Source organism: Stylophora pistillata, chromosome 10 (assembly GCF_964205215.1).
Source record: "Stylophora pistillata chromosome 10, jaStyPist1.2, whole genome shotgun sequence".
NCBI classification, from domain to species: Eukaryota; Metazoa; Cnidaria; class Anthozoa; order Scleractinia; family Pocilloporidae; genus Stylophora; species Stylophora pistillata.
This window is the reverse complement of record NC_142528.1, coordinates 7,931,393-8,071,324: the sequence shown is the minus strand read 5'-3', so window position 1 is coordinate 8,071,324 and position 139,932 is coordinate 7,931,393. Positions and strand designations below refer to the sequence as shown.

Here is a 139,932-nt window from a genome sequence, read left to right as displayed (position 1 = left end):
AACCTCCATTTGGCATGAAAAAATGCTCAGATATATGTCCGTGGACATTATTCGGACCACAAAGTTCACAGTTTTCCTCAAGCTACGCTGTATGCTCTTGGAAAACTGTTCACTTCTTGGAACAGATGTCTGCGAACAAGTATCGCAGCATATTTCCATGCCAAATGGAGGCTGGAGAATAACCAATATACCAGTAACCCACAATAAAATACTGAAAGCAGAATGTACAATCTTTGGATGTGTGGGCAAATTCTGGTCAAAGGGCAGACTTTAAAAGCCCTCTTTGTAATCCTGCAAATAACTCTTATAATTCGTTGTTCATACCTTTCATCTCAGCTACAGACCAGGGACACTTTTCAGTTCCTATGTGATCAGCCACAATTGCATCCATAACTGTTTTTGTGACTTCTTCATTGGTTTCTGATTTAGAGCTATCAAAAGTTTTAACAAAAAAAAAACAATATAAAAGAAATTCAATGTTAAGTTTGGTCAAGAGGAACTTTTTGCAAGACCAAAAATTTAATGTGCAACCATTATTTAAAATTATACTCAGTTTGTCCCAAGCATGGACTGCAAAGCAAAGAAAAATCTGATATTCCAACTGGAGTCCAGTGCACGACTTTCTGTACATTGCTTTTATGCTCTAGCAACTGAGCCAAATACATACACAATATGTGCATTGCTTGATCTTAGTGCCCTAGTTTCCTACAGTGTAGTGTCCTTATCTAATACTTGTAGTCAAAATATTTATTTCCCCACAAGACTTTGCACTAGGTAAAACATTTAAACATGCTCTTTAATTTCTGGGCTTTTAAAAGGGCATTGTCACGCTATTTGGCAACTATATAAAAAGCTAGAAGGTGCCTTTCCATCAATTGAATTCCAAAACTAAGTCTGGTTTTGTTATTAAAGACTATTTGAAGGTTCTGAAACTGTTTCCTGTCACCTATCACTATGGATGACAAGGATGGAAATTGATTGAAACTTGAAAAAATTGACCAATTTTTTCAAACTTTGATGCTATATCTTCGAAAAACCCTCAAGAAATTTATTATGGTTAGCCTTCTCTGATAAAATGCATTTTATATCTTCGTCATAGCTTTACAGAAGCATTTTGTTTATGAGTAAAGCCTTAAAGTAATGATTTCAGCACAGAATTGACCTAAAACAGCAAAATCCTCATGACAATGCCCCTTTACACCCACAGGGATTGTGGAGCAAACATGCAATATTTATGTATAGCAGGGGACGTGTCACTATCTTTCCTGTAATGTGCCATATGGAAATTGTGTTGTCCTACATGTATATTTGCTAAAATTCAATTTCTCACTGTGTAAAACAAACAAACAAACATACAGAAAAAATCGTACAAACAAACAAACCAACAAACAACAGGGAACCAGGAAATAACTCTACTATCAAAGAAACAGCCTTTACCACTCATCCAACTTAAAGCCCTCAAAAGCTTCATTCTGCATAAGGACTTTGTACATGTTTCCGAAGTCTTGCTATAACCATCAGATAGAAAGAACACAAAGCAGTAAAATTAGTGGTAATTACCTCAGATACCTGGCAAAACAAACAAAAACAAATTAAAAATGGATCTATGGTAAATGTGCAGCTCTTCATGTATTTCCATTCCAGTTTCTCATACAATTTACAGTGTACGTGTAGATGTGCAATTAGAGTGATCTAATTTGAAACTTTGACACGCACATGATCGTGCACCAAGTACATGATCATGGCAAAATTTGTTGACCTCCCCAATCAAAGATTATGCCTTGTTGTGGCATCAGCATTGAAAACAGCAAGCAGATAATTATTGCAAGTCCATCACCTTTGGAATGATAGACACCTGAAGCATTGCAAGAAAAGAAACAGGAAAGAGGCAAAATGCTGATGTTGGTATCCTGAAGTGATCTAGCACTTTTCCAAAAACAGGAACTCCCAGACAGTACATGTAGCTAAAGTATGCTTTGTTGGCTGCAAAGAGGACATTGGGAGGAAATGAAAGCTCTCACCCCCCTGCTCTCGAATTGAGAACTGTCCATGACTTTGTGGTCAAAACACACAATTACATGAAAATGATAAACTGTATGGTATATCAAATATACAAACAACAAATGTGTTATATTCTGCGAAGTTGGGAGCAACTTCTGGTGAAGTAATACACTTATTTACTTACTAGGTAAATCATCCCCCCCCAAAAAAAAGTAAATAAATAAACACCACCACTCTCTCATTGAGACTAGGCAATGTCGGGAAACGTCTTCACACCACAGATGGCACAAGTTTTTTTTTACAACAGACTGCATCAAATTCCTTAAATATCTCCGCCATACACAGGCGGCCAAAGCTCACTACTAGAAATGCAGACGTGACTCTTGGTTTGAGTAGTATAGTTTTACAAACGGTTATTTATAAAGGTTTGTATGGGATGTAATCGGTTTGCCTTAAAAGCGCGAAAAAATGTCATGTTTTGAAGTAAAATTGACTTACCTTATTGCCTTGTTGTATTCTTTGTTGATTACCAGCGTCTCAGGCCATTTTGAAGAGTTTTCGGCGAGTTAGCGCTATTTTGGTGTTCCACTGCTAAAAGAAAGCAGTAATACACTTGACATTTTTCTCTCTTTTAAGGCAAACCGATTACATCTCATACAAACCTTTATAAATAACCGTTTGTAACACTACACCACTCTAACCAAGAGTCACGTCTGCATTTCTAGTGAGCTTGGACTGCCTGTGGGCCACACTGAGCACGTGGTCATCTACTACCTCACGGATCGTGGAGGGCACGAAATTTATGAACAGGCCGAATTTTTGAACAGAACAAACTAAGCGATCATGGTTAACAGGAAACCAAGATAAAAATATACTTACACGACACTGCTGAGGGACAGGGGTCTTCCTTTTTCTTTTCCTGCTTTCTCGCTCTTGTCCTGAATTTGAAGAGCTCTCTATTTTTGCACCGAGTTCTGCGAGGATGCATTTCTGCTCGTTGTCGCGCTCTTCCAGCTCCTCTCGAAGACGCACGTTTTCAGCGATAACCCTCTCTAGCAAAACGACGTATTGATCTTCCATTTTGCGGATGAAAGAACGTTAACGAGCACGAAGCAAAAAGGATAAATTAACTGAAAAAAGGACGCTCACAACCGGAAACATCACAATGAAATGGCCTTTAATTACGCCGACAAAAGAGCCCGCCGTGTTCCCGCCAGTAGACGAGATGTAGAGAGAAAGAAAGTCTCAAGCACTCTAAACAACAAACGTGTCTAGTTACAATGATAAGGTTGAGATCGGACGTCAGCATTATCAGGCGCCTCTGGCAGCCGCTTCAGTCCATGTAACGATCTCACCTTCCCTCCCATCCCACCCCAGGGGAGGACATCCACCACACAGTAATCTCGTGCGTGGGAAATTAACGTCTCCTACCCCTAACCCTGCAGGAGACGGGGCCTACGGTTTATTCGTCCTTATCCGAGAAGACTAGAATATCTATCCATTTCTTTATATTATAGAAAGGTAGCAAATTCTCCTCACTTATTTTAAGACCATGAGTATTTGTCCGGCCGGGGCTCGAACCCTCGACCTCCCGCACAACACAATCCGGCGCTCTAACCAATTGAGCTAATTGTACTGATTGGCTTTCTTCCACAAAAACGGTAGGTGATTGGCTGAAGTAGTTTACTCTAACCCAGTATCTTCTCGGTCAAAAAGAAAGTTGACATGTGCAGTGTTGTCCTGTTTGTTACATACGTTCGGCGCAAATAACAAACTTTCGGTAGTTCACGATTTGCAAGATGTCTTCGAGGAGTCAGTCTCGCTTGAGAAAACAATCTAGACTATGGTGTGGCCATTGCAATGAATACTTATCGAGAGCAGCTTTCTGGAAACATCGTAAAGCTCATTATAATGTGCACAGTGAACGTTGGACGACTTTTAAAGGATGACGCTGAAAATGTTGAACAAGAAGCAAAGAGAGGAAAGTATGATCCTGAGTTCCACGGAGAACCGGACCTATCTGATTCTTCAGGTGACGAGGATCTTGAGACAGCTATATTTAATCGAGGTATGTAGCGGCTTATAACTATTCAAGACTGGTCATAAAACATAACAAGATACTAAGAAAGTAAATGCTAGACTGACGGCTGCTCTAAGTGAAGAAAAAAAACAACATAAGCATGCTAGCTTCCCCAGTTCCTCCACGTAATCCCAGCACAGGGTTTAGTACCCCCTAAATTCATCTCCATAGCGTACACTACAAAGCTCTGAAACGAAGAAAACTAGCCATCCAGAATTAGTGATAATGTTGCTGCTGGGATCTGCCATGGACACATTTCAAAGCCCATGCAGAATGCCATGCTAACAAATTGACCTGACCAGAGGAAGGGAGCGCACAGTTCTTAATAAGCCATAGACTGAAGAGTCACGTTTCGTGTAATCAAACTTGGTCATGGTTTTTTAAGCTATATGTCAACATTGGCTGCTAGGCAGTTGATATATATGAAACAATAGGACTCCTGACCTAACAGTAAGCAAAATAGATTTTAAAAGATTATAACAGTATTCCCACCTAGTCTTGTTGGTTATTGTTGCTGTGTGCCCATATTTTTTTTTTCTGTCAAGCAAATTGGAAAAGGCAAATGGGAATGTGTTGGGTTGAAATGAAAAATGATTTAAAGCAAATGTCAAGGGGTTGTAATGTCACCGGGCTTAGGTTTCTACAAAATTTCGAGATGTTTCATTACTTTTGTTTAACAGGTTCTACCCTAGTCGATGATTGTGAGGATTCATTCAATTTGGGTGACGACGTAGACTTTCTCAGTGCAATGAATGATGATAAGGAGGGAAATAAGTCTGATGAGGTAGATTTCCAACATTATACCTATATTGTTATTTTGAATTTAACTCAAACATGTAAAGCACACACTTCTGTAACAAAGCTAATTTGTAATCACTGGTGTAAACTCTTACATTGTACATGTAAGTCTTGTAATACCTCAGTTTTGTAATATTATTATTCCAAACGCAAGCGAGGCAAAGCTCGCAATTGTTGTTACAGTCTCCTCGGAGTGCAAGCTAACTTGAGTATCTGGGCTAAACGTATAATTTCCCATTAAGTTGTCGCATGCACATGCGGGGAGAACACTGAGTCTTCAGCAAGTAGCTTTTGTGCAGAAATGACAAGAACTGAAAAAACCTGAATGTTTAATTATCTCATGCAGAACATGATGCATGGTCTGGTTTTTGTCAGTTATAACAATAGTGAACAATAGAAATGTAAAACATGCCTTCTTATGTGCAGTATTTGCTTTCATGATTATTGTGTGTTTGTTAATCTTCTCATGTGCAGTTGTATCTCTTCACTGCTAATTTATTGCTCATGTAATAACAGGGTTGCAAATAACATTCGGACATTGGGTGACCAAAATTTGCTTGTGTCCAACAAATTCTTAATTGTGGTTGGACATGATGTCTGGGAAATTTTTTTTTTTTCGTATGCATTTTACAGTAAGGATGAAGAAAATCTGCCTTGAGTAAATTACTAAATCTTACTCTGTGCTGGGACGATCTTATTAACTCAAGGGTTTTGTAAGTCACGCAACGACATTACCTACCTGAAAGGTAGCATTTGATAATGCCTGTGAAAAAGTAGTGAGTTGCTTATTTTTGTTCAAATTTTTTGAGAGTTACTACAGTAAAATTTCTCAGCAAATTAAATACAGTTCACAAATTATACACAAGCTGTACAAGCCCTACACAAGCTCAGAATACACAAAATGTCCCCTCTTAATGTGAAGATAATTATTATTTATTTCTATGTATTTTATTAATCTGGTGGAATTTCTGGAAGAATTTGTTATGGTTTCCTTTATTTGCCTAGCTTCCTTTATTTATTATTGTTGTGCTCATTTTCTTTTGCCTGTCATTTTTTGTAATCAAACTCATATTTGGGTAAACAAAATAAAATTGTAGTGTCTGAATTTGGTTTCCACTCAGTTAGTGCTATGGTGGAACAGTGATAACACAGACCCTTATAACAGTGAAATGATACATTTTACTGTTAAAAATAATAATTATAAGTACCAGTGATAAAAATGCAAACCAAAGCAAGGAAGTAATAACTTGATAATTTAAGAAAATATAGTTTTCAACTTTTTTCGGTGATATCTGACCACAATTTGTTTTGTCTGACCAAGATGGTGTCTTAGCAGGACCTACAGTACCTACATTTTGGTCACCCAATTTACTTTAAGAGAAAAACATTGCAGCTATTGATTAGCGATGCAAATCAGTTACATCAGTTTGCATGAAGTATAAACCCAAAAATAGAGAGAAAACAGATACATGTAAGGCCTTGTTAATAATATAGCCTTGAAAGTTTGCATATTCTCTGCAAAAATGCCAGCAATCTCATAATACTGTTCGCCATGTTCAGGGTTAGAAATTAAACGAAATCAATGACAAAATAGTTTCACATTTAGCTTTTAGGAAAAAATACTTTAAAGAAGGCTTGAGGCAAGGAGGCATTTTCAAACTGTAAGGTTAATTGAAACATAGGATTGCTTTATAGGCTATGAGTTGTAATTGTAATTACTGTTTTGATTGTTATATAAACAACCCTTTATAATGAGAGCAAGAAAAACACTCTCTTCTCTGTTGTTCCATAGACAGCCTCTAGATATGAGCAATTTTGGGCTCTGATTGGTTCTTCATTACTGGGCCATCAGCTCATTTCAAACCAGTAGATTATCATAAGTATCCCACTGGCAAGTAAATCTTGTATATCCTTTTGTAGGCAAGAGTGTTTCTCCGAGAGAATGTATCTTTGGCTCTGAACATTCAGGGTTGTCTATATGATTATTACTTAATATGCCGCTTAATCCTACCATGCAATGTTCACGAGGAATCATTATTTTTTAGATTATCTTTAACTTCTTCTACTCGACTCGATTTTGAGGACTAATTGTCAAATATCCAATTGGTAAAGAAGTTGGCCCAGTGGGCAGTCCAAATAAATATTTCTTTCAGAGAAGTCTTACATTTATTTACACCTTTTCCCGCTTCTGTGCAAGGCTGCAGAGGGTAAGAGGGTACAGAGATAAGTGTTGACATCTTAACGTTCCTTTACACAAAGTGTGCCCTTACACAAACCTTAGGTAAACGGCGTAAAGGAGCATGCATGATTCTGACCATCTTAATGTTACCTTTACAAAAGCGTATTTAAACGTTCGGTTAGTAAAGTGTGCATTACATCACCTTTACATCCCTGGTAAATAAGCGTAAATTTGACCCATCAACTTTACGTAAACTTTACAACTGCTTTACATTTAGTTGAGTAAAGTGCGAGTTTACGCCAACTTTACGTTTTGAGTAAATAAGCGTAAATTCGACCCACCGATTTTACGCTAGCTTTAAGTGGGCTGTACGTCGTGTTGCGTAAATCTTCCTTTACAGACCTTTACCAACCATGTAAAGTTGATGTAAAGTTTGTTAACCATCTTTACGCAGATTTACGCAACTTTAATTTGGCGTAAATCTACATTTTCATGCTGTGATCTCTTCTTGCTTCCTCTCTATTCGATTTCACGGTAATGAAATAATCCAATGAAATGCGTCACTTTTCTTATTAAAATCCATCTCAACATTTTTTAGATATTGTCACCCGCTTGACTAGGTTTTAATGCTCGACGAATTATTTCAATTTGGTATCGTACCATACAGAAAAAAGCGTTCGAAACTGTCAGTAGTATTAGTTTAGCGTATGCTTTACTTTGGTGCTGTCGCTGCCAAATGACTGACTTCTGTTGACTTGTTACCAATCGCCATAGAAACCAGAACCACAAACAAAAGATGTTTTTCAGCTTTACGAAATTCTTGACATTTCGAGGTTAATTTAGGAGTTAATTAATTACCTGACAAACAACACCCTCGCGGAACAAGAGTCGCATTACCGTAAAGTTATGTTGAATTTTTTTCCGCGTTGTACTACCATTCTGCTCACAAAATAGCGATGTAATTAACTGCATCAGCACAGAATCTTAAATTTAAGAATATTTAGCGAGATCATGTCATTGCTAAGGATCTTTTTATCACTGTAAGAGGGGATAGGATGTTTTTTCACTCGTTTTTGTCGTCTTTTTTTGCGAGACTAGCGGGAAATCGTGCATTTTGCGCGGGAAAGATACCGGTATGAATATTTGGGCGTGCGCGATTTACTCAAGTTTCGTTAAAAAATGTCATTTTGATGCATATTAGAGATGGCATTTTGCAGATAACATCAATGGCTTATCGCGAGTGATTAAATCTTAACCCCAAACTTCGGAATGTTTGCCTCGTTCTGGGAATTATAAAGTACAACCCCACCCCCCCCCCTTGATAGATGATATGGTTTAATCAACCCAGTCGATAATGAAGGGTTCCTAAAGTTGAAGTTTGGAGCGTTGGCGTTTCGTCAGAGCAAACCATTGCAATGACCCGTTAACTGCACTTGTAAGCATTATTGAACTTATGAAAATGGAGTGAGTTCCGACGAGATCTCTCCAAACAAATTGAAGAATTGGGTTTTTAAAGAAACGTTCTCGAAGACCATTTACAGAAAATGCTTAAATCTGAAGTGAGTTTTTTTTTCTAGCCACAAGTGAAAGTGAAACCTCAGCCGAGCACACTAATTAGTTTGAACAGTTACTGCTGCAGGGCATGTTCTGCGGAATAATTTTAGTCACGTCAACGACTCGACCACAGTTGTTCGCGTCGATTCGGGGTTCATTTATGTGTGTGTCTTCTCGTTCGACCTTTTCATATTACTTGTGGATGCTTTACTGCGGCAGTTGTGAAAAATCATGTACTCCGGATGAGAACGTTTTTGTCACGGATACAATATTGACTTTAAATTAAAGAGTAATATATTCATGACAAGTTCATTTGAATATTCTTGATGGATACGCCATCAAACATTAACCGTGGTTGAAAGAAACGTACTAATTATGTAAATATTGAGCTGGTCTTTGCCGTTCTCGCGTTTTAAGTTTTGTAAAGCGGGGGCTTGGCGGGGGGGGGGGGGTGGTGGTGGTGGTGGTAATAGACCAATGAAGGCTCAGTCCTTTCGTGTCCTCCAAATTTCTTGTAAGGGAGTTATCGGAATCATAGCGTGAAATTTTCAAGGCAAAATTCCCAGTCTCATGATCAGGGCCACATATTTCGATGGGTGAATTTGTGGCACGAATCCCTTAGCGAAATATTTTGTTGTAGGAGTATTTTTTGATCATCTGCATGCTCAATTAATAATGTCACAAATCGGTGACGAACACACTGGACACTTATGATGGACGATCCTCGCAGTAGATAGCGCTATTTGAGCAATAGCGAAATTCAGACCTGAAAAAAATCAGGCCTGTACGGGACTCGAACCACTGACCTCTGCGATACTAGTGCAGCGCTCTAACCAATTGAGCTAACAAGCCAAAGGTCGCAGAGGTCAGTGGTTCGAGTCCCGTACAGGCCTGATTTTTTTTCAGGTCTGAATTTCGCTATTGCTCAAATAGCGCTATCTACTGCGAGGATCGTCCATCATACGTATCAAATACCGCAGTTCAAAATATATGATTTTCATATATTTATTCTATCTCATTTATCACTTTCACGGGTTCATTACGAATCAACTTAACGGCCTGCTCTCAGTTGGCTTGTTAGCTCAATTGGTTAGAGCGCTGCACTAGTATCGCAGAGGTCAGTGGTTCGAGTCCCGTACAGGCCTGATTTTTTTCAGGTCTGAATTTCGCTATTGCTCAAATAGCGCTATCTACTGCGAGGATCGTCCATCATACGTATCAAATACCGCAGTTCAAAATATATGATTTTCATATATTTATTCTATCTCATTTATCACTTTCACGGGTTCATTACGAATCAACTTAACGGCCTGCTCTCAGTTGGCTTGTTAGCTCAATTGGTTAGAGCGCTGCACTAGTATCGCAGAGGTCAGTGGTTCGAGTCCCGTACATACCTGATTTTTTTCAGGTCTGAATTTCGCTATTGCTCAAATAGCGCTATCTACTGCGAGGATCGTCCATCATACGTATCAAATACCGCAGTTCAAAATATATGATTTTCATATATTTATTCTATCACACTGGACACTGTTAAGATTGCGTAGCCATTTTAACTTCCTTTACGAACCACGTACAACACATTCCGGGAAATTTGAGTGGGACTATACCTTGATGTGGAATGGGTGGCAGAATGAAAATAATAAACTTACTCTTTCTGTTTTTCTTTTCGCTAGTCAGTCGCTAGATTTCTGAAGGAGTGAAAATGGCCCAAATCGTGACCGCCCAGCCTGGTGCAACTGTTGTAGTTACACAAACTCAAGTTCTGAGGGACTGGAATTCAGGACTGCTTTCCTGCTTCGATGATTGTGGAAGCTGTAAGTTGTACCGGTGATAATTCAGCGCTCCAAGCTGCGAAACGTTGTGGCCGCCATAGCGACTAAATTTGCTGCTAAAAGCCGGCGACACACTTGCGATTTTATACACCGATCGCAATGATCAGTGTATAAAATCGCCGATATTTGGCATGTCAGATATCAGCGATTTTCGCCAGCAATCAATTCACTATGATCGGGGAATAAAATCGCCTAGTGTGTTACCGACTTAGGTTGCCATTTTGCCGACATGCGTCGGGCGTTCAAGTAGCAAGTTGTAACGTTTTAATAAGTTATTTTTCTTTATTTTTTGAAGTCAGTGAGAGATAAACAATTTCAAATTTCAAAAAATTTTTCATTGACAACCAACGAACCGATTAGAACAAACTAACTTTAACGACGGATATGTTGTCGTTTCGTACCCTCGGACGTTTCGTAGTCATTTTGTGTCGGTTTGTACCCAACCTGCTGGTCGGTTGGTACTTCGTGCCCGTCCCAACATTCAGTGATGATGTAAAACCAGGAGATTTCACGGAACACCTCACGCATATATTTTTCCTATTTATCATAATAAACCGACATTTAAGCGTACCTAACACGGAAACGTACCTTATTGATGTGGGTACAAAACGACTCAACTAAATTGATGCAAACGGTCTTAGCTGGGTACGAATCAACTGAGTACCAAACTTCCGTGGGCACGAAACGACTGGTAACCATGGAAACTCCGATCACAGTTGACTTGCGAAAAAAAATGACCTATCGGTCCTCACGAACTGGCTTTCAAAGCCAAACAATTTCATACTTGACTCCGATGATGACTGAATCACCAAAGTTTTCCAGGGCTTCCATCGTGCGGACGATCAGACCAAACGATTAGAGATTGACAAATTTAACGTGTTTGTTTGTTTTGTTTTTAATCTGTGTACAGGCCTGACCGGCTGGTGCTGTCCCTGCTTTTTGTTGTACAGCATCTCATCTCGTATGGGTGAGGGGTGCCTGTATGCCTATTGCTGCTCCGAGATTGCTCCATTCACTCTGAGGGCCAAACTACGAACCGAGCAGCACATCCAGGTGGGTCCTCAAACGTATCAACTCTTTTTAACTTTTCCCTACAATGAGTGCCTATACATTATCCAGCAAACGGGTTATGAGAATACTCAAAGTTATCAGTTAGAAGTTGTTTTCTGGTCTAATACTAATTTCTCATTACTAATGGATAAGGAGATGTGTAGCAGCTAGAGGAGGGTATTAACAATTTGCTGTCGAGAGTCAAAGGGTTAAATTTCTCCCGCTATCGACCACTAGCAGTTCCCCCTTTTCAGCGAAATCTGCCTTCTGCGCCAATGTTTCCCTTCTACTGCTGCTTGTCCTTTAGGGCAAACAATTAGAGATCCGACTGATTTTAAGCCAAGAACGCCGGACAAAGAGTTGTGTTTCTAGTAAGCACGAGGACCTCTATTATTATTGTTATTATTATTATTATTATTAATATTATTATGAATATTATTATTATTAATATTATTATTATTATTATTATTATTATTATTATTATTATTATTATTATTATTAAGCACGACACAATTGTCTTCCTCATTCAAGGAAAATTGCGTTGTGGTAAAGACACAAGTGTTATCGTTTTCCATAGGGGAAAGGTCTCAGTTAAGTCCAGTAACAATAAGAGTGAAAAAGTTTTTGGTCAAAAAGTGTAAGATGAAAGTTTACGTGGTAAATATGTTTTTGTAAATCGCCCAAAACTTGAACTCAAAGATAAAGTTCCCTATTACCTCTTAGTGTTTTTCTTTGTAAACTGACTTTGCTTAACATTTGACTTCAAATTATTTATATGAAGCTCCCTTTTTTATTGTTTCCAATTAAGCATCCAAAGTTATTACTCATCTAAATTAAGATGTTTTTTTCTTTGCGGCAGGGATCCCTTTGCAACGATGCACTCACTATCATGTGTTGCTTTAGTTGTGCCCTGTGTCAGATGGCTCGTGAGCTTAACTCCGTCGGCAAGTAGAGTGGAGTACTTCTGGAGAACATCAACGAAGATATGCATGTTCAATTATCTCGTGTAGCCTTTTTTGGCGTTTTTCTTTTAAACTTATACTTTGAATCTTTCATCAGTCAGTGTGAAGCATAGGACTTTGTATTTTCGTGTAGGCTTTTGTTAGGCGTGATTGTTTGTATTTTTAGCTGGTCGTAATTTCTTTGATGACGTGCAGGGCGCGTGTGCTTGGGTGATTTTCATTCGGTTTTACAGTACCACGCCGGCGCGTTAGATCATACATTCAGCACGATTACAAATTTGTGTTCAATTATTTTTTGTGGCCTTTTTTGGCGTTTTTCTTTTAAACCTATACTTTGAATATTTTATCAGTCAGTGTCAAACATATGACTTTGTAATTTCGTGTAGGCTTTTGTTAGGCGGGATTATTTGTATTTTTGCTAGTCTTATTTTCTTTGATGACGTGCAGGGCGCGTGTGCTTGTGTGGTTTTCATTCGGTTTCACAGTAACACGCCGGCGCGTTAGATCATATATTCAGTACGATCACAAATTGTAACCAGCTAATACAAAACCGTAATCATTAAAGTGTTCTGATCTTTTCATCTTGTTTCTTTTGCTGTGTGACTTGACGCCTTACTGGCCTCCTTCCTGGCGGGCCACTGGGAAATGTTGTGGTCTGGAATCTAGCGCGTGGACTTTAGATCGAGTCGTCGTTTTCAATCCGAAGCCTGGTCATTATAGACCACTTTCATAAATGGCTGCCGGATTAATATTCTTTTGTTTAAATTTAAATTAGCCCTTCTGGCCTCGTTATCCAGTACAAAATTCAATAGAATACATTATCTCAAGCGAGGCCAAAGGGGCTAATTTAAATTTAAACAAAAGAATATTAATCTGGCAGCCAGTTATGAAAGTGGTCAATGATGTTAGCTTTGTGGACAAACTTTACCCCCACAATGTCTTCCGCTCCCCACCACGGTCAAGCGGCTCAGTTGCAGTTACACAGTAAGATCTGGGTACTAGATTGAGGGGTACTGACAACCTGTCCAGGGGTCCGTTTCTCGAAAGTCCCGGTAACTTAACGGGCCCGAAGCCAAGTTTTCAAATCAAAATTTAAAGGATAGAAAAGCAGGTTCTAGCACACAAATTAGTACATTTTGTTTCTTAAGCTGACAGTTTTATTGCATGATTTTCAAAACTTTTGAAATCCCCATCTTGAATGTAACCAGAACAGCTTTACGGGTCCGTTCAGTGACCGGGACTTTCGAGAAACAGGCCGCAGGGAACCTGATAAGAAGCGGGGTGGGAAGGGGGAATAATCAGCGATGGATTAGCTCCCATTCTAGACAGGGGGAGTTAGTAGCTATAATCCCACTCGCTTCATGATACGGAAACCGAGATAAGTCCAGAGACGGAAGTCAATAACAGAAAATATGGTGAAAGGATTGATTTTCACTTATCATTTGTCAGGGTTCTCTTTGTAAGAATGCCGTTGTCAAAGTGTTCTGCTAATTCTTCGCTGAGTGACGGAAGGCGATGCCAATGTTATTGGCAGGAAAAGGGGTGTAGCTCCATGGCGGGGAAATGCGTGGCCAATGTGCCACGTGACTGCTCACTGCAAGCGCATTGTCCCAAATCCGGCGACACTGATTTATCCGAAGGTCCTGCTGCGCAAATTAAAATAAAATAAAATCTTTCTACCAAACCTTGTCCTTTACGTTCAAAATGTTGACGGAAAAGAAAATAGCCTCGTGGAAGGAAAGATGATAGCGCGTTATGTGAAAAATACCCCATGGACGTGAAAACTTCGGCAATTATTTAATATGAAACAAATATATGTACAGTCGCTCTTCATACAATATGTTCTTTTAAGACTTCGCTTATATAAATACTTAATTCAAAATTTTTCTTAAATAACGATGACTTTAAATCGCGGTTTAACCCTTTGTTTCATATTCTTATTCTGCAAATATACAACTTTGGACTGTGAAGCACGTGGCTGTAGGAACTAAGGTCGTGTATTACTCAAAGGAAACAGAAGGAAACAATTATTTAACCCCGATCCTTGTTGAGTTCATATTTTTATTTTGTTAATTATTGTTTAGGTTGATAAAGCTCATTTTAGGACAAAAAGAACGAAATGATAAACCTAGTTCGGTGATTAAAACCTCTGCTTGCTACAGTACTACTGTATTTTACTGTTGATAAGTATTCAACTTTCCTGCACTCTTACTAAATTTTCTTCCATTGACGGTATGTCATGGTAATATTCAAAATGAGTTACAGTCAAACCTACCAAATGAAATTCAGAGGGGTATTTTTATCGTTAATCGCTGAAACCACAATGAGTATCTATGAAACACTTGGTGCTTACTTTGTGTAAGAAGGAACCGGTCGAGATGACAATTGTCTCGAGTAGAGGTAAGAATTTTAAATCATTTGCAAGTATTTTTTAAGACGCTGAAAAATTGAATCGTATTTCTTTCCTCTTCCTTACTATTTTAATGTTTGATTAGTTACAGAAATTACCTTGAAACTGGCATTTTCGTTTACCAATAAAGTGAATTGCAGAGAAAAGATATGAACTCTGCAACAGCATTGCGTGTCGTTCTCCTCATAAGGATATCTGTTGCTCGTTCAAAACTATAGTAAGAGTACACTGACTTCGATAGACGATCCAGAAAAGGGGAAACAGTAATTATACCTCTTCTTGCCTGTTCAAGGCGGATTGAGAGCAATTCCGCTAGTCTCGGTTTTTCCGGGCCAAAAGACGAAGTTGACCTAGTTCTTAGCCGAGCAGCCACATTCTCTCCTCCTGCTGACATACATTCCATGACAAAGCTTGGTTTGGGGTGAACGAGAGGCTCTAGTTCGAGGCGCGGAGTTCCTTCTGATATATCAAACCATGCTCAATAATATATCGCCATATGATGCATTGATTGGCTTTGGACTCCTATAAGAAGTAGTTATTCACTTCTCAAATTTATTATCATGGAAGGAACGATTTAAGGAGATAGGCACAACATGGGTTTGTTTACTTTCTTTTTTCTGGTTAAATCTAGATGTCAATCTTTTCCCGATGGGCGTGAACATTCTGGTCTGACCAGACAACACTATTATGTTAAATTTTTCATTACGCATCAGCCACGCTCTATAATATTTCGCCATATAATGCATTGATGGCTTTGGACCCGACCATATTTGAGGGGGATAGATCACTACTTGGCTACCTTCTTGGGCAAGAATACTAAATGACTAACTAGTTGAGTTGATTTTTCAAAGCCACTGTTTCCAAAATGCAAGTCTTTGATGTAGATATACCGACTCGCACTCGAGTCTGCTGTGTCAGCTGGTGCAATGATTACTCGAAGCGTTTCTTGTGTTCCGAGATACGCAAAAATGGTTTTATTTCCAGGTGTGAGCTTTTTTTGGACCGCTGCCGGGAAAAGGTGGGTGTGAAAATTGTGAACGTGCTACCTGGGTCGTAGTCTTACTACCGGCACGAGTAACTTAACTAGGCACAGTAGCCTCTGGAGAACAAGTAGTATAAATATAAAGCTATATAATTTGGATATATCAACAAGGTTGAAACGGTAAATTGGCCACCGTAACGATTACAAAAGCTGACGTTTCGAGCGTTAGCCCTTCGTCGGAGCGATTTTCGTCGGAGTATTTTGATTGCTGCGACTACTAACTTTTGTCTTAGCATTTTTCAATCCACAGCATTCTATTCGCTCCGACGAAGGGCTAACGCTTGAAACTTCAGCTTTTGTAATCGTTACGGTGGCCAATTTACCATTTCAACTTTGTTGATATATCCAAATTATTTCGTTACTCCCACCGAAGCAGCCCCAAACAGTTTCTTTCGAAACTATCAGCCTTTAAATATAAAGCTGTTGAACGTTGGCTTTAACAAACATTTCAGCGAAAGTTGTGGTTTTCCAGGTTTGACCCTTATAAAACTTCTTTTAAATAAACAAATATTCAAACTCTACACTTTTCTTTGTCGCACATCTGCAGTGATGTATGATGGGCTATGCCCTTTGCAGATCTTTCGCTCTTTTTCTGTCCTAAAATGAGCTTTATCGCCCGAAGTACCATGAAACATTCAATTAAGTTTAAAAGTAAAGGAATGACCTCATAGTTTGCGCAACTTAAAACAACAACGGATAAATTTTTCAAATGCCTAATTCGCACTAACCAAAACCCTGTGGGTGTTGGCACTCACGTACGGTTTGATGCTTCAACCGAAATTTTTCTTATTTTTTTCCTTTTCGTATTGAGCCACGTGAAACTACATCAAGTTTCAACGAGACTAAAAATATTGATCCAGTGCGAGGGAAAAACACTTTAGAGAAATGATAAACGAATGGGTGTCAAGGCTGGCTAGGGATGTTAAGAGCACGAGAAAAGTTTACTTTTTGAGTGTTCGCTTCAATAACTCCTTAGCGAGTTATTATGCTGGTAAACCGCCCGACATGACAGAGCGGTTAATTGGGGCTATTGCCTCCTGTAGGAGAGAAGTCTGCTGTGTATTGAGTGCGAATTTCGAATAACTAAGACACTCTGAAAAAAAAACAAAAAAAAAACAATAAGTAGCACTGGGAAAAATTGAGTCAAAATTGCGTCAAGATTGGAATTCTATTGTTACACTCACTCACTCACTCACTCACTCTTCTCGATCTCAACAACATATAGGCTTCGCCTCCTGTTGGAGGCAATAGCTACAAAAGTTGTGCTACATCAGTTGCCACATGCAGTCTTTGACTGTCGATTTTTCTCAATTAGATGCATTTATTATGCGAAAACCGGTTTTGAGTACAAAAGTTGTTGGACCACCATGTCTACATCTCACCCCGGGCATCGTTTAGCATCATCCAATCAGTGTGGGGCAAACAGCGTGACGGTTGCTCCTTGGCACACGAAATCGGGGCCGCGGATGCTGATCGCTTCGAAAGCTACATTTCTCGAAAATTTTTTGGCGGTTAGCGCTTGGATTTTGAATGGATCTTCGATTGAATGCGACGAGAAGAAGCGTCAACCTTTCAGTTTATCTGGTTTTCGATTTGGAATCCGGGCGATTCTTATTTCTGGGTGAAAATCGGCTTCGCGCTAGAGCGGTCGAAAATGAGCTTTCCACCCTTGTCTCCTTCTTATAACGTATAGTAACAGTCGACGCAAAACCCACCAAATCGCTCAAATTCGCCATTTAGAGCCTCAGAAACGACAATACACAGCAAGTGAGGTAGGTTTACATTTTTTTTTTGAGCTTTAACTCAGACATTCCATGATATAAGTTTACAATAATAAGACTCTTCAATATTCTACATACATACATAAACTTTATTGAAGTGTCTCCCATACATTTCTTTATATTTCGAATAAACAACCAGACTTGTCGCTTGTCTGGGCTCCCTGTGTTCAAACAAGCAAATTATTGCACCTTACATTGCACCTTTTATAACGTATGGATTAACTTCTTGGGGAACTGCATCTAAAAAAAAACGCGTACTCCGTCTTATTCACTTTGCCCCAGTAAGGGAGCATGCAATACCCTTTTTTTTGAAAGCAAAACTTCTTCCACTAGAATTCCAATATTATGAAAAAATTGCTAATCTGATGTACGGCATCAATACTACTTCTGCACCAAGTAATATTTCGAATTTGTTTTCTAACATTTCCAGCATTCACTCTTACGGCACACGTTCATAAACGTCTGAGCATTTTTATACTAAAAAATCTGCGCTTAATGTTCAAAGTAAGGCTTTTTCACGTGTTGGCGTTCAAATCTGGAATGGGATACCAACTAGTGTTAAAAACTTATCCAAGAACTCTTTTAAAAAATCCATTAGAACAAAAGTAATCGAAATTCTAGAAACTGAAAACTCCTATGTTGAAATAGATACTCTAATTAATAAGATGAACATGGTTAACTTCTAACTGTAATTATGTTTAGTCTGTAGTCGACTCCAAAGGCGAATTAGATACTTTTTATCATTTGATGAAAGGTTAATTTGTAACTGTAATTATGTTTAGTCTCTAGTCTCTTTAGTCTGTAGTTTTCCTCTTTCCTCTGTCATGTTGTAATTTTATGTGAATATTATTAGGTAAAATTGTGTAAAATTACTTTTCAATTGTCTGGCTTGCCGCGACTAGCTCTTCGCTATTTGCAAGCCAGCCTAGTAATAACCACCTGATATTTACTTAGAAATAAAACTAGGAAAACTTATAAAAAAAAAACAAAAAAACAAATAAACAAATTATAGCGGCCAGTATTACGGGCAGGTCAGGCGCTGGCCTGGATGCAGCTGGGGCAAGGTACAACGGTTGATTGATTTTCCAGTCGCCGCTTTACCAGTCCAACAATGAAGCAGTAAATGTGGCACGAGATCCAGAAGTGCCCACTCAAAGCAAAGGGAAAGGAAAAGCGAAATTGAATAAAATTAGAGTAAAATATAGTATCGGTGTTATTTTTGGCTGTTAACCGAATTTGACAGCTTTAACAGCTTCGACATTTTTAGTGCGGATGCAAGATGCAACAGAGTGGACAAAAATTTGTCAAGACGAAATTTGTCCTTTGATTTTGTCGGGACAATTCTAGTTTAGTCTACTAGTGCGGATTGTACTGCGTGATTATGTCGTGACAATCTTTCGTCATCCATGTCATCGTTGTTCTTGGTGTTCGTCTGATCGGTCAAATTAATGACGAAAAAACAAGGACACAAAAAAACAACTCAAAATAAATGTCATAACCCTGCAGCTGGGCGAAGCCGTGTGTAGATGGGATGGAATTTCTAGAGTGGGTAGAGTGTGATCTTGTTTAGTGTATCACACGGAATAAAGTAAATGCCGCACATTATAACAGGCTATCATACACAGTGTATGTAAGTGTGCGCCAATACAATCATTAAGCTTTGTTTTTAAGATAACAGTGAAACAGAAGAGTACAATATTTCTAATTTTTAGATAAAGTCTACTATTTTAAGACCTTTAAGCTGCTGGGCGAAGACGTTTATCTCGGTAGAGCTTGATCGCTTGTCACTCAATTTTGACGAGTTAATGTGGAAGAACCCTTCGTGATTGCAATTTCCGTAGCGTTTTTTTTTTCACAGCCACGATTAGGTTATGATATGATTGTGGATATTGCCCTTTGAAAGGAAAAAGTGTGTGGTCGTTCACGCGTATCCACAGAGATGGAAATGACACAAAGAAAAGCGAAAACAAAAATAAAGAGAAACGATTGATAGTTTATCTGTATTGTAAGGTTTGTAAACAAATTTGTTCAATGCAAGGATCTTAACAATTCCACTTCGTATATTTATCAATTGTGTCAGAGGAGTGTGAGGGGAAGGTAATACAGAGAACATAACAAAGAAAAAATCAGCCCCACCATAATGGATATTAGGACCTTGACAAAACTATTTTGAGCGAATCATGGTAATAATAATAATAATAATCAACTTTATTTAAAGAGGGTAAAACATAACAGTATAAAACTGACAAACCAGTGGCCCTCTTAAAATATATTACAAATAATTATTGAAAAAGATTAAAAACTAATTAATTATGGAAAAAGATCAAGAGCTAAAAATCTAAAATTACAAAGTTTATAAAAACTATAAGATAAAATGTTCTAATCGTTTATAACTATTCTTAAAAAAATCTAACATGGCCTTCTTAAAACATTTGATAGTAGGTTTCATTCTTATGTCCAGTGGTAAGGTATTCCAGAGGCGTGAGGTCGATACTGTGAAAGACGTACCTCCCTCTGACTCCCGTTTGAATCACGGACAGACGAGGTTTAGTTGTCCATGTCTGCTTGATCTTTCATTTATGTCTGCATTTCTTACGAGCATTTGGGACATATAAGGTGGACAGTCCCCAGACAATCGTTTGTACACCATTAGTGACCTATTTACTTTTGCCTCATGAAAGAATGGAACCCAATCCAATTTCCTAAACAGTTGTACGCTATTCGCTCTAGTGTCAGCTCCGAGAATTACACGTGCCGCGCGTTTCTGAAGTTTAAAGACTTTCTGCAAATTCTCAGCAGAACAAGATGTCCATATGGTTGATGCATAAAGCATTGTCTGCTTGATCATAGCATTTTAATAAAGTTTCCTTTGATCAATGGGCAAAAAGCGTCTTATTTTTCGCAGCACGGCAATTCTCTGCGAGATGGTACAGGAAAGGTGAAAGGTGTCTTCCTGTCCTTGGGTGTTTCTCGAATTACCTATTAGTGACTTCGTTTCCAAGGTCACTCTGACGTCACACACATGAAAATGAAATAGAAACTACCCAGTGTCGACGCATATTTGGTGTGGCCAATCGTTCTTGTTGCTGCATTGAAAATCCAGAGGTGTGTGTCCGCTTTCTCAGGAGAGGTTCTGCGTGATTATTATCAGGTATGAAAGTTTACAAGCAAATTTCTTCGATCTTGACAGTGAGAAAAACCCCGATTCGAGTTAACTGGATTATTTTCTTCGGTAATAACATTGAGAGATTCGCGATACTGGTTATCATCCACATCATGTAGCTCATCTTTAAGCTACGCCTTCAGTCAGGAGAAAACACTTGGGATTTACTTCTATGTTAAGTAATTTCAAGGCTTTGTGAAATTTCTTTGTCGCAGTGTATCAACTCACACGCTTCGAGAAGTATATCTCATCTAAGGGTTCCGTCGCTACAGTTCTGCTTTTATGATTCCCCGCGCTCAGTCCGCACCCAATATTTGTCGGGTGTTTGTGTTACTTCTCGCAGTCAAAACAACCTTTCAATGCTGCAAACAACTATATAGGTCTTCCCAGAGCTTTGTGGCTCGCGGTGGAATTATAATTAAGGCCCTGCAGTACATTCTGTTCTTGTATCTATATTCTCTGCGTCGTAAACATGAAACAGGTTTCTGCTTTCGGTTTCTTGTTAGTTGTGCATATGAAACCATCTGTTCAATAAGAAGGGTTCTAAAACAAGTGTAATATTTAAACGAAAAGGCTTTGAAACAAACCCTCTTAAGCTCTCGTTTTCGGAAAGTCACGTTCACTCAAACATCGATGTAATCGGAGTCCAGTGAGCGAAAAACGATAAATCTGATGAAAATTTATGAAGAAATTGAACCAGCTATCCAAACACATATGAATAACATGATTTTCTTCGTTTACAGTCGATTTTGTCGTTTTATCTCGATTTACCTAAGTGAATAGGCATTAGGAATTTGTTTTTAATTGAGCCGTTTCCGGATGAAATTTCCTTTTCTGATGAAAAACTTGTAGTCAATGTAAAATTCGTTGTCAGTGAATGTTATTCGTGTGAACCTAATTTATATTCTCCCTCATATCGATAGAGTCTTGGCATCTGCTGTAACGCAACTTCCACTTGCACCTTAAGTCGTTAATTACTTCAGCTTTTCTACTCGTTAATCGCTCTTTAATATTTAAAAAGGTGGCATTTGGACTCAAAAAATCATGCTAGTCACGATCTCTTCTTGCTTCCTCTCTATTCGATTTCACGGTAATGAAATAATCCAATGAAATGCGTCACTTTTCTTATTAAAATCCATCTCAACATTTTTTAGATATTGTCACCCGCTTGACTAGGTTTTAATGCTCGACGAATTATTTCAATTTGGTATCGTACCATACAGAAAAAAGCGTTCGAAACTGTCAGTAGTATTAGTTTAGCGTATGCTTTACTTTGGTGCTGTCGCTGCCAAATGACTGACTTCTGTTGACTTGTTACCAATCGCCATAGAAACCAGAACCACAAACAAAAGATGTTTTTCAGCTTTACGAAATTCTTGACATTTCGAGGTTAATTTAGGAGTTAATTAATTACCTGACAAACAACACCCTCGCGGAACAAGAGTCGCATTACCGTAAAGTTGAATTTTTTCCGCGTTGTACTACCATTCTGCTCACAAAATAACGATGTAATTAACTGCATCAGCACAGAATCTTAAAGTTAAGAATATTTAGCGAGATCATGTCATTGCTAAGGATCTTTTTATCACTGTAAGAGGGGATAGGATGTTTTTTCACTCGTTTTTGTCGTCTTTTTTTGCGAGACTAGCGGGAAATCGTGCATTTTGCGCGGGAAAGATACCGGTATGAATATTTGGGCGTGCGCGATTTACTCAAGTTTCGTTAAAAAATGTCATTTTGATGCATATTAGAGATGGCATTTTGCAGATAACATCAATGGCTTATCGCGAGTGATTAAATCTTAACCCCAAACTTCGGAATGGTTGCCTCGTTCTGGGAATTATAAAGTTCAACCCCCCCCCCCCCCTTGATAGATGATTTGGTTTAATCAACCGAATCGATAATGAAGGGTTCCTAAAGTTGAAGTTTGGAGCGTTGGCGTTTCGTCAGAGCAAACCATTGCAATGACCCGTTAACTGCACTTGTAAGCATTATTGAACTTATGAAAATGGAGTGAGTTCCGACGAGATCTCTCCAAACAAATTGAAGAATTGGGTTTTTAAAGAAACGTTCTCGAAGACCATTTACAGAAAATGCTCAAATCTGAAGTGGGTTTTTTTTTCTAGCCACAAGTGAAAGTGAAACCTCAGTCGAGCACAGTAATTAGTTTTAACAGTTACTGCTGCAGGGCATGTTCTGCGGAATAATTTTAGTCACGTCAACGACTCGACCACAGTTGTTCGCGTCGATTCGGGGTTCATTTATGTGTGTCTTCTTGTTCGACCTTTTCATATTACTTGTGGATGCTTTACTGCGGCAGTTGTGAAAAATCATATACTCCGGATGAGAACGTTTTTGTCACGGATACAATTTTGACTTTAAATTAAAGAGTAATATATTCATGACAAGTTCATTTGAATATTCTTGATGGATACGCCATCAAACATTAACCGTGGTTGAAAGAAACGTACTAATTATGTAAATATTGAGCTGGTCTTTGCCGTTCTCGCGTTTTAAGTTTTTGTAAAGCGGGGGCTTGGCGGGGGGGGGGGGGGGGTGGTGGTGGTGGTAATAGACCAATGAAGGCTCAGTCCTTTCGTGTCCCCCAAATTTCTTGTAAGGGAGTTATCGGAATCATAGCGTGAAATTTTCAAGGCAAAATTCCCAGTCTCATGATCAGGGCCACATATTTCGATGGGTGAATTTGTGGCACGAATCCCTTAGCGAAATATTTTGTTGTAGGAGTATTTTTTGATCATCTGCATGCTCAATTAATAATGTCACAAATCGGTGACGAACACACTGGACACTGTTAAGATTGCGTAGCCATTTTAACTTCCTTTACGAACCAAGTACAACACATTCTGGGAAACTTGAGTGGGACTATACCTTGATGTGGAATGGGTGGCAGAATATAAACTTACTCTTTCTGTTTTTCTTTTCGCTAGTCAGTCGCTAGATTTCTGAAGGAGTGAAAATGGCCCAAATCGTGACCACCCAGCCTGGTGCAACTGTTGTAGTTACACAAACTCAAGTTCTGAGGGACTGGAATTCAGGATTGCTTTCCTGCTTCGATGATATTGGAAGCTGTAAGTTGTACCGGTGATAATTCAGCGCTCCAAGCTGCGAAACGTTGTGGCCGCCATAGCGACTAAATTTGCTGCTAAAAGCCGGCGACACACTTGCGATTTTATACACCGATCGCAATGATCAGTGTATAAAATCGCCGATATTTGGCATGTCAGATATCAGCGATTTTCGCCAGCAATCAATTCGCTATGATCGGGGAATAAAATCGCCTAGTGTGTTACCGACTTAGGTTGCCATTTTGCCGACATGCGTAGGGCGTTCAAGTAGCAAGTTGTATCGTTTTAATAAGTTATTTTTCTTTATTTTTTGAAGTCAGTGAGAGATAAACAATTTCAAATTTCAAAAAATTTTTCATTGACAACCAACGAACCGATTAGAACGAACTAACTTTAACGACGGATATGTTGTCGTTTCGTACCCTCGGACGTTTCGTAGTCATTTTGTGTCGGTTTGTACCCAACCTGCTGGTCGGTTGGTACTTCGTGCCCGTCCCAACATTCAGTGATGATGTAAAACCAGGAGATTTCACGGAACACCTCACGCATGTATTTTTCCTATTTATCATAATAAACCGACATTTAAGCGTACCGAACACGGAAACGTACCTTATTGATGTGGGTACAAAACGACTCAACTAAATTGATGCAAACGGTCTTAGCTGGGTACGAATCAACTGAGTACCAAACTTCCGTGGGCACGAAACGACTGGTAACCATGGAAACTCCGATCACAGTTGACTTGCGAAAAAAAATGACCTGTCGGTCCTCACGAACTGGCTTTCAAAGCCAAACAATTTCATACTTGACTCCGATGATGACTGAATCACCAAAGTTTTCCAGGGCTTCCATCGTGCGGAGGATCAGACCAAACGATTAGAGATTGACAAATTTAACGTGTTTGTTTGTTTTGTTTTTAATCTGTGTACAGGCCTGACCGGCTGGTGCTGCCCCTGCTTTTTGTTGTACAGCATCTCATCTCGTATGGGTGAGGGGTGCCTGTATGCCTATTGCTGCTCCGAGATTGCTCCATTCACTCTGAGGGCCAAACTACGAACCGAGCATCACATCCAGGTGGGTCCTCAAACGCATCAGCTCTTTTTAACTTTTCCCTACAATGAGTGCCTATACATTATCCAGCAAACGGGTAATGAGAATACTCAAAGTTATCAGTTAGAAGTTGTTTTCTGGTCTAACACTAATTTCTCATTACTAATGGATAAGGAGATGTGTAGCAGCTAGAGGAGGGTATTAACAATTTGCTGTCGAGAGTCAAAGGGTTAAATTTCTCCCGCTATCGACCACTAGCAGTTCCCCCTTTTCAGCGAAATCTGCCTTCTGCGCCAATGTTTCTCTTCTACTGCTGCTTGTCCTTTAGGGCAAACAATTAGAGATCCGACTGATTTTAAGCCAAGAACGCCGGACAAAGAGTTGTGTTTCTAGTAAGCACGAGGACCTGTATTATTATTATTATTATTATTATTATTACTATTATTATTATTATTATTATTAATATTATTATTATTATTATTATTATTATTATTATTATTATTATTATTATTAAGCACGACACAATTGTCTTCCTCATTCAAGGAAAATTGCGTTGTGGTAAAGACACAAGTTTTATCGTTTTCCATAGGGGAAAGGTCTCAGTTAAGTCCAATAACAATAAGAGTGAAAAAGTTTTTGGTCAAAAAGTGTAAGATGAAAGTTTACGTGGTAAATATGTTTTTGTAAATCGCCCAAAACTTGAACTCAAAGATAAAGTTCCCTATTACCTCTTAGTGTTTTTCTTTGTAAACTGACTTTGCTTAACATTTGACTTAAAACTATTTATATGAAGCTCCCTTTTTTATTGTTTCCAATTAAGCATCCAAAGTTATTACTCATCTAAATTAAGATGTTTTTTTCTTTGCGGCAGGGATCCCTTTGCAACGATGCACTCACTATCATGTGTTGCCCTACTTGTGCCCTGTGTCAGATGGCTCGTGAGCTTAACTCCGTCGGCAAGTAGAGTGGAGTACTTCTGGAGAACATCAACGAAGATATGCATGTTCAATTATCTTGTGTAGCCTTTTTTGGCGTTTTTCTTTTAAACTTATACTTTGAATCTTTCATCGGTCAGTGCGAAGCATAGGACTTTGTATTTTCGTGTAGGCTTTTGTTAGGCGTGATTGTTTGTATTTTTAGCTGGTCGTAATTTCTTTGATGACGTGCAGGGCGCGTGTGCTTGGGTGATTTTCATTCGGTTTTACAGTACCACGCCGGCGCGTTAGATCATACATTCAGCACGATTACAAATTTGTGTTCAATTATTTTGTGTGGCCTTTTTTGGCGTTTTTCTTTTAAACCTATACTTTGAATATTTTATCAGTCAATGTCAAACATATGACTTTGTAATTTCGTGTAGGCTTTTGTTAGGCGGGATTATTTGTATTTTTGCTAGTCTTATTTTCTTTGATGACGTGCAGGACGCGTGTGCTTGTGTGGTTTTCATTCGGTTTCACAGTAACACGCCGGCGCGTTAGATCATATATTCAGTACGATCACAAATTGTAACCAGCTAATACAAAACCGTAATCATTAAAGTGTTCTGATCTTTTCATCTTGTTTCTTTTGCTGTGTGACTTGACGCCTTACTGGCCTCCTTCCTGGCGGGCCACTGGGAAATGTTGTGGTCTGGAATCTAGCGCGTGGACTTTAGATCGAGTCGTCGTTTTCAATCCGAAGCCTGGTCATTATAGACCACTTTCATAAATGGCTGCCGGATTAATATTCTTTTGTTTAAATTTAAATTAGCCCTTCTGGCCTCGTTATCCAGTACAAAATTCAAAAGAATACATTATCTCAAGCGAGGCCAAAGGGGCTAATTTAAATTTAAACAAAAGAATATTAATCTGGCAGCCAGTTATGAAAGTGGTCAATGATGTTAGCTTTGTGGACAAACTTTACCCCCACAATGTCTTCCGCTCCCCACCACGGTCAAGCGGCTCAGTTGTAGTTACACAGTAAGATCTGGGTACTAGATTGAGGGGTACTGACAACCTGTCCAGGGGTCCGTTTCTCGAAAGTCCCGGTAACTTAACGGGCCCGAAGCCAAGTTTTCAAATCAAAATTTAAAGGATAGAAAAGCAGGTTCTAGCACACAAATTAGTGCGTTTTTGTTTCTTAAGCTGACAGTTCTATTGTATGATTTTCAAAACTTTTGAAATCCCCATCTTGAATGTAACCAGAACAGCTTTAAGGGTCCGTTCAGTGACCGGGACTTTCGAGAAACAGGCCGCATGGAACCTGATAAGAAGCGGGGCGGGAAGGGGGAATAATCAGCGATGGATTAGCTCCCATTCCAGACAGGGGGAGTTAGTAGGTATAATCCCACTCGCTTCATGATACGGAAACCGAGATAAGTTCAGAGACGGAAGTCAATAACAGAAAATATGGTGAAAGGATTGATTTTCTCTTATCATTCGTCAGGGTTCTCTTTGTAAGAATGCCGTTGTCAAAGTGTTCTACTAATTCTTCGCTGAGTGACAGATGGAAGGCGATGCCAATGTTATTGGCAGGAAAAGGGGTGTAGCTCCATGGCGGGGAAATACGTGGCCAAGATCCCACGTGACTGCTCACTGCAAGCGCATTGTCCCAAATCCGGCGACACTGATTTATCCGAAGGTCCTGCTACGCAAATTAAATTAAAATAAAATCTTTCTACCAAACCTTGTCCCTTACGTTCAAAATGTGGACGGAAAAGAAAATAGCCTCGTGGAAGGAAAGATGATAGCGCGTTATGTGAAAAATACCCCATGGACGTGAAAACTTCGGCAATTATTTAATATGAAACAAATATATGTACAGTCGCTCTTTATACAATATGTTCTTTTAAGACGTCGCTTATATAAATACTTAATTCAAAATTTTTCTTAAATAACGATGACTTTAAATCGCGGTTCAACCCTTTGTTTCATATTCTTATTCTGCACAACAAATTGCCGATGCTTATACCGTCGTTTATAACTGCAATGTCCTGCAACAAGGACAACGACGAGAGCGAAAAAACTTGCAAAAACTGTGATGTAAACCTGTGTGGATTCTGCTACTTGCAACCCAGTCGGGCTTGCAGTTGTAATCGGTTCCATCGTCGCAACTGTTCGCGGTTTCGTCGTAATCAAATACGTTTTGGCAGAAGTACTTTGCAGCATTGTTTTGATGGGTTTACTTGTGATAGTCGTTGGTTTAATATCTGAGAGCTTGGTGCCACAAGAAGTCCCAGTCCAAGGTTTAAAACAATAGCAAGTACCGATGTTCGTACATATACCATTACTAGAGCAGTTTCTATGACACAAAGGCACATTTCCGTGTAGTGTTTTAACAGGCACACATTTTCTGTCCAGGCACACTTTTCCGTCAGCGCATTTTGTTCCGTCAAGGGTCATCGCAGCCTCCGATACATCCATGCCCATTTGTAAATTAGTTCCCTTACACGTGACTGTTTTACTTTGAAATGGCCACTGGGAACCCATTACATCTCTCTGTATTCCTATGACAGGCCACCGGTTGCGAGCAAGGCACCAGAGTTTACCGCATTTTGCGTTCTTTAGTTTGCAAGGTCGATGTTTACCCTTCTTCGTCTTATGGCAAAACCCATACTTGTTGCCACGCGTGTTGTGGTAATTATAACACTTATCTGGACCAGATACGGCATCACGGCCCCACAGGTCCTGACATTGCCTGTCGTGGGTTAAACATTCCCCAGAGTAACAATAGGCCGTGTTGTTCGCGCAAGAGTAACCATCATGAATGTAGACGTCCTCAGGACAACTCCCAGAAGATCCAGTACAGAATTCTGGGATGTCACATTCGTTCACAGTCTCCCTGCAAACAGTTCTGCTCTTTTTAAACCTACACCTCTCGCAGCAAGGACCATCGGCGCACTGCGCATGCGCGCGCAGCTTGCAATTTACATGATCACAACAAGCGTTTTCTTTAGCGGTGCATTCCTGAGTGGTTCCACAGTCACACTCTTCGTCTCCTCCAACTATCCCGTCTCCACAAACCGGGCCTCCGTACAGCGTTCTTGGGACATTAAGAAGGCATGATCCTAAGCCCCGTGATAGTGTCTCTTCAAGTCCTTTAAGACTGCAGTTACTGAAGCTAGTGGCTGGTTCGCGGCCGACATGCTCGCTCATAACGCAACCGCGCGAGTCAGGTGATTTACATACGCAACGAGGTAGGTCCTCGTCGTGATACATGCCGAACACGTGACCTAATTCATGGGCAAATGTACTGGCAGTAAAAGCAGCATTTCGGCTGTAATCTTGGACCACGCCTGCCGATTGTTCTGTACAAATCGTCATGACGTGAGCCTTACCCCGGACGGAATCTTTCAGTGAGATTCCCGTCAAAAGTTTCGTTACGTCGCTCGGATACTTTCGCAGTCCCCTTTTTCTGTATTTTACTAAATTTGACAAGTAAGTATCAGCATTAGCGTCCGCTTTGACTTTGTCCAACACGTTCCACGTTTCTACGGCGACCAATGCTACGCGAACATTTAGCGGTTTGAAAATAGCGTCCACTATATTTGCGATTTGTTTAGCTCGTAGATTTGTCTTCGTCAGATTTTTTCCACAAGCCTCAAATTGCTTGTGATCGTTAATTATAAGCAGTTCAACGTATTTAGTTTCGGTGAAGACATTGTTACGAATTCTTCTTCGGGTTTTTACGTTGCCAATACTTCTTTTTGAAACTAGTCTTTCTTGTGTTACCGTGTGAATATCCCTGTCCTGATTCATCCTTTGTCCAGGCGAATCATATTCAAACGAGTCGAGATCTTTTATTTTGTAGAACAAATGAAAGGCTTTGTCCATAGGTTCTATGTAGTAAGATGTAGTACCGTCGTAAATCAGCCCTTCTAATCCTTCACAAGTGCTCAGGGACACACTCGACCTTACCCTACCCCTGACGTGTCCGTGAAAGAAACAATGATCAAGTTTTCTGGCGTTGTTTCCAGAGCCATTGAAATGTTCGTGTCTTTCGAGGTATTGCGAGGTAAACAGACCACGATTCTGATACAGGTCGAGTGTGAAGTTTTGTTGAAAAACTGCAAATGTTATTTCTACTTTAATGCCTCTCTTTCCTGCCTGTAAATCAAAGATGTTGGAGAGGATTAGTTGTTTTTCTTCTCGTTTTGTTTTTTTTTTTATTACTATTATTTCAGGCCTTTTCACCCCGTGGTTTATAAATGTAGTAAAAACACTTGAAGGTTGTAATATTTTTAGCAGATGTTATCTCAAGATGCTACAACGTAACGGAAAACCATCAATACATAGCAGAAGGCTAAAATACAACTGAGAACCCTTTAAAAATCTGCTAAATATGTGCGCAATCAAGATTTGGCAACTCAGTCTTTCTCATATCTATACAATGAATAACTTCAAACATGATAAAAGACATTCCTTCTCCGTTGATCTGTTTAACTGTGTTCATCTTTACTTGTCTGCTAACATGCATTGATTCGGTATAGTAAGATCTGAAGAGGGATTAAAATAACTTGCCCTTTATGAAGATTAAATCTAATTAATCGCTGGGTTCGGATGGAGGTTCTGACTTGGATGTCACGACTAACTATTCTCTAAATCCTGTAAAGCGAAAGAAGCTCGTAATGAATCCGAGAGAGGAAAGGGCTTTGTGCATAGTCCTACTTTTCCCGAAACCCGTCTGATTTCAGAGAAGGGGCGAAGGTTGTACCTGAACTCTCCGAACTCTTTCGAAAATTTGTGTTCGGAAACTTCGGGCGTCTTTGGAAACGATGAGACCTTTGACTCCAAAAGAATTTGACAATGTAAAAAAAAAATCGCTATGAAAACAGGATTATAATAACGCGACACATGCACTTTATGATAGAAAATACTCTCACGTACTTTACTTTCTCTTACTCACGAGGAAAGCCTGGAGGACGGTAGAGATGATGGAACGCCACGTGCGCCAATTAATTGACATTTTGAGGTGAAAGTCATTGAAAACGCGCCTGTCCCGGAATGTTAACTTTTAGGATTTTAGCAATAGTGAAACTGTTGGCAGATATGAAAGCCAAAGGGTAAACAAGGCAAACAGAAGCTTCACATTCTATCAGCAACTTCAAGTTGATGACAAATATAGTGCTGTCAACATGTGCTCTGCCAAGTACTTGACGTCTTAGTCTGGCGATGTCTTCCGTTAAATTAAAAAATATTGAATGTTGCTCACATGCCTGTCGCGTTTTTTCGCACTTCAGTACTTTTTCTCAAAAGCGCACTTTAGCGCTACTCAAGCTCTCAAAACAAAAACAATAAAAACCGCATGATACAGCTGCCAGACCAAAACATAATCTCTCCGCTATAAATGTCCCCCACATTTACGGCGAGTCCACCGTGAATATTATCGTAGTCAACGTCCAGTTTAATTTTAACAATTTTCAAGTTAACATCTTCCCCCTACGGCAAGCCACATGAGCTAAGCTTTACGAAAATAAACCTTAACGAATATAGACAACTTTCTGCTGGTAAACCGATTGATTTCATATAGGTTCCGACGAGGGAATATCTGATCCGGAGACCTCCTTGAAATCACGAACGCGAGTGAGTTTTTACATAACGCGCGAATACGAGGATTCTGTACATAAATTTTCCTTGAATATTCTCCAGCAGACAGTTCAAAATCACGTGGCGATGGCGCCGGGGTTGTAATCTTACTCACCAGGGTTAGCGGTTTTCCTGAAGCCCCTTCTTAACTACAATGTCTGCTTCAATAATGTACAAGTTATGCTATTCGACGTTCATAACATGCATTAATTCGTGCAGTAATAAACAAATTAATGTTCCTAAAAAGACCCTAAAACGGCGAAAGATCACTCACCATTCTTTGTCCGCCGCTTAAACCTCTACTTTTCCATACTCCCTTTTCCTCAGTGATGTATCTCACGCGAGGTAACACATATCGATGGTTTTGACTTAATAACATCCATTTCTGATCATGACCACTAGATGTCGAAACGTTCGTGAACTGCACGCAAAGTTGCAGGTTAAAAAATAACCATAGAGGAAAAGAACTCCTTGCCATATCCAACAGTGAATCGCCTTTAAGAAAAGCTGATCTTAAAGCGATAATCGATTGTAAACTCTTTGGAAAACTAGGAGGATGAACGCGAACAAGATAATTATATTTGCACTAAGTCTTTGCATCAATGTCAACACCAGCGTGAAGCTAGATATGTCCTTTGTTAATTGTTCGTCATCATCAAAACATGTTTCGTAACGTGAAACGAATTGTAAAATATGGCCATCTTCATCATCGTAATGATCAAGAAAATATTGGCTAACGTACGTTTTAAACTTTGCGGTTGCGATCGAGCGCGAGCCTGCCCGGAAACGATTGACATCAAATGTTTTCTCTTATCATTGGCCGCTTCGTGACAGACACAGTCATAAAACCGTCGTAATTTCTTGTGTATAAAGGTTGAGTCGCAATTAATTATGTTCTTAACATGCCAGGGCACTCTTTTCACATCCCGTCTCTGTAAAAAATGTTAACACTTTGAAGCTGAAAAAGTAGGACGAAATGAAATGGCGACGAACCACGAAGCAAAATGATAGTTTGCGCGTCAAACTCAATATAACTCATCTGTTTGTTTATACTTACGTCGCTCACTAATTGGACTGCCTTAATCCCGTCTATTGTTTTTGAAAGAACAATTTAAACATTTAACGAACCTGACATGAAACGATGCCCTAGGAATCTTATGAAGGATGTAATGGCTGGCAATATCACTTCAAATGTGTAAATCATTCGCACGCTAGTGATCGATGTTATCTCAGTCTGACACACACCTTTTACAAGAAGCAATAAAAACATATTATTGTTTCGTAATGACCTGTTACCCATTCGCCGTGTGAGACCCATAATCTAATTAGGCGTGGACCGACTCAAGAATAATAATTTGTTATTGTTCAGATTATGGCAGGCGATAAGCTACGACGAGCAGTTTCCTTAACCCACACGCAACACAATTCTAAGTGCCCAGAAATACAGAAGGGATAAAATCGATTCTCCATTATTGCAGACAAGAGGCTTTGGGTCCCACTTAAGAAGAGGACATCGCACGATCTTGCTTCACGCCTGTGATGACACGCAAACATGCGGGAAAGGTTAAAGAAAGGATCGATGGGAAACAACCAAAGATAGAATAATTTTTTAATTAAAATTCATATGTTCCTAATGAGCCATTTCACAGTCGACCAGTTGTAAGTATCGCGCGCCGTCTTTGCAAAAAAACAAAAACAAAAAAAAAAAACAAAAAAAAAAACAACAAAACACTGATCTTGAATCAATTTTGTACATTAATTTCTCGATTTTTTGTCATCATCTCAAACTGCCGAGATTGTGTCGTTTTTGCGACACACACACACACACAAAAAGAGTTGTCCTAAATCTTTTAACTCCCAGAAAAGATGTAACTTCTCTCTAAAAATTTTAATACATAATTCAACAAACAAGGTTCTACAAAGCAAAAACTTATCGACTGGAAGACGTCGTTTTGACGTAACGCCAAATTCTCTCAACCAATGACAAGGAATCGCACAGAAAATAGAAGGGGGAGTTATTGGTTGGTTGCAGGAGTTAAACTGAAGAAAATAAATCGTTTTTCAGGATATATAAAACTCCAAAGAGATGAGGATAAACCAAAACATGGGAAAGATGGCTAAGGTTTTCAAAGCAAGCAAAGCAAGAAAGAGACTGTAAACGACAAACGTGAACAGTCTGAGCCGCGCGACATAGCTCAAGAAGTTGGCCCTTTAATCGACAGAGCATGTTTGAAATGCACGATCTTCAATTTTTTTCGAATATATGAAATGATTTCAATTTCCGTACCGGGTCACCTTTGCATCAATTAAATGCCATTCATTCCAACTAATTATCCGATCAGACTATCCTTTTACTTTCTTGTACCTTCTAAATTGCAAGGAATGTAAAAGTCTCAATCCAAATTGCAAATAATTTGACATTTTGAAGATTCCGCAGTTAGAGCGCAAACTTGATTACACAGTACAATACTAGAAAAACAACAGTTTCCTTGCGTTGTGTATAGATGATTATAAGTCTTCACTGGTAAGTTCATCTCGATCCTTTCCTCGTGACATTCACATGGAAACAGTTATAAAATATGCTGCTACAACTACAAGACTAAATATATTCTTTAATCTCCTTAAAAGCCCTTCCACTTTTTTCTTTTCATTAACATTTCAGGTGAGAAAAATTATTAACCTTTTCGCTCCCAAAATCTCTTAGAAATTCTCCTTTCTATCTGCGATACAATTCGAATGATGTGAGGTTGTAGAATTTGGTGTTAAAACCGTCAAAAACGCAATAATTATACCGCCAACCGTCAAATAACCAAGCCAATGTTAGCCATCCAATGTCTCATATATCCTTAATTAAGAGCTGAAAGATTGCCTTAATTGGAGTCAAGTTCTGTTGTTTATAGATAAAAGGCTCGATATATCATAAAAATACAGTTATGTAAGTCCTTTAATTTCTAGTCGCGAGTAAACCTGCCAGTTAACAACACAACTGACTTCCTGTGTGAAAACACTTCCGGTGTCATAAAACGTTGGTCATTTATCAATAAAAGGTGTTATAAATGAACTCTTGAAATTAATAATTCTTTACAAATGCGTCATTACAAAAAATTGCAGCCAAATTTGCGCGTTTAGTTCGTTTCATAAACGAAATTCCAAAAAATTAGCCGTCAACCGTCAAATGACCTAAAATTTAACCTTCAAACGTCAAAAGAGCTTATTTTTAACCGTCAACCATCAACGTGACCCCCCATCATCAGGATTTTTTTACCCTTTGAGTAAACGGGCTTTCGCACACGATATTGTTTTATAAACCTACACCCATTACTTTCCTTGGGCAGAACCAAAATTTTAACTCGCTTGCAATTAAGATTAAAAGACTCTGAGGTCATGGTTAACCAAAGCCATCAAAACGTGGTACGGTTAATGGTTCCCTTATTTTTTTCCATCTTATTTTTTCAGTTACACCACTATCCCATCGCAGACAACGCCGGCCATTAGCGCGTTAATTGTTGCAAGATGTCTTTTCGTATCTCGCTGCCAGAAATTTTACATCTACGCTGATCGTGAGCAGTTTTTGACTGACGAAAACACTCTATTTCTTGATTGATATTTCGGCTCATTACACCAGAGCACAATGACTTACTCCAGCATGTCCAGAATTATTCGTTTCACTAAGAAAAATTTGTTTACTCGGAACTGGTTAGCTCAGACGACCACCACAAACCGTATAATAATAATCCAAGCTTTACTGCTCATCCTTCAAAGTCTCTGTCATTCAAGACCAGCTGATTGCTGATCTGTCTAAAATTGAACACTGGCCTTTTTTAAATAGTCAGTTTATCAACGTAACAAAAACTGAAGCGATGCTTTTCGGAACTGCCCTTAGATTATCTACAGTAAACTCTTTTTCTATTACTTTAAATAACAATGTTATTAAGCGAGTTTTTCACTTCACTTATCTCGGTATAGTTATTGATGACCGCCTTAGTTGGAACGAGCAAATAAAGCAGCTTATTTCGCGCAAATATAGTTTATTGCAGTCTAACTAGGCCAATTTTAGAATACTGTGCAAGTGTGTGGGGCTCCTGCCGGGAAGGTCACAAACAAGGCCTCGAAGCCCTCGAAAAACCTAGTCTCCCTCGGAGCCGTTTTTTTTGGATGTCACACAACGCTCCCCCAAAAGAAGTTCTTTTAAGGGAAGCGTTGCGTGACATCCAAAAAAAACGGCTTCGAGGAGACTATCCAGAACCGGGCTGCCAGAATAGTTGCAAGAACTGTGCGCAGAAACCCGGCGATGGACGTTCTGAAATGGCCGACGCTGGAGGAGCGCCGTCGTAATATTGTTTTTAAACTCGTTAAGAAATCCTTGCAAGGACAATGTCCTCAATATTTTAAAGAATATTTTAAACGTAATAATACAATCTACGCGAGCGCCGTTAGACAAAGCAACCTTTTACATCCGCCTACTGTGAGGACTGAGATCGCAAAACGATCTCTCTATTACTATGGTTGCACTCTTTTTAACGAACTATCTTGATGGTATTTCGTATTCATTTACTTCTAAATCTTTTATTTGTACATAGTTTTCTATTTATATTATTATCAGTATCAGTGTAGAATAGCCTAGAATAGCTTTGCTAACTGCGAGCTACAAAAGCCTTTATTTCTTTCATTTTAAAAAATAAAGTCAATGTTGTTGTTTTTGTAAGTGTAATGCATATGTATACTATAGTTTTAGTACATTGTTGTGCTCAGGGCTCCCATTGATAACAGACACCTTTTTGCATCTGAAGGGGCTTCCCTGAGCGGTATAAAAGGTTCTTTTTCTTTTTCTTCTTCTTTAATAATTATTCGATCTAAAAGACATACATTTAAAATTCGAAATCAGCAAATTCAGAAAACGTGATTGGAAACTTACTTTTGTGGCGGTTGTTAAAACAGGTCTGTAACTGACACTCCGTTACAGTTTGAAATACGTACCCTATTTTCAATCTCGACGATTCACTTGAACATAACACAAAAAAATACAGAATTAACAATGCGAACTTAAACCCAACGAAACTAAAATACAACGAAAGAAATACGAGAAATTACAGGAAAATACAAACGAAAGCGTAACTACTTACAAGATCTGTACGGCACTCCGGAATAACAACGACTGAATGAAAACTACAACTACGATGTTATATAGCGGATAAAGGCTAAAACAATAGACTAAACAAGGCTACACAATACTCAAAGGCGATTACATGAAACAACGCTGACAAACTTAATTTACAATTTGACAGCACGAAAAAATACAAACTAATAAATACAGAACTGAACTATCGAGACGAGAACTATTTACACTAATTACAATTAACAAAGACGAACGACAGAACTGATAAAAAAAATAACTCTCGTGGCTACAAGGTCTCACTCTTTTGGTTAGCAGATTCAGGTCAGCGGATTTTTAAACAGACTCATGAAAACAACTTCTCTCTCTTTTCGATTCCTTCTGAAAAACTGGGTTAAAACATAATAAGCCAACACTTTTAAATCATTGTCCGGAATTAATGTTAATTGTAATCAAAATAAATCTGTCATCGACAGGCAACACCTATTTGCTAAACGAAACAAAAACAGTGTCCTTTTATTACTTTCTCTTTTTTACACTGACTGTTGGGTTGTCTCTCCTATGGACCGTTTTCAGATTCGAATCCTTTAGATTCGAATCCTAGACAAGTGCTCAGTGGTAGACTCTGAAATAAACACACCGCCAGGAACCAGCCATAATTGAAATGTTTATCTGGATGTACAGTTCTTGCCTGCGCAGCTAGGAACGTAGCAAACAACATCAAAGATACGTATGATGCACGATCCTCGCAGTAGAGAGGATCGTGCATCATAACATCAAAGAATACGAATGCAGCTCCGCCTGCGTTGAGTTGCAATTGACTAGTTCCATTCTTTAGTATGAAACAAATCCTACTAGTATGAAAATAGTCCATGGATTTATTTGAAAAGCAAAACAAAACAAAACAAAACAAACTTGAGGGGTGGCAAATCACATCGTTTGAACTTACAGTCCAATACTTTGGGGAGTACCGCCCTTCAGGAGCAGTTCCTGCACCCATTCTCGAGAACGCGGGCTCCCATCACGAACAGCGGCTTGATAGTCACATGGCGATATGTGCTCATTTCGCCTATTCAGCCGGAGGTGTTGGAACTCAAAGAACTCGCATGTAGTCGATTGATTACAGGTTTTTAAAGAGAAGTGTAGAGAGATGAAAAATATTCAAGATTTTTTCGGGATGTTACTGCCTCAAGATGACCTTCTTTTCAAGGACAAGTTTGTCTTTCCCGCTTTTGGCGTCACCGTTTACCAGTTGCCTTTTTTGGGTGTTTAATAAACAAACCTATTACGAGAATTGTTCAGTTGTCAAAGCAGCGATTGGACGAAATAACAGATCAATTAGCAGTTTGATCAGTTCGTGAACGAAGAAAGTACTTAAACGCTCGAGAACTATTAAATAAACCATCGGGAAATACGTGGAATTTCTTACTTCGCAATGAAGTATTACGGATTTCTCTAATGCTGGCAGTTTTTAAAGACGTATTGATGATCAATGGAATGCTGGAATGCGGTGGATGCAGCTTGGCTGTCGATTATTATCCTTTTGGTTGCATTGCAGGTGGGCAATTTAATACTAGCTTAATACTTGCTCTATTTTTATAACTAGCCGAGGTATTAACGACGATAAATTCATTTCCGTTTCAAAAGGCGTGTAACCATATCGACGATATTGGAAGTAGTCTCTTGGGAAAAGTGAAATGGCTGAAACTTTGGTATTGTCACGCGAAAAGTTTGCTTACATTCTATGCGTCAAATATGCATTATAATATTGCTAAATTCAGCCTGTGGGCTAAACCAACGAGGAAGTCGATAGGTTACTAGTCATTTTGCACTTACGAATTAGCATTGTTGTGGTTTGGGGTTCGTTGACACATCATTTGCAATCGATGTTTTTACCACATGGAAATTCGATTCGATTCGATTCGAAATTGTTAGACAATGCCACGGAAGACATAAGTATAAAGCGGGCAAATGAAACTTCCGGATTTTTTTTGCCGACAATAACTTCAGAATATTTGATATAAGTGCAGATCTCATTATGCTTTCAAGAATAGTCTTATGCTAAGACCTAACTCAAAGATTTAGAAAAACGTTGAATCAGTAGAAAAGCAATGTTGTGATACCTTTTAAATTGAGTTAAACGTTGGAATTTAAACTCCAAAAGATTACAGCGACAGTCTACTAATTTAACACTTCACCGCTCTGGAAGCATTATTGGCTTGTTATTGCGTTTAAATTTCTCCTGCATACACAAACTCCTCTTTTTTTTTATCACCTCTTGGCTCCACTAAATGGACCCCTCAACGGGATCATTATGAATTTAGATAACACTCAACCTACATTTTTCATGGTCGTAATTTTGGTCAAATGATTATTTTTTGAATTCCTTTGCAGGGATTTAGCTTCACGCTTTATCAGGCTAGCACCAGACCATTTAATTCTTCGAATGTACATGCACTTTTTGTTTACGCCCTTATCAACTTCACTGTTGGCTCTATACTTTGGTATTTTGTTGGTTATTCCCTCTCTTTTGGTCCCTCACAGAAGGTAAGACTCTAATGAGACCCATTTATAGTGCGTGTTTAGTCTATACCACAAATATCATGAAAAAGCATGATGGCATTTGCGTGTCATTGACTGAAACTTATGGAAATATCTCCAAAAAAAAAACAGCTCTAATTTAGTTTTGATGCGTTGAGCAACTTTTGGTGACCTAGGCCATAGAATTTAACCTTTCAGCACTTTAAGCATTTTGGTAATTAGTTAAGAGAAAAAAAAAAAAAACTTTCAAGGTTGCCAATGTCAAGTATAATCAACATCCAATAATAATGTGGGAAAAGGTTACTGTCTAGTCATAAGGTGGAAAGAATCCAAACCTGAACATTTTTGGGCTAGAATTTAATGAAATTTAGAAAAAACTCAGGGTTCAGTAAAAGCTGTAAGCCACTCTAAATTTCTCGAAACTATCTACTTCAGATATCTTATGTTAATGATTTTATATATTGCAGGAAATTCTTAATATTCCAAAAATATTTAGACATTAAGGAAAGGCCTGTTTTTGTCATCTAAGGTAGAAAATGAAAGACAGTTGATATAACCTTATTAGTTTGGTATTTTTTTGGGTCTCACAGCTTGATAGAGCTGAGAAAAAGCTTGGGTATGATGTGTTCTCTCTCCATTCACTTCCTTTTATGAGGTAAAATTTTGAGAGACCACAGGGGTGCAGTCTGGGCATAGTCTGTAGAGAGGGACTGGATATAGGCTAATTGACCACTGGGGTGTAGTCTGTAGAGAGGGACTGGATATAGGCTAATTGATATGACAATTACCAGCTGGGAACAGCTAATCCTTCTTCTACTTTTAATATAAAAAGGTAGCAAACTAAAACATTGGTTGGCTTAAATCATCACTTAGCAGCTTATACTGGTTTTGAAGCTAGTTAATAGCAGGGGTATTCTTCCCCCTCTCCTCCCCTGCAGTGTTTGTTAATATTCATTCAAGCTCTTGGGTGAAGAGGGAAACTTTAAGTGTTGCCTTGGCCTGTGAACAGGTGCCTCCTACCCTCTAAAAGAAATTAACTAAAATAAAATTGGGGAAGGGGCTTTCCGATATTTTATTTTTAGGGAAGGGGACAGTTGCACATGGGTTAGGGTTGCCTAAGAACTCAGCAAAAGAACTACCCTGGGCTTGGATGCTTAGGGTAAAACCTTTTGCTCATAAGTCTGGGCTACAGCATTTCCACTCCACCTGTACTGTTCAAATTATTGTTGTATATTTATTTTTCTGAAAATGATCTGATAAGGCTGATGGGGTCTAAAGCAAAGCAAAAAAATTATAATTTGGATTACACCGGTCTAGAAGTCACTGAAAAATGGGTTTTTTATGCCCTCTTTCTGGCAGATTTGTATATAAAACCTTGTGCATGGTTTGTTCCCATTTGAGCTTGATGAGTCGGGGAAGGCAGAACCCCTGGACAAGCCATCTACACACCCATTTACCTCACAGAAGGAAATTTGCTGCCCTTTGTCCTAAAATTTGAGTTTGTCTTTTCTTTTTACAGGGTTTAATTGGAAGCCTTGATGATGCATTCTTTTTGGGTGTGTCTGGTTCCAACTGTTCTGTTCATGCTGACTCTGTGCCAGGAATTCTTTTTGCAAGTTTTGAAATGATGCTGGCTGTCATTCCTCCATTTATGCTTTTATCTGCTTGGTAAGGGAAAGCTTTTGTTTATCAATTTAGCCTACTTGATAAAGTCTGCCTTGCTAATAGTTAGATTATAATCGTGTTATGCTGTTTTAAGATTTATTTGTAACTTTTTCTTAGGGCTGAACAAATGAACATTCTTGGAGCGTTGGTAAGAAGTCACTTTTCATCGATAGTAAATGACAATGTGTTATTCAAAGGAGATTATAACATAAATAAAGCAAAGAGCGTGCTCTGATTGGTTAATTCAGCATCTACCATTTGCCCATGGGTGCATGCTGCTGACGTGAGCAAATGCTAAGACTATTTTTCCGCGCACGCTTGTTTTTTCTGATCACATAAGATTTGTTAAATAAAAGGGAACTCTTATTCCAATGTATCAATGTTATGTTATAAAATAAATGGTGAATGCCATAGTGTGTACTATTGACTTATGGATGCACTTGGGAGGTTTGCTAAGTACTCAAGAAGCTAGAGTCGCACTTGGCTATCGCCTCGTGCGACTCTTGCGCTTCTTTCGTGCTTAGCAACCTCCCACGTGCATCTATAACTCAATAGTACACGCTATGGCGTTCACCATTTGTTAACTGGGAGACACTTGTGTTTGCATTATTTCTACCATTAATACCATCACTATTATTATCATTGTTATTCTTATTACTATCATTGCTATTACTAGTATTAAGTCAGGTTGTAATTTCATCTACATTGTCGACTCCTTTGCCACATAGTAATTGATTATCAAGTCTACATAGAGATATAATCATGTTAGCCACAGATATTTATTTTTGTAATTGTTTTAGACTATTTTTATCCTTTGGCCAATATTTGTATATTATCCTCTAACTCACTGGATACGTGGAGAAGGATGGCTCCAGCACCACTTTGGAATTGTGGATCAGTCTGGAAGTTTGACAATACATGCTTCCACAGGTAATCTCTGTTGGTCTAAGTTCATGTGGTAGTTAGCCCTTTACACCCTCATACTGTTCTCAGGGTTTGTACCGGTCCTGGAAAATGTGGAAAGTCCTGGGATTTTATTTGGACAATAACCAGGTCTGAAAAGTCCTGGAAAAAGACTGCAAGTCCGGAAAGGTCCTGGAAATATGCTTAAATGAAGCAATAAACGTTGTAATAAATGTATGTAGACCATAAGGAGAATTGATTTGAAATTGTGGGAATGAAAGTGTTTAACATGAAATTTGGAGTCCTGGAAAAGTCCTTGAAATTTGTTCTGAAAAAAGGGAGGAACCCTGTGTTGTCTATAGATTGCCTGAGGTGCTCCCAGAGAGAATTGGTTGAATAATTGAAAGCATTTTTCTTTTTGTGATGGTTTTCTTTACTCCAGTAACCTTATTGCATGATTGAGGGGTGATATTGTGATGGGAAATTAGATGCTTGTCACTCTCAAGAGTCAAAAAGGTTATTAAAAAAAATCTGATGTTTTTATTTCTGACAGGTTCTTCTGCACTTGTTTTCACCAAGGTCTTTAATGGGGTTCATGAAAACCAAACACACAAACAAGAGCACAAGAAAGAAAAGGTGCACCCTCCAAATGTATACCTTCTAGCTGGGGGTCTGATCACTTCTCTAGGATGGTAAGGTTTCTTTTAGTGTTGTTTTTTTGTTTGTTTATCATTTTGATCAGCTTTGCAATTTAGAATAAATATTTTAATTCCTTTATTGGGAGAGGTCTATCAATTGAGATGACTACTTTTTTTTTTTTGGTGTAGATTTGAAAGGAGGGTTTTTGAGGGGGGAGTGGCTTTGGTTTGACCCTGTTACCGAACACCTCACTGTGTGTTGGAACCATTTTTCATGGCGCAACGCAACATGTATATCAAATCTCATGTTAATTCCACAATCAAACTGGTAGGTAGCTCACTGATGCCCCCTCCTCCCCCACCCCTGGGCAAGATGCCAGTACAGCTCAAGTAACACCCTCCCTCAGAATTTTGTCAGATATCCTTGTCAGTTCACCATTTAAACTACTGAGTGCTGGGAGAGACATTAAAAAAGTGGAAAGTGGCTAACATGCGTACATGAACCCAATACTATGACCAGAGTAGGTCTCAATCCAGATCTCTCAGAATAGAGTCCAGCATTCTAACCACGAGGCCTTAACATATCCCACATAGTTAGGGTTGAAATCACCCATAAAAAAGCTGTAGACTTTTCTTTTGTCGATTTGTTGCCAACATTGATTATTTTATTGCACACCTTTGTTTCATTACAGGTATTGCACAAATGTTGGATCGGTACATAAGTTCAATGGTGCAGCAATCCTTTCATTGATTAACTGTGACCTCTCTATCTGTGCATCTTTACTGAGCTGGTTGATTGTGATGTATGTCACCAAAAAAAGTTACAGGATGACAGATCTTTTACAAGGCATTATAGTTGGTCTTGTAGGTATGGTTCTTATTTGGAAGGAGGTTAACCCTCTAACCTCCAAGAGTGACCAAGACAGAATTTCTCCTTACAATATCAGTACAATATCCAGTAGACAAGTGATGAGAATAAAGAAAAATATCAATTAGGAGATTATTAGTTGATTCAATACCAAATTCTCCAAACTAGTATCATAAGAATTGTATCACAGACAGTAATGAGAATTACTAATAAGATGTTGAGAGTGAGAGGAACTTTAGATGACTCTCCATTCTCAGGAAGTAATGAGTTTTTTTTTTTTCTGTTGTGTTTCAGGTGTTAGTGCATCTTCTGGTTCGATAGAGCTGTGGGCTTCAATGATCAATGGACTCATTCTAGGTCTGATATCATCAGTTGTTTCATGGTGTGTACAGAAATACCAGCCTTTATGGACCAGTACAGGAGTGCACGATATCACTTATATTCATGGTGTTCCTGGCATTCTTGGGGCAGTAACAGGCAAGACATCTCAAAAATACATTTAATGTCGCGTAAATAAACTAATGCTACTAAAATTGCTCATTCCCCATCTTTGCATAATGGTAATGGCAAATGTTGAATTTATTTAGCTGGTCTGTTTACAAAATCATCAAAGGATGTTACAAGTGCAAACGGTGCTTTCTATTCCAATGGTGCTCAACTGGGTGTTCAGTTGCTGGGTGTGGTCATTACCACCATGTGGTCTGTACTATGGACTTACTCATTGATTTGGCTCATAAGAGTAACAGTAAGTATCATTTTTACGGTGGCCCAGAAGGCTCAGCGCAAACAAACCTTGGCGTTGCGTTCCAATTTTTTTGTTTGCATTTTCTTTTTTTTTTTGTTTGCATTACATATTTTATTTGCTGCAGTATTTTTTGTTTGTGTTGCATTTTTTATTTGCTGCAGTACTTTTGTTCTTTGCGTTTTGATTTTTTTATTTGCTGCAGTGTATTTTTTAGTTGCTCCAGTATATTTTTTATTTGCTGCAGTATATTTTTTATTTGCTGCAGCATATTTTTTGTTTGCGTTGAGGCTTCTGGGCCACCGTACATTTTCTCTTATGCGTTGCTTTTAGTTCTTTGATGACCAACCCTATTGAGTATTTTGGCCACTACTGGCCATTTTGGGATTTTGGCCACAACTGGTCGTTTTGCCATTTTCACCACTGGTGGCCGTTTTGGTATTTTGGCTCTTCAGCCACTAGTGGCTGTTTTGGGATTTTGGTCACTAGTGGTGGTTTTGGCATTTTGGCCACTAGTGGCTGTTTGGTATTTTCGCCAATAGTGGATGTTTTGGCAAACTGGCCACTAGTGGTTGTTTTGGGATTTTGACCACTATTGGCTGTTTTGGGATTTTGGCCACTAGTGGCTGATTTGGGAATTTTTTCACTAGTGGCCATATTGCCATTTTGACATTTTGGCCACTAGTTGCTGTTTTGGTATTTTGGCCACTAGTGGCCATTTTGGCTTTTAGGCCATTTGTGGCTATTTTGGGAATTTTGGTCACAAGAAACCGTTCAGGCATTTGGCCACTAGAGGGAGTTTTGGCATTTTAGTCACTAGTAGTCATTTTGGCATTTTGCCCACTAGTGGCCCTTTTGGCATTTTGGCCAGTAGTGCCTGTTTGGGAATTGTGGCCACTAGTGGCCATTTTGGCATTTTGGCCAGTTGCGGCCGTTTTGGCATTTTGGCCACTAGTGGCCATTTGGCCATTTTGGCCAGTAGTGGCTGTTTGGGCAATTTGGCCACTAATGGCTGTTCTAGCATTTTGGCTAGTAGTGGCCATTTTGTCGTTGTGGCCACTAGTGGCCACTTGGGCATTTTGGCCATTAGTGGCAGTTTTGGCATTTTGACTGCAGTGACCATTTGGGCATTTTGACCAGTAGTGGCCGTTTTGGCATTTTGGCCACTAGTGGCCATTTGGCCATTTTGGCCAGTAGTGGCTGTTTGGGCAATTTGGCCACTAATGGCTGTTCTAGCATTTTGGCTAGTAGTGGCCATTTTGTCGTTGTGGCCACTAGTGGCCACTTGGGCATTTTGGCCATTAGTGGCAGTTTTGGCATTTTGACCACAGTGGCCATTTGGGCATTTTGACCAGTAGTGGCCGTTTTGGCATTTAGGCCAGTAGTGGCCATTTGGGCATTTTGGCCACTAGTGGCCATATTGGCATTTTTTCCGGTAGTGGCCATTTTTGCATTTTAGCCAGTCGTAGCCGTTTGGGCATTTTGGTTAGTAGTGGCCATTTTGGCATTTTGGGCAGTAGTGGCCGTTTGGGCACTTTGGCGATTAATGGCCGTTTGGGCATTTTGGCCACTAGTGCCCGTTTCGGCATTATGGCCACTATTGGGCGTTTTGGCATTTTGTCCAGTAGTGGTGGTTATGGGATTTTGGCCAATGGTGGCCGTTTTGGCATTTTGGCCACCAGTGGCCATTTGGGCGTTTTGGCTACTAGTGGCCCTCTTGGCATTTTGACGACTAGTGGAATTTTTGGCAGTTTGGCCAGTAATGGCCGTTTAGGCATTTTGGCCACTAGTGGCCATTTGGGCGTTTTGGCCACTAGTGGTCATTTTGGTGTTTTGGCCACTTGTGGCTGTTTTGGCATTTTGGCCACTAGTGGCCATTTAAGTATTTTTGCCACTAGTGGTCATTTTGGCATTTTGGCAAGTAGAAGCTGTTTGGGCATTTTGGCCAGTAGTGGCCATTTCATCATTTTGGCCACTAGTGGCCGTTTTGGCCACTAGTCGTGGCAGGTTTGGCATTTTGGCCTGTAGTGGCCGTTTTGACATTTTTGCCAGTAGTAGTTGTTTTGGCATCTTGGCCACTAGTGGCTATTTTATCATTTTGGCCACTAGTGGCCGTTTTGGCATTTTGGTCATTAGTGGTACTGTTGGCATTTTGGCCAGTTGTGGCCGTTTGGGCATTTTGAGTACTAGTTGTTGTTTTGGCATTTGGCCACTAGTGGCCATTTTGGCATTTTGGCCACTAGTGGCCGTTTTGGCATTTTGACCATTAGTGGTAGTTTTGGCATTTTGATTTTGGCCAGAAGTGGCCGTTTGGGCATTTTGGCCACTAGTGGCCGTTTAGGAATTTTGGCTGCTAGTGGCCGTTTTGGCGTTTTGGTCACTAGTGGCTGTTTTGGCATTTTGGACACTAGTGGCAGTTTTTGCATTTTGGCCACTAGCGGTTGTCTTGGTATTTTGGACAGTAGTGTCCGTTTGGGCATTTTTGCCAGTAGTGGCCGTTTGGGCATTTTGGCCAGTAGTGGCCGTCCTAGCATTTTGGGGATTAGTGGCTGTCGTGGTATTTTGGACAGTAGTGTCCGTTTGGGCATTTTGGCCAGTATTGGTCGTTTGGGCATTTTCGCCAGTAGTGGTCGTTTTGGCATTTTTGCCACTACTGGCTGTTTTGGCATTTTGGCTACTAGTGGCCGTCTCGGTATTTTGGTCAGTAGTGGCTGTCTTGGCATTTTGGTCAGTAGTGGCCGTCTTGGCATGTTGGCCACTAGCTAGTGGCCGTTTTGGCCATTTGGGCACTAGTGGCCGTCTTGGCATTGTGGCCAGTAGTGGCTGTTTGGGCATTTTGGCTACTAGTGGCCGATTTGGGAATTTTGAGCAGTAGAAGTTGTGTCGTGACTTTGGCCACTAGTGGCCTTTTTGGGGTTTTGGTCACCAATGGCCATGTTGTATTTTGGACACTAGTGGCCGTTTTGATATTTCAGCAACTAATGGCCGTCTTAGAATTTTGGGTAGTAGTTGCCGTTTTGGGAATTTGGGCCACTAGTGGCTGTTTTGGCATTTTGACAAGTAGTGGGTGTTGAGGTAACTTGGTTAGATGTGGCTCGATTATATGCCGAGTATCAGTCGATTATGAAGCGATTTTCCATCGGCCGACTATCGAGAAATGTTATATGACCTCGATTCTATTCTGCTCACTTTGTTCCAGGTTGGTCTGGACTTAGATAAGAAAAACAAAATGTTTGGGGCGTATGATACCGCGAATAGTTTACCGTCATCCGTGATAAGCAGTGACAGGGAAGTTCTTCACAAAAGACTCTTCAAGGTGGCGGCTAAAGGAGATTTACAGGAATTGGATAACTTGCATGTTCAACAAGTGTCTTTTGGTGTGCAAGATTTTGATAAACGAACGCCACTGTGAGTGAAACAAAAATTTACTTTATTGTTTCGTAAATTGTTGGAAACAGTAATTTTCAACTACCCCTGTACCTAAGAAAAAAAAAAAAACAAACAAAGAAGAGAACCTCTAATTGTGTTCTGATATAGACCCTTTTATAACTATCATTTTTTTTCTCTTAAAAAAGAATTCGCAAATAAATTTGTTTTAGCGTAGTTTCGCATTTCTTCCAGTATAATGTATTTTGATTTGCTAAATTGTTTTATAGTCACGTGGCCTGCATGCATGGTAATCTCAGCTGTGTAAAGTTCCTTCTCCGGCAACCTGGTGTGGATATTCACGCAAGAGACCGCTGGAAAGCGTCACCACTGTCTGGTAAAGTGATTTTGCAAAGTAGAAAATATTTCTCGTAACTGACAATTGCGAGGGACAGAATTAGAACTAGTTAACCCTCCGGGTTTCGTTTCAAGTTCCCAAACAACACTACGAGGTAACTAAATCTGCACCTTAAATTTGGATTTCATTGGTTTTACATCAATACGCGCTGTAAGTAGATAGGGACAGGCAGCCAGTTTCTGTAGTCCTCCCTCTAAACTCTGTTGGCGACGACTGATCCCCCCTCCGTTCTCCCTGAAAATCATGTGATCCCAAAATCTTCCGCCTCCCCCCCCCCCCATCCCTCAGGCGAAAAGTATTGACTGGTCCCTTAAGCAAACTCGCGTCATTTTCTTAGCCAATCTGATGCAAACTTACAACTCACTGCGCTTTGGCTCATTCAAATTTCCCCGTACTTCAGCACGGTGACATTTCCTTACAACGGAACTTAATGTTTCTTTTGTGTGTGTGCTTGCGCTGATTACTTAGAATTTGATTGGCCATTGATCGCGGCTATCGCGGTAACTAATCTATAGCCGGGTGTTTTCAGTCACAGCGTAATAATCTCATCTACATTCGTTTTACAGAAGCTGTGCAGCTCGGTCATAATCAGGTGGTGCAGTGTCTGTTACGTCACGGAGCGGGATGGTGTGAGGACGGAGTCGGAGACTTGCTCTGCAGCGCTATTGGTACGGTGTGTCCTTTCGTGATGAGCTATTTGGTATCATGCCTATTTTGGAGTCGATACAGGTGAAGGTTGAAGATAGCTGCCTCGAACTGATTACCTTGGCCAAATTGCGTACAATAAAAGGAATCGGAAATTTTGGTTCAACCCTCAGAAAAACATGGTTCTTTTATGACATTAAAAGACGAGATGACTAAAATGCAAGACAAGCAGTTGTATGGAACCATTAAATTGCTTTAAGTGCGTCAAATTTTTCTCCTCAATTTTTTTTAGTGGTAAACGATGTGGAGGAGCTTCAACGCCTGGTGTCTCTTGGCGTGGATGTGAATGCACCAAATGAAGATGGTGGCACTGCTCTTCATGTTGCAGCCGCTGTTGGGAGTAGGGGAGTAGTACATTACCTCACTGATCACAGAGCAGACATCAATGCTGTGGACTCGCTTGGAAATACGCCTTTGAATGTAAGCGATCTGTTTCAGTGATCTTTTTTTTATTAGTCTATCGCAAAAATTGCGGGAAAGAACGTGGATTGGTTCTCAATAGTGTTATCCATGATTACGGAGTAGAACAGGATAAGCTGGTTTAAATGTGCACGTACTTAGGCGCTACTTCTTTTGCCGTCTGGAGGAGGAAGTGCACGGGCGAATTGAAATAGGGGACTGGGTATGATTGGGGAAGGGTAGGGTTAAGTTGAAAGAGGTTCCCCCCGCCCATACCAAAGGATTGTTTTGGTAGATCATGGTTCGTCAATCTTGAAGCATTCAGTTACGTTTTTAAAGGTCACCATTTGCAACCCACGTCAATTTTCAGCATTTTTAACCATTGTTGTTCCTCTCAGGGGCATTCTCTACCCTCTGATGTTTTAAAGTTATCTTTGAAGGCAATCCTCATTTTTGCAAAAAAAACTCTCAATAAGGCAACGTAGCTCCGTAGATATCTGGTTACGCTTTTCCTACTAAGGAGTCTGTGGGATCCAAAGCAGGGTCTTGCTCTCGGACGAGATAACGTATTTTTACATGATAGTAAAGCCGGTGACACACCGAGCGATTTTATACGCCGATCGTGGTAATCGGCGAAAATCGCCAGGTATGCCCGGTGTGGCGATTGCGTTTTTCGCCGATCGCCGCGATCGATGTATAAAATCGCTGATATCTGGTATGTCAGATATCGGCAATTAAATTCGCCGGCATTTGCCAAGTGTGCCCATTCCCGCGATTTTCTCCCCTTACCTTTGTTGCCAGTTGCCAGTTGCCAGTAAAATAAACCAATCAAGTTGAGCGATATTATCACATGACTTTTCAAAATGGCGGAAGGCATCAAAAATTGTTTCTGGACGGAAGAAAAAGAAGTCAGTTTGATCACAATGGGATCAGAAAAGCGTCTTTCGTCTCAAAATCCATGTCTTCGACCATATTTTTCTATTGACCATATTTTTCTATTGTCAGAACACTTCCTGGAGCGCTCTAGTTGCAAAATTATGGCAGCAACCAACAATTTTTTTCGCTTCGCTATCGCCATTTGGTTTGTTCACTTTAGTTTGCGCGAGTTTCGCGTAATTTTTAAACGTCACCCGATGAAATTTGGGATCAAGGCTGAAGTGCCACATTGTCGCCATTGGCGAAAAAATTTGCCAAGTGTTTCCGCAGCGATCTGTGGCGAAAATCGCTAATGATTTTCGCCGGCGATCAAATTCGCTGTGATTGGCCTACAAAATCGCCAGCTGTGTCAGCGGCTTAAGAAATGGAATTCTTGTGGAAACGAAGACCTTGTTTTCTTCTTGCGTTTTCCAGTATTCGAACATGCACGAGCACCTCGCGGTTAGCCAGTTACTCGAGGGTCTGGGTGCCAAGCGATTGTCCCATCATTACAGCACGCACGAAATCTGTGAAGTGGCTACCACAGGCAATCTGCAGATGCTCAGACATATGGTTCATAATGGCGCCACGGTATGTTACAGGGACTTCAACAAACGGACGCCGCTGTAAGTTTTTGAATGCTACCGCACATGTGACTTCCACTTGCAAGAGATTCATTTTCAGTATGATATACATCACAAAGTGTCCTCGTCGTTAGAATTGCATAAAAAGACACATAAGTGTGTCAAATATAAAGCATATTAAGTAAGCACCACACATTACTTGCGTGGAATCCATTAGAGGGAGGAAATCGCTAGTCCCCAAGTCCCGGCTTGGTCCCTGCTCACCCCACCGCCCCGCCCCCTTTCCCCTAGTCCTACATGAACTCCAGTACAACGAACCTCTTTCGGACAAATTCCTCGTTCTAACAAAGTATGTTTGTAGTTCGGTCCCAACCAAAGTTTGATGTAAAATGTCGATGTGTAGCTTCAGCTTAAAATCAAGGAAGCATCATCGGCAAGCGTGATCGCTGTCGATTACACATTTGCGAGTAAGGTTGATCGGGCGATTGTCATTTAAGCGCTTGAAAGTATATTGTCCAAAAATAAGAAAGAATCATCACAAATCAATTTACCTCTGAAGGAGTAAAGACTCGAGATTCTGTGATTGCAAACCTATTAGCCTTTAAACATTGCTGAAATTGTTACTTAACACTTCTCTTCATCTCTTGTTCTTATTTAGTCGAACTAGCTTTGATAACAGGTTTGAAGATTGACTCTTAACAGCTGTATGTACTCTTATCAAAGGCATAAACGTGCTTGTGTTAGGAGATAGTAACATTTACATGCATTGTTGACAGTGATTGTTTTTTATTTTTTGTTTTTTTCTTAAGACATGTCAGCGCGGCCGAGGGTCATTTGGATGTGGTTAAATTTCTTCTTTTACAACCTGGAATAAACATCAATGCTAGAGATACAAATGATTTTTCTCCTCTTCTCGGTAAGGTATTTTGTTTGTAGTAGCTTCTTTGGGTCATGTATATCAGTTAGTTGCAAGTTAGAGATCTAACTTGGGTGTGATCCGAGAGCGTAGTTCTGTTGTCTTAAGATGTTCTGTCAGCCCAACGAACGATCTTCACATGCAGCCAATCACAGCCAAACCAATCCTAAAGCACCATGAGCCAATCCAAACTCGCAGCAAGCGGCGTGCAGTTCGCGAAAAGTGCGAAAAGTCAAGTGAGTCAGCGTTGAAATTGAAATCATAACTACCCCTGGAAATTTTTTTCTTGAAATTTTGCCATCTGATATTTTAAATTCATTCGTACAGGGAAAAAAGGGTATGATGCATATGCGTTATTAGAGACGAGACGAAGTCGAGATCCATAAAAATGCGAAAAAAGAACGAGGCTAATATCCAGCCATCTTGATCCAGTAAGCTTGGTTAGTAAAGGACTTATAATACTGCAAAAAGATTTCGCTTTATTAAGAATTAAGAATGACTTGTTTACTTCGAGAGCTAACTGTGTTGTAGCACAACAAACTCACGAGAGTCATTTCTGTTTTCTCTGTTTTGACTACCTTCTGCCACTTTTTGCGTTCCCATCGCCGAAATTTTCCAAGAATTGCGAACGTATTTCTAATTCTACTTTTTTCATGCGCGGGATCAATGCAGGCAATCCCGGGTGGACAAGATGGGCCCATCTTGCCCGCCGGGTAACCAATCAGAACACAGGATTCGCTTCATCTTGCCCACGAGCGCCGCGAGCGATGCAATAAGGTTAATTAATGAATCAATTTGGATATATCAACAAAGTTGAAATGGTAAATTGGCCACCGTAACGATTACAAAAGCTGACGTTTCGAGCGTTAGCCCTTCGTCGGAGCGAATAGAGGAATTGTGGGTTGTGTGTGCTTTTAAAGGCAGAAAATGGAGCTACGTTATTGGTGGGAACATGACAACGAGAAAAACACGAATACCATTTGACTATAATTGCATGGGAAAGGTATGTGGCGGTAAGAAAGTGGAAGGGTTACAGTGATTGTCACCACCAAGCGCGTCACCCGGTGTTTGGCAATTTCTTGGGTGCTCTGGATTCTGAAATCCGTACTGGTTCGTGTATTAATCGCGTCTGGTACATATTACAAGTACGTGCAAATCCTGGACATCATCTTCTCCCTTCCCATCTTGATGGCCGTGGTTCTGATCGGCTATTTCTACGTAATGGTTTACATTGGTGCGCGCCAACGAAAACTGACTTACTGACATCCGTGAAAATGCGGTGCGTGCCAAACAAAAGATAGAAAGGAGCCTGGCCAGAACCGCAGCTACAATAACCCTCGTTTTATTTTTCTCTTACCTTCCCACCGTCGTCATTCTTGGAGGCGAGAATGTGACCCTCCTACGAACAAGCACGATTTTCCGTTGGACAGAGCTGCTGACACAGCTGAATTCTCTTTTACATCCACTCCTGTATTGCTTCGTACTCAACCGTTACTTCAGAAGCGAAGTGGTGAAGATGCTGAAGAGAAATAGGGATCAGGGGGAGGCACCCACTCCTAAGCAGAGTCATCACAGCTGGCGCCGTGTGGTGGTTCATGAAGATTTGGATGATCTTCAAGAGGTGAAAGAAACAAAACGAGAAGAAGACCCCCAGGTTAAGTCAGGATCCTGTGGTTTGACTATGGCTGATGACACAATGTACGAGAGACCTCGTGGATCAATGCAAGTAACAACCTCGTCTGATTCGTCCACTGGTGCAGAAAAGCTCATCATTTGTGTCGATGTTCACCAACCTATGCCTTTTAGTCGGGAACTGTTTGGGGGAAGTGCAGAAAAATATGCTCAATCTCCGTGTTCCTTGAATGACGACCGCACTCCTCTCTGCAATGGAGAATGACGATCGTGGAAAGTCGATAAAGATAAATCAAGGATACAAGCAGTCGCCAGTTTCCAGACAAGAAGTTTCCAGACAAGAAAGTCTTACTAGGCGAAGTACCGATAGTGAAAATCGAAACGATGCAATCATCGAAGAACTGGTAGATAGAACAAAAGAGAGACTCGAAAAAGGCGCTTCTTGTGCTTTGGTCGTAGTCAGCGATTATGGTTGTCAGGAACCTCATGGATGTACGTCGTCCCCCTTGCCTTCCAATGCAGAAAACTTCGTCATCAGTACTGGTACGCCTCCTCAGTCACAAGGAAAAAGGCCAAAGAGGAAATCAACCAGTTTAAATCTTCCCTTCCTGGTAGCTGCAACACGTTCTGCGATGAAGATGTTCCTTTCGAAATTATTGAGAGTAATGATGGTTCTCGGGGACAAGCGACGGAAAATCCTGAGGCATTTGAACAGTTGCAGAATATACGACACTGAGCTTTTAGAAACGGCAATGCGATTCCCGGCAAGGCGAATCCCGGCAATGCGAATCCCGGCAAAGCGAATCCCGGCAAAGCGAATCCCGGCAATGCGAATCCCGGCAAAGCAGGGAATGGTCATTTGGTGAACTGTAGTATATCCTCTGTAAAAAGAAATTTTTTTGTTCAGGTCAGTCAATGTTTTGGTAACACTGTTGGACCATATGTTTGAAATCAATAATATATTTATATTTCGATTATGAGTCCTTGAATTCATGAATTCCGCTTCGTTCCGAGTTCCCAATTTTTTGCTTTAGATAAATCACACGCGAAAGTGGTAGTTTCTCTGTATGGGAAGTCAGTGAATTAATTATAGACATTAGGATCTTAGTACTCGCTCAAGTTAGGGGTAAAGATTTTAAATCAAACTCTTGAAAAAGAGAAAGAATTGAAATCCTATTGTGGATACTCTAATGACCTAAACAAAAGAAATGAGAACAAGAACTCAGTATCCAACTTGTTATTTCACGGAAATTTTATTATCTTAACAAAATCTATGTCAGCCCGCACAAATCCCATTTTAAAAGTTGTACACAAATACTTTCCGAAGCATTTAAGTTTTGTGGCGAGGTCAGACTTTTCTTCCATAAATGTGAAACCGCGGGGAGTCTTGATCAGTACTCTGCATGCAATTTTTTTCTTAATTCTTGAGCAGCTGTGAGCGAATGATTTAAAGCGAACTGATTAAAGCACACGACACTTACTGAATCTGAAAAGTACGGTTTCCTCTGCGCTGAAAATTAATGGGAAATAATATTTACTTGGACACTCCGAGGAGTGGTTCAGCCACAAGTTGCCGTCTAGGCTTCCATGGCATGCGTGAGCGCAAGTTTGTTCATGGGTAAATTTCATTTGAGAATTGATGAAAAACCATGTGAAAACACTTTGTGAGAGGGATATCATTTTTCTCATGGTTTTCAAATGCCTTTCACATGCCTTTTTACATGATATGAAATTTGAATGTGAAATAAGAGTTAAATCGTAGGAGGACTGTGCCGAAAAATTTTTTTGAGGAGCACCGAGTTTTCACTCAGACACGTCTAATTTACAAAGGAGTGAACACAGAAAAAGGGGCTTGCTTTGAACTAGCTAGTATAAGGTATATATTTTGATAAGGTTTTTTTTTTTTTCGGGGAATTTTATGAAGAGTAGCAGCTTCTGTAACGGAGAAATGGCATGATCCCATACAGGTGGGAAAACGTGACGTAACAAGGTCCTTGTTCTCTGCCCGCAAGGGATTACGGTAGTGTGACCTCGAGAACGAGATTGTAAGCAAACAACGCAAAGGGGGAATTAACACGCATGCCTACTAAAGGAAAAGGAACTGAATGAAAATGTAAATACATTCATTCATATATGTCTTTCACTATACACATTAATAATAATAATAATAATAATAATAATAGTACGGTATTTATATAGCGCTATTTCTATCACTATCCAATAGCGCTGTACAGTAATTTTATAAATCGGATCGATAAGATTATAAAAACCATAAAAATCTCTAAAACATTATAAAGGATATAATGTTAGTGCGAAGATTTGAGTTTCAATTTCCATTGGTGAGAGAAATCATTTACAGACGTGTGCAACAAGAACGACAGATAATGCTGGTTATTACAGAGAGAAAATGAACTTCTTGTCTCGCGCAGTCCTGTAATGATGTGTTCTAGTCTAAGTCGCCTGTTTAGTGGAAATTGTTACTTCTGAGTGGCTTGTAAATACACGGCTTTGCTATTACTGGCGTCCAAATGAACGCTGGGAATTGCCAACCTCTTCAACAACGAAGAGCGAGGCTGCGCGAATAACTTCCCCTCACCCTAAGGGACCTGGCACTTGGTTGAGCAATCCCAGCGTTCAGTCAGACGCCAGTATCAGAAAAGTCGCGTGTTATTAGGATCGTATAACACATTAATATCTGTTTAATAAATATGTTTAAGCGAAGGTTCACCTTGGTGTATGTGAATAATATAGAGTGTTGCTAAAATTTGAATAATCGTGTTGTGTATAGTACTAAAGAAAGTCGGCCAGTTTAGGGAAATGAAAGCTAAAAAGAGAGGCCGGACCAGTAAGGTTCCTGGGCGCTGGATTGGCCAAATAATAAGACATTCTAGATCCGAGTCCTCCCCAGTGCGCCTGGACCTCCCTTGCTTTGACCCTCAGAAAATGAAGCGGAGTACTTCGGGGCTATTTTTTCATTCTTTACCATTAATTCTCAAACTCATTAATAATTCATCAATCACGATACGCCAATTTGGCCACATGTGTGCGTTTAGAAACCCCGATGAAATACTGGAGAGAGGCTTTTCCACTATACTTTGATGAAATATCAAACCCTAGAGCTTGATAAAATGTCAAACCCCACTGATACCAAAATCAGTCAGAATGTTTTCATTGTTCTTGGCTAATGATGCACGATTGAGAAGCAATTTCAAAAACTCGTGCTTCGTGTTTCATCGGGGTTTTTAAACACTCGAAAACAATAAAAGCACTCGGCCGTCATCAGTTTTCTCGTGTTTGAAAACCCCGATGAAACACTCGCACTCGTTTTTGAAATATTACGTAATTTGCCAATCTGCTAGTATTTCACCACAATGTCTCGCGTAGAGAGAGCCCTAATGAGAGTAAACAGTCCTACCCAAGAAGACCACCTCATGACTTGCCCATAGTTCCATCGAACCTGGACCTTTTGATTGCGAGATTATCGCAGAAATCCTGCGAGCAAACCGTCAGGAAGCACTATTTCCCTAAACTCACACCCACCATTATGCGTTGTGCCCCCGGTACTATGTACACACCACTTGTTTTCCGCGCTTAACGACTTCGGTGCCTTTATGCTTCGAGTTTTGATTCTTTCATTGTGTTGACGGTCCTTGGTGTGATTAGCCAAATACGCCCGCTGTGACAATAGTCACAAGAAAAAACTGTATCTTCATGTCTGCATTGGTTATTTGAACTGATTAGCGTAATATTTGACGCATCCGTGTAGACGCCATCGTGAATGGCCATCATGGGGTGGTGCAATACTTGAAGGCACGTGGAGGTACCATAAGTGAATGCAAGTTGGCCTCCCTGATGACAAACGCTGCCAGCACCGGTGACACAAGGACCATGGAACGTTTAATAAGATGGACCGGTCACGTGAACGTGTCTGACTTTGATGGACAGACCGCACTCCATAGAGCGGCAATGTGCGGCAGGCTCAATGTTGTCAACCTGTTGCTTAAGGAGGGCGCAGGTTAGTTCTAAACCATTTTTTCAGCATAGGAAAATTACATTCACATTGACCCTTAAAATACTGATTTGCTTAGTTAATCAGCACTGAGGAGGTAAGAACAGGGAGTCCACACAAACGTTGTGACTGTATACTAGAATTTAAAGGAAAGGAATAACACATAGTACTGAGAAGAACATTAAGTCCTCTAAATTCAATTACGTAGCAAACGGCCACATCGATTGTTTGACTTCCCTTTGGTAAGAAAAAATCGAGACAGAACAAAGATGGTTAAGATTCGCGAAGATTGAAACTGATTGTGCATGACGAACTTTCTCGGTGCACTGACAATCGTGAGGAGGCGTTGAATTAAACAGCACCCGGAAAACGTTTCAGGTCAAGCAAATGTTGAGTTCAGCTACATTATGAATATTTGGAAATCGGGTTCACGAGTACTGAGAGCAAACTTGAGTCCTTGGCGCAGATCGAGTTTGATTTAGTCGTTACTAATTAAGGACAAAAAGACAAAGAGGTGATAAACAATTTTATTAAAAACTAGATCATTGGATAATGCAATTCAAGACTTTTTATTGGCTTAGCTATTATGGTATATCAGCCAATATACCATAATCTACAAATATGGCAAGCGTACGTGTCAGCTTAAATTTAAAAGGGAGCTAAAAATTTAATAATTTAATTTAACGTTTTTAATAAAACAATTATTCCACTCGCGCTTGATGGATATGAGATGATTATAGCCAACGAGGCGCTACGCGCCTCGTTGGCTATCTATCATCTCATACCCAACGCGCGCTCGTGGAATAATTGTTAATTATATCGTACGACGCTGAATAAGGATGATGAAAGTGAGGAATGATTGCAGGTGATAGACTTGACGAATTGAGACGTGTTTTTTCTTTAAGATGCACAAATTTTACCGTAGCCGTACTTTCAACCGTCAGCTTATTCTATTTTCAGATGCAACACTCGTTAATCGTTATGGGCAGATTCCGTTGCAGGTAAGCACCTTGCTCATTGGAGTAAAGATCATTAAGGAACTTTTTGATAAACCTCTCGCAAAATCCTCTCGATAAACCCCTCTTTCGTGTTTTTGGTTTTTTTTTTTTAACAAATTGAGGATTTGAGTGTCTTTCCTTTTAATACAGATAGCAACAGCTAATGGACATACAGCAGTTGAAAAGGAACTTCGGAAATTTCTAAAGGTACGAAAATCTCGAGATACTGCTGGTGGTACCACCTTATTATCATAGGCCTGTGCGCGGTTGTTGAAGGTGATTTGTGTTCGGGATTGAACGTCGCTGGAAAGATAGTTGGCACTCTAAAATTTGGGAAGAACAACTTTCGGTTGAGTATCGAATAGAGCAATTTTCAGATGAGTGTCAGAAGAAGTCCGGAATTGCTTTAGTATTGCCTTACTTTGCTCTGTGATTGGTCCAGCAAACTTGACCTTCTCTCTCAACAAATCAGATGCAAGACTTGTTCACCCGCGTTTTCCTGCGCTTTAGACAATTTGGTTGTTTTCCTTTGAGTTCTCATTGGTTCCTAGAGGTTTTTCCTTTCTTCTGATTGGCCATTGTGATTACTCAGGTTTTAGTTTTATGACACTCAATCGAGAAGCGCTCAATCACGTGGTTGCTGTACCTCTGAATGTGATTGGTCTAAAAACTCCTGTCACCCTCTCGTCTAATCAGATGCAAAAACCTAATCGTGAGTTGGTCACCAGAGGGAGGTTGGTCAGTTGACGATTAAATGATGGAAAGATGTCACGCTTGCGAAAGCATTTTATTACACCACTTAATAGTACGTCAAGCTACAAAAAAGCTACGCGGACTTAAGCACAGTGCTTTTTTTTTTCCTTTATTGGCTATGCGTTGTCCCCTTCATTATGTCTGACAGCTCTCCACCGATGTTTGTTTTATTTCTTTTCTTTGCAGCTAACTGAAGAAATTCTCGTTACCGACCAGGTTACCGTAACAACATGCTACAGCCCTGAAGCGAGAAGGCGAGGACGGAAATCCAAAACTGATCGGCCACAACACAGTTATTCAAAGCGCCCATCTTGGTCCTCAACGGAAAACTCTCTAGAACTCCAACAATATCGCGAGCATAGGGTTAATAGTATTCACACTTCGCGGGAACAAATTAACCCGGCCAACATTCGGACACCGTCCGAAGCAAATGAAAACCCGCGGGCTTCATTTCTTAATGTAAATACACACGCAATTTCCGGTCTCACCGCGCAAGCACGAGAGATGACAGGAGGACAGCCAGATTACGTTTGATGTTGGGGAGAAGTCGCTCGGTAAAGCGTAAAGCGGTAAAGCTCCAAACGAAAACATTAAATAACCGTGACTCCTTGAAAGTACACCACCGGTAATTACGGAGCAAAGAAGAAAGAAAGAATTGTATCAAAGGCCACGACAAAACTACTTCTACATACAAAAAGAATCTTCGTCGGAATTCTTACCAGCCAACAAGATCCTTGCTCAGCATTTCTCGGTTGAATCTACCGAAGAGTTCCTAAAGCTTCTTGTCTAATCAAAAAATTAGTATGAGCGTCGACAATTTCTACGAGATCTTTCCCTTCACGTTTCCACGCGACCGATGCTTGTTAACCAATCAAAACCAGCTTGCGCGTTGAAAATGTTCACTTTCCGCGATGCTGAGAAGTCAAGATCTTCGACGACCAAAAAGTTCTGACATGTTTGTCTTCTGCAGAGACTTAGAGATTGTAGAATCGAGATATTCAAATGGTACTGTTTTCATTCAGTCGTCAAACAATCCTCCTGTTTCTTCAGTATCCGAGTCTTCAACTTTTTCATCTTTGATTTTAATCCTTTGGAGTTTACTTTGCCTTTCTAATATCTTTAAGAGAGAAACAAAAGAGAAACACTCAAACACCACACCATTTACAGACTTCAACTGACAAAAATTCAAGAATGATTTTCCAAACAGAATATTATCACACATCAGGTGTTTAAAGTTTATTTAAAGGGCAAATAAGTTATTAATTTTGAACAAAAAAATAGTTTAAGCATTATTGCCCTAATTTTTTTCATCCAAAACTGAAGGAAACCAGTTTTCTACAGTCATAGAAATGTTTAATTTTTTTTGTATTTAAAATCTTGATTAATTCTTAACTCCCGAAATTCTGATTTTGTTAATTCTCCCCTCTAGGAGTGTCACATTTCCTTGTAAATTGGTTACGAGAATTTGGTATTAGATCATGTTGAAAACTTCTTCAAGATAAGTTAAAGTATTCTCATTACCTGTTTGCTGGATAATGTGTGGATATTATAGGGAGAAGTTACATGTTAATCACCTCTGGGAGTTAAAGGGTTAATGAGTTGTAGAAAAATAGCTTGAAAGAAAGAAATAATTACAAGGACCTAATACTGTGGCATCACATTGCTGCCTTAAATAAAATTATTAAATTTAGTAGATAAAATATTTGGTCAAATGGGATGAGTTTATACTGCATTTGGGGGGGGGGGGGTTGTATTAAAAGATACCTTGGTTTTATTAACTGAGTTGCTAATGTAAATGGATCACTCTAAAGAGTTCTTAAAGCTGACATTTCAAGCAAATTCACAACTATGGTACTTGAACAGCCACTAATTACCAAACACATCTGTGTTGTACAAATCTCAAGCAATTTACAATTCTCTACCTAGGTCCTAAAATTTGGAACTCTCTCCCTATTTCAATCACTCATTTGTCAAACTTTCTTAGCTTTAAGACAAAAATGCAAGAGTTTTTACTTAAATAATCACTGAATTAGCCAAGCCACACATTCATAGCACTTTTTCTTTACTCGTTTTATTATTGTAAGTGAGATGGCTCTCCCATAAGCTTGATGGCTTTCTGGGTCTCCTTGCCTTCTAGCTGTAAATGCTGTAAATAAATCTTTGTATTGTAAAAAATAAGGCAAATGAAGATGATGATGATGATGATTAGCCCTTTGTCAGAGGGTCAGCCCTTCCCTGTTTATGCTAGTGAAGGACCAACACTCGGACAATCAGCTTTAGAGTCACTTTACAGCGGCCACTTCCCATTATCAACTCAGTAGGCAAAACCAAATTATCAAATTAGTGATGGTCTTGAAGTGGTAGTACTTCAAATAACTGGCTCTGTCTGTTCTCAATAAAACTCAGAAGAATTTACAGTGGTGAAAAGCCAAAAGACACCAAACTTTCCTGTCCTATTCTTGTTTATTTTCTTTTAACTGTATTATTTAATACTCAAAAATGATTCAATGGCACAGGGGAGTTTATGATCTCAAATCCTGTGAGAACCACAAAAAGCAGGTTAACGTAGATTAGGGCAGATTTGGAAAGAACTTAGAGAGGAAATTTTGCAATATTTAGAGTGGAAAATCACCTGGTGTGAATATATTGACTGCATTTTACTGCCTTCTAAATTCACCATATAAAACTCTTAAAGTGACTAATTAAAATACTAGAGTAATTATTTGTGTTAACACCTTGTTGTAAGTGTCTTTCTTGATCTTCCATGTAGCATTCTTGAAGTATTCTAAGTTTTCCTCCGTAAAGTCAACCTCTTGTATCTTTCTTTTCTGGCCTGTAAATAATTGCAGTTTTCATGGTTCAAATAAGAACCCTTGAAGAAATGGATTGAAAAGAAAAGTATGTATGGAAGAACAGGGGTAAAACTTTAAATGTACCAGGCTATATTGGCATTAGTGACATGTTGCAAGATTCTTAATAAGATTTGACTTCAGCCTCTGCCAAACCCAAAGTAATGCCAGGTTCTCCCAGAACTAACTTAAACGATTACATAAAGATGTCTTTGACCCTGTACAACAGTTATTTTAAAAGGTTTATTACAGGGTAGTATTGCAGTGGTAACAGATTGCCATTAAGAAATGACCTTGAAGGTTTGCTAATGAATATTTGAGAAAGGCGTAAACAACAGTAACACCAAAAGAAATAAAAGAATGTAGTCGAATTGATTATTAGAGCTAAGAAGTTAATATATAAGGAAACCGATAGTGCCTCTGAAAACCTCTTTCTCTTGCAAAAGCTTATGGCTTGTCACACATCTTTGTAACGCATTCTGCATTTACAAAAACGTTGTGTCCCTAAATCTTTTCGAAAGAGGAACGAACAAGAAAACAATCTCAACACTCCATTCTATCCAGGCGATACAAAGCTGTATCACTTCAGTACCTGATGATAACTGCAAGCCTTTTATTTCACGTGCGCCTGATTGTTTCTGATTGTTTCCTCTCGAAGTTCTTTTCTGCTTCTTAGCGGGTTGTTTTCCCTTCTGTGTTAACTTCAGTTTTTGAGATCTGGATGTTCCTTCCCCAATCACAAGATCAAGGCCTTTACGAACCAATTTGGAAGACATTTTCAAGGCAACATCAACGCTATTTACATCAATGGATTTTCCCACTCGGTTTTACTGCGAGTCATTCCCAGACTCACCCAGACTTATAAACTACCAACGTCTGATTGGCTGACTATTTTCAAGATCCAATGTTCTTTCGAGCCCGGTAACCATTCAAAATGGCGGCTGTCGGTTGCTTTATATGAGAGTAAAGTTTGGAGAATTAGTGAAGAAATAGCATACCCTTCAAGTAATGAACTTCCTCAGAACTCCAGATGACAGCACTGCTGTTGTGAAAATCATGGGTGAATTCGATCAGTTTCTGACGAGTGACCCGAGGGGCCGGTTGACTTTTGAAGAACAATCGGATGATGGACATGGAAAAAGTCAGAGGCCGTCTTCCACAAGCTTCGCGAAGAATTTGAATAAATCGTGGAGCCAGGGAAGCCTACTGTCTAAAGAGCGTGTCAAAGATGTGGAGCTCATCAAAAGCCGAAGCAAAATTGCGCATCTAGAAAGTCAAATGAATGTCCTGGAATCGGAAAGAAAACGTGCTAGAATCGAGTTTGAAAGGGAGAATGGAAATGACAAGCTCGAACGGAGAAGACTGGAAGAGAAATACGAAGACCTACAACAAAACATTCAGTATATCGCAGAGCAAGAAAAAAACGCTAAAGATCAATTGAAAGATCTGAAAAAAGAATACGAGACTTACCGGAACAAATCGGAGCAAACGATTCAAAACTTGCAGAGGGAAAAACTGAAACTGTCTGCAGAAAAAGACGAGGTACCTACCTTTGTCAGATCTTCTTAGCTTTATTTTTACTTTCTTTACGTTTGAGTTGTTTGTTTTTTTCTAAAGAATGCAAAGCAGAATTTGACATTGTCACTTGAGTATTGAGACTTGTTGAGTTTAATTCAACTTGTTGATCATTTTTTAGTTGCGAGAGGATTCAAGTAAAAAAGAAATGGAGTTGAAGAATTCCCTTTTCAGGTAACTGTTTAGTGAGAGTATTGGACAGATATCTGAAAAGATTTCCATATAACCCTGTACATTAATTATGCATTCCATTTCATAAAGGCTTAATATAAAGGTTTCTTTGCAACACTCTATGCATAATTAATGTCTGGGGTAATATGGAAATCTTGCCAGATTTTTGGGTCATCCTCGGTGTAAAAACCTGACGGGGTTTTCTTTGTTTCATGAGGTATTGTTTTGCTGTACACTATTGTTTATAATGTTTTGTCTTTGTTTTACGTCAATCGTGAGTGTCACAGGTTTTTACACTGAGGATGAGCCAGATTTTTCGCATGAGACACACCACTCTAAAACAAAGCTTTAGTCCTAAAGGTAATTTGTTTTTGCCATCATAAGTCTTAAAAAGCTTTTTCTGTCAACAGGCCAGTTTTTCTCTTCTTAATAACAACAAAAGAGGTCCTCCTTACCAGCTCTAATCCAAGCAAAAACCATGGTCATATTTTCTTGGATTCCCCATGAAGACTCAGCTTTTTTCTCTGTCTCATGCTGGTGACAAGACAAAAAGTATCTTTCTCTGCATGTATTTCTTTACCAAGCTCAAAATTTACCATCTTTCTTCTTCTATCATTATATTGTATATAAAGTTTAAACAATGGGGAATACCTCTTGTAGCGTATTTCCCAGTTTAAGCTGAGTCATTCTGTGTCATGTGACACACTCAAACTGATAAGTTCCATCAGGAGAAATATTTAATGGGTTGTAATCTCTGTATGTATCTTCTCGCCTCTGTGAAGTTATATCGGTAAAGTCTGTTTGTGAGCCAAGTGGCCCATCATGCCGGGGCTTAACCTCAGTTTCTGTAGCATGAAGCGACTAGGAGTATTTCTACTCCCCCCTGGATGGGATGCTAGTCCATCTTGGGGTTGTCCCTGGCATTACATTTTCCAGTACCCATTTAAACACCTGGGTGAAGAAAGACACTGTGAGAGTAGAGTGTCTTGACCAAGAACACAACATAATGTCCCTGGCCAGGGCTCAAACCTAGAGTCAAATTCACTAACCATGAGGCTTCTGTGCCTCCCATTGTAAAGTTATAGAAATAATATATTTTGTTATGGAGACAGTTGTTTTTGTTATATTTCAGACAGGGAACTGAGCTGGCTGTAATGCAAAATAAACTGGGGGATACAGAGGGTCAGCTTGAAAATGTTAAAAGGTAAATAAAAGTGATCTCCATTTTTACTAGATATTTCATGTATTTTCTGTAGTCGGTGATCGTTTCCTTTATTCTCATGACCTTAATGTGTGATTCAGGGGTGATATTGTAAGGAGATATTAGATGCCAGTCACTCTGAGGCAAGGTTGCACTCTAAGAAAAATTGAAGGGAGCCCAGTGCTCTGAAACTGTGAAATCCAGGGTGCCCAGCATATGCTTTTTATGAAATAGCTAAGATTCCTGCGTCACCCAAGAGCAAAAGTAAGACGTTGGGGGTGACTGGGTGCTGCTAGACCACAGCCCTGCTTAGAGGTCAAAGGGTATTGGAAATGTAGGAATTATTTCTGCAACATCAATGTGGAAGACTTCTGATTTCATGGACAATTCTGAACAATTGGATTTGTGCATTACCTAATATGTATTTATATTTACTATATATATAGTTAGTGGTGTAACTATTATTTCTGTAGTATTGGATATTTATAAATTCTGCTTCATGAATGTTTATTCTGCAGAAGACTTAGTGTGGTGATGACTCAACTGCCAGAGCTGGAACAGCTCAGAGAAAGTTCAAGAACAGCTGAGCATAGGGTCAAGGTAAATTGAAGACATATTTTAGACTTCATCATCTTTTGATGACATGTTGATGCAAATGTATGAAGAGACCTTCCAGAAGAAAAAAAAATTGTCACTTACACTTAACAGGGTTGGTTTGAGTTTTCATTTTTTTGGGCCATGTTGTAAAACAGGGTTCGTATGCATCTTGAAAACCTTGAAAACCTCGAAAATCCTTGAATTTCAGGAGGCCGATTTCAAGGCCTTGAAAGTACTTGAATTTCATTTTGGGTCCTTGATTTTTTATTGAACAACATCAAAAAATATCTGCTTTTGTTTTGCACCCTCGGTAAACCCAAAACATAGATGTTAACAGAAACATTTTTCTTGGTTTTGAGGTAAAATTGTCATTACAAATTAAAAGTCCTTGAAATTTCTAAGTAAGGTCCTGGAAAGTCCTTGAAAAGTCCTTGAATATTTGGCCTGAAAAAGTGTACGAACCCTGTATAAAATCAATGCAGCTGTAATTTTTTTTGAAGCATCTCAGCAGGCCAGAATCTAAAATACTTGAATCTGATTGACTAAACCTGCACCCATTACAGGTCTACCTTTTTATAATATTGTCCATGGACTGGACTAATTTTCTGTGTCATTTAATTGTGACAAAGCAGAAAAAATGAATAGGTTATTCACTATTCAAGATCATTTTGTATGGTAAAAAACTGTGCCATTTGTCTCAAGTATGGTCCTTGGCTTTGGCCTCGGGCTATACTCAAGACCTCAGACGCAGTTTTCTTTTTCCCATATGGACCTCGCACGATAAGTTTAATTGTCAAATTTTTTTTTGTAAGGAATTGGAGCAGAAGTTGTCACGGCAGGATGAAGCTACAGGAATTGCAATGGCAATGCAGACGCAACTTACAAAGTACAGAGAACTGGAAAAAGAAAATGCTAAGTTAAAAGATGAAAATCATTATTACAGGTACATCTTTTTAGTCATGTGTTTCTTGGATACTATCATGGTAACTTTGCTTTGCACATTGATTTTCCTCTTAACTTACAAAAGCCAAAGGTCAGTGTCAAACTTAAATAAAAAGGTACAGTTCAACCTCAAATATTTGGAATAGTTTGGATAATCAAGGGTCTGTATAATCGAGATTGTGAATATTAATGAGGAACAAAAACTGATTTAATTAAGAAAGCAATATTTAATCGTGAAACAAAACATTTACAAATGATTTTGAAAAAAATATAGTCTACATCTTCACTTTCCAAAGAATTTCAGAAGCAAGTATTTCTCTAAGAATTAACAAATGGTAAACACCACAGCGTACATTATTGAGTTATGGATGCATGCGGGAGGTTGCTAAGCACGACAGAAGCGTAAGAGTCATGTGAGGCGATAGCTGAGAGTGACTCTAGCTTCTTGAGTGCTTAGCAAACCTCCCAAGTGAATCCATAACTCAATAGTGTACGCTGTGGTGTTTATCATTTGTTTTATAACATGACATTGATACATTGTAGCTAAAGATTCCCTTTTATTTAACAAATCTAACATGACCAGAAAAAAACAAGCGCCTGCAGAAAAATAGTCTTTGCATTTGCTCACATCACCAGTGTACACCCATGGGCAAATGGGGGATGCCAAATTGACCAATCAGAGCACGCGCTTTACTTTGGTTATGTTATAATTTCTCTTATGTTAGCCTGAGGAATACCATAGGTGTTTTTTTCTTCTATTTGTTTGTAGTATAGTTCAAATGAAAATCTAAACAGGTGTATATTCTTAAGGGGTTTTCTTATGGTATATGTAACGTTTACTATCAAAGTGTTCCCAGTGAATATCATGGTTTATTATTTATAATTATCAATCTGGTCCCAGTTGTTCAAAGGATGGATAATGCTATCTGCAGGATAAATTGCTATCCAGTAGATAGCGCAGTATGTTTTGTTGATGGTTCTCCACTGGATAGTGATTTATCTATTGAATAGCATAATCTGCCCTTTGAATAACTGGGCCCTGTACATAACATTTACACATAGCTAGCCATTTATTATACTCACTATGTGTTTTTTTATGGTACACCATTTTTAATGATTGGCCTTTTAAACCACATTACACTAAAAAGTGCATGTCCTTTTAAATACTTTCAAACTGTCTGCCCATTGACTCTGGCAAAAGGGCTAACACTTAAGATGTCAGCTTAGCAACTCTTTAAAGTGGCCTGTTTGCATTCTCAACTCAGTTGTTAAAAGCAAATTTTATGTGTTTCTTATGTTTACTTGCATTGACAGGGAAATAAATGAAAGTAATCTTCTGTTAAAAGAGAAAGCAGACAGTTTACAAGGAAAGCTGCAGAGGGCAGAGCAAAGAGTTACAGAGTTAACAAGAGTGGAGATTGAAAATGAGGTCTGATTTCCATGTGAAAAGTAGTGTGTGTTTTCATATGTAAAATCATTTAGGTTTTGATGTTCCCTATTTAAATTTCTAGTAGCCTTCTGTAGTGTTCCTCAAACAGGAGAGAAAATAGCATTTGACACTGACTCTGATTCTTATTCACAGTCACTGAGCACTGATCAATCACATAAAAGTTCAAAACATGCTAACAATCCAAAAAAAAAAATCTACAACCTAATTAGGACTGCTATATAATTTGGATATATCAACAAAGTTGAAATGGTAAATTGGCCACCGTAACAATTACAAAAGCTGACGTTTCGAGCGTTAGCCCTTCGTCAGAGCAAATAGAGGAATTGTGGGTTTTGTGTGCTTTTAAAGGCAGAAAATGGAGCTACGTTATTGGTGGGAGCATGGCAACGAGAAAAACACGAATAAATTAGTGGAATGAAAAGCGTTCGTTGATCCCTGTGGGATTTAGACTGCCGGTTTGAAAGATGAGCTTTTGTTCAAGAGTTTTACAGCTTTCCGTGCTACCTAAGTGTAAGGAAAGACTGCAGATTGCCATAATTAGGACTGCTGTTTGTAATTTGTTTTCTAATAGCTTATTGGCTTTTTTTCTTTTAAATCAGAGCACATTCACACTTTATTTTGCTATACATTAAGAATTTTACCTTTTACACAACAACATCAGTACCCATATTCTCCAAAATATGAATAACTCATTGCTTGCGTGATACAGGAAGACCTGTCTAACTGGTCCTCTGGAGTACAAGTACCGTATGACATTTGTACTCGTCTTATGCATTACTTGTACTTTACAGAGTGTAGTTGGATAATAATAATTTGCAATAAATATCTTAGGAGCTTAAAAAGAAAATTCAGAAGTGGGAGACAGAAGATTTGTCTGGGACAAAAAGGCTAAGGTCTGTGAACCATAAATGATTCTTAACAAAGAAATTTATTTGTAATTTGCAGTTGATACAGCTGTGTCACATTGCCTTTTTGTGCAATAAATAATCAGTTGACTAAATTCAAATTAATTTATCATGATGTTAAAAAGGGAAAAATGATAAAGAAAGCAGGAACTTGCTTATGTGTTAAATGTTATTTCACTCTTACCATGGAATTTGTTCCAAAATGTTGATAATTTCATGTTATATTTTTTTATTTAATATGTTTATCTTCTCTGCCTTGATTGCATCTTAAGTGAGGCAACAAGAGCCAGTTAAAAGTCCAATGTTATTTCTGCCATTTGATATTTGAATAGCACGTACAGTGTATTACCTATTAAAGATCCATTTCTCAACAGATCTCCAGCCCAACTTGCACAAGATGTTGCAAATCTTCAAAAGGGCCAAGTGGTGTTATTAGAAACACAAAGTGAGCTGAAATCTAGGTAATCTGAAGCCTGTTATTCTGATTCAACACCAAATTCTCTTAACTCACTGAGAAGGAAATATATGGTCCCCAGAGGGAAGAATTACAAATCAAATAATGGTATTTTTAAAAAGAGTTAGCCTCTATCACACCAGAACTATTTCTCAGCCTGGCTGTGAAGTTAACCCCTGTTTTCAGCAGTCCATGAAGGTTGATTGTTCCTTGTTTTTGTTTTTGTTTTTTTTTTGTTTTTTGCTTTTTGTTTTTTTTTTTCGTCAGTGCACAGATTCATGAGACAGCTTATCACAGAGCAGTACAGGAGTTAGCAGCTGTTAAAAAGGAGTCAGCTGAATTTAAGGTAATTATCAGATTACAAGATGTTGAAGGCACCAGGGAAGGTTTAGAGCAACCTTAAACCAAACCCTCTAGTGATATTTTTCTTGTCTGCTATCACTTCATATATGTAGGTATATATGTATGTATATATTTATGTAGCGGTTATAAATTAATGACAGGAAGATCGTTTCACCGTTACTCTGAGTTTCACGCAGTTTGCACTGGGATCGTCAGACGTAATGGTGAAGCAATCTTCCTGTCATTAATTTATAACTGGTATTGAAACGCTCTGCAACCTGCATTGAGCACTTTTTCATGTATATATACATGTATATGTAAATATTATGAGGCTTTGCATCTGATGGTAGTTAGTGTCAATGTATCCCATCCAGCTGCCTTCATTAACCATCGGCCTTCTGCAATTTAGCATCTCTCATTCAGGGGTTTCATTAAGGGCCAGGCACTGGGCAAATTGATTGGTTGTGAGGACGGCTTTGCCCACCTGATATGACCATCTGGAGGAAAGTTTATCTTATAAAGAAGTTCAGTTCAAAGAGTTTTGCCCGCCTGTGAAAACCAGTTGCCCTCCTGCAAAAAACATTAATGAAACCCCTGTCTCATACATGTACTTTAGGTCACTGAAACTACCATAGGCATGATTGTGTTGAATTTGTTTTTTTACTTCCCTTGATAGACCATTTCACATGCCACCTTTTGAGAGAGTAGCTACAGATTCATCAATCAGGATGCAATTAGGATAAATATTGCCTTTGAACCTCCAGTCATAGCCCCCTTTCCGCAATAGCCGTGTCCCTGCTATGGCAACAGCAGCTGAAATGCGTCCCGACTACTTGGCTACGTTTTTAACCCTTAAACTTCCAAGATCTGATTGTTAATTCTCCCCTCTGGTTGCTGCACATTTCTTCATAAATTAGTTTAGAGAATTTGGTGTTAGATTAAGATAACAACTACCTGATAAGTTTGAGTATTCTCATTACCTGTTTGCTCAATGACGAAGAGATGTTGTAGGAGGAAGTTACATGTAAATCATTTCTGGGAGTTAAACAGCTAACTGGTCTTACCCCAGGCTTTTGAGAATTTTAACCACTTAATATTTGTTTGGAGTATTGAAAACTTGACAAATTTGAATTAAAATGAGATGCACTTAAAATGATCCATAATTCAAGTTTGACTTGACTTTTAATAATTTTTGTCTTTAATTGTGTTTTGTTATTTACAATTACTAGGAGAATGGTGACAGACAAAAAGAAGTGAATCAAAGGCTCCAAAGACGCTTGTTTCTTGTGACAGCTGTAAGTCTTAGCTTGAAAGATGTCTTGACTTGCAGTCACAATATAAAACTTAAAGAATACTTGTCTCTGAAATTTTTCACCTTCTCTTTTTCTTGTAAATGGCACCCTAGGAGCGTGATGGCTGCCGCAGAATTCTTGACACTTATGACAGTAGCTACTCATCAAACTATGATCCTCACGTACACTCCAGATTACAAGAGGTGGGTCGAGGAGGTGCATTTATGTTACAGCTAAAATTCTTGTTGATTAGGATATTGTCTGACATGCAACCATTTGGAGTGTAAATATCGTAAGAGCTGTATGAACATTTTAACTAAGTTTATTCTCAACCAACCACTTAAGGAATGGTCATTTTTTATTGCCTGGGAGGAGTCAGAGAATTTTGGTTGTGTAACGATAAAATTTTCCCAACCCCCCCCCCCCATTGCTCTGTAATGTTCTAATGACCCCCTGTTAAAAATGACTGCTCCCCCGCTGTTCCTCCCGAAAACCATGTGTGACCCCCTAAAATCCTCCAACTCCCCCTTAGTCCTTCTACCCCCCTCCCATACACACAACTTATGCACGCACACACACACACACACACGCACACACACACACAAAATAAATAAATAATGATTAGTCTCTTACCATACGAATTTGTTTGGAATTCAACCATGTTTTGGTTTCCTCCATTTAATAGGCGGAGGCTCGTCTCAAGACGTGCCACGAGCACATCGAAACATTGGAGGTGAGTTTCGCTCAAAAATTATTTTCTGGGTCGTTGTCAACCCAACTATACAAGGTCAGTTAGGTCACAGTGGTGTTTGGTAAAGCAATCCTCCATATATTGCACTTTCATTCCGTGAAATTTCATTCCATTTGAGGCAAGTATCAGATATGCCAACAGGACCGTTTTTTATTTCTAAAAGTTACTGTTTTATTACAGAGAATTAGAAACGTTTTGACGTCAAACAGTTTGATTCAGCTGAACTAAACATCCACACAAAATAATTGGATCAGGAAAGTAGGCCATTACCACCACCTAAGTTTGACTCCATCAATTTCTTCTGGTTGTATTTTTATTTTTTTTATTTGTTGTTGCGGTAGCCCAAGGTGGCACAAGTTTTATTTTGGTACAAAACCATGTTGCCATTCTTAATGCATGAGTAATGGGGGCGGAAGAGCCCTTATCAGAGACTGGTCTAGTTGAAGTTAGTAAATAAGAATCGGATCTATGTGTTTCGTTGCTTTCAGCTTGAAGTGAACCAGAAAGCCGACGAAACAAGCAAGGAAAGACTCAGGGCGAATCAAGTATGCAATTATTAGAAATGCACTGAACGAGTTTTAAAATGAATAACCTGCTCTACAGGCATCACCCCCCCCCTCCCCCTTATTTTCTTTTTATTAATAATTTTTTGTGGTTTTCCAGACGAGTGGAGGAGGAGAAGAGTGACACTCTCTCTCGTGTGTCTCACCCTTTGCAGGCGACTCACCCTTCGCGCTAGCCTCGTGTTCACCTCTATTTGTCTCAAATAAGCAAGAAAACGACGACTGTTCTGTAGGCAAGACAAACTGAGAAGGAAAATTTGCTGTTCTCCCCCGAGGTTTTAACAGATAATTACTCCAACTACATGTCGAACAGACATAAAAACATTTACTACAGCTATGAAAGTATTTTAGGAGAACAATAATTAACAATCTTTTTAATGCAATTTTTATATAGCTTGAGGTTGAAATTTGCGAACTGCGGGACAACGTTGCCAAACAAACGCCAACTAAACCTGCAGACAGTGCATTAAGGTAACGGTTTTTTCCAGTTAATAGATTGTTTTCAAAAAAGGTTTCCCTGTTATGTCCAACGGCTGAGCCTGTTCATTTGTTGATTGGCTTCGTAAACATGAGCCATCCATTTGATCCATGTCAATTAAACTCAAGCCGTCATTTCTCAGCCAATTGAGTTTTAACAGCCACCATGAATGGAGACCCTTGCAGACCCCCCCTGGCCAGATTGTTTTGAAATCTTGGTTTTATCAACTGAGTTGATAATGCAGTAAATGGTTTGAACCCCGGGGTAACATGTGAAGGTGTAGTCTGATCGTCCGGGTGAGTGTAGTCCTGAGAAGAACTGTTGTCGGTGGTAGTGACTGACGTTTCGACAACCTGTGCGGAAGTCATCATCAGAGTCAAGTGAATGATTGTTGTCAGTAGAATGAGTTGATAATGTAAATTGGCCACCGTAAAGAGTTTCAAAGCTGACGTTTCGAGCGTTAGCTCTTTACGTCAGAGCGAATGGTAGTAGAGGTTTATACTTGAACCATTTCACGTGTAATATGCCGCTGGGTTCGATCACCCTCTTTTTTTGATTGGATTGGACTGGACAACGGGAATTATTGTTCAGTCGGCTTAACGAAGATTTCTGGAAAAAATACGAATGCGTGGGAAAAAACTTCTTTATTTCTTAACATTGCGATCAAGGACGTCGCTAATTCCAGACGCCAGCCTCGAGGCACTGGTGAACGGAATCGTCAAGGTTGTGTTCATTGTAATTTTATTTATTATCATGCATGTATTAAAATTCTCAAATGAGAATCTCATAAACTGCGATTAAAAGAGTTACTATTTTCAACAATGTATTCTCACAGGACAGAGTTAGAAAAACTGCAGGCAGAGAATGCCAAGCTACAAGAACAGCTGGAAATTTACGAAATCAACAAAGACCAAATGCACATGCGGGTATGGTCATTTATGAAGATCATTTAGACAGTCAAAGCTCGTTACAATTAGCTCTTCGTCTTAAAAATTTGTGCATAGATCTGTGTTTGGATTAATATCAGTATGTTAGCAATTGCGCACCTACCCGTCCTCCAACCAAGCACACTAAGTCGACTGATAAGTCAGGGGTGGGGGGGGGGGTGCCCTGTTGCTCAGAATAAAACAATGGCGATCGGATCATTTTCATTACTGCAATGAACAAAACATACGACAGAGATTAGTTTTTAAGACAAAAAGGATCTGTAGATGCAGTTCAATTCAGAAGTAACTTGTTCCACAGTTTCCCAGCGCTGAGTGAATGCAGACGAACAAAAGAGCTGTTTGTTATTTGAATAATTTTATGGGATTAACTCCAGAATTGTCTAAAAAGTCGCTTTTTAGGACAGGTAACGCAATTCTCGAGAAATAGGTTCCTGCCCCTTTCACCTGCGCTTTCTTCTTCCAGGGTTATTACGATCCAACCAAAACCAAGATTGTCCACCTATCGATGAATCCATCCAGCGTCGCTAGGCAGCAGCGTGGGGAAGAGCTGGAGAAACTGAAGAAGGAAAACGAATGTCTGAGGAGGAAACTGAAGCTCTTGGAGGAGGGAGGAAGTAGCTCTAATGACACCAGCCTCCTCAGCAAGCTGAGTCCTGAGACTGCACCTAGTGTGGTCAGACAAGTGGAAGGTTAGCCTCGCAATCCCTAGTATGCGTGAAGGCTCTCCAGAGCGCTGCAGTTTGAGCGTGGAAGCAGCGAGAAATGAGCCGAATAAGGACTCTGCAAGCTCGTGTCTCGCGGCCCCACCGCTCGTGCTACAGCGCCTGTGAGAGCAGCCTTACAGGGTAAATAGTTCTTGGTTCTATCATTCATTACTCTTTGGATGCTTGGTAATACTTATCATTGCTCCATATTTAGCACGGTTCTGTTTACAGCTGCTGGTCCCCCTCGAAATTTTTTCATCTTGCTGCTGGCAAAATATGAGCAGGTTAAGATTTTGCTATTTTCTTAACAGATTTCAAAGCACAGTTGTCTTCGGCAGAGATGAAAAATCAACGACTAAAAGAGGTAAAACAAAGTCGTGGCTCGTTGCAATAGTTTAGCTGCAAAGCATGCTAACTTACTTATCAATCATTCTTGCCAGAGAAGTCAGAGAACACTCGCTCTTTAGAACAAACTTGTAACGCAAAGTGTAACTTAATCTTTTCCAACGTGATTACATCTCACGTAACGTTTTATTGTAAGGTTTTCAAGAAGAAGATTCAAGAATTTCGAGAAGCTTGCTATGCCCTGACAGGCTACAAGATTGATGTCATTCGAGACAATCAGTATCGGCTTCAGTCCATGTATGCTGAGAGATCTTCGGACGATCTGTTGTTTGAAGTAAGTTCTACAGTTGGTTAAACTTACGGTATATCAACACAACAGTGAGGAATTTTTGAAAGACATAATTTGAGATATGGACGGCAACTGTGTCGTAACATGATCATGATCACATCCAATGTTTTGGCTTGGTACATCCGTGTTAATTCTTTAAGTTGTTTTTTAGGAAGAAGTGTTTTATCGAAAATTTGATATAACCTGATAACTGTTTCGTGTTTGACCCTGTAGTTTTTTTCCTTTTATTTTTTCCAGAGCAATGTTAAAGGGGAAATGATGTTGCTAGCCACAGATTTTTCTTCTCAGTTAACGGATCAGATATCGACGTATTTGAGCAGATTTAACTCCATCCCAGCCTTCTTGAGTAACATCACACTGGAACTGTTCAACAGACAAACTCAAACTATAGTTATTAACTGATATTTCGTGCCGTCGTGCAGAGTTTGACGTGCGTCACTCGCGTTAAGCAACGGCTTGCGAATCTTGAAAACTTTTGTTTGGTTCGCCTTGCAGAATCCCATGTCAATCTTGTCCATCTGCCTAAGTATGATATTTGTTCTTTCTGGAGTTTTCTGTTTCCTCCCTCCAAGTGTCTGGATAAAATACGTCAATTAACCTGTACAAAAAACAGGGAGCCAATTAAGAAATCGTAGCGCACAATTAATATTCCCAACTTCCCCTTCCCCCTTTGAACGACTACCTCTGTATAACTCCTGTCCCTCGAATGTGAAATTCAGTCGCGATGAGATCCTCAGGACGAGAGCTACTCTTATTGGAGTAGTTTTCAGTTAATATGTTTACTCTCTGTTAACTGAATCCAACTAAATCACAGCCAGAATAAACTAATGCAGTGAGCCAATCAGATGTCGAGGTAAAAGCGTGCACTGGTACCAAGAGCGGGAAAGTGTACATCAACGCTTCGTATTGGCTAAAATTTAATTTTCTCCCACTGGTTAGGTTTGAGCTCCTGGAAATGCAATTCTAAAACAACGCAATCTCCTGAGTAATCTTGTTATATTAGCGTATAAAGCAAATGCTGCATCCTCAAATCATTCCTTTTTGTTATGGTTTCTTATTTTTATTTGTAAATATTGTGTATGACATGTAAATAAAAGTTAACTGTCAATCTCATCAGAATTCAAAGTTGTTACTTACAGTTTTCAAGAGACACGTAGAAGGAAGAGCAGTAAAGATTTTGAACCCTTAACACCTTAACATCATTATGTATATTCTCTATAGTGTTATCCATAGGTTTCCGAAGATGCAGACGAAGAGAATTTGTATTACAATCAGCTCTTATAGTTGGTGGTCATTTCTTTCCTTCTCGTGACCTTTATATTTGATTCAGGGGTGGTATCGCAAGGAGAAATTAGATGCTAGTCGCTCTTGGGGATTTCAGGATTAAGCAACAGTATAGGGTCAAACAAGACGAGAAATCAGGAAACGGAAAACCTTAATTACATAGTCGGTGTTAGGACAAAACACTGTTACCATGAAAGTGGCAGCGTCACAAATCAGGCTTGAATTGAAAGCCAGTATTAGTACAACCTTTCCAAAGAGAAAAAAAGAAAGCTACACAGTTATCAGTCACTTGTTTCCTCCAAGCGACCGGCGATGGCAATAGCATATTTGGGGCTCAACTGCACACGCGGAAAAAGGGACTATTCCGGTGGTTGAAGAAGCATAAATGGTTCCAGAGACATACCAATTAAAGTTTGTCTATTTTGCGTGACATCTTATTGTTGACCGTTTGCGTCGAATGTACTTCCCCTAAGCTTATTCTGAAATGCATCTGTGACACACCCCCTCTACCCAATCGCTCCCCCAGCACACACCATTTTTTCAAGCCGGTGGTCTCTTTCCCGCCACATGGAACCGAGGCTTGTCCAGCGGTTTTCAATGACAGCCCGTCTAAACAAGAATATTTTTTAATTCCTCGATTGCATTGATTGCTCTACCGACATTGTAGGCGGGTAATTGGCGAAAAATTGCCAGTTATGTATTTCCTTTTATCTCAGAATATTCTTCCTGTCGTATTTGCTGTTCTAGCGGTATTGATTTCGTGGTACCTATGGCGGAGAAAGGTAATCGGGCTAAGCTCGAATTCTGGAGAAAAAACACACACAGTGACGGCAGGAAAGAAGGTAAATATTTCAATCATGTTCACTGTCTAAGTTACCGTCTTCTTCATTTTCTTATTAATAAAAAGTTTGTGTGCTCTTCCTTTTTCCCTCTAGCCTTTTTATTTGAATTCTGAATGAATAGCAAATTCTGTCGAAAAATTCTCGATAGCGGCGAATAGCCTTTAAAGGGAGAGCGACGACTGTTTTTCGCATTTGAACGGTCAAGTTTGATAAAGAGGAGATTTTAAGTATTTCAAAAATTTAACATTTGTGTGAAAGAAATTTATCAGCTCAAAACCTACTGTGAAAAATTTTTACAATCTCTTCGTTGTTTACGTCTCTTATCTATTCGTCAAAATTTTTGAGATGAATGAAATAAAAAGATATCCAGCGCACATGCGATTTCAGTTGCTCGAATCAAGCTTTAATTCCACCAGTAACTTTTTCAAAAAGATTTTATTTCCACACTCGTTTACCATGAAGCAGATGTTGTATATATACTTTTTTTAAAAAGAGTATTGTGTGAGGGAATGTCAATCATTTCATTATTGTTATTGTATCCGTTCTCAAATTATTTCATGTCATTGAAATATGAAGATGATTTTGCTAAGTGAACCTTTCTGTCAAACCAAGAGGAAAGAGTACCATATAACCCCATACATTAATTATGCATTCCACTCCTTTGTCTTTCACGACAAAACTTTAAAAACAAAGTCTACTAGTCTGAATGCATAATTAATGTATGGGGTTATATGGTACTCTTGCCAACCAAGAAACTCTTGCATTGTTACTCAAAAAGCAGTAAGCATGTGCAATATTTGCTCTGCTTTGATGCTAAGGCCCAGTTCAGACGCCGATCTTTTCATGAGCCGAACCTAATTCCTTGAATTAAGTACATGAAAAGATCGGCATCTGAATCCAATTTGGAACGGCTATTTCAATTTGGAACGGCTCACCCGTTCTTCCCGCCTGGCTTGGCCGAGAATTTCGCCTGTAGAATGCCATTGGAACGGCTTTAATTCAGTCGCCGCACTTTTCATGTGCTGATCCTAATGCATAAATTGTTGTATGTATTTTGCAAGCAGTTTGACTGGTTTTACTGGAACTGAATTTGGAATGGCCGAAAAGAACGGCGTCTGAATCAGCAGGTGTACTTTTGTTAAATTTGGGTTGGTACAAATTCAAATCGAGTTCGGCTCATGAAAAGTTTGGCGTCTGAACCGTGCCTAAGAGTACAGCTGACCCTCGATTATCCAGCAAATCATGGGGACTGCTTGGACTAGTCTGGATAATAGAGAGCCTGGATAATCGAAAATATGAATATCGAAATTAAAAATAAATCTGAAAAACTCGAAAGAAAATACATATCATTTAAACAATATCATGCAAGAATTCAGGCATATTCTCAAATCTTGTTCAATAAACTGTTAACATTTGTTAAAAGTATTTATGAGAAGGTATTAGGCTGACCAACAATGTTTTACAATGACCTAACTTATGCTTTGGCTGATGGAGAAAAGTGGTTACAGATCTTGAATATGACCAATTAATATTCATTTTAAAAATTGAATCAGAGAAGCAAGTCAAGATAAGCAAAAAATCTGGATAATTTAGGTCTTGATAATCGAGCTTCCACTATAATACAGTTCCTCTAGAAAGCATGCCTTTTATCATGACATTTAACACTATTACTTTCAAAGTAAAGATTTTTAGAATTTTAAAATAATGAATATGCTGTTTAAAGCTCTGTGGGATTTAATTGTTAGATTTCTGTTTAGTACAAGTTTCTTAAGAGGAAAGAACTTAGAAAAATGATTTTAATTCAACTGTTTGTCCCTCAGGTTTGATATGTCATCTAAACTAGCATTATACTGCAAGACTCCCTTGGGAAACTGACTAAAACTATTGTCTAAGGGAGTCATTTTCCAAAGAAGTTGTGGTGCTGTGTCAGTAGGGGTTATTTCAAGATAATTTGGTTTTATCAACTGAATTGATAATATGAAGCAGATCTTTTGAGGGCTAGCCCTTCCCCATTCACTCTTTTGAAGGGTTAATGCTTACGAAGTCAGCTGTAGAAACTCTCTATGGTGGGAAATTTATATCTTCAACTCAGTCAATAAAACCAAAATATCTGAAGCTATGTCTTTCCCGATGGAAATATAGGATGAAGATGACGAGGTGACAGTTGAGGAAGCCACAAAGTTTCTGCAAGGAGCAGGAATTATAAAGGCAAGAGATATCCATTACCTTAGTGAAGATGAAAAAGAGAAGATTTCTAGAGAGTCTAGTGAACCCGTCTCAGAGAATCAAGAAAAGAAAAAGGTGAAAGAAATGACAATGGCAGATGCTTCCAACATCCAGACTTACTACAAGTCAAGTCGATTGGGTATCAAAGATATTGAAAACCAAATGACTGAAGAGGAATTGGATCAAGAAAAAGAGTGAGTGACAAAATAGACTTTAGGGGCTGACCACTTAACTTTTGAGGGGGGGAGGGGTGGGTGCTTTGAAAAAATTTCCTGCAAGCGCTTGTTGGAAGAAAAAAAGTGCATGTAGCCCAAATTTAATAGAAAAAATGTACCAAAAATTTGGAAACAAATATCCTGCACAGCAGATTGCTAGAAAAAAAATTTCTTGATGACCAGAAATCACCCACCCCCCCCTCAAAAGTTAAATGGTCGTTCCCTTAAGTGCTTTTATTATAAACCAAAAAAGTTGCAACCCATTACCAACAGACTTCACTCTGTGATTGGTAAAGTTAGCTTCCATTATCCTCACAACTAATTAAATGCAAAGAATAACCAGCTTTTTCCTTTTCTTCGTATTCCTAAAGGATGCGAAGGAAACAGCTGGAAGAGATTTTCAAGTTACTTGAGACTGATAGGGACAAGTATGGTGTGACAACAATGGATGATCTTCAAGCACAGATGAAGTTGTACTCGAGATAGTACTCTTACTATTAACTTAATGTTTTGTGTAAAAAGATCAGGATAACTCAAGTATTTGTTGTCATTTTGAAGTCACCAGTTTGAAAAAATAATTTATTTTCAGGTTTGACTTAATTGCATCAACTGTAGACTAAGTATATTTTCTGTTTTCTTGTTTTATTTATAAAATTGTCTTTTTTTATTATTATTATTATTTTTGGAACAAAAAGGCAGTTTGAAACATGTTCATTTTAAAAATGCTGAACTGTGAAGGTAGAACTTTAAATAAACATAATTGAAAATTTCTGCTCTTCATGGAAATCATCCTGTTGTAGCTATTTCTTTCAATGGTTTATTGGTTCAACAAATAGTTGAGCTCTATTCTGAATTTTTAAGTCATATTTAAGTATTTCTTGTAGAGGGTAACTGACCATTGGAAAAAATCTTGGCATGAAATTTCAGGTATCAAACTTTTTTCACTCAATATTTTGTATTTCATCATACCCTATTTATTTAACATACTGTAAGAAGTAACTTTTCTAAAAGCTGCAACTCATATCATGACTGTTTTCATGGAATTGGTAGTGTTCCTAAAATGTTTCATACCTCTACCATCATTAGGTAATTTGAGCCTAAGTTCTTCTCTTTATAAATATTCAACTGGTGGTCCAGTTTCAGTAATAACTCCATTTGGGAGCATTCACAAAATGACCACTAGGTTCATTTGGCTATTTCTGGAACCTTACCTTCTTTGTTCAATAGGGACTTTAAGCAAACCACGACGGCAATGGCAACAAGAACGTGGAAAAACAATAGGTCTAATTGGCAGAACAATAGCCCAGCACGTGCATTTTAAAACTTTGTACATTTCTTGGCCGTCCTTTGCAAAACAACGTGAAATCACAAAAATTTGTGTCGTCTGCAAAGCGAAACCACAGTGGCAAATTATTTTAATTTACATTTGGAACTCAACGCTACTTTTTTTGAGTTTGAGGTCTGGTGCCCTATGATACGGTAAACTCATGCAGCCATTTTGGAAATTATAATTAAAAGTAGAAACTCATTTTTTAATCGACGTCTTCCATGGCATTTGCCGTCGACTGCTTAAACTCCCTGATGTGGCACTTAAAGCCATACCCCTTCACAGGCATTTATTGTGGCTGAGACCCTTTATAAATGATACTTTGTTTATAACTAAATGAGGTACCACAGGCATCCCAACAGATGATATCAGCTGTCCAAAGTGACTCTACCTGGTATTTGGTTTTCTAGGGGGTAGTTTAGCAGCCAAAGGTCAAGTGAAGTGTAAGCTACTAAAACATATACATGATCAAACTTAACTTTATTGTTCTTTATCCTGTCAGAGTTTTGTAAAATAGAAAGTGTCTATTACATTTATGCAATATTTAAAGTAATATTTTGATGTTACACTTGCTTTGCAAGCTTTGTTCTGAAATATGTTGTATAAGAGAGATTTTTCTTGTGATGAGATTTGTCAATTTCCATAGAAAAATATCAATGGGCGATAAAAAAATAGTACTATTTGTCCCAAATTAATTCACTGTTTTCCACATATTTTAGAATACCATGATTGTTAGTCAATTAGGTATTCTAAAATATGTGAAAAACAGTGAATTAATTTTGGACCAATAGTACTTTTAGAAGTTTTTATCCCAGAATTAAGAATGAAAGATATTTAAGAAACTGATCAGCCTGATTCCCAATTGATAGCTATGCAAAATACATAGGAAGAATTCCATCCCATCACTGAAATTCAGGATTCGTTACACAAGTTTTGCAACCCCCTAGAAAAATTAAAAGCACCTTTGCTGATGGCAAAGGATTTGTACTGTAGTGAGAAATGCTTGTTCAAGTTCATAAATTTCAGGTATCAACATTCATTTTTGACTTGATGAAAACTGTTTTCTATTTTACTGAAGCGACCTTATGCTTTTAGATTAGGTTTTAACAGTTTCATTTAAGGTGTTATGCTGAATTTAAAACTGTCATAAACACTATTTGTTATTGTTAACCATTAAATCTTTATCTGAAACCAATTTATGCTTCAGTATTGTTTTGCATATTTCAGTTGATTAGAATAATGAAAGAGAGTCTAGTTCGTAATTTATCAATTTTGATGAGAGCTAAAATAGTTCAAGACAAATTACTCAGGTCACGTTTACTTTAACTCAGAGAGAAATATTTTTGCTTACCCCACTTTGGCTTGGGTACAGATGTCTTTTAATTCCTTTTCGTTGTAAATGAATTATGCAGCTTTTAAGAAGCGGTTTTTAAGCAAAACAAGTTAGGGCAAGAGTACCATATAACACCATACATTAACTATGCATTCAGACTGGTAGACCTTGTTTGTAAAGTTTTGTCGTGAAAAACAAAGAAGTGGAATGCATAATTAATGTATGGGGTTATATGGTACTCTTTCCCAAGTTAGCTGAAACTGAGCATTTAAATGAATACATGGGAGAATCGCTTCAGCATTGAAAAGTAATAACAAAACAAGGAAATGAAAGAACCGCCTTCAGCGATACTATCGTGTTGTTTACTTTCTTGTGATCCTTCATATTCAGGTGTACAGTTAGTCAACTTTAAAAACCGTATATTATAGTAAACTACGCTATTTATGTTTCAAGATTTCGCCATAAATTTTGAGTAGACTCAGATTGTTGCACATATACCTTATTGTCCTTCTTGAAAGAATAACAGCAACAAATTTAATATTATTTGGGTCTATTTGGTTGCTCTTTGTCGTTACGAACGCTACGTCTTAGTGACGTCAGTCTACGCATGCTCTATAATTATTTTCCGCCGTTCCTAACCGATGACAAGTAGGAGATACGCAGCGGAAAGAGTTTGAAGAAGTTTACGATTTTTTACGCGAGAACATGACAGTTGTTTGGCTCTGTCAGTGAGGGCAGAATTTTTGCACTCGAGAAATTTTAGTCTATTCTTTCATCCGTGTGGAGCTGATGCAGAAATGTTCCAGAATCGTTCAGCGAGTCTTGGAGAACTTCATGGAGGTCACGGCGTACGTGAAGCAAGTGAGAGGGAGGAGGCGAATTTGGAGAGGTCCAAGAGTTCTAGGCATCTTACGAAGAAGAAAAGCTTCAAATTCGGGTCCAGAGATTCTGTCGGAAGAAGGAAATTAGTCAGAAGGCCATCGATGAAGTCTGTTACGAACATGGTTCACAAACTAATGATCCGAATGTCTGCTGTACAATTTCCTTCGAACTCTGCATACTCGACCTCTTCGATTGATAGGATAGATGAGGGTGCATCGTATAGGAAGAAGAATTTTGACGTTGCAGAAGAAGCTTCGTCGAAAATACGTAGAACTAAATCAATGGAGGTACTCAGTATGTCTGGTTTGAAGAATCATGGTAACACTTGCTTTATGAACTCGATTATTCAGTGTCTCGCTCACACTGATTTACTGGCTGAGTATTTTGTTATGGACCAATATAAGGAAGATTTGAAACTTCGTAAAGGACAAACTAAGAAATTCGGAACTCGCGGTGAAGTAACGGAGAAGCTGGCACTTTTACTCAAGAGTTTGTGGTCAAGTCAGTATAACTCGCAAATCAGCAGCGATTTCAAGTCGATCGTTGGAAAATATGGCGTGCAGTATCGAGGATACGCGCAACATGACGCACAGGAGTTTTTGCTTTGGCTTTTAGATAAGGTTCACGAGGATTTGAATCGGGCGACGAAGCGAAAATATAAAGCTAACAAGGTGGGTATAAGTCAAAAATACTCGCTTAATTAATATTGGGAACTCAATTTCCACGATATCGATACTAAGGTGTCGATCAAATCACTCACAATTAAGTGTCATGCAATTATGAACGTTGCTTTTGATTTTGTCGACTAGTTCGCTATGACAAGCTAAACATCGCATGTTTTTCTTATAAATGGTTCTTTGTTTTCATAATTTGCGTAAAAATTCGTTGATTGGGGAGAGTGTCTGATAAATTCTTCATGTTTTGGCTTTTAACCAATATTTAGGAAAAGCAGTGCAATACTTTTCTGAGTCTAAATACTACTTCAATGTCCAACAGAGCCATTTTATAGTGTTTTATTTACGTGCAAGTCGACAACTGTGAGAAGAGTAGCGCACTAAAGTAGAAATTATGGGACTTTTGCCGTATATCTCTGCATCATACTGAAGTCTGAGATGGAAAGCACTTCATAGATTAAATGTTCATTTTCGGTCACTTTAAATATTCTACACGATTGAGAAAGCTTGAGTGATCGTGATCAACTAGCAGTTTGTTATTTGCTCAACATGTCAGAAAGCTTTTAGTTGAAAGTTTGCAAATATTTTTCCCAGCTATCTTGCTAGATTTTAAACAATTCGGCCAAATCAAAATATAATTTGTGCAAATGTCTCCAGCTGAAAGGTTATCCTTCTAATCAAATAAACCGGCGGAGACGTAAAAATTTGAAATATGAAAACATTTAAAATGGGTGTCAACTTTTGTGAATATATCTTTGGTCATTTTTCATGATTATTTCTTTTCTATTCCTCACGACTTGATGCAGATGGTGCAAAGCTTTGTTTAAATGGAATGTTCCACCTTGAGAAGGTCCTTTGTGATCAGTTGTTCACTGTCACTGGACAAAATCACTAGCATCTCAAGGCATCAAGTGACAAAAAGTTCATGTCATCTTTGATCTCAGTAAAGTTTTTTTTTTGTTACTAAAACCTTGCAAAGGACTCTCACTACTTTTGAATGGAGTTTATTAAGGTTATCCAAGCTGTGGGCAGTGCTTCTATTCTTTACACACGTAGAGAACATTTTACCACCAAACAAAAGATGTTTCTAGAAATTTGATAAAAAGTGCATTGTTCAAAATTAGCAGAAATTAACATTATAAAGAAAGCTTCAAGTAGATCCTTGGACTGCTTTTGAATGGGGTAGATTTAACATGTTTTTTCATGCGCCATTAATTCTAGGCAAGTCATAGTTAAAAAATGTCTACCCAATAATTCACTAACTTAAACACTTTGATTAGAAGATATAATTCACTGACAGAAGTATTGAAAGCATGACAAATATAAGGACCTCATTGTCTTACCTACATGCATGCTCTTTGGCATCAGCTATTCCTTGAAGCAAAAAAATGTTATTGAGAAATTTTCCACTCTACCTAATCAATTTTATTTACTGATAGTCATGTGAGTATCTTTTGTCAAATGGAGTCTAAAAGTTATCTAAACAGATGTCTTGAATTTGCAGTATCTATAGTTATTTAGCTATGTTTTTGCTTGTGTTGTCCCCAGCTAACAAAAAATACAGTTTAAAAGTATTTCAATGATGTTTATGTTTGATTATGAAATTAATCAATGCATCAATTTTTTTTGTTTTGTGGTCTTAAGTTAATTGAGTAATCATCTTGATTTCAGGAAAGTTTAGGAAGATCAGATGACACCATTGCTCTGGAAGCACTTGCTAATCACACTCGCTGCAATGACAGTTTTGTCCTGGATTTATTCCAAGCTCAGTATCGTTCATCTCTCAAATGTCCCAGATGTCATCAACAGTCAACTACTTTTGATCCTTTTCTATGTCTTTCTTTACCCATCCCTCAGAGGGAAAGCCGTCCCATTATTGTCACCACAGTATTTGTTAACTCATCTAGAGTTCCTTTGCGAATAGGTGTCAGCGTGCCCATAAATGGAACAATTGCTGATCTGCGCAATGTTGTGTCAGACATGACAGGCATCAGTGAAGAATCTTTGATTCTCACAGAACTTTACTTTGATGGATTTCACAGAACATTTCATGATAAGCAGTCTCTGAGCATTGTTCATGAAGGAGACAATATTTATGCTTTTGAGGCTCCCACTGGACTTTTTCCTGAGATGGAAACAGAAGATGGAGAGGCACCTGTCTTGGCAGATAACAAGGGACCAATTCAAGATACTCTTCTGATTCTTCTGGCAAACTGCCAGGGTCCTGCAAAAACCACATCAAGTAAAAGGTAACTGTGTTAGTGGAGCATGTTTAGGTGAAGCATGTTTCTGACAGTAATGGTTTTGTTTCCTTTCATATCGCATTGTTTGAAATTTTTTGTCCCAACCTTGATTACCCTTTCCAAGGAATCTTCAGTTTTAAAGTTGTTTGTTGGGTGTAAAGTATTGATGTCCAACAAGGTGGCCACAATTTCTGTTTTGTAGAATTTTCAAACATAAGTATATTTCTTTATGTCAAGTTCCTTTCAATCCTTAAAATGTGTGTTGCTTTTAAAATTTGATTGAGGCATCACTGACATCAACATCTTACTGTTGCAGGTTTGGCCTCCCCTTTATTGTAAGAGTTCTCAGGGAACTAAGTTATGAAAATCTTCAAGCAGCAATCTTAAAAGCCATGTCAAGGATTCTAATGGACAATGTTTCATCACAGGTAAGAATTGAATAAGAAAGAATCCTCAAGCAACATCACATGATTATATGTATCAACCATAATAACATGTATGAAACTTTTCATCAGATCAAGAAGCAAGGCTTGGTGTTTAAGCTGAGAGTGATCAATGGTTTGCCAGGGAAAGGTGCACTTTCTCCCGAAGTGGATCATCCTTTGTATCAGGCAACTGTTGACAGGTGAGTACCATACCCTTTTTGATTTGCAAAACAGTTGACAGTCAAAATTTGTGCTTTAAACGAGCAGTATGCTTCACCTATATCTTATGTGTATCACCTCTTGTCACATTTTGAGAGGCAGTCAAGATGACAATTTCTGTGATCAATTTGATGACAATTTTAGATAGTTTCAGTTACTCTATGGAATCCCAAAGCATGGTCAGTGTCATAAGTTTGGATTTTCTTGGCGGTTTGTTTTTTGATGGCGATTTGTTTTTGGGACATAACTTCTTAAAACAAAAATAATATTAACTGTGTCTCTTAGCTTATATATCTCATCTTGGATTGTTCTGACTTCTCGTAGAGCACTCATGTCTTGTGGATCAGGAAGTGGACCTCCACATATCAAGATGATTGCTGAATGGGACCAAGAAACAAGAGTCAGGTAACAGAAAATCAAATTACTCCTTTGTATCCTAACATCAGTATGCATATTTCCCATGCTGTCCTCTATATATTTCCAAAGGTCCTAATAAGAGTAATTTGTTTAAAACTCAAGAGCTTTTTCGGGTGGTGATCATTTCTTTAAGTCTTATCACATTAACTTGTGATTCATGGGTGATATTGTGAGGAGAAATAAGATGTTAATCACTCTAAAGAGGTAAAGAGTCAAGGGTGTAATATTATCTTTCCTAGAAAACATAATTTATGTTTGTTCATGGTAGTCCTTGTGCCTCTCCTTTGATAGTTTTGTCAAGTCCAGTGTCTTACAAGAACGACCAGAGGAGCACTGCAGTGTGCGTGAAGTGGAGTCATTACACAACAGCACACATAATGTTGATCTGGAGGACTGCTTTAGGCTTTACACCAAAGATGAAAAGGTTCGTGCAGTTTTGCTTGTGACAGAGTATTACCCTCAGAACTTGTTTTTTGAGACTGTGTGATGTTTTAAGAACTTTCTCTGATCCCTAGGAAGTAGAGGAAACTACAACAGATTAACTTGAGGGTTTACTTGCAGAATGCGTTTCCTCTAACCCAAATGACTATAGTTTCAGGTCAAATATTATTAGTACCACAATTTCCACCCCACAGCTTTTAGCAAACTAAGATGTGCAACCTTGTGGGGTTACATGCACACAGACACTTAGTTCTTACATGAATATTATTTCTTTTTGTTTCTTTAGCTGGGTACTGAAGATGCCTGGCTTTGTCCTCGGTGCAAGAAACTTCAGCAAGGAACTGTGAAGCGACTGAGTCTATGGACTCTTCCTGAAGTGCTTGTGGTTCACCTGAAGAGATTCAGACAGGTAAGTTCAATTTTTTCTTATATTCAGGTAGAGAAGTAGAAATTTATTTGAGGTTCTGCTGAAAGCTGCAGTAAGGTTTCTGTTTCATGTTCCTTATTGCTTGTTTACTAAGAGGATGAAAGTTTCCCTTTTTTTCATAACATTTTAAATAAATATTACTGGTTATTGTACTCTTGTTATTTATCAATGCAAAATGTAAGCTAAAGGCAGATTCCCTCTTCATTGTTATTTACATCTGAAAAGCATGTAAACCTTTTTCGCTTGCAGGAATAACAAAAAAAATGAATTTCACTTTACAATTATAGCAAGAAACTTTTAGGCAGAAAATAATGCAATTACCCATTGCAGAAGGAAAAGATATCAACTCGGGATAAAATTTGAATTAATGCTGAATTCTCATAGCTAAACTTAAAGGAAATGTAGGGAAGGCAATGGAGAGAATTCATACTTACATGTTGGAAGTGAAAGGGTGAAATAACCCAAGCGCATCACCTGTTTGGAGGATTTTATCTTTAGAGGAGTAAACTGTAGTAAGGAAGGCTTCACAGGTTATCTTTTGACCCTTTGACTCCTGAGAGTGATTAGCATCTGATTTCTCCTTACGTTATCACCCCCAAACCACACATAAAGGTCATGAGAATAAAGAAAATGATCAGCAGCTAGAAACATTCTTGAGAGTTAAACGAAGTATTCTTGTCATCACCTTAGGAAATGTAAGGAGAACAGTATGGATGATATACATACTGAAGTATAGAGAACAGTATGGATGATATACATACTGATGTATAGAGAACAGTATGGATGATATACATACTGATGTATAGAGAACAGTATGGATGATATACACACTGATGTATAGAGAACAGTATGGGTGATATACATACTGAAGTTAGTGTGTAGGGTTAAGGAAAGATATAGGCAGTCTTAAACAAGTCCTCATCCAAGGATGAGACCTTCAAACTGTGTCAGAAATTGTGGAATTTTTTTACTACAACTGAGCTTGAAATTAATGATCTTTTTTAAAAATATTTAAACATTATCTTTTCCTAGACTTCTGCTGGTCGAACCAAACTCCACACTCTGGTGGACTTTCCTCTGACTGGGTTAGACGTGAATACGCACGTCGAACCTCGTGCCAAACGGTCGTCACCAGAAAGCCACTCATTAGGGTGGGGCACTTGGGGGCGAAAGCGTGCTAGTTCAGTCAGTGGTTCTGATGAAAACCTCTATGACCTGTATGCTGTTTGTAACCACACTGGGGGAATGACAGGAGGCCATTACACAGCATACTGCAAAAATCCTGTTGACTTTTCCTGGTACCTGTTTGATGACATGCGTGTAGAAAAGATAAGTGAGCACCAGATTGTCACAAAGGCAGCATACCTTTTGTTCTATGCGCGACGTAATGTGGGTTCTTCTTCAGCATCTGAAAGTTCGTCGGGTTCTGAGCACTGGGTTTGGAGAATGCCACGGTTTTCATATGAATCTGTGTTCAGCTCTCGCAATGAGCTTTCAAGTAAAGAGGACACTGCAACTGGTAGGATTCCTTCTTCTTTTGTTATTTTTTTTAACTTCCTGTTTGTTTTCAATACTGTAGCAAACCATTAAATTATTTTGGGTTTATGGAGTGTCACATATTTTTGAGAGTGCAATAGGGCCCAGTTGCTCAAAGAGTGATGAATGCTAACCCAGTTTAATCCAGGTCTCTTTATTTTCTCTATTCAAGAACCTCTTTGGGATGATTTTTCCTATTCTTTTTAGAGCGTACAATCATCAAATTGTAAACAAAAATAATGATACTGAATTTTCTTTAAACCTTTCAGATCTGAAATCAGATGACACTAACACTAGGTTATGTTAACCCAGCTTTGAACAACACAACAACAATTCCTCTTATATATAAATATAATAAATTAACAACAATTGTTGATTTTTTAGTATTTTGAAAGTTCACTTGTATTCATCAAGTTTCTCAGAGAAGTTAATTCTTAAATGGGGACTGCTTTTCAGTCTTGGGTGCACAAAGGCAGATAATTGATTTATTTACAGGTCCTTGTATGCAGTTTTTGTGTTTTTACTTCCGTGAGAAAAGTGTTGTTCTTTTCTGGCTTACAAGTTCATTTTTTTATGTCACTTGGATAATATGTCTACTTAGATGGCTACTACTGTTTGTGCCTACCTGTAAGATCTGGCCATTAAACATTTTCATTTGTTTACTAAGTTTGGCTACACTCCACAGGGGTGTAAATGAGACTTTTTCAAGAGGGGCTCATAGTTATAAATTCCTTTCACAAAGGAATGGGACTTATACCATGGCTTTATTTGTGTATCAGTGGGCTGGTATTCATTCGGTTGAGAGGGTATCTAGTAGTGGAAATATTATTTGCACTTTCCTAATGTTTTCACACTTTTGCAAACATGAAGTTTGAGAATTGTATCAACTTAAACAAAAATATTAAAATTATCTCGCAAAGGTTGGAGGTGGGTTCACTTTAAGATTCGAATATTATTCACTGAGGGAGGATACCTTGAGACCATCTAGCCACACCCTCATTAAATGATCCCTCTCCTTTAGTTGACACCAGTCTTCAAATCCCAATATCTGATTAGAAATTCTCATTTTGACCCCCGCTTCACCTTTCTTTTCTGTTAGTTACAAGAAATTAGAAGTAATACAGAGAACACCTCATCGTTGATATAGACTGGATTTCTTGATTCTCATAATCTATCCTTTTGATAATGTAAATTATCAGGGGAAGGGATACGTTTCAAGTGCTTGTGGGGTTTTATGGGTTTAAATCAAAATGTTAGGTCATAGAAACTGAAAGTTGATGGTGAAACTAGTTTTCTGTAGAGCATTGCAAATGAAATTCTCTTCTCGTTTCAGGTCATTCTACAAGTGAATCATGCAGTTCCCTTCCATGGGCTCAAGGGAATAACACATCAAACAGGTTGAACTGCAAAGAAAACATGCTAACAGAATCTTGTGTGTAACAAAAATTTGTTCTGTTTTCCTAGACTCCATGACACTTCCAAGGAGTTGCTGAAGTAAACACCTGTAATGGGACTGCACCGAACCCTCCAAGCTCCTTGGGGCTAATCAACAGAAATTTGACTAAATGTATTAATGCAAAGCCTTCCAGGTGGTGTTTAGTTGAAGGTCTAAATAATTTGTTCAGAAACAGGTAGTCATCTCAATTAATATTAAAACTTTTTTTAATTCACCTTCCCAATGAATTCTAACCTCAAGGCTTAGAAAAATTGCAGGCAAAGAATAGGCCAGGATTTTGACGTGAGCTTCTGTAAGAAGCCTTTTTGAATTGATTTATCGAGATGAATCTGTAGATAAGTTAAGAAGCTTGAAATTTCCTTTGGGAAAGACACCTAATATATGTAATATATCTACCACAGAGAACCATACTTGTAATAAAATGGGAAACAGGTTAACCTGCTAAGTCAAGAATAATTCATTTTTACAGCTCATAGCCATGAATTAAAAAAAAAACGTAACCCAAAATGGGTAACATATTTTCAACATTTTTTATGAAAACAATTGAAACCAAATGCACTGCATTGTAAACATATTGTGAGTAGCTAATTGCATCCAAATACGTAAAGTTCCTTAAGGCTCAGTGAACAGAGTTTGACTTGGTAATAAATTTATTTGTGCAAGTGTGTTGTTGATGTGATTAGTTCTCCAGTTAATCAGGGTGGTTATGGTAACAAATCTTGTGAAATGTGCAATTTACCACACACCTCCTTGCCCCGTGTTGATTCCATTTAGTAACGAGGATATTAGAGGCCTCCTTAATCACCACAGTTTTTCACAATTTTATTAATTTTTCATTTACTTATGGTTCAATGTTTTGGTACATGCAGTCTGAAATGACTTAAACTAACCAATGCCATATTGGTCCATTTTAATCAGTATTTGTTTAATAATTAATAGTAGGTAAAAAACAAGTTATAAAATAAGCAATGAATAATATCTTTCTGACATAATATTTCCAAAAAAAGTCAAAAGAATGTGGTGAGGATACTAAAAAAAAATGTTTGTACACAGTACATTGGATTTTAAATCCACAAATTGTGATATTCTTCATAATATGCCTTCATGACAGCTCTTTAGACTTTTCATTTGGGGAACATTATTTGCAAAGGAAAATAGTAAAAATATACATGAACAGTAATCCATGAAATGGTATTATCATGGTTAGAATTTTGTTGTACAGATGTGGTACAATGATGTAACTTAGCAAATAATTTTTTGCTTCTCACTACAATAATTTTGCAGATATACCCTAGAGAAATAGTCTTATAATAGCCACCATTTGTTATGACTCACTATTCATGATAGGGTCCAAAATAATTGGGAATACCAAGTTTCCAAAGGTCAACCTGGTTACAATAGCAAGGAGTGCACCCTAAGAAAAGTAGTCGTTTTGGAGTTTGATTATATCAAAATGCTCTCTCTCCTAGAAGCAAAGGTATCAGAGAAAATTTACAGCCAGAGAACAAGCAAAAGCTACCTGCAATGGGAGGATTTCATGTGTACATTTTTCTCTGAAGGAATTTACCAAAAAGTCTTCACCCTATCCTAACGTTTTCCATTGGGTGAAAAATATGTAGCTGGTGAACTCTCTTATCACTTTCATTCTTAGACAAATATGTAAAAGGTACAATATTCAAAGATTGTGCTCGCATGTCATGTAAATGAGCTTGATGTTGGTACCGTAGTACTGTGTTTTATTTATCTCAAACGAACGCCGAAAACTCGAGCTCATAGATTGGCCGCACGGCCTCGGTCAATGAAAGTGAAAGTGAAAGGTTTTCTGAAAATAACAGACAAAGAAGGCATCAAACTCTGAATACCTGCCTAAACGAAAAAAAAAACAACTATTAACTCACCGAACCGTTCGCTTAAGCCAGCGAAAGACACAATAACGCCCTTTAAAACTCTCTTCAATGGACAAAAAAACTAAACAAAACATCCGCAAACCCGAGCAATGGCGATTCCAGCCAAAAGTCATGTGACCGGCAAAGCTCGGACTCCCAAGGGAGTCGGGAGTGACACTTGGCTCTTCTCAAAGTAATGACCCTTCCTTTTAGAGTACAGTACTTCTGTTTATGGTACTCTTAAAAACACTTGCGGTGAACCATTGAAGGACCAGATTCATGATATTCCTGTTTTGAAATTCAATTTTGGGAGGTGGATAGTGATGCCAAGATCGATCCTCCAATCCAGGAAGCATATTTACACTAAGGAGGAGCAATAAACTCAGTCTTTGTCATGGGTGGAGCCAAGCAGATACTTTCTTCTGGATTCTATCATCCATCCCTGAGAACCTTGTGGAGCCACCTGCCAGCAACATATTTGAGTAAAAAATATTCCTCATTTCAAAATCACACTTATTAATTGAATTGTGACAAGCACTTTGGATACTACCAAGAGCCATAATTGGGACCTGTCCCATTATGGCTCTTGATACTACCAGATTCCATTCCTAGCAAAGAAGGTTGGAACATGGCCACTGGACATCTGAACCACTCAGTAGTTATGGCCATGACCTGATTAGTAGGAACTTCAACTCTTTTCTCCAAGCTTGAGCTGGAGGCAGCAGTCTGCATTTCTTGATCAAAGTCAAGAGCAACATAGCACAGGTTCTCTTTGATTTTGCTCACATGATCCCTGCAAAAACTCTGTTAGTAGAACTGTCAAGACCAAGCTCAACCAACATCTTCCATAAGTACTTTGTCAGTTGGAAACCACCAAAATCCAAAAACAAACGGCATCATTTACAGCATGGCCATCATTTACTGGAACTGCTTAGTAACATAAAAACCACTATCAATTACAACTGCAGTTTTTCAGCCAGCAGTGTAGAGAGACAACACAGCCTGTATGGCTACATACATGGCGGGAGAGTTGAACATCTCAAACATAATTTGCCAAAGAAGGTATAAGATCTTTAGATTCAAGAATGGATATCGTTTTTGTTGTAAAGTTGAAACCTTTGGGGATCCCCCTTAGGCACCCCGAAAACGGGAAGCCATATACGTTGTGTTGCTGTACTTTCAAGTTGGCGGGCATGTTTAAAAAGCTCGTTACTAGTTGTTGAGTATGGGTTTCATTGAATGAGGACAGGAGGGGGCTAGGAGGGCGCCGGAAGGCTTCTGAAGGTGGCCGTTCCACTTTTATAAAATATGTCGGATATAATGGCAATCTGTACCTATGGCTACTGTTGAAAAACATTTTGAACCAAACCAACATTGTTCTGGTACCTTTGGAACTATCCTCCTGCACCCTCATGACTTCTGTATTTAATAATAATAATAATAATAATAATTAAACATTTACAGGGCGCCTTTTCCATGCAGACATGATCAAAAGCGCGCATTCTTCCGTCTAAAACCCTGGTTCAGGTCATTAACTTTGATTAGTTCCCTAGAGTAGGAACTAGGCCCTTACGGTTTTGACTACTCCATCCTCTGCGAAGAGAAGGTAAAAAAAGGCTTATAAACAAGTATTTTTCTTCGCGTATTTTCTTTTTTCAGAACTGTTGATGACGTGCTTTAAAGTTATTGATGCAGTGCTTTAGTTTTAATCAGAACCATTGCACAAAAACACTTTTTAGCCAAGACAAATATTTATTTAAAGATTCCTCTTACGTTTGACGCTAGAAAAACAGATTTCATGACAACTCCGCTACAAATCCTGTGAGGTCAACTAAAAAATGTTCTCCCGGATACCATATTCTCCGTCTTTAAAAGCATTTACGATGAACAATTGAGGGACCAGATTCATCATATTCTTGCTTTGAAATCCACATCTGTTGGAAGGTGGACAGTGACGCCAAGATCGATCCTCCGATCCACACAGAGTATTTACGCTCAGGAGGAGCAATGATCTTGATCTTCATCGTGGGTGGAGCCAGAGCAATGATTTCCTTCTGCATTCTGTCAGCAATTCCTGGGAACATGGTGGAGCCACCAGACAACACTGTGTTGGCGTACAAATCCTTACGGATATCCACATCACACTTCATGATGGAATTGTATGTGGTCTCATGGATGCCGGCGGATTCCATTCCAAGGAAGGAGGGTTGGAACGTGGCCTCTGGTGCACGGAATCGCTCGTTGCCAATGGTGATGACTTGGCCATCAGGAAGCTCGTAGCTCTTCTCTAGGCTGGAGCTGGCGGCAGCAGTCTGCATTTCTTGCTCGAAATCCAGAGCAACATAACAGAGCTTCTCTTTGATGTCGCGCACGATCTCGCGCTCAGCTGTGGTAGTGAATGAGTAACCACGTTCGGTCAGAATCTTCATCAAGTAGTCGGTCAAGTCCCTGCCGGCCAAATCAAGGCGAAGGATGGCGTGGGGAAGAGCGTAGCCCTCGTAGATGGGAACTGTGTGACTGACACCATCTCCGCTGTCAAAGACGATACCTGTTGTTCGACCAGAGGCGTAGAGAGACAACACAGCCTGGATAGCTACATACATGGCTGGGGAGTTGAACGTCTCGAACATAATCTGTGAAGTAAATATGAGACTGGCCTATAGCTTTTTAGAAGGTCCATATTCCCGTTCGATAACTTGTAATTCAAAATCATCTCGTTAGAAATCCGTAACGATATCACTTGTATAATAATGTATGGCTATATCAGACAAAAATACAATAATTAAAAATCAGTCATGCAATTACTTCTCGTTTTTTCTATTATGACTTCAAAATCATTGAACCAGTGAAAGTCTTTCATTCTAATACTCAAAGTTTGTTGATTTCGTTAAATGTGACTTATAATAATTGACCGGGAAAACAAAATGGTTTGAAATCTGACCAATCTGTACGTCTGAACGCCTTGGAAGGAAATCGAGAGGGGCACCTCAGACAATTAACCGCTTAATTTCGCGCCCTTAAGTTTGAATTATGCTATCATGAATAATGATTTGTACAAAATGTACTGTACACACGTCCTTGGATTTTGCAGTAAAGTGAACAGTTTTCTAAGACTAAAAAATAAAAACAGAAAAATGTGGTTAAGGACAACGATTTTACCTGTGTCATTTTTTCTCTGTTGGCTTTTGGGTTTAGCGGAGCTTCTGTTAGCAGAACTGGGTGTTCCTCGGGCGCTACACGCAACTCGTTGTAGAAGGTGTGATGCCAGATCTGGAATTATACATGTAAAAGTAATCTTGTTAGGGGATCCTTAAGAGCGTACTGAGCATAAATGATAGAAAATTTAGTTTACCTTCTCCATGTCATCCCAATTGGTTACGATGCCGTGTTCAATGGGATATTTCAGAGTCAGAATACCTCGCTTGCTCTGAGCCTCATCGCCGACATACGAGTCTTTCTGACCCATACCAACCATCACACCCTGATGTCTTGGGCGACCGACGATGGAGGGAAACACTGCACGGGGAGCATCGTCTCCTGCAAAACCAGCCTTACACATACCGGAGCCATTGTCCACAACCAAAGCAGCAACGTCGTCGTCAGCCATTTCAATTCAGAGTAAACAGCGTGTGAATCTAGCCGCTTAAGTTGGAGAGCTCAACTGCACGTTGTGACGGTCGAACTAAATAAAAGTTTGGCCTCTGTGATGAGTTATTTCTGATACAGCTTTGTAAAGGTGCCTTCTAATTGGCTTGACCAAAACACATGACATAACCAATGACCAAGTCTCTTTGTTATTGGTGTGTTTGTGCTCAGGACTAGACCTTGCTGTTTTTGTTTGTCTCAAGTGTTAATTTGGAATTTCTTTCCCTCCGATAAACGCCGCTCTCATCAACACGTCCATTTTGCGTTTAAGTTTTCTTTGGTAGCAATGTACATAATCAGATGCAATGTCATAAAATCGTGCAAAGATGAATGTAGGTGAGCTCTCTAGACACCGAAGGCAAAAAAATCAAAATGAACGTCACATAAAAAAAATAGTCCTTCAAACTGTGTGTATAAGTAAAAATGAGACGAATGCTAAACCACATAAGTCTAGTCGCAGTTGACACCGGTAACAGATTTTATTCAGAGCATAGAAAACTTGTTAAAGTCTTAGCTGTGAAACCCCTTCCACGGTTGTCTGCCATTTTATGCTTGTTCGTTCTAACGTGCCGTCAAATTATCCTAGCAAAAACAAAAACAAAAGCCAGTTAAAGAAGGCACTCCCATGGGAAACTATTAATTTTTATGCTAGACATTTTACGCGTTTTGGCTCTGAGAAACATAGCTTTTTATGCATTCATTTTATGTAAATGTTATCGCAATGTCCCAGCAGAGTTCTCTTCCTCAAAGGTTATTGCCCTCGGCTATTGCCTCGAAAGAAGCGTAAGAATTGCCCGAGGCAATAGCCGAGGGCAACTCTAGCTTCTTTCGTACTCTCCAAACTCATTAGCTGAGAGTTAGACATTTTTTTTTTTGGTCCGGCCCTCTGACTCTACATACAGGCAAGAGGAGCAAGTGGAGTCTAATTCAGTCTGTAAGCAAAAGAGTGGTTAATCCGACGACCGCGAAGCGAGAGTGTTATTAGTCAATCACAAGTATTCTTTTCTAATTACAGCTTTATTTCATAACACAAGACATTGAGGAAAATGTTACAGCATACATACAATAAATTAAACTACATTATTACGTAAGAGGAAAAAAAAAAAAGAATAAAGAAAAAAATGAAATGAAATAAGATAAAGAAAAGTAAACAAACAACACTACAAAGAAACATTCCAATGCAGTTTGATTACGAAATTACAATGTTGTGGAAGAGGGAAATAATTAGGATTTTAACATAAAAGATAAACCTGAAGAAAGGCTGCTAGACAAATGGAAGGTAAACTAAATGTAAAAGTGCCATTCTGAGTTACCATTTCGTTATTCTAAGGGCTTCACGATTCGTCAATGTGAACATGTTGGCCGATTCTGTCCACGTTACTCACAATACCTTTAGTAAACAACAGGTGGGACTAAAATGCACGCAAAAACTAGCTATAGTCAAAGTTTGGCATTGCGACAACATTTACATCAAATGAATGCATAAGAAGCTATGTTTCTCAGAGCCAAAACGCGTAAAATGTTTAGCATAAAAATTAATAGTTTCCCATGGGAGTGCCTTCTTTAACTGGCTTTTGTTTTTGTTTTTGCTAGGATAATTTGACGGCACGCTAGAACGAACAAGCATAAAATGGCAGACAACCGTGGAAGGGGTTTTACCGCTAAGATTTAACAAGTTTTCTATTCTCTGAATAAAATCTGTTACCGGTGTCAACTGTGACCAGACTTGTGTGGTTTAGCATTCGTCTCTTTTTTACTTATACACACAGTTTGAAGGACTATTTTTTTTATGTGACGTTCATTTTGATTTTTTTGCCTTCGGTGTCTAGAGAGCTCACCTACATTCATCTTTGCACGATTTTATGACATTGCATCTGATTATGTACATTGCTACCAAAGGAAACTTAAACGCAAAATGGACTTGTTGATGAGAGCGGCGTTTATCGGAGGGAAAGAAATTCCAAATTAACACTTGAGACAAACAAAAACAGCAAGGTCTAGTCCTGAGCATAAAACACACCTATAACAAAGAGACCGACTTGGTCATTGGTTATGTCGCGTGTTTTGGACAAGCCAATGAGAAGGGACCTTTACAAAGCTGTATCAGAAATAACTCATCACAGAGGCCAAACTTTTATTTAGTTCGACCGTCACAACGTGCAGTTGAGCTCTCCAACTTAAGCGGCTAGATTCACACGCTGTTTACTCTGAATTGAAATGGCTGACGACGACGTTGCTGCTTTGGTTGTGGACAATGGCTCCGGTATGTGTAAGGCTGGTTTTGCAGGAGACGATGCTCCCCGTGCAGTGTTTCCCTCCATCGTCGGTCGCCCAAGACATCAGGGTGTGATGGTTGGTATGGGTCAGAAAGACTCGTATGTCGGCGATGAGGCTCAGAGCAAGCGAGGTATTCTGACTCTGAAATATCCCATTGAACACGGCATCGTAACCAATTGGGATGACATGGAGAAGGTAAACTAAATTTTCTATCATTTATGCTCAGTACGCTCTTAAGGATCCCCTAACAAGATTACTTTTACATGTATAATTCCAGATCTGGCATCACACCTTCTACAACGAGTTGCGTGTAGCGCCCGAGGAACACCCAGTTCTGCTAACAGAAGCTCCGCTAAACCCAAAAGCCAACAGAGAAAAAATGACACAGGTAAAATCGTTGTCCTTAACCACATTTTTCTGTTTTTATTTTTTAGTCTTAGAAAACTGTTCACTTTACTGCAAAATCCAAGGACGTGTGTACAGTACATTTTGTACAAATCATTATTCATGATAGCATAATTCAAACTTAAGGGCGCGAAATTAAGCGGTTAATTGTCTGAGGTGCCCCTCTCGATTTCCTTCCAAGGCGTTCAGACGTACAGATTGGTCAGATTTCAAACCATTTTGTTTTCCCGGTCAATTATTATAAGTCACATTTAACGAAATCAACAAACTTTGAGTATTAGAATGAAAGACTTTCACTGGTTCAATGATTTTGAAGTCATAATAGAAAAAACGAGAAGTAATTGCATGACTGATTTTTAATTATTGTATTTTTGTCTGATATAGCCATACATTATTATACAAGTGATATCGTTATGGATTTCTAACGAGATGATTTTGAATTACAACTTATCGAACGGGAATATGGACCTTCTAAAAAGCTATAGGCCAGTCTCATATTTACTTCACAGATTATGTTCGAGACGTTCAACTCCCCAGCCATGTATGTAGCTATCCAGGCTGTGTTGTCTCTCTACGCCTCTGGTCGAACAACCGGTATCGTCTTTGACAGCGGAGATGGTGTCAGTCACACAGTTCCCATCTACGAGGGCTACGCTCTTCCCCACGCCATCCTTCGCCTCGATTTGGCCGGCAGGGACTTGACCGACTACTTGATGAAGATTCTGACCGAACGTGGTTACTCATTCACTACCACAGCTGAGCGCGAGATCGTGCGCGACATCAAAGAGAAGCTCTGTTATGTTGCTCTGGATTTCGAGCAAGAAATGCAGACTGCTGCCGCCAGCTCCAGCCTAGAGAAGAGCTACGAGCTTCCTGATGGCCAGGTCATCACCATTGGCAACGAGCGATTCCGTGCACCAGAGGCCACGTTCCAACCCTCTTTCCTTGGAATGGAATCCGCCGGTATCCATGAGACCACATACAATTCCATCATGAAGTGTGATGTGGATATCCGTAAGGATTTGTACGCCAACACAGTGTTGTCTGGTGGCTCCACCATGTTCCCAAGAATTGCTGACAGAATGCAGAAGGAAATCACTGCTCTGGCTCCACCCACGATGAAGATCAAGATCATTGCTCCTCCTGAGCGTAAATACTCTGTGTGGATCGGAGGATCGATCTTGGCGTCACTGTCCACCTTCCAACAGATGTGGATTTCAAAGCAAGAATATGATGAATCTGGTCCCTCAATTGTTCATCGTAAATGCTTTTAAAGACGGAGAGTATGGTATCTGGGAGAACATTTTTTAGTTGACCTCACAGGATTTGTCTCGGAGTTCTCATAAAATCTGTTTTTCTAGCGTCAAACGTAAGAGGAATCTTTAAATAAATAGTTGTCTTGGCTAAAAAGTGTTTTTTGCAATGATTCTAATTAAAACTAAAGCACTGCATCAATAACTTTAAAGCGCGTCATCAACAGTTCTGAAAAAAGCAAATACGCGAAGAAAAATACTTGTTGACAAGACTTTTTCAACCCTCCCTTCGAAGAGGATGGGGTAGTCAAAACCGTAAGGGCCTAGTTCCTATTCTAGGGAACTAATCAAAGTCAATGACCGGAACCAGGGTTTTTAGACGGAAGAATGCGCGCTTTTGATTATATCTGCATGGAAAAGGCGCGCTATAAATTTTTAATTATTATTGTTATTATTATTATTATTATTATTATTATTAAATAGAGAAGTCATGAGGGTGCAGGAGGATAGTTCCAAAGGTACCAGAACTTAATGTTGGTTTGGTTCAAAATGTTTTTCAACAGTAGCCATAGGTACAGATTGCCATTATATCCGACATATTTTATAAAAGTGTAATGGTCATCTTAAGGAGCCTTCCGGCGCCCTCCTAGCCCCCTCCTGTCCTCCGCCCCCTCCTCTCTCCTCCCCTCTTCAACCCTTTAAAATTCCGCTGGTCTTGTGTTGTGTTCTTTACAAGGGCGTGTAATGTACTTGTGTAGTTATAATAACTAACGGAAGCAAAACTGGAAAATGTTTCACGGCCACAAAATGAGCTTTCTTGAGGATTTCCAAGTTTTGTAATAGGGCCCAGCGGTCTTTTGCCCAGTGGAAGATCTTTGTAATATTCTTTATCGTGGCGAAAAGAGAAATCTTAAACTTCATCTTAAAGCAGACAGTAGACACCAGCAAAACTCTATCCTTTCTCAAACACGTTCCTGCAGAGGTCGTGATCCGATCCAACACTGAGACAGTGCTCGTTTCCAGACCTCCCAAATGCTGACCGTGACGCCGTGCTAAATAAAATGAATCTGTGGTCATAGTTCTCGAGATATCGTAACCAACTTGGATGACATGGAGAAGGTGCAGCAATTTTTTCAAGTAAATTGCGGGGAAAATGGACTCGACTCACTGTCGGTCAGGAATTTCCTTAATTATAGATCTGGCATCACACCTTCTACAACCAGTTGCGTGTAACGTCAAAGGAACACCCAGTTCTACTGACCGTGACTCTTGTCAACCCAAGAGCCAACAGAGGGAAAATGACACAAGTCAGGAGTACTTAGTTCGGTTAGACAGAGGGAGGGGAGGGTGATGAAGGGGGAGGTGGCAATATTCGACAGTTTGTACCCTCTCGTACACCGAGAGTGTAAGTACTGTAATCCTTTTACCCGGGATGACATTCAACAACCAAATCACGGTTTACCTTCCCTCATCTTGAAGGAATGCATGAGGGCCTCTCCTGTGTGGGTGGGTGTAACATATTATGTAATTTATATGTACCGTCTTCTTAGGGTGTCTGTAAGTAAATCGCCAGATCAAAACTAATTATAAAATTTTGCAACTGGAAAATGATATTGTTTGTGATTTATCTCTCTCTTATTTATTGAAAAGGCATGTATTCCTTGCAAATTAGTGATTGTGATGAATAAATTATAGATAGATATTAATGAATCATCAAGAAATGTTTTTACCAGTAATTGATAATAAATGGAAGGCTGCCAAATTTGGGTTGACAACTGAAAACTTTGTGGTTTTCCTTCTATTGTGAATCTGAAGCCAGTTTTTTTAGTTAAAACTGTTATAATATCATTCAATCAAGCCCAAACTCAACAACTAGTAACGAGCTTTTTTAACATGCCCGCCAACTTGAAAGTTCAACAACACAACGCAGATCGCTTCCCGTTTTCGGGGTGCTCCTGCAAGTCACTCAGGGGTCCCTAAGGGGGATCCCCAAAGGTTTCAATATTACAACAAAAATGATATCCATTCTTGAACCTAAAGATTCTTATACTTTCTTTGGCAAATTATGTTTGAGATGTTCAACTCTCCAGCCATGTATGTAGCCATACAGGCTGTGTTGTCTCTCTACACTGCTGGCTGAAAAACTGCAGTTGTAATTGATAGTGGTTTTTATGTTACTAAGCAGTTCCAGTAAATGAAGGCCATGCTGTAAATGATGCCATTTATTCTTTGGATTTTGGTGGTTTCCAACTGACAAAGTACTTATGGAAGATGTTGGATGAGCTTGGCCTTGACAGCTCTACTAACAGAGTTTGCAGGGATCATGTGAGCAAAATCAAAGAGAACCTGTGCTATGTTGCTCTTGACTTTGATCAAGAAATACAGACTGCTGCCTCCAGCTCAAGCTTGGAGAAAAGAGTTGAAGTTCCTACTAATCAGGTCATGGCCATAACTACTGAGTGGTTCAGATGTCCAGAGGGCATGTTCCAACCTTCTTTGCTTGGAATAGAATCTGGTGTATCCAAAGTGCTTATTACAATTCAATTAATAAGTGTGATTTTGAAATGAGGAAGATTTTTTACTCAAACATGTTGCTGGCAGGTGGCTCCACAAAGTTCTCAGGGATGGATGATAGAATCCAGAAGGAGGTATCTGCTTGGCTCCACCCATGACAAAGACTGAGATTATTGCTCCTCCTCCTTAGTGTAAATATGCTTCCTGGATTGGAGGATTAATCTTGGCATCACTATCCATGCACCTCCCAAAATTGGATTTCAAAACAGGAATATCATGAATCTGATCCTTCAATTGTTCACCGCAAGTGTTTTTAAGAGTACCATAAACAGAACTATTGTACTCTAAAAGAAAGGGTCATTAGTTTGAGAAGAGCCAAGCTCATTTACATGACATGTGAGCACAATCTTTGAATATTGTACCTTTTACATAATAATTTGGATATAGCAACAAAATTGAAGCGGTAAATTGGCCACCGTAACGATTACAAAAGCTGACGTTTCGAGCGTTAGCCCTTCGTCGGAGCGAATAGAGGAATTGTGGGTTGTGTGTGCTTTTAAAGGCAGAGAATGGAGCTACGTTATTGTGGGAACATGGCAACGAGAAAAACAAGAATAAATTAGTACCTTTTACATAGTTGTCTAAGAAATAAAGTGATGAGAGAGTTTACCATCTACATACACATTTCACCCAATGGAAAACGTTAGGATAGGATGAATACTTTTTTGGTAAATTCCTTTAGAGAAAAATGTACACATGAAATCCTCCCATTGCAGGTAGCTTTTGCTTGTTCTCTGGCTGTAAATTTTCTCTGATACCTCTGCTTGTAGGAGAGAGAGCATTTTGATATAATCAAACTCCAAAACGACTACTTTTCTTAGGTGCACTCCTTGCTATTGTAACCAGGTTGACCTTTTAAACTTGGTATTCCCAATTATTTTGGACCCTATCGTGATAGGGCTCTGATAGCTATGTTATAATTAACGATTATTCCACGAGCGCGCGTTGGATCTGAGATGATAGATAAATCAGTGAAAGGTTCCGGGAATTCTGCTTTTTTACAAAAAGATCAACTCTCCTAATTGAAAAGAGCAGAAAAATTAACTTTCTGCATTTTTTTTCATAGAACAGCATGCAAAATTGTTACCTCTTTTGTAAACCGCGAAAAAGGTACCTTTTTTGCTCTTTTGATAGGAACGTTTCTAAACCGCAAAAAAGGTACCTTTTTCGCGCTTTTGAAGAGATCGCTTCAAATTGAAAAAAAGGTACCTTTTTCGCGCTTTAAAGTTTTGTTTAATAAAATGAGAAATGGATGAAAAGTGGACAATATTGACGTTAAAATATTCCACTCGAAAGCTTAAAATACCCGCCTTTTTTTCTCTAAAAAGGTACCTTTTTTAACTTTTCACCTAATCGACTAGCATTAACAAAAAAGGTAACAATTTTGCATGTTGTTCTATGAAAAATAAATGCAGAAAGTTAATTTTTCTACTCTTTTCAATTAGGAGAGTTGATCTTTTTGTAAAAAAGCAGAATTGCCGGAACCTTTCACTGATTTAGATAGCCAACGAGGCGCGTAGCGCGTAGCGTGTAGCGCCTCGTTCACTATAATCATCTCATATCCAACAAGCGCTCGTGGAATAATTGTTTTATTAGTATAGTTAATCACATGATTTCGAGTGCAGTTTGGAATAAATAAGCACTGCACTCACCCTACGGGCTCATGCAATTTTGTTAGTCTTTGAAAAAAGGTACTCGTGCTTATTTATTCCAAATTGCACGAGAAAATCATGTGATTATCTATTAATAATATACATGAAAAAGTACGGGCTAGTTTCTCATAACTACGCAGAAGAAAAGCACGCGCAACACGTTAACACTACATTAATTATGCATTCAGTCTTTGTTTAATGAAAACAATAGCGATAACAATAGAATTCCTCAGAGACTAGTAGTCTTTATTTTCAAAGTTCTGATTTTTTTTCTAAGTCTTTTTTGAAATAGGGTGAATTTCGCGCGTTTTGGCTTTGGAAAACGAAAATTTCAAATAATTTTACAAAAGTTTTCAATTTTGAAACATAATTGAATGCTAACTATGGTTAGCTGGAAGAGTTTGTTTTAACCGGTTTAAACGTCCCTTTAACCGTATTTTTTTGGTGTGGGTAACGTTTAATTATTTTCAACTTTCTGTATTAATTCATTACATGTTTCATTTGTTCTCAGTATTTTATCATAAGCAAAAATTTCCAGATAATGGATGTACAGACCCCGAGTGATTTATGCCAAATAACCGTGCAGTCCCATATAACTCGCATGCTTTCTTTTTTTTTTTCCTTTGGGACTCAATCCTGTATTTCACCTTGGACTCCAGGCAACAGACAGGCGTGCGTCAACAAATGGACGTGCAAACGTGATTTACAATAAATCTCTGGTGTATTCATCAGTAACTAGTTTAGTTTTTCTAATCCATATTCATGTTGAACTGTAGAATTTGCGTCAAACGAAACAACCACGGACGGATGAAGACGTGTTACGGCGCGAGGAAAATTTGTAGCAAGAGCTTGCTTTATGTCCAAATGGCTCGAAGCTTGGAATATCGGAGATTTTTATTTCAACTGGAGGTAAGTTTTGGTATATATCTAGGAAATTGCTGGTTAAGTCCAGAGAATTCAATTTTCCCCCAACTCCAAAAGCCAAAAGTAAACTTGCTAAGCACGTGCACATTCAGTTCGCTTATTGCTTCGCCTTCGACTCACGGCTTTACATTCAATCAAAAGAAATGTCGTAATAAAGTCCCTGTGTGTATCAAAGAGTTTTTACTGAGGCAGATTTCTCTGAAAGAAATTTACACTCGCAATTCGGTTTTGGATTGATGCAACAACGTGCTAAGAGCTACTCAAGCTACTGGAGGGAGTTTTGTCAAAGCAGATAACTGTTTTTCGGAAACTTTTTGCAAACTTTTTGTGGTAAAAATTCGAAATTAAACCATCACTTTTGCGCCTCAAATTGTACTTTCACTAGAAATACTCTCTACCGGTTTTGGCGTTCTCATTTATCAGGTATTTGGTTGGTAGGGAATTTAAATCAAAGTGACATTGAACTCGTGGATATACAGAGCAGGATGTTATTGGACTAGTAATAGTTGTCACTAAAACTGTCCCCGGCCGTTTTTAACACTCGAATTCTTATCTCAAAACCGGCTTCCTTTTAGAGTTTATACGAAGCATAGTTCTCCTTGTAGTACCTCCTCAGGTTTCAGCCTCTACGCTCCTTCCGAGGCAAAAGATACAGTTGTTGTATCAAAAGCCGATCATCCTGTGGCTCTAAGAAACCGACAGAGTTACGCCATCATCCCCAAAGAGTAGACCTCCCTAACTGATTTGCTATATTTAACAATTGATGCATTATCCATGACCATATGCATGCTCTCCCCAGACTCCTAAGGCCTTGTTTGCATATGGAATCCCCAAACATTACCCCATTCCAATGCATGTTTTGCATATCTACGAATAAAAATAGCGAATTCTCTCAACATTGTTGCTCTCTTAATCTATATGCAGGTAGTTTGAGATTTGGTTCAAAGATAAGATAGAAGAAAAAAATAAAGGAAGACAGAGTGGAAATCAGCAAAGGGAAACTCTACAAAGATCAGAATTTTGATATCACTACATTCTAGTCAAGCGGTGGCTGCCTAATTTTCCAGTTTTTTTAGAGAATTTCAGCTATTATTAATTGTGCAAAAATTTGTTCTCTTGAATACAGAATTGCAGCCATCGAGGGAGGTAGAATTTTTTAAGGTGGCAATTTAAGAAAAACGACAAATAGATGATTCGGTCATAATACTTACAGTGACGAGCAAAATTGTGCTCTGAATGTTTTCACTTTTACCTCAAATTTCCAAAAAACAATGAGCAAACATGCATTTTATTGTTGTCGTTTTCTAATGTTTCCTTGCAAAATAAAATTCTAAATTAGATATTCGTCCATGATTTGTCAACACAATCGTTAGTGCCACCTTAAAAGATTGACATAGGTTTTTATCGTATTTTTGCAAGGGATAAGAGAACGCTGGCAACCGAAAAAAAGTCTTGATTGACTAAACAATTCGTATAAGTTCTTAATAATAGCTATGTACTTTGTGACTCGACAAAACCACTTTGGTTATACTTCGTTTAAGACATTTACAGAACATGGCGCTTTCCACGACCATAACTACGACTAGGATCCTCGCAGTAGTTTATTATCACGCACAATTTGAGAAAGATGTAAGATTTCATTTTCCAGAAAACCAAGGTACACCAACACTGAATTGGACTTTACATTGAGTGATCAGAAATGTGACTTGTCTAGACCAATACTGGTTAAGCCTGATTTTAAATACTCAAACCACAGCGTGATCCATAGGGTTACCGAAAAATTATCATTATTGCTTTAAAACCATGCTCGATGGACTTCGCGGTTTAGATGCAAAACAATGGCAAGAACTTGAAGAACTGGTCATCATTTATCGTCTAGGAGGAGGGGGGGGGGAGGGAGGGAGGGGCGGGTACGGGAGATTTTGGTTGTGTCACGATGAAATGTACCTGATCCCCCACAAGGCTCTGTAATATCCTTTTGATACCCGTCATTGGCAGTCAATTTTCTACGGTCCCTCTATCATATCATAATCTATTGGCGACGACTGATCCCCCCCTGAAAACTGTGATCCCCGCCGCAGGTGAGAAATAATGACTGATCCTCTAGGGAAAGCGAGGAAACTTCTTTTACCTCAAAAGTGCTGAGACCTGGGTGATTCCTTACAGACACTGACATCAGACCTTTTCAGGACTTCCCTTACACCCGTTATCACAGAACATATTCGATTGTTTCTCCTAAGTCAAAACCAGTGACTGACCGTAGAATAGCTATTGAAAAAAATCAATTGACCGAAAAATTAATTTGCCCATGTTCTCTTATCGTTTAGCATGTTAAAGTACTTAATGAAACTTAGTTGCCTGGTTCAGAAAACCCTAAAGAAATTCTTGTTAAGGTAAGAATTAATAGTTATACAGACCACAAAACATTTTGTATGTCAACTGCAGTGATCAAAGATCCGTTGATTTCTTGTGCAAAAAAACAAAAAAACTTGAACAGGATATGAAAACTGAAAATTTTGCTTCAAACAATTAGGTCACTGAATCAAACTGTTTATCTTACAGCTCAAGAAAGCTGTACCGTTCGATTTTTTACCGAAAGGTGAATAAGCACTCAAAATTTTGCCTCTAGATCACCAAATCAAAAGCTTTTTCGTGTAGCTCAAGAGTAATGTCCTGAAATCATAGTAACCGAGAAATATTAACTTTCGTGAGTACGAAAATTCACGTCAATCTCAAGCGAGATGATTCAATGAGCTATGAGATAGATGCAGTTTGTTTGATAAAGCTTCAGGTAAACGAATAGTCCAGCATGAAATTGGGGTCTAAAAGTTACGTGGAAGCACTTTGTTGGCAGTGCTTACAAATTTATGTTCTATATATCGTCAGCGTATTTTCCTGTTTTTGGCACAAAGCACTCGAGTAATTGCTACATAAATTTATTGATGACTTTTTAAAGAAAGTGTTTCTCGTGCGTTAGAAATGTTTTCCAAACGGAGTAAAAGAAAAATAGGAGAAGGAATAGCTCGATGATTTTCGTCTTCATCAAAGTTGGTCTGTATAACTTATTGCAAAATCTTTATTTTCTAATGTGATTTGGTATGCAAACTATGTTTATTTTATAATATTATGTTAGCCAACCATTGGGTTTCATTGCACTATTTACTAAGTGAAGAGACCTTTTTCAGCCCACAATTGAAGCAACACTAGACTTTTAGAAAGATTGGAGTTTGAAACCTGAACATTTGAACCCAATATTATAAACCAAGCGTAGGCGTAATTCCAACTCGTTTTTTGTGTTTAATGCGTAATCGCTTCCTTATCAGTATAGGTAATAGGAGAATCACTAATTTAATCAATCAACTGTCACTGTACAAACAAAACGAAATATCTGGTTTCAAAGGTAAAGAAATTGTTCTCGCGTGGGGGCGTCTCCATGTTTCCGACACCCAACGGTGAAAAAATAAAAATAAAAAACTTATCTGCAAAATTGTAGGCACAGTCTTTCAGAGAGATGCATGGAGGCAAGGAAAATATCTGATTGTCTAAACTTTTACCGCCAAAAATAGAAACACCGGTATCGTTACCCATGCATGTGATCGCAAATATTTAGGAAGGTGATGGCTCAAATATCTTTAATAATTTGATCCTGTCCAACACTCAGATGGAGACGGCTGAAACGGGTCTGCTCTTAGCAACATGGCAAGCTTCGAGTATTTTATGCCAAATCACAATGATTTGTAATATATGAACATATTATAACTTGCCATGTTGCTAATAATAATAATAATAATAATAGTAATAATTATAATTATCATTACAATAATAATTTGTGTATACCATTTTGTGCAAAAAAAATTCGATATGGACAACTTTTCGGAGAGAATCGTTGCTTGAGAACCGTTGCTTAAAGCTGTAATCGGGAAGGGAAAAAACTTATTGGAAATTAGGATGGAAAGTCTGTTTCTGGAGAAGAAAATTTTGCACAAGGTGATCAGTTCGCATTACTTTTGGCAGAAGAATCTAAGGTAAGCCATTTTGAATTGTTGGTCGAAAATATTTTCAGGGGAGATGCTGTGCAAATGTTTTCAAATTTTCCCGCCAAAAGTCTTGGTATATATACGAACAAATTTTTCTTCACACATTTGTAATTATTAGATAGAAATTCAATTTATTGATTAAAGTTTAGTTGAAGAGAATAAAAGACTTCAGAAGACAAATGCTTGTGATATATTTATTGACTTTAGTAATTAATAGATAATAATAAAAAAATAAGTGAGCACCAGATTAGTTTGTTAGCTTTCTTTTAATAACAATGTAGAATAACTAGAAAAAATACGGGCGCCCAAAATACACATACGCCGTTCTTTTTTTTTTTTTTTTTTGGCGGGTAAATAGTGGCAATTTGAACAGATGATACAACGCGGTCAATTTTTTCCGAAAAAAAAAAAAAAATACGCGCATGCGTGTTCAAAGCGCCCAAATTTTTTCTAAGTTATTTTGGGGGAAAATTAAAAATTTTAACAGATGTTGCCTCGGAGAAAAATGAGAAAAGAAAAATTAACAGCGATTCTAAATTAATTCCTGAATCAAACGATAAAAAGAACGTTCTTAGTTTGAAAAGCTTAACAGAACAAAATGTCTACAGTTCTAATAGAAAAAAATCAAAAGTCTTACGAACATATATCGTATGAGTATAGTTAGTTTCTTCGAACACTGGTCAATCAATTACCTTTAGTAACGAAACTGTTTGCGGTTAATTTTTGAAAACTAATACCTAAATCTTAATTGGCTGCAATTCTTTTCGAGTTATCTTGCCTGAAAAAGAATATAGTTAACTTTGTTTTCGTCCTGCTGCAAACTTGTCTCTCGCAGCAGCGATTTTCATTCTTTCATGTGTGTTGACGAACTGAAAGAACAAAAAAATTAGATAAAATTACTCTTTGCTCTCAATGACAGTGCAAATCAAATACTTAGATGTGAGTACAAACGGATTGAAACAACCTGAACGAAAAAATGTTAGAACAAGATTTGTTTTTCACGGACACTAAAACTGGATTTCAAAATCTGTTTCATACAAATTTAAATAAGCTGGAAAATAAAACCGTTCAATATGTTCTCGTTTCTCTTTTATAAAATTGTGAATTAGAGTCTTCGAAATATTTCTATACTAGATTAAAATCTACGGGGAGCAATGCGAGAACATTGACATTCCTCTTAATTAGGATAATTTCTTTTGGTACATTTTTTCATTTCTTGCAAGCGGAGGTTTTTTGAAATTTTTATGAGAAAAGTTCAATGTGGCGTCCATTGGAACAGTGTAAGACGCGAAGGGAACGAGACACAATTTCTTTTTATTTTATTATTTTTTTTTATTTAATGATTCACCCGAAGGTGGGTGAAAATACAATAGGACTCTAAGTCCCCTCCAAGATATTTACACCCTTAAGATTTAAAATTCCAACCCAACGCATTAAGAAAAAGAACAAACATAGTACATATTTTACAACTGACTACGGAATTAACAAGAACAAACTTTAAAAGCATTAACTTTACGACATTTAGGACAAATCAACTTAAAGATACGAACATTATCTCCATCAAATATTTGATTTAACCTAAGAAAATAGAAAGATTTGAGCTTAGTTTCAAAACAAGACAACGAAGTTTCAGCTTTGATATGATCGAGAACAGCATTCCAAATATTAGAAAGTCTTACAAAAAATGAATCCCTAAAAAGTGAAGTTCGAAAGTACGGTGTTGCTAGGTAAATTCCCGATGCACCACGACGTGATTTGCTATTACAAAATTTAAGATAGTTTTCTATGTTAAGTCTAACGATCCCTAGTTTACATTTAAGAAAGAAAAGAAGGTCTAAATATTCAAGCCAATAATCAATGGGCAGTAAATTAAGATGAATTATACGGTGTTGATAGCTCATGTTCTTGTTTTTGCAAATGAATTTAGTAGCTCGTCTTTGAGTCCTATCAATTAATAGAAGGTTCTTAATTAGAGACTGTGGGGCCCAAACCTGTGAAGCGAAACTGAAAATTCTACTGACTTATTTAGGCAAGACATTGTTTGTCACTTGCAGTTTCAACTAACTTACATGCAGCCTACAAACTGTAAAAGGAGAATCTTTGCTGTCTTCATTGTTTATATATATTTTTTCATTAGCATTCATGTCTCGTTGGAAAGAAGTCGATTTAAGGGAGAAGTACTTTCAAAAATTGAAAGAAGATCTCAGCGTTTAAAATTTGAGAAATTTGGAGCTCTATGCGTGTGGAATTGACTGAAATATTCGCTAATTTTTTACATCATGTGGCAGAGAGAATTTTTGGAGGTATTGGGCTGAAGGATAAATATGTCGTAAGTTTCGTTTATTTAGTACCAACACTTTTAGCTCGAAAGAAACTGAACTTGCAGTATTGAGAAAAAAAGTGCAAACAGAGATTCCCCTACAGCTTGGCTCAGCTAAGCCGACCTTGAAATGCACTAAGAAAGCTTCACCTAGAAATGACCATCTATACGTTAAATAATCAACTCACCGTTTGAAGAAAAGTTATCCTGGAGATCCACTTTCTTTTCTAAACACGTTTGAGTTTTTGTTCCTGATTATCCTGCATCATTTCCGTCCAAGCCTTGCCATTTGCCTGTGCCAAGAAAACATAGGTGTTAGATGAGGAAATTTGTCCTAAGTACTATAATAATATTCGAGCTCTTTTCAAGCGAGTGTCGATTGTAATCCAGAATTGCGTTGATTTAGCTTTACTTAGCTCTACACTTAATAAAGGAAACACAAACCGTCCTCTCAACCAATCAGATGCGAAACTCGAACCAACTTCGTTGTGATTACTGATATTCCCTGCGCCTCAAGAAGTTTACTTGTTTTTCAGCTTTAGGTTTCCATGGCTCTGTGTAATATTTTCCTTTGTTCGATTAGTTTTTATGTTCCACGCTTTTACTTTTTTGACACATTATCGAAAAGAACTCCGAGTTTAGCCTCCAAGATCTTATTAGGAATTCTCCGTTATAGTTGCTTTTCATTTAATTGTTATTCAGTTAAAGAGAACTTGGTAGGGCACCATTGCATCATTTAAAAATAGATATGAATTTGCCGTTAAAAGCACACTAGAACACTAAAAAATTGTACTTCCCATAATTTTATAAACACTGGAAAATAAAACGGTGCGGTCTATTCTCCTTTCTCGTTTATCTATTAAAATATTAATTTATGGTGTCCAGGATACTCCAGTTTGTCCCTTAAAACCAATTACCAATTTTAAGTACTTTTATATATTCTATAGTGTGTAACGTGAGTTCATCAACATACCTCTTAATTATCATGATATTATTTCATCAGACTTTATTAGCACAAAGACATTTTATGTCTACCAAGTCCAGATTTTACGAGAACTTGTTGAGCATTGTTCAAAGCTGTGTCCATTATGGAAAAAATATTTTAATCTGAGTAAAGGAAAGGAAATGAAATCCAATTTAGGATTATTAAAGGACTTAATCACCGAATTTGCATCGTATCTCATTCGCTAAATCAACTTCTTACATTGCTGCTAAGGCTTGGAATGCATTACCTGATAAGCTAAGATTAATGGCTGAATTTGGCCCTTTCAGGAATGAGATAAGAAATCTAAGTAATTTGTAATTTTATATCACCATCATTTATATCATCATTTATATTTAGGCTTATATTATTTTTAAACTCTGTAATTTATATTCATACATTTTTCTCGGTATATTAGCATCTCTATTGCTAGAGGCCTAACAAGCCTCATTTTCATCCAAGTTTAAATAAAGTCATCATCATCATCTTCAAAGCCTGGATAGTAGAGCAATTTTCAATTGATCGAATATTGATAGTCATTCATAATTGTATTGGTTTTGCTTCACTTTCCCCTGTGATTGGTCCAGAAACTCGTGCCAATCTTTCAACCAATCAGATGCAAAACTAAAAACGATCTCAACGTCGCCACCAAAAAAAAAAATTGGTTAGAAATATTATCTGCGCAGAATTTCATTGCTTACACCCAACATTTCAATAATCATGAAAAGTACTGTCTCTAGCGGAGTTTAGAAAGTCCAATGGCAAAGGCGTTCTCAAGAAAACGTTCCATTTTCATTAGTTGTTCCTATCTAAGTGAATTAGACAAACGAATTTTGAGGAGGACATATTAAGAAATAAATAAACAAACAGAGAATAAAACAAACAGAGAACAAAAATCAAGAAATGAATAAATTAATAAATGTTTAAACAAAGAAATGAATAACTCTTCAAATATTTTCCGTCTCTCACGACTCTTGATTCCACCTTTCCCATCAAAGTTATTTTGATATACTCTATAGCATTTAAAAGACTGATGACGACCAAATTGTGAGTTCTTTTAAAAACGTATAAAACCGCACTTGAGGTTTACTCAAACTTTCTAAAAGCTTCAGACCAAAAAACAATTTATATTTCTTTCTGTCTCGTAACAACATCTATTTTCAAATGTGTTTTCAGGCCTAGTCAAAACAACTGGACCTAATTCATCCTACAAGTTTTCACTAGGTTTAAATCTACTGCAAGGCAAATAATTACCGTTGTCACCAAGCCTCTGTGCTTCAGCGGACTTGCACAATTTATCGACAACTTTTGCTTCGGTCATGAAATTGTATACATCAAATCTTCTAACGGAGATCTGATTAAAGTATTGATTGTCGACTGACAGCTTGAAAAACTTCCTCAATTTTTAGGTAATATATATACTTAATGCAAACTTCGCAAGTGCGTTCGTTGTAACACAACTTACAAGTTGAACTCACTCTAACTCTGACCGTTTGTTGAGTTGTGAAAAGTTCATGCTAGTCCTCTCCAGGTGTTTAATTGAGAGCAACGGCTTCTGATCATCCCTGGTCCTTACACTTGGTTAGGTCGAAGACTTTGTCGAGCTTTCTTTACTTCAATGAGAGGCAAAACGGTGCAAACCACGAGGAACCATTAAATGTAAATGAGGCGAAAGATTTACACGTGCAAATTTAGCCTCGCAAGATAAATCTTGGAGGTGAGGTCGGTGTTAATTTGCATGAAGAAGTTTATGGAATTTTGGTAAGGTTTTTATATTTGACGTTTCTTTTATTTGCTTACAGAACTTTAAAATATGTAATTTTGAACTGAGTGATAAGTTTTTTTGTAGAGGCAAGAGATAAATAACAAGAGGTGTTTTCTGTTTTCTGTTTTAGTAGACTTCACGAGTAGAGAAGAGAAAGACAAGTAGGGGAAATGGGAAAACACGTCTTTCTAACCAACAAAATGACATGATTTGAAAATGGACGAACTATGAGACTCCCCGTTTTTTATTCAAACCACACAAAGGAGCCAGAGGGAATGAATCAGTCGAGGCAGACTATAGTGTTAGGGTCCTACATTCAGTAAAAAATGAAATCTTAGGCGCTTTGTCTTTTTTTCTCAACATGGCTGTAAAGGAGTTCGCCTCCAATACAATATTGGGTTCTCTATCTGTGACTCTGCCACTTAATTTCAATATTCTTTAAGGGGAAGCGGTGCTTCTAAATGGAATAAGGATTTCTGAAATAAAAGGAGTTATTCCAGGAACGATTTAGCGTCCCAAGTTCTTTTGTCATCAACAGCAGGTATTGGAAGTCTCCTAAAAACCCTTCTTTGGTATGTCGCTCTATACTGAAACGTTGTGTCGGTGTGACCCTCAGTAATATTCTTAAAGGCAGGATAATGAAGGATGATAAAACTAATTCTGAGGTTTGGTGAAAAATAGAGTATCTTGTAAAACTTATTTAAATCTTGCACAAAAAGATAAAGGGTTACATGGTCTTGCGTAGATGGAAGCGCTGTATTTTGCTTAGGGAACTGGTTACATTGGCCAGAAAATGTTTTGAATTTCTCTCCCTGGATTCTCGCTTACGTGTGTTGTGTCAAATCACTCGTGATAACTTTCTGAGTGACTGCTTCGCAGGCTTATTAGTACCACTTAAAAACCACTCAGCTTGAGCATATAAAAGGTAGAACTAAACGATGTAAAACCCAAGAATACTGGAGGAAATACCTTTAAAGAAGCAAATCGTTTTTAATATCTTTATTGTTGTTTCTAAACATAGTCATTTTGACATTCAAAACATCAACTGATTACCTATTTACATGAGGAGAGAGTATACTCTATGTTGGACTCCTTTTTGACGCAGATAGCTTTCTTTAAACTGAGAAGTACGGGGTTAAGGGTGGGGGGGGGGGGAGGGGAAGTATTGGGACACCCTTTTCGTGGTTCCGAGTCTTCAAGGTCGGGAAGAGGGGAGGTTTTAGGGCTTCTAAAGCGCATCCTCTCGCCCTGCCCAAACTTTTGTAAGTGCCTCTTCCCCACCACCATTCGCCCTGGTTTTGCCTCAAACTTTTCTTCAATTTGTGAGACGAACTAAACGTTCTATTTTGTTGAAAATCTTTAGTGTTGTGGTGGAGTGCAAAGACAAAGCCTAGATGACTTAGTGAGACACCCCCTCCCCCCCCCCCTCCTTGTTTTATCTTGTGTGTTAAGATCAGTTAGAGGAAGCTCTGCCTCTTCTACCATTCCCCTGCCTGCAAACGCAGGTCTGCTAATAATATATTACTATTCTATTAACCTATAGTGACCCACTTCGGCAGAACTGATCCCTCTGTCCATGACTTGATTGATTTAACTCTGGATCTATTTCCTTTGGGCGTTGACACAGCGCTAAGACGATTGGAAACGCCGTCAACTCGTCGCAAGTCGCGTGACCAAAAACATAGGTACGCAATGGGTACACAAAATAGTCATTGTCCTCGATAAAGGAAGATAATATACAAATTTTTCTAATATGTGTATTGCTATAAATATGAAATATTAATTCAACTTGTTCGATCCTTAAAAGGAGCATTAACGCTATTGTTCTTGATGAAGTCTTCATTGTTGACCATCGGTTTCCAGTAACGAGGTGAAAAATCATATGTAAGTCGCGAAAAACGCTAACAGTTGAAAATTAAGAATTTGAACTCTAGCTGAATGTTTCACTACACATCGTTCAAACGTCCTCTTTCGCGCGAGAACAGCGCGCTTTTTTAAAGGTCGAGACATCCAGGATCACTTGGAAATCATATTCTAAATGTTATTGCTGGTGAACAGTTCTATGATCCTTGGTAAATGTCGGTGCTTCTATGAGAAGCTACAGATAAGTACACACTCTCACCCATGTTGAAAAACACCATATCTCGCGTTCTCTCCGATGGAATGTCTTGTACCTTGACAAACTTGTTCGTGTAATACCTGTCCCATGCGTAGATGCTCGGGTCTTGGTCGCTACTCACAATGGCCAGGTAGGTTTTCTCACGTGACATGAACGGAGACGTGATTGAGATCCAGTCACGTGCCTGTGAACAACAAAACCATATGATCAAAAAGAGGGTATTCGGTGTATTGTTATTCACAATAGTTTTGGAGCTCGCTAAAAATATTTCATTTCTTCTTCTCGTTTTGATCCACAAAGGGAAAAAGGGATAAGTTCTCCAACTCAATATATTATGACTCGCAAGTTTATACAAGGGGACCGCCTAAAAAATTTTTCCTCTGAAATGTTTTACACTTGAGGAAAAAATTCATTTGTTTCTTGTTGTGCTTAGAAGCTATTTGATCATTTCTTTCCTGACATCCTTTTCGTTAACTTCTTATAGAATTACTTTCCACAGTTTGCTGGTAAGGCAAAGCTTTTGTCTCAAGTCCATAACTATCTTGGGGGGGGGGGGGGAGGGATCCTTTAGGTCTAGGAAAATTCTTCTCTGGGTTCAGGTGTCTCTTGAAGTAAGTGACAGGTACAAAGGTACAAATTATTTAAAGCATTTTTTCACTGGGATCTCAAATGGTTGTCTCTACTGAATAGAAGTATTCTAAAGTAAGGTCCCACTTTATATGACTGGTCAATCAACAGTGTGCCAAGATTACGAGGAAAAATTTGATGTTCATCTTTTTATATCTTACCCTTCTTGATGGAACTTCTTGGAAGAGGTCAAAATGTGTTTCATTCCAGCGGAAAATAAGGGAGGTCTGTGCCCGCCAACGGGCCACAGCTAAGAAGTGGTTGCCATCAACAGAAAGTGCCTTGACTCCATAAGCTCGCTCTCCTGTGGGAAGCCGGTAAAATTCTTCGAACCTGGATCCAGACCATTTGTAGATCAATGCGTAGGCGCCGCGAGAGAAGGGCCCTGGGAAAGAGGATAACGATACATGTTTAGTGAAGAGAACAAACTCCTTCTTTCCTCTTTATATGTACTTTTTATGTCAGTCGTCAAAAAAGGTTTTTTTGGGTTTCTTCCATCGCCAAAAAAAATAAAATAAAATACAATTTGGCCCGGGTGCAAGGCTGTCTACAATCGAATTCTTGAAGCGATTATTATTCGGCGTATGAAAAATATATCGTTTACCTTTTGTATTATTTTTTTTAATCATTTAACCAGAGGAAAATTGCATCAAAATTTGAAATTTCCATGAAATACGGCGTGGACTTCGTCAAATTGACTTGCTGAGTAATTTCAAAATACCTTCGTTATAAAGCCATTAGAAAAATTAGTTGAGTATATCAGATGTGATAAAAGAAAAAATGAAAAAGTGGTATACCTGTAACAGCCAAATACGCGGTACCATCCATTTCAAAATGCTCCACATCAGCTCCTACAGCAGCAATATCCTGGAACTTAACAAACCTCTCACCATCCCATTTGTAGATTTGTGAACCACGCCCATAATAATTGGCCAAGGCCAAGTAGGTGTCTTGGCCGATCTTAAAAGGTTCCACATCAAAGGCTTTCACTGTGGGTAAAGCCTGGAACGGAACAAACATATCTCCATTCCATTTGAAGATCGGAGAGTCGTGTGAGCGAGAATTGCTAGCCACTGCAAAATAGACGTCTTCCCCGATGACGAAATGTTGCCATTTTCGACTGAAAGGAACTTTGAGGATCTGGAAACTGCGGAACCTTAAAAAGAGAGAAAAAGGAAAAAATATCAGCCGATTTGCCGTCGAAAAAGGAGAGAAATGCACATTTTGTTTTTGAGAATTATCCGTATATCATATTGTGAAGTAAGTTTCCGTTCCGTCCTTGCCAAGAGGACAGGTCTAGACATATGCAAGGGGTAACTGTCTCGTAACGAAACGCCTGGAACCCTGGCGCAGGCAGCCTCAATTTACGTGCAGTAATCGGGATAAATCCATTTCAATGACTGTTAGAGTCCATATGGACACCACATATTTGGAAGGCGGATTAAAGAAATCACAGCTCCCTGTTGGTGTGACTGCTCAGTCTATTGGAGCGCTGCCCTGATATCAAAACGAAGTCATTCCTTCGAATTCCATTCAACCTGAATTTTTAGAGCTATGATTTTGATAACTAATGTAATTTTGTTTCAATATTCTGTCTTTACTCAATGTAGTACATCGTCTTTTGTCGTGACGAATGCTTGGCCTGCCTGCACCTGAAAGGCTTAGGTGTGTCCCCAAGGCGGAGTCATGGGGTGGGAGATCTGGAAACTGGGAAGAACTGCAGTGTGAGTTTCGAGTTTGAGTTGATAGAGATAAGTAAACAAATCACAAGATCTGGTTGATAAGTGCTGATTGAAGCAAAATCGAGCGTTAAATTGAGAACTGGCTATAGTATTTTAAGTAGCTTGACGTGGATTTAGTAAATATCGATTTAAGGGTAAGTGATGAGGTTAGATTAGTTTTCAACAACGACATGCATTCAATTATTTATTCATGCTATTATCTTTCAAACATAAACTTTAATTTTAGTTTATTTATCCACTAATTCATTTGTTTATTCAATCGTCAATCCATTAAATAGCATTTTCACTATCAGCTTAATGAGATGAAACGAAAAGTTGACTTTAAGTTTGAACCCAAACTCGAAACTCCACAGAACCGAAAGACGTAACCATATGTTAAAATGCATTCATCTTTGAGTCTCTTGCGAATGAAAAAGTTGTATTGTTTTCACGTTGTCATTTCCGTTTGGACAAAGCAAACCTCTTTCACCCTCCCCTCCCTCTTTCCCCTTTCCCCACTCCCCGCATTCTACTGATATCAAAGTGGCGCTAAATTTTCACTAAATATATCTTTTCATTGTTCTGTCCAAAATTGTACATGTTTGTCAGTCTCTACTTTGAGGTCAAAGTGTGTCGTTGGTTTATTGATAGAAAGTAAATGGAAACAAGGAAAAATAAAATAAAAAAAAAACAGGAAAACAATTACAACACAATGACCAAAACTGAACTACAGGGCGACGGAAGATTATACTGTTAACGAAGTTGAACATTAATGCTGTCAGACTGTCAGGGAAACCAAACAGTGATACCTATGTGCGAGTGGGTGATTATTATTACAGTGTGTGGAAATGATTTAATTAATATTAATATTATGTGGATTATCATGTGAAATATGCACTCACGGGCTGTAACTGGAATCTTGTTCCAACGATTTGTCACTGAATATGAAAAGACACTTACTGAGTTCACAACAAATAATTATTGAACACAAGTCAAGTAAGACCAAATAAAATAAATAAAAAATGAAACGCACAAAAGAACGATGAACGTCGAATGTTGCTTTTGCAATAAAACAAAATAACTGACTTTAAGATTTTTAATTTTATCGAAAAAAATTACGCTACTTTAGATGTTATTAATTCCACCCGAGAAATGGCTCTTGAGCTACTGTCAATCATAATGACGTAAGCAATGAGCTGTATCCTGATTGGGTGACGGCTTTGTTAGCACAACGAGTATTAGATATGACGTAATCGACAATATTTGGTTGCCTTCGTAGCTATGATTGACAACAGCTACACCTCAGATATTAACCGACGTTTTGATTCGTGAGTTTTGTGTAAACACTCAATGGCTATTGACTGCATGCATGACTCAGAGTGTTAAGTTTTCCATACTTTACTCTGGACAAGGATTTAATAACTAGTGTTGTGAAAAGATAAAACTTTCGTTTCGCTGGTTAAGTTTGGATAAAAAGTCAATTACGATTATTACAATGAATCGATGTCAGTATCTGAGCAAATACGCACTTACCCCTTTCCTTGCCCGACAACAGTCAACTGATAACAATTTAGGGTTAAAGTTGGGTTATGGGAGGGGTGGGTGCGCAGTTGCTCAGATACTCATCCTATAACAGTTATGATGATCACGCCAACGAAATTATGACACCGTCGAAAAAATGGTTCTCCTGACTCATTTTGATGAGACATCGGTGACAACAGTTTTCACGGGAGAAAGGTGGAGAATCTCCAAGAATATCTTAACACATCCGATTTTTCACAAACATCTTTGCACTAAAGTATGGATGACGGAAACTCTGAGCGGTGATTGGCTCCTGACAAAGCAGAACCTGGCTGGGGACTATGAGCGTTTTGCATTTACGTGCTCACCTATGGTCGTTGTCCCACTTGTAAATAACAAAGCTTTTCCCTCCGAGCTGGGACACCCCAAGGAACAGCTGCTCGCCTATGTAAAATGTTCCCAGGTCCCACGCGTCCATGTACAGGGTTTGTATCATGTATTTCTTCATAAACTTGGTCATGGTTACGTTCACTGCAAAAAGGTCAGTCACGTAGTCAGTAACGGGGTTAAAAGACCGCTGTGCTGTACCTTGAATGGCGATCAAATCTCGCCCCAATTCCCCATCATCTAGTTCTTACCTTTCACTGGAGGCTGAGTGGGAGTTGGTGCTGCAAAAAGAAATACATTCCATAAATTACTGAACGCAATTTAGGCCAGTTTTCAACTATTCCGCAACTTGGACAATTAACGCCTTCAACCATATTATCGACAAAAATTGTAAAGAGCGGTGGGTATGTATAGCTTAGAACTGTCGCGACCATTGGAGAGCCAACAGTTGGTTTGGTTTTGGAAGGGGTATTAATTGTAGTTAAGTCACCGCAAATTTCACTTTCTAGAAGGTGGATTCGGTCGTTAATTTGTTCCAGTAAACTATTACTATGGAATAATGAAATAACTCGTTACTGAAATTTCCTTTCTTGGTAAAATTTGACCGCAAAGGTATTTCGTGTTGCGTTTTCTGTCTTTGTTCATATTACGAAAAAAGCATTTATGTCCTTAAAATAAACTAACAATTAGGCACATGACATAGCATGATAGCGTACACCCTGCATGGGTATGTGAAGGCAACTCATAACTTTACCCAAATTATCAATTTAAAATAATGTTGTCAGAATACTTCATCATTTGGGGACGTCATTTGAAAGCCTCGTTCTCTTAATTAAAAATCGCCGAAATCTGTAGAACATTCCCTGTCACTATTTCGGTGGATTACAAAGCGTAATGTTTCTTACTTGTGGAAATGGTGGGTGTTGTTGATTGGTAACCTGGATAAATAGAAAGGAAAAAGCAATTAGAAATTTGCTTCATCACCAATTATCAGCATGAATCCTGATTGAACTAGAGATTGCTTCACTGACCACATAAAACAAACAAAACTCTTCAATATTGTGCTTCAATCTTTGGTACGATAGCAACAATAATCAAAGTGGTGACAAACAGTGTTGACAAGTACCTGAAGTACCCTCGCATTTTGATACAGCTCTACAAACTTCTTCACCTGGAAAATAAAAAAAAAAAAAATAAAAAAACAACGTTAAAACAGGCTTGATAAATACTGGATTTCTACTTCGTCCCGAAGCGAAAAAGAGACAAAAGGTTTAAAGAGATTAAATATCTCCAAAGAACACGAAAGAGTTTAAAAAGAAGTTTTATTCAAAAATCGCCGAACTACGTAGAAAAACATTTTCGTTATGCATCAGTGAATCTTTCACACGCTTTATTGATTATTTTACGTTACTCATTCCACGCAATGACGTCACCCGAAGTGGGCGGTACTGGGGCGTGCTAATGGGTGTGTTACGCATAAAGGATCTATTTCAAGACTAGTGTAATCAAAGTAACTAATCAGGAATATTACGAGCTGAAACGATCTGAATAAACAGCTAAGTCACCATGAGTAAAAGACGCCAGAATAGAGCAAATCTTTCATGACGTACCAAATTTAACGCATTTTAACTGCTTCCCGTCGGATGTGACGTACTCTCCTGGTTCACATATTGGAAGGGAAATTTGTGGACCCTGCTCTCCCTGAGACAAAAAAACTAATTTTAAAACAACACACACCTCACAAGGCAAAGATCAGGGGCAAAAGTACAAAAAAAAAAACAACAACAACAAAACCAAAAAAAAAAAAAAAAAAAAAACCACAGCATCGGTTGGAAAAAACGGGCAAAGACTGAGAAATCAACCGACAATTTTTTAGTTAGTGCCCAACTCACCCTTGGTCCTTGAGGACCCATGGGGCCTCTCTCTCCACGAGGGCCTGGTGAACCCTAAAAAAGAAAAAGATAAAAAATGATGGAACAAGCACGCGTAATATGTCATTTTGCTCTTATTATGATTAAACCTGACAATCTTGAACTCACTTGAATCAGAATTTTTATTGGATAGAATTTTCATCGGTTGGAGGGCATTTTCGCCGCAACCTCAAACTCCACATTATCTTGAACTGATTTTGGTCTCTCTAGCTCTTAGCAGTTTGAGTCAGCAGGGTTCAACTTAGGCTCGGGCTAAGTTCTATTGTACGCTGAAGAGCATTGTAAAATATCACATTGGAACAATTTATGCAGTGATTTGGTGTTCGAGAGCTGCGAAAGTAGTTGCCAAGCCAAAAGTAAATAAGCAACAAGCAGAAATTAGCAGGTGCAGAGTAAGTTACAAATTAGCGGCAGTAACATGACATAGTACCTGAGGCCCAATAGGTCCCTGCACACCCTAATGATGAAAGCAAACAGTAGAAGAATGTGAGGAGAAGCATGATTAGCCCCCTACACCCTAACATCAGCATGCACATTCTCGATACTGTTCTCTATACATTTCCCAAGGTGCACACAAGGAGAATTTGTTTAATCATCACGAGCTTCTTTTAGTCGGTGTGATTTGGTGTGATTTCTTTTATTTTCCTGACCTTCCTGATCGATCCAGATTTAAAACCGTCGCGAGAACGATTTTTTTTCTTTTCCTTAATTTTTTTTTTCGTTGGCTGTTACTTTTTAATGTTTTTCTGCATTTATTTTATTTTTGCTATTGTTGTTGTTTTTGCTGTTATCGTTGTTGGTTTGGAATGCCAGAATGGCTTTGAACAACACCTCCTTTGGCAATTTCTTTTAATTTCCAACATGTCAAGTATGTGTTGTTAAATTAAATAGATGTACGCGAGTTAACCTTCACCTTGATTTTAGGCCCTGGTTAATTTATTACTGAAGCAAGCAAGCGGAACAAAATGAACGAATGTATGATTAATTACCAATTACTACGTATGCAACAGAACAATCTACAAAATGGCAGAAACCACCCTGAAAACACCGGAAGAAGAGCGTTTTTCTCTAACCTGTCTTCCTCGTGGACCACGTTTTCCTTTTTCAACATTCTGAAAGATAAACGGACAGATAAGATTTGAAGAAAATGCTTTGCGCACAAAAAACTTCACGTGACCGCAACGCTTGATTCCAAATAATTGAAAAAAATGCTTCAAATTCTCGTCTAATACCACAAGACTTACGCTTTGTGTCCTTGCCACCACAGGCTTGTTTTTGTCATGCTGAGTGACCAGCAAAAACCATGTAAATCATTTGCATTAAAAAAGGATTTTTCCTCCACTTTTAACAAGTGACACGAAACTGGCCACACCTGAACAATTTGCCCAAAAAAGGGCAACGGTCATTTTATTCCAGAAACTTTCTTATCAGTTTCGATGGTTAACATTACACTAGAAAAAAAAAAAAAAAAAAAAAAAAGCGAGCTTCATCGAAACGTATACTGCGGGTTATTCACATTCTTTGACGAGCGCTATTTTAAGCTGCTGTACAATACGTTATTAATGGCCTGTAGATTGACTTCATAGTCAAAGTAACCGAGAGATTGAGTATTGCCTCGCCAAAGTTAAGAAATAAACAAAGTGTATATTGCATCAGTGCATCATTATCTCGCTTTAACCCACACTTAGAACTGTCATTGGTAATGGTTCAGCGTGGAAAATTTTGACAGTTCTTTTTTTTTTAACCGCGGGACAAATGGTCTATTGTTTCGATTTCCTTGTTGTGATTAGTGATAACGTCACGAGTTGGTCTTGAGGTACACTACACAGGCCACGTTTTCACTCTGAGGGGTATATTCTAAAAACTTTTCGGTTAAGAGAGAGCGCTAGATTAAAAGATAATATGAATCCTTTTAACAGCTAAGAATGTTTCCTAACAGGGGAGGGCTGAAAACAAAACATTTGGTTGCTATTTCGTGCGCGGGGTCAAAAAATCACTCAATTTTCACGGCGTTTCATTTCTCTCAAATCATCCTTTTTCCGGTCGTAGCCATGTTTTCAATTAAACATGACTCATATTTCGAGAAAAACCGCGACTTCAAGCGGTGCCACAATAAGCGAAGTGTTTTCGTAATCCAAAACGACAACACAACTTTCCTCCATTTTGAATGGCCTCGACATCCTAAAAGCAACTCAGCTACCGTTACGCAATTATCCCGGCCTTGTTTTCGATGTTATCTCATTTTGCACATTCTTCATTGGTTTAGCACTTTGACATGTCTTAGCAGTACCTGGGACAACAAAGGCTGGCTTGACAGTGTTTAATTTGTGATGTTCATAACCTGTAATTTGCATGCCATTGCATTCCGTTGGAGCAAAGCCATTCAACATTCTCACGACAAAAACATCCTTTGTCAATACACAGCCCATAAGCTTGCAGTCGAGTGGACATAAATTTTTAGGTGCCAAGTACTTTGCACGGAAGCAGAAAAAAAAAAACTTATACATCCATAAACAGTAAAGTTTAATCTTTGAAATGCTAACAAGCGCATCAACGCAACAGAGCAGAAATCTTTTCAAAATGCTGTTTATCAATTAAACGTCGAAGTGCCGTTGTCTTCTGCACTTACTAGATGGTGTCTCGGGACGAAACGAAAATTCACAGAGCAGCACTTGTTTTCAACTATTTTGTACTCAGCCAAAGTTCTTAAAGAGCTTAAACCATCTTGCGATTCGGCACGATAAAAAAGCGGTCTTTTCGCTTTCCTGTCAAAAGTTTAATACAGCATTCTATGTTCAACAAAAGCTAAGAACCCCGCTCTAATTAAAAGAAAATCATTAACGTTATAAATTTAACGCCGACAAAGATAGAACTGAAGTAAAAAAGATGTGTTAATACTCACCCTGACAGCTTTACTGATTTTTGCCTCTACTTCACCTGCAATATAAGTTCTGCAGGCTTTGGGACATTGCCTTTTCGCAACGACTGTTGAAACCAGCGAAAGTGCCAAAACAAACACAATCGGTAAAAAGTGCGTCAGAACACGGGCCATGTCTTTTCGAAATCTCTATCGGTTGTTAGCTTTGAAGATCGAGCGTACTGAAACCTTAAACTGTAACTAACTCCCTATGGGTATCGCTATACACACTGAACGATTACTGCTCGAATCCGCTTGTTATAAATCAGGCGCGATTAAATCATCGGACTAATTTATCGTCAGCCCCAAGTCACGCGTTCGCACTCCCGAAACCACAAAATTATGTAATTAAAATGAATGTAAATGAAGTTACTTCAATCGAGTGCGAATCTCAGTGGGGCTTCAGCCTTGCCAATGAGCGATAAGTATTCATACATAAGACGCAACCAGAGCTACAATACGAAAATTCCCTTCAGATTTCCGGTCATTTTAACCAAACAATTGCAAATATTATTTTTGGGCGCGTATAACCTCTCATAGGCGGAAATCAATATGAAAAGAAATCATTGCGACGCAAGACGGGCATGGCGGACCGGAAGTGCTAACAAGATAGTGGAAGTACATATCCAGAGAGTCGGTGTAGACGCGAAAAATTTCTCGCCCCCCTCGGTTTCTCGACATATAAATCGATCGTTGAAAGAGGAGCGGATTAATAATATTGCAGACAAGATTTTAGCATCTCGAAAACCGCTATGTTAAATATGTCACGCTAATTTTCCAACTAGAGGCCAAGCGGGTTTTGTTTAAACATGATACACCGTCCATTTTACGTGATCAATTTCCTTCTCCTCAAGTTGTTCGATAAAGCAACGATCCGCGGTGGAAAAATCCGTTCTCGTTGATAACGAGGCGCCTACAGATCACCTTGAATGATCGAGTACAAATGCTAACAACACGTTGTCATTTTTGTAATATTACATGCTTCTGGTAATATCATGACTCATTATTCTGGAGTAATTTGTGAGTGAAATGTTAGATGATAGGTGTAAGGTGGTCCTTCTTATCAAGTCCGGCATCTGCAGGCTCAAACAGGCACGCAAAAAAAAATGCGAGATAAGACTGAAGCTGGTCTGTAGACATTCATAACACCTTGCTTTTTCAACACTGTTTTGCTGTCTGCTGTCTCGAGCGCACAACAAATGAATGATTCATTGCCATCTCTCGAGGCTTGCACTGTGAAAAACCTCATAAGTCCTTGGACGCAAAGTTTTCAAGATATTTCCACTGAAATTGGAGATATATTTTTCCATGCTCCACCTACCTACAAACAATTATGTTCAGATTAAAGATAGGTGCAGTAAATTTAAATATAAAAGAAACTTTTTAAGCGCGTTCTGAGAACGCTATAAACGAACAGTTAGGCTTTCCTTGCCCGAGGAAGTTGGAATTTATCTCAGCTTCGGTCACTCTCCCCATCCTAGAGAATATCTACAAAGTTTGATAAAGAAGTTTACATTGTGTTGATAATTAATTTGGCTTGCGTGCGCAAGTCTTTCATATCTGCAAGATATAATTAGTCTTCAAATAAGCGATAATAAATCACGCGAATTGATCGCCTGTTCACTCGGTTAGTATATTAAAGTGATATTTGCATTTTGGATATAGCCGAGGTCTCGAGACGTGTGCGTGACTAAACTCAAACCAGTGATCTTATATTTACAATGCCACCGCATTTCGGATTGCTTTAAACACGATCGGCGAAACCTTGTGATAGTGCCCTGGGAAATCAGAACATGAAGCTAGCAAGAAGTCTAAACAGGTTTCGAATTGCTGTCTGGCACCATGGTTAACTATGCTGGCGCGAGACAGACAGCTCACAGCGAATATTCTATAGAAAACTTTCATGGATGGCTGGTGTTCAAAAAGTAAACAATTCCATGAGGGGCATGAAGCCACATTGCTAAGGAAGATGATTGAAAGGGATTCCTGTGGCAATCTTTCACTCCCAAACTACACTCAATATCCAATCGGCTCTTGACCGAAGAGCGCTAAATAAGAGTCACTTAAACAGATAACTATAGCCAATCTACCGGACTGTGCTATGTACAAGTTGCTTACGTTAAAAGCCCCCAGGAGTTATGGATTCTTTGCATAGTTGTTTATTTTAGGCACGTACTACGCAGATCTTTTTCCTAATCTGGGAAAAGATGTAACCAGATGGAGACCTCCGTGTGTGGAAACATTCACGAGTAGTTGTTTGTGATTTAAGGCCAATTTAGAAAATGTTTAATTTTAAACTATATATTGGCGCCAGGGGTTGTTTCAAGCACGCATAATGAATACATTTGCTATTTTTGTTTCAAAGCAGAACACAATAGCCCGATGTTCAGCATTCGAGGAAGTTCAAAGTTAAAATCAAATATCAAGAAATTTTTCCACAGAACAAGGAAATTTTACACGTAAGATCCTTTCCACTTCTGTTCCCGCCTCAAACTATTTACCCAGCCCCTCTCCCCTCACTCCCTCTTCTTCCCCTATCCCCCTCCCTCCCCTATCCCCCTCCCCCTCCCTTCCCCCCGCCCCCTTATTCAGAGAAACAAAACTCTAGCTTGGTTCCAGTCAATGGAACTGTTCTACGTACATTGAAAGGAGCTGGGAGGTGAAACTGTTGTATCGAAGTGTGGTGACCTTACAGTCTTTCAGTTATTCCCTTTTCCAAGACGGTGCCTATTTACTTTCGAACCCCATTTCTTAGCACCTTTCGGTCTACGACCTTTCAAATCTCTTTTAAGTAACAAATTGCTCTAACCTGGGAAAAACTTGTATATACCGAGGAAGAGGGAAAAGGGTGAGCGAAGCTACACTTTGAATGAGGTTTTGTATTGGCCTTAAGTAATAACTCAGTTGACCAGGAAGATCCCTAAAGACAGTGTGACTGGTGACGGAAATAAGTTCTTGCCTGCGTTCTTTACCATATCATTTTGTCGAAGTACAACGACGGCTTAAACCTTAGCTGGACCTCTAAACTGGATACAAGACAGATAGAACTGATGCGATTTCTAGAGTCAGATGCCCCTAACACAACAGCAAAAACCTAATCTCCATTCCACGTGTAATTCTGCATTGCGTAAAACAAATCACGTGGCCAGGCTTGACATTTTCTTTTAAAGAGAAAGTTTTCTCGAAAACTTAATTACCACTTGTGCTGTCTCTTCATATTACTACCTGAACTTATATTATAGCAAGCACTTGTACAGTCAAGGTCATTAGATTCTCAAGGTAAACCTTTGAAAATAATTGCAAAACTGCCTGAATCAACAAATGATCAAGAATTTCAATTTGCAACACCACGTTGAGAGGTAGCTCGTCTTAATATGATTCAAAAATTTAAAATTCCCAAGCGTGATGAGCGAAAAACAAGTGTGGCTTCTAAATAGGGGCTCACTCATAGTTGGCTCTAAACAGTGAACAATAGGTCATTTTCGATATACTAAAAATCCAACATAGCTTCGACGCTTAGGAGAACAAAACAAGAGAAATTAGTTATTCATCCCTCAACCTGGATGTGATTTAGTTTGTTTTATTCCCCCAAGCCCAAGTTTGAATTTTGATATAATGAAAATGGCATGTTCCAAATCTAAAAATAAAGCGTTCCCTCCTTAGTCTTGCCGAATTACTTCCATGTGAATACGTATCTTTTGATTATTTAGCCCAACTAAAAAGTACATCGATTGATGATGTTGCTTAGTGGGTTCGTGAATTAAATACAATACACATTCTTTTCTACAGGAATGTTTATTGTTATTACCCGGGCCGAATATTTGTATTATCTGACCGACTTTAGGCTAAAACTGTTCATGTTCATATTCTCTTAAAATAGATTGCATTGCACTTTGTTAAACAGTCTTTTTAATATATTATTGCATTCACCAAAACTCTTCGATGATAAAGTGAAGCCCACTGAGAAATATTTATAAGTTGATCCTTTTGTTCTTTTTCATCAACTCAAAGAAAGAGGTTCCTTTTGAAATCTTATACTCGGCATTTTTTTTTAGTTTTTATGTTTTATTTTGCTAATTTTAGACACAATGTTCCATCAAAAAAGGAATTTTTAAATATTGTGCCCAATGCTCTTTGTTTGTGTGGAGATTGTAAGTTGGCAATTCTCTATATTCAGTTGTTTTTAGTCTTCAGAGCCGCTAAAATAGTTCTAACGATTGACAGCTGAAGCAGGCTAGACATATGTGAGGGAATACGCCTTTATGTTTGGAGCATTATAAGTAAACGTCTCATGATCGGGAAGCTGCACCAGTTAAAAGAATGAATCTGTTCCGTTTTTTTTGTTTAGAAGTTTACTTGAGTAATTAATTACGTGACGTTTCGCCTTTCGTGCGTTGAACAGAATTTCTAGTTAACTGACAAATATTTTCCAACAAAAAGGATATCACGACCGTTATTGCTTTCCAAGACAACATCGAGCTTTTTTTAAACAGAGCTTCCAAAAAAACTCAGCTTCATGCATAATACACATGTACCAGTAGGTAAAAGTTAACTTCTAACCAAACTGTTGATAACATCTTTGGGCAAATACGATGAAAAATAATTAGTTGTGAAAGTCACCGTTAAATATCGTATACCTTTGGTGTTGGTAGCATTGTTTTGAAGTTTTTGTGCACACCTTTGTTCGAAAACTTTACCGCCCCAAATAGCAACAGAATATCGAGTTTAGACTGAAATATTGGTTTTAGCGTACAACATGAAACGCTAGCGGGAACAAAAATAGCGGTTTTAAATACTGCTTTGGCGGGCTATGTCTTAAACTTTTTGTTTGTGACAACTTTGGCAAATCGCAAAGTCTAAACTGAAAGAAAAAGGAATGACACACAACGCATTTATAAACTGCTTGTTTCAATATCCGATGGGGTAAATTAATGATTAATGCATGGATTGATGATATCAAATCATACTTTAATGCTTTTGTGGTGATATATTGAATGATTGACTGCTAGATAGATTGATTGACTGTTGGTATGAAGCCTTGAGTACATTAATGGCTTTGTAATGGAATTTCACGAGTCGGAAGGTCTTCCAAACCCTCGACCAGCGGAAATCATTATCACAAATACTGCGAGGAAAACATCACGGCATCACATGAACCATGCATGCACGATCAAACCGATTTGTTACGTTAATCATCTAACAGAAAGAGATTTGGATAACATGGCTTTACACTAAATTATACGATCGCGTTTTTCTTTATAATTTGCTGTTTTGCTATTCAAAACTCTAAAAGACGGTTTGTAAAAAGATAATCGATTGAAGCAAACTCTTGCCGCAAATTTAGTGGGCGTAACCAAAATAACTGAAGTTCCTTCTTCGCGTGGATAATGTAGAATTCTTGAGAGGAATCCGGTTTGTGTCGGTTTTCAGAGTGCATCGCGAGCCTGAATTATGAGGGGCGCAAAATTTTACGTGAGGAATCAGAGGAAATCATTTTTAGAGGAGAATGTAGGAGAGACGTAAGAAATGGGTTACATGATCCCTCGTTGGGAGGAGGTAAAATAAGAATATGGCACATTACAGAAAGGACGCTTTTTTTTTTTATTTTTATGTTTTCTATTAGTTTACAGACGACTGGAAGAGCTTTTATATTTCGTAGCATGTTTTACACTAAGTAAGATGGCATGGAATGAGGCTGTATATTTCACTAGAATGATGTTAATAACTCAATGCCAGAGGTTTTGATAGGAATACATTTATTACCAGTTTGTTATTCAAAGAAAATATCTTTACATTGTCATTTCTGCCTTGAATGATTATCTGTACAAATTATTCTTACAATTTTCAGTCCTACAGCCACAAATTAGAATGTGAATCTTGTAATGTGACGTCAGGTACCTGAAAATAGTTAATCCTCTGACCAAAATACCATAGAAAGAGAAACAGTTTTAAAAAGTAGTTGTTTAAGTACTGTAGCGAGGTCCACAGCTTTTAATTAAAAGGCTACGCCAGGGTATGCACTACTTCAGATATTCAGCCTACATTTGGTCTACGTGCTCATTTGCAGTCCTTGACAATCTTCTCCATGCTTTAAAGTTCTCGTTTCTTTTTGGAGTATTCTTTCACCTTCGATGTCATTCCATTCTACGGTTTTTGTTAATTTGGAGGTTAGTATGAACATCGCTGGAAAATAAATAAATAAGAGAAATTCGGTAACTTGACCTCCTCAGGCATCTTCCATTCCAAAAAAAGAAATGAGCTATGTCGGCGGGCAAGTAAAGTATACGAAAAGAGTTTCAGGGTCAAAGTGTCTGATCACTTAAACACGTCATTCTGTGACGTCATTATGATAGCCTTGTTACTGTCAATTGTGTTAGATGGTAATGGTGGGCAAAGCTTCTAAGGAGCAGACAGACAGTACTCCATAACTGAAGAAGCATTGTATTCATGTGACAGCCATATTTTACGTGCATTAAACTGACAATAATGTGTGCACACCATAAAATCTGACCTTGAGTAGAATATTGCTGACCTGACCTATCAACTTTGAGGTTGAACCGCTCAAAATGTTGTCAAAACGAAAAATGAAAACCCATTTATATATATGGGAACAGAGTCAAAACATCACAGACGGACTTGCTGAATGTAATGATATGCAAGTTTAGAAGCTGGCAAGAAGCCACACACACGAATATCCTTGAAAACCCTCTTTGGTCATTAAACAAAGGAAACGACAAAATGAGAGAGTTACAGCTTGGCATACCAACATATTGCCAACTCGGTGCCACATCCCATTCTAGGTAACTAGGAAAGTTGAGTAATAACCGATAAAAAACAAAAAAATTTAAAACAGACACAATCTTACACTAACTTACTGATTAATTAACTATTTTCGATGTATCAAAACAAAAGAGAAGATTCTGCGCATGTCGCCTGACTGTCGCCCAAACTTAATGGTTCTGTCACTTTGATAGATTTTTCACTCGACTTCTTAAGTTATTCAAACAATTGTGCAAATATATCTCCGCAACAATGGCAGTATCTCAACACACAACGAAACATGTTTACTTGCTTGCTTGCCCGCCGACAAAATGCTACTTTCTAGAAATAAGTAAAAGTTGTCAGCTACTTCACCAATTAGATGGTGTCCTTACTCGTGCGTGAACTGCGATTTTTATTACCTATGGGACTCGAACATTTAAAAAGAAAAACAAACAGACACACATACAAGAAAACGATATCAGCTATTATATAGCACTCACTTGACCACGTTTTAAGAAACAATTGAATTCAGAGGAAGACTGGACTTTACTTTGCTGGTGTCACGTGACTTCTGTAATCTATTAAGAAATTGCGCTTCTTGTTCTAGGAATTCTTCATCCTGATGATAAAACACGAAAAATGAATGTGTCATAGCAATTCATCTGCTTACGTCGACAGAAGAAGCAGAAGTCCATGAAAAACCTCGACAGCAACGATTTAAAACGTTTGATCACTTTTAAGAGCTATAAAATCCTAGTTTTACTCGGAGCAAAAGCTGACCCCAAATATCAGTTACAAATACGAACTACTTTGCACTGAGCTGGACAAATATGCTCAACTGGATGCTTGAGATGACCGTAGCTGGCAGGGAAAAAGCGTCAACTGATCGTCCAATTCTCGAACTGAACAATTTCCCACTGCTATCGTCCAAATCTAAGACCAAAGTTCCACCGGTTAAACCTTCGACATCACAAACTCTTCCGAATCGTTAGATTTCTCCGAACAGAGAAAAATACTAAGGTTAATACCTCAAGTTCAGAAATTGTACCAGGAAAGCTCTTAGCGACTTCACTATAGGTCATGCAACTAGCGTGTCTAAAATTTCATGTCTTTTAGCCCGTTAGACATCATAGTTACCTTTTCTTTGTCATGTGACCACTTCCGAAGAGTCCGTTTCAACTCCAGAGTGTTCACTAATAAGTCAGGAGTCCCAGGTACAGACATGGGCAGGGAGAGGTGGGTGTGGACTGACGCGTCCATTGCCGGCGAAACTGAAACTGTAAAATTAAATGACTTCATGGTTAGTATACATCGATGAGCTGGGAACGGATATCTGTGCAAGTAAAAGAACATTTTTACGCCTTAAGACACCTTAAGCCAAGACTCAAGGCCTGTTGTGAAATGAGACAAGGAAGTGGACTGAAGGCGATGCCGAGAGAGAGATAGTTAAGTATTCTCTTTTGACTGAGGGTGTCTATGATTATTGGGAAGGACCATTTTCCAAGCAGGGAAAAGAATGGGACTTCTATAGAATATAAAATGATAAAAAGTTTGAACAGGGAAAGTATGAAAATTTCAACAGCTTTGATGTTGGCGCTTGTTCCACTTTGTTTTAGAGATCTGTCTGATCACAGCAATAAAACAACTATATAAAGCTGAAAATCCACAGATAATACGAGCGTAATACATTGTGTATGCAAATTTCTGAGAACTGTGTGCGAAGTCGTTTTTCTGCGATTTTCGGTCGGACCACGTTTGTTGATACGAGGATAAACAAAATAATCATCAACAGATATAGTAGCCTGGGGGAGGAAGATTGCGTGACGAGCCCAAAGAACGTCTGTGTAGGAGGCTACAGACAGCAGTGTAACTTTGACATTATCGTGACGAAAGTTCTTGGAAAACTTGCTTTTGGCTGATGTATACCTGATGAGAAACAAATTTTTCACTAGACAAGTGTGCTTGTGGAAATCATTTTGCGACTTTCTAAGCAAAGTTTGGAAACTTTCCACTTTGTCATGCTATAAGCATACCGGAATTAAAGGATTTCTAACACGAAACGCACGTGATCTCAGCATGATCACAATAAGGACACTTTTTTTTTCTAGAAAGGGTAAACATCGATCTTCTTTCATCGCGCATTAATCTTAGGATAATGCTGGCGTCAGGATTTGGTAAACCACAGGAAACACCGCTTCTTAAAATCTGACAGAAGGATATCGCTAATTTAATCATCACTCATAAAACAAAAATTAAACTTTTGTAGTTTATTCCCGTACTAATTAGGTTTTAATAAAAACGCAATCAACCAGGTGCCGCGCAGTCTGACCTGGGCACTTATCTACTTCAGTCCTCGGAAACGCAGTGACAAGCGATGCAGATGATTTACAGGCACCGCCAACGCTAACAAGAGCTGCCTGACTGTGCGCTGGTGAATAGCGTCCCAAAACTTCCTGTAAATCACCTTCATGATCATTTACTTAATAAATCATATTTTCTCTCAGGCTGTGACACATCGGTCGGTTCTGCCGAATCTTTAACATCAGCTTTCTAGAATTTTTTTCTAGAGTTTCTAAGCTACCAATATTCATATATCCTCACGAATCTCCTTATTTCCTTTTCATGAAACATAACCCTCCACTTTGGTGCAGAGGAATCCCTCTCACTGCAACACCTTTGAAAGGGGTATCTCACGAACAGAGATGCCTAGTTTGAGTAACAGGCGCTCGGTAAGAAAGTAAGCAACATACGCAGGAAATAACATACACAACGCCCGTTACGCAGCCAAACTAGAGTCCCCTCATTCACGGAAACAGATAAAAAGGTCGTGAAAAAGTAACCTTTATTCGAGAGACCCCCTCGGGACAGGAAATATGTCCCTTAAATAGACTGGCATTCAGTTGAGATAACAGACACAGTATATAAAAGCCTTTTTTTTTTTTTTTCATTCGGAACCCAAAGTTTTTGTCAATTGAACGAAGGCGTTCCAAGAGGAAGTTGATATTCAGTTTGTCTATGAAGTGCCCTGACTCTGAACTGACCGGAACCCCGTTTATGGGTGTCCTCAATTAGTTCCTACAGGCACTAGAACGACCAGACACGTTAATAAAGGTTATTATTAAAAATTGGATTATTTGATAATGCAATTCAAGACTTTTTATTGGCTTAGCCATTATGGTATATGAGCCAATATACCATAATCTACAAATATGGTAAGCGTACGCGTCAGCTTAAAATCAGAAGGGAGCTAAAAAATCCGGTTTCTTCTTACAAAATAATAATTTCTTGGGGGCGTTTTTAATAAAACAATTATTCCACTCGCGCTTGTTGAATATGAGATGATTATAGCCAACTCGGTGCTACGCGCCTCGTTGGCTATCTTTCATCTCATATCCAACGCGCGCTCGTGGAATAATTGTTAATTATAACATAACCAAAGTAAAGTGCGCGCTCTGATTGGTTAATTTAGCGTCCCCCATTTGCCCATGGGTGTACGCTGCTGACGTGAGCAAATGCAAAGACTATTTTTCCGCGCGCGCTTGTTTTTTCTGGTCGCGTAAGATTTGTTAAATAAAAGGGAACTCTTTAGCTACAATGTATCAATGTTATGATATAAAACAAATGGTAAACACCACAGCGTACACTATTGAGTTATGGATTCACTTGGGAGGTTTGCTAAGCACTCAAGAAGCTGGAGTCGCTTTCGGTTATCGCCTCGAGCGACTCTTACGCTTCTTTCGTGCTTAGCAACCTCCCGCGTGCATCCATAACTCAATAGTGTACGCTGTGGTGTTTACCATTTGTTAATGTATGTATGTATGTTTATCACGCAAAAGTCGCTATCTTGCATTTGAAGTAGGGAAGGGAAAAGGGTTAAATGAATAGGGGTTAATTCAATTAAAAGATTAAACAAGTGTATTTTATGATTTCCGTCAGTTATTTACCTTGGGATGCATGGATCTGTTCAGCGGGACTCGTTCGCCGTCCCTCACACTGCCAGCATCGCCCTGATTGCTTGTCTTTCTCCAACATACGCCGCTCGTGAGCGATAGCAAGACGATCCTACAAACATCAAAGGAGCACTTAGTAACGAAAATTCATCGGCTTTTAAAAAGAACAGCGTAGTGATAATAATTAAAAGTCTGAAAGTAAAATGGAAAGGGAGGAGAGCAAGGGATTGTTCATTCCCTCTCGTTTCTGTCATTATCGGTCACAGAAAGCGCTGAAATGTGGATATAAGCAATTCTAGTCACATGCCAAATTTTGAAACGGTTGTGGTATACTTCACTGCAGCCCTTGTCAGGCTCTGAGACGAAAAAATTGCGAACATCGCCTGCAGCGATATCATAAAATGCCAGAATTTGTGTGTAGTTCGCTTTGGGTTGCCTGTGCTCATAAACCTGTGATTTTAGTCTCCGACTTGTTACTTGCACATACGGGCCTCAGAGGGACATGGTCATGAGACAAGTACTTCTGATTTTATTTCATTTGATTGAATACCACACCTGTGCCAATTGTCGTTCTTTTTCCTGCACGACCAGGAACATTCCTTCAGCTTCCGCTCTTTGAGCCTCTGCATTAACACGCACGCGTTCTGCAAGTTCAAGGGCCTGTTCGCCCTCGTTGCGCGCCCGACCAGCATCCTGGAAAAAGAGCAGTATTTAATCAATGTGAGTACTAGTGAAATCACTAGTTGATTATCACCGCGCCGTGCCTAGGTACTGAAAATAAAGCGACTAGTCGCTACAACTACGAAAATAACCGGATCACAAGGCAACGCCTGCCGAAAAGACTGACCCTCATAGATGCCACAGCTTATCCTGATTTATGATGCAGGTGGCACTATGGTCTGGCTGGGAAGGAAGTAGAGTGGGGGGGGGGGGAAGGGGTGAGTCCGGGGGTACGCATAAACACGGATCATAGAATTTGGACTCCAGCGCACTAACCATAAACCCTGTAGGTCTTTTGAACATTCCCTAAAGCTGATTTCATCATAAAGACGATGTTTTACGTGTATATATATATATATCAATGTGAACAAACCAACGATTTCTTTAGTTAAAAATGTAGCTGAGTAATTACGAATTAGTTTCATGAAAATAGACAGGCACGTAGTGCTTTAGGAAGTTAAGGTACTCCGGTAACATATAATGACACCAGTTGAAGAAGAAGAACCTTAAAAAAATTTTGATTAAAATAGCGGAAACTAAAAGGAAGATTAAAGAATGCAGGATAAAGAAAAAATGTGAATATAATACGAGGAATCGAAACTCAAGCCTTCGGATTCCGCGCTCCGATGCACCAGTACTGGCATACAGTGAACTTTGTGATGATTTAGGCTTTTCTGGTTTATATGTGACCAGCTTTCTGCATACTGCTAGGATCAGCAATGTGGGAAGCGCCGTGTGAGTGAACAGAATCAGAAGGATGCTGGAGGGGGGTTTAAGCAGGGTCAAGGGATAAAGAGAGGTGTTCCGTTTTGTCACAAGCGTGTGACAAAGAAAAAATCCATAAGAGGAAACTTACTGTGCAAAGTTCCTCGATCTCTCGTGATCTCTTCTGTACCTCGAGGCCCAACCTTCCGACTCTGTCTCTCTCTTCCTGAAATCCAATCCGCTTCCGCTCGAGCTCTTCCTTCTCTCTCCTCATTCTCTCCTCTTCTTGTTTCAGCTGAGCCTCCCGTACATTCAGGGCAGCAGCATCCTCTTTAATCTTTACTGCAGTTGCTCCAAGGTCAGCCTCAGCCTGACCCAAGAATACATAAAAACATCGGTCGCCGATGTTCAAGTATTACAGAAAAATGTAAATAAAAATGATGGTCTATTAATTTGGAGGCGTTCTCACCTGTACGCTCGTCTCAGTCTTCAATTTCTCTCTGCTGATCAGGTCTCTGTGAGCGGAGGAGAGCTGGGCTCGTTCTGTGGCCAGTGACCGCCGCTCTTCTTGTATCTGACTCATAGCAGTTCTTTGTTCTCGTACGAGGTCATCTCGGGCGCGCTGAATCTAATTGAAGGAAGAAGACGGACTGGATATAACAAACACGATGTTTGGCCAGGACTCTCATCTTTAAATTATCGACTCGGCTTTTAGCAGAACGAGTGAGTCAATAGAAAGTTTCAATTCTTTGCGATAAGGCAAAACAGCACTGCCAGTTCCTAAAAAACCTCGAGACTGTGTTTTTACGGTTGTCATCATCTAGTCATAGGACAGAGAGTTGAGGGAATGGGAAGGTGTGGAGGAAGCTTTCATTGTCAAAGTTTTATTAACGTTAGCAAAATATATGCGATTTACTTCGGCAAAATATAAACATGCTATCCTCCTTTCGCAACTGTACTGTTTAGAAAAAAAAAAAAAAAAAGACATCCACGTCTACTTTTTTTTAATCCCGCTCAAGTAGGACAACAAATGCACATTCTTCTCAATTCATTTCCTAAGGTAAAGTTGCACTAAAATTCGAAATTTTAGTTGTATCTCGCGGTCTCTCTCATCAAGTGAGGCCCACCTAAGGAGGATACTTAGCACTGATAAATAAGGGTTTACTAGCGGGTTTTATTAGCTTGAGCAAAGAAATTCTCCCTACTGATTGCCATACATTTTTTGATGCCAGTTCAGAGTATCCAGCTTCACTTTGAGCTTTTTCACAACCTGTGTGCCACAAAAAAATATTGCTCTTACGGGCGAAATTTGATTTTGATGACAAACACGTACCTCAGCTCTTTGCAAGGAGAGCTGTTCCATTGTGATTCGTCTCTCGTCTTCCAATGCGGCTTGAACTGCTTTCATTCTTGACTCGTCTTGAGAAAGACGCCATCTTTCTTGATCGACCTGTCGAGACTGCTCGCGCATGTGCAACTCCATCTTGGCGACCAGGCCTGTAATATTAACAAAACGTATGTGAAAGCTGTTGAAATCATACAGGCGTAGGCGACAAAATAATGCGAGATGTTTGCTTCTCATCATCATGTTGTTTACTTTTTTTGAATGTTTGCTTCTGTTCGGGTTTAACTTCTTGCGATCACGCTAATGACCATCACAAGAAAACTTCCTTTTCCCCTTTCAGATCCGTTCTCAAGGTAAGAGATGACGTAACTTGCCTTGTAACCTGGTCCTCTCCTCGTCATTCTCAGATTGTTGCCGTAGTAACCTTTCCTGCAATTGTTTCAGGTACTCGTCCCGAGCCCTCGCGGAGAGTTCGCGCTCTTCCAAACCACTTTTGTGAGTAACCTCGATCTTCTGTCGTAAGTCACTCACTTCTCGAGTCGAGTTTAAGACTTGGTCCATAAGGGACTGAAGCGACTTGGTGTGGGCATGCGCGCTTGTGGCCGCTGACACCTCCTGCTCTTTGAGCCTTCGGAAATGTGCCATCTCATCCTCGTGTTCGTGACGTAATTGTTCCATCGCTCGCCGATGAAGGTCTTTTAACGTTTCTATCTCATTGTTTTTCGCTGTCTCCAGCGTTGAAAGTTTTCGGTTGCTAGCCGCTCGTATATCAGCCTTCTCCGTTTCCAAAGTTTTTAGCTTCTCGCTGTTTTGTTTGATAATAAGGTCGGTTTCATCTTGGAGCCTTTGTTCGCGGCGATGGTAAGACTCCTCCAAGGTCTTCAAGTGAGATCTGGTTAAAAACAAAAATAACTAAACCAAACCATGAA

At 38.8% G+C, this 139,932-nt stretch overlaps 12 protein-coding genes and 4 pseudogenes across 21 annotated transcripts in view; 9 read left to right on the top strand and 7 right to left on the bottom strand.

Annotated features, from left to right (window-relative positions):
* The window catches only part of LOC148721666 (uncharacterized), a 5,290-nt pseudogene extending 2,070 nt beyond the window's left edge, over positions 1 to 3,220 (bottom strand). The window contains exons 1-3 of the transcript XR_015992396.1: positions 2,881 to 3,220; positions 1,438 to 1,508; positions 325 to 431 (exon numbers count right to left, since the gene is read on the bottom strand). The product of XR_015992396.1 is annotated as an uncharacterized LOC148721666 (transcript). The remainder of the gene's footprint in view (positions 1 to 324; positions 432 to 1,437; positions 1,509 to 2,880) is intronic.
* The window catches only part of LOC148721665 (cornifelin-like), a 16,511-nt gene extending 3,474 nt beyond the window's left edge, over positions 1 to 13,037 (top strand). The window contains exons 1-4 of one of the 2 annotated variants that reach the window (XR_015992397.1): positions 3,709 to 4,069; positions 4,762 to 4,865; positions 10,286 to 10,426; positions 11,355 to 11,498. Coding sequence is in view for 1 of the 2 variants with exons in the window: in XM_088735715.1 (XP_088591841.1) it covers positions 10,315 to 10,426; positions 11,355 to 11,497; positions 12,354 to 12,446 (348 nt within the window). In the remaining variant the exon portion in view is untranslated. Of the gene's footprint in view, positions 1 to 3,708; positions 4,070 to 4,761; positions 4,866 to 10,285; positions 10,427 to 11,354; positions 11,499 to 12,353 lie in introns of those variants that run through there. The other variant, XM_088735715.1, reaches the window with a different exon arrangement.
* Positions 13,038 to 20,688: 7,651 nt separating this feature from the next.
* LOC111328286 (cornifelin homolog B) lies at positions 20,689 to 26,543 on the top strand. The gene is made up of 4 exons (XM_022932688.2): positions 20,689 to 20,840; positions 23,801 to 23,941; positions 24,870 to 25,012; positions 25,860 to 26,543. Exons 2-4 carry the CDS (start codon positions 23,830 to 23,832, stop codon positions 25,950 to 25,952), a joined length of 348 nt encoding a protein of 115 aa, XP_022788423.2. The 5' UTR covers positions 20,689 to 20,840; positions 23,801 to 23,829; the 3' UTR covers positions 25,953 to 26,543.
* Positions 26,544 to 27,749: 1,206 nt separating this feature from the next.
* Positions 27,750 to 32,807, bottom strand: LOC111328284 (disintegrin and metalloproteinase domain-containing protein 12). 3 transcript variants are annotated; one of them, XM_022932685.2, is made up of 3 exons: positions 32,609 to 32,807; positions 31,826 to 32,099; positions 27,750 to 30,072 (listed from the first exon to the last, which is right to left on the bottom strand). In XM_022932685.2, the coding sequence occupies exons 2-3, from the start codon at positions 32,027 to 32,029 to the stop codon at positions 27,856 to 27,858; spliced, it is 2,421 nt and encodes an 806-aa protein (XP_022788420.2). In that variant the 5' UTR covers positions 32,030 to 32,099; positions 32,609 to 32,807; the 3' UTR covers positions 27,750 to 27,855. The 3 variants fall into 3 exon arrangements, with proteins under 3 accessions (XP_022788420.2, XP_022788421.2, XP_022788418.2); XM_022932686.2 differs by having other exon boundaries at positions 32,680 to 32,800; XM_022932683.2 differs by having other exon boundaries at positions 31,826 to 32,807.
* A 4,934-nt stretch (positions 32,808 to 37,741) lies between these two features.
* On the top strand, positions 37,742 to 61,450 carry LOC111328279 (uncharacterized). Of its 2 annotated transcripts, none has more exons than XM_022932675.2 (19): positions 37,742 to 38,222; positions 39,059 to 39,211; positions 40,725 to 40,873; positions 40,988 to 41,018; positions 41,671 to 41,800; positions 42,327 to 42,465; positions 43,104 to 43,279; positions 43,574 to 43,756; positions 43,867 to 44,024; positions 47,221 to 47,429; positions 47,678 to 47,784; positions 48,372 to 48,473; positions 48,743 to 48,930; positions 50,260 to 50,450; positions 51,218 to 51,324; positions 56,723 to 56,971; positions 57,926 to 57,966; positions 58,114 to 58,170; positions 58,903 to 61,450. In XM_022932675.2, the coding sequence occupies exons 1-19, from the start codon at positions 38,157 to 38,159 to the stop codon at positions 59,248 to 59,250; spliced, it is 2,784 nt and encodes a 927-aa protein (XP_022788410.2). In that variant the 5' UTR covers positions 37,742 to 38,156; the 3' UTR covers positions 59,251 to 61,450. The 2 variants fall into 2 exon arrangements, with proteins under 2 accessions (XP_022788410.2, XP_088592821.1); XM_088736695.1 differs by lacking the exon at positions 37,742 to 38,222 and adding an exon at positions 38,347 to 38,376.
* Positions 51,464 to 56,382, top strand: LOC148721664 (uncharacterized; annotated as a pseudogene).
* LOC111328281 (uncharacterized) lies at positions 58,083 to 62,341 on the bottom strand. Its single transcript, XM_022932679.2, has 3 exons — positions 62,158 to 62,341; positions 61,452 to 61,549; positions 58,083 to 59,833 (listed from the first exon to the last, which is right to left on the bottom strand). Exons 1-3 carry the CDS (start codon positions 62,339 to 62,341, stop codon positions 59,735 to 59,737), a joined length of 381 nt encoding a protein of 126 aa, XP_022788414.1. The 3' UTR covers positions 58,083 to 59,734.
* A 232-nt stretch (positions 62,342 to 62,573) lies between these two features.
* LOC111328280 (mitotic spindle assembly checkpoint protein MAD1) lies at positions 62,574 to 75,744 on the top strand. The gene is made up of 19 exons (XM_088736696.1): positions 62,574 to 63,107; positions 63,262 to 63,314; positions 64,444 to 64,515; positions 65,031 to 65,112; positions 65,922 to 66,052; positions 67,366 to 67,480; positions 68,333 to 68,394; positions 68,781 to 68,867; positions 69,128 to 69,206; positions 70,432 to 70,497; positions 70,608 to 70,697; positions 71,180 to 71,227; positions 71,734 to 71,790; positions 72,203 to 72,279; positions 73,122 to 73,212; positions 73,697 to 73,922; positions 74,249 to 74,301; positions 74,479 to 74,616; positions 74,869 to 75,744. The coding sequence occupies exons 1-19, from the start codon at positions 62,574 to 62,576 to the stop codon at positions 75,031 to 75,033; spliced, it is 2,226 nt and encodes a 741-aa protein (XP_088592822.1). The 3' UTR covers positions 75,034 to 75,744.
* Positions 75,745 to 76,523: 779 nt separating this feature from the next.
* Positions 76,524 to 81,720, top strand: LOC111328290 (uncharacterized). Its single transcript, XM_022932694.2, has 3 exons — positions 76,524 to 76,757; positions 78,900 to 79,177; positions 79,570 to 81,720. The coding sequence occupies exons 1-3, from the start codon at positions 76,611 to 76,613 to the stop codon at positions 79,682 to 79,684; spliced, it is 540 nt and encodes a 179-aa protein (XP_022788429.2). The 5' UTR covers positions 76,524 to 76,610; the 3' UTR covers positions 79,685 to 81,720.
* Positions 81,721 to 82,470: 750 nt separating this feature from the next.
* Positions 82,471 to 91,240, top strand: LOC111328289 (ubiquitin carboxyl-terminal hydrolase 31). Its single transcript, XM_022932693.2, has 9 exons — positions 82,471 to 83,411; positions 85,086 to 85,663; positions 85,974 to 86,085; positions 86,173 to 86,282; positions 86,626 to 86,706; positions 87,010 to 87,142; positions 87,446 to 87,568; positions 88,619 to 89,105; positions 90,456 to 91,240. The coding sequence occupies exons 1-9, from the start codon at positions 82,656 to 82,658 to the stop codon at positions 90,560 to 90,562; spliced, it is 2,487 nt and encodes an 828-aa protein (XP_022788428.2). The 5' UTR covers positions 82,471 to 82,655; the 3' UTR covers positions 90,563 to 91,240.
* A 147-nt stretch (positions 91,241 to 91,387) lies between these two features.
* Positions 91,388 to 93,589, bottom strand: LOC148721663 (actin, cytoplasmic-like; annotated as a pseudogene).
* Positions 93,590 to 94,196: 607 nt separating this feature from the next.
* Positions 94,197 to 96,097, bottom strand: LOC148721662 (actin, cytoplasmic-like). The gene is made up of 3 exons (XM_088736694.1): positions 95,817 to 96,097; positions 95,624 to 95,734; positions 94,197 to 95,097 (listed from the first exon to the last, which is right to left on the bottom strand). Exons 1-3 carry the CDS (start codon positions 96,069 to 96,071, stop codon positions 94,333 to 94,335), a joined length of 1,131 nt encoding a protein of 376 aa, XP_088592820.1. The 5' UTR covers positions 96,072 to 96,097; the 3' UTR covers positions 94,197 to 94,332.
* Positions 96,098 to 98,325: 2,228 nt separating this feature from the next.
* Positions 98,326 to 100,066, top strand: LOC111320170 (actin, cytoplasmic). Its single transcript, XM_022922858.2, has 3 exons — positions 98,326 to 98,581; positions 98,664 to 98,774; positions 99,301 to 100,066. Exons 1-3 carry the CDS (start codon positions 98,327 to 98,329, stop codon positions 100,063 to 100,065), a joined length of 1,131 nt encoding a protein of 376 aa, XP_022778593.2. The 5' UTR covers position 98,326; the 3' UTR covers position 100,066.
* A 527-nt stretch (positions 100,067 to 100,593) lies between these two features.
* Positions 100,594 to 102,875, top strand: LOC111328318 (actin, cytoplasmic-like; annotated as a pseudogene).
* A 12,407-nt stretch (positions 102,876 to 115,282) lies between these two features.
* LOC111328283 (leucine-rich glioma-inactivated protein 1) lies at positions 115,283 to 126,841 on the bottom strand. 3 transcript variants are annotated; one of them, XM_022932680.2, is made up of 13 exons: positions 125,507 to 126,839; positions 123,678 to 123,716; positions 123,035 to 123,061; positions 122,566 to 122,619; positions 122,284 to 122,374; positions 121,800 to 121,844; positions 121,579 to 121,611; positions 120,925 to 120,954; positions 120,655 to 120,817; positions 119,668 to 119,703; positions 117,842 to 118,200; positions 117,206 to 117,429; positions 115,283 to 116,601 (listed from the first exon to the last, which is right to left on the bottom strand). In XM_022932680.2, exons 1-13 carry the CDS (start codon positions 125,654 to 125,656, stop codon positions 116,359 to 116,361), a joined length of 1,494 nt encoding a protein of 497 aa, XP_022788415.2. In that variant the 5' UTR covers positions 125,657 to 126,839; the 3' UTR covers positions 115,283 to 116,358. The 3 variants fall into 3 exon arrangements, with proteins under 3 accessions (XP_022788415.2, XP_022788416.2, XP_022788417.2); XM_022932681.2 differs by lacking the exon at positions 123,035 to 123,061 and having other exon boundaries at positions 125,507 to 126,841; XM_022932682.2 differs by lacking the exon at positions 119,668 to 119,703 and having other exon boundaries at positions 125,507 to 126,837.
* A 4,419-nt stretch (positions 126,842 to 131,260) lies between these two features.
* LOC111328294 (uncharacterized) overlaps positions 131,261 to 139,932 on the bottom strand; it is a 20,491-nt gene continuing 11,819 nt past the window's right edge. For 2 of the 3 annotated variants that reach the window (XM_022932697.2, XM_022932698.2), the window contains exons 20-28: positions 139,378 to 139,895; positions 138,992 to 139,155; positions 138,128 to 138,286; positions 137,810 to 138,028; positions 136,789 to 136,926; positions 136,228 to 136,345; positions 133,421 to 133,560; positions 132,784 to 132,902; positions 131,261 to 131,704 (exon numbers count right to left, since the gene is read on the bottom strand). In XM_022932697.2, coding sequence (XP_022788432.2) covers positions 132,795 to 132,902; positions 133,421 to 133,560; positions 136,228 to 136,345; positions 136,789 to 136,926; positions 137,810 to 138,028; positions 138,128 to 138,286; positions 138,992 to 139,155; positions 139,378 to 139,895 — 1,564 coding nt within the window. In that variant the 3' untranslated portion in view covers positions 131,261 to 131,704; positions 132,784 to 132,794. The remainder of the gene's footprint in view (positions 131,705 to 132,783; positions 132,903 to 133,420; positions 133,561 to 136,227; positions 136,346 to 136,788; positions 136,927 to 137,809; positions 138,029 to 138,127; positions 138,287 to 138,991; positions 139,156 to 139,377; positions 139,896 to 139,932) is intronic. The other variant, XM_022932699.2, reaches the window with a different exon arrangement.

Bases quoted from the DNA above. Each gene is read 5' to 3' on its own strand.
- LOC111328284 (XM_022932683.2), bottom strand. From the start codon at position 32,029: ATGGCAAGGAGTTCTTTTCCTCTATGGTTATTTTTTAACCTGCAACTT. The intron at 30,073-31,825 runs GTGAGTGATCTT...TTTGATTTACAG, and splicing joins TAAGCGGCGGACAAAGAATG to GCAGGAAAGAGAGGCATTAA.
- LOC111328286 (XM_022932688.2), top strand. From the start codon at position 23,830: ATGGCCCAAATCGTGACCACCCAGCCTGGTGCAACTGTTGTAGTTACA. The intron at 23,942-24,869 runs GTAAGTTGTACC...ATCTGTGTACAG, and splicing joins CTTCGATGATATTGGAAGCT to GCCTGACCGGCTGGTGCTGC. The intron at 25,013-25,859 runs GTGGGTCCTCAA...TCTTTGCGGCAG, and splicing joins GAACCGAGCATCACATCCAG to GGATCCCTTTGCAACGATGC.
- LOC111328290 (XM_022932694.2), top strand. From the start codon at position 76,611: ATGTATTTCCTTTTATCTCAGAATATTCTTCCTGTCGTATTTGCTGTT. The intron at 76,758-78,899 runs GTAAATATTTCA...ATGGAAATATAG, and splicing joins CAGTGACGGCAGGAAAGAAG to GATGAAGATGACGAGGTGAC. The intron at 79,178-79,569 runs GTGAGTGACAAA...GTATTCCTAAAG, and splicing joins GAATTGGATCAAGAAAAAGA to GATGCGAAGGAAACAGCTGG.
- LOC111328281 (XM_022932679.2), bottom strand. From the start codon at position 62,341: ATGTCTTCCAAATTGGTTCGTAAAGGCCTTGATCTTGTGATTGGGGAA. The intron at 61,550-62,157 runs GTACTGAAGTGA...AATTATTTACAG, and splicing joins AGGCTTGCAGTTATCATCAG to GCCAGAAAAGAAAGATACAA. The intron at 59,834-61,451 runs GTGTTAACACAA...TCTCTCTTAAAG, and splicing joins AGAAAGACACTTACAACAAG to ATATTAGAAAGGCAAAGTAA.
- LOC148721662 (XM_088736694.1), bottom strand. From the start codon at position 96,071: ATGGCTGACGACGACGTTGCTGCTTTGGTTGTGGACAATGGCTCCGGT. The intron at 95,735-95,816 runs GTAAACTAAATT...GTATAATTCCAG, and splicing joins ATTGGGATGACATGGAGAAG to ATCTGGCATCACACCTTCTA. The intron at 95,098-95,623 runs GTAAAATCGTTG...TTTACTTCACAG, and splicing joins ACAGAGAAAAAATGACACAG to ATTATGTTCGAGACGTTCAA.
- LOC111320170 (XM_022922858.2), top strand. From the start codon at position 98,327: ATGGCTGACGACGACGTTGCTGCTTTGGTTGTGGACAATGGCTCCGGT. The intron at 98,582-98,663 runs GTAAACTAAATT...GTATAATTCCAG, and splicing joins ATTGGGATGACATGGAGAAG to ATCTGGCATCACACCTTCTA. The intron at 98,775-99,300 runs GTAAAATCGTTG...TTTACTTCACAG, and splicing joins ACAGAGAAAAAATGACACAG to ATTATGTTCGAGACGTTCAA.
- LOC111328283 (XM_022932680.2), bottom strand. From the start codon at position 125,656: ATGGCCCGTGTTCTGACGCACTTTTTACCGATTGTGTTTGTTTTGGCA. The intron at 123,717-125,506 runs GTGAGTATTAAC...TTTATCTTTCAG, and splicing joins AAATCAGTAAAGCTGTCAGG to AATGTTGAAAAAGGAAAACG. The intron at 116,602-117,205 runs GTAAGATATAAA...TGTTGTTCACAG, and splicing joins AAGAAGTTCCATCAAGAAGG to GCACGTGACTGGATCTCAAT.
- LOC111328289 (XM_022932693.2), top strand. From the start codon at position 82,656: ATGTTCCAGAATCGTTCAGCGAGTCTTGGAGAACTTCATGGAGGTCAC. The intron at 85,664-85,973 runs GTAACTGTGTTA...TTACTGTTGCAG, and splicing joins AAAACCACATCAAGTAAAAG to GTTTGGCCTCCCCTTTATTG. The intron at 86,283-86,625 runs GTGAGTACCATA...GACTTCTCGTAG, and splicing joins TATCAGGCAACTGTTGACAG to AGCACTCATGTCTTGTGGAT.
- LOC111328280 (XM_088736696.1), top strand. From the start codon at position 62,574: ATGAACTTCCTCAGAACTCCAGATGACAGCACTGCTGTTGTGAAAATC. The intron at 71,791-72,202 runs GTATGCAATTAT...ATTTTTATATAG, and splicing joins AAAGACTCAGGGCGAATCAA to CTTGAGGTTGAAATTTGCGA. The intron at 74,302-74,478 runs GTAAAACAAAGT...TTTTATTGTAAG, and splicing joins AAAATCAACGACTAAAAGAG to GTTTTCAAGAAGAAGATTCA.
- LOC111328279 (XM_022932675.2), top strand. From the start codon at position 38,157: ATGGAATGCTGGAATGCGGTGGATGCAGCTTGGCTGTCGATTATTATC. The intron at 42,466-43,103 runs GTAAGGTTTCTT...GTTTCATTACAG, and splicing joins CTGATCACTTCTCTAGGATG to GTATTGCACAAATGTTGGAT. The intron at 48,474-48,742 runs GTACGGTGTGTC...AATTTTTTTTAG, and splicing joins CTTGCTCTGCAGCGCTATTG to TGGTAAACGATGTGGAGGAG.